Genomic DNA, 141,832 nt, shown 5'->3' with positions numbered 1-141,832 from the left:
TGCAGATGGCATGGAATAATTTAGGCTAGGGAAGACTGTGCAGGCACCCAGTGGGACTTACCCAAGGTAAGGGGCAGGTGACCCCTGCTGCTGACACACACGGTGGGGAAGGCTGCCTCGATGGCACTGCCACCTCTCTGGTTCCTCAATCCACCACAGCTGCCGGGGTGATGGTGGGGGAGGCTGGGTGTCACCACACACAGCTCGCTGGGAACATCTGCTCAGTCTGCAGCAGCTGGCTCAGGAGAGAACGAAATGGCTGGCTATATAAAGAACAGCATTAAAAAAAAAAAAAAAGGCAGAAAAAAAGAAAGCCAAGCTGAAAATACCACCTTTCTGCTGTCTAGGCAGAGCAGGTGAATTATGGACTGGAGACATTCTCTTGTTGCATGAGTAACAGATGAAGGATGTGGAGCAAAATTGAGCAGAGAAACTGATGGATGCAGAGAGGCTGGAAATAGTGACTGTCTTGTTCCCACCTGTATCAGGAGGATTGAGGTGAAGTGTTTGAAAAACAAAGACAAATCAGTTTATCCCCCTAAATGAGGCACAATCAAAGAGACATCCATGGACACTGATGTCCAGAATGGCTAATGTGGGCAAAAGGATGGATTCTTCTCAGCTGTGTAGCTACACCTGGGGGATGAGAGTGCAGGATACATTGTGCACACCAAGAGTCCAGCATGATTCAGGGTAGGGCTGTACATGCAGGTGAATCACAATCATTCCTGTTTTGTGCTGGGGTTAGGATTTTGGCAGGGCAGGTTGACTGGGCTGTAGCTCCAGAGGGCTGCCCTTGAGGCTCCCTGCAGCTCTTCCCTGAGGCATGGCAGTGGTCACAGTGCCAAGGTGATGCTGAGCTGGGAGGGAAGGTGAGGGGTCCCCCCAGCAGGGTGAAACAATCAGCCAGCATGTGGGACCTATCTGATTTCTTCACAAAAGAGGGCTGAGGTGCTGAGCACCCACAGCAGTGGGGGAAAGAGGCAGAGGAGATTGGGGTTTACATTGAAATGTCTGCCAATTCTAGCCTCTCCTTACCTATTCATTGGCACCCAGGGCTGAGGTTTGGTCTTCCACCTGCACCAGGGGTACAGAATCTCTTTGCCCCATAGCTTTCACTGCTTAGTGCCATTGTCTGCAGGATAAACACAGCGTACAAAAGTTGTGCCTTGGCACCTAATGGGGTAAAAATGCAAGTTGGAAATAGCTTGTCCCAGAGACCATATATTCATACTGCTGAAAAGGAGCTGCTTCTCACCTAGGATCTTAAAGCAGTGGGGCTGTAAACAGCATTTGGTCCCTTGCACAGGTTCTCTTCACTCCTCCAGAGCAAGGCAGGGGGAGTCATCTCTCATCATGGACACTCGTGGCACCTCTCAGTAAAATTCTTCCAGGGTGGTTAGTTAAATCACTCAAGCAAGAGAAGCCTCTGCCTCTGATACAGTTAGGAAATGTGACCTAGTTAAGCCCAGACGTTTTTGAGTGCGATGAAATGGAAGCGACTCGCACTCGCTGAAAATTGACACCAGAAATAGAGTGTTTGCTGCTCGTCCGGCCCACACTGTGTTTGGTGGGTTCTGCACGGGGCAGGACCCTGTCCCAGCAGCCCTGTCCCAACCCTGTCCTTCTCTGCACTGTCACTGTCCCACCAGGCACCAGGGATCCCCGCAGCCCCGGCCGTTCCCCCTCCGCGCCTCGCTCTCCTCCATGAAATCCAATTAAAGGGTGAAATGAATTTTGGAGTGACTGCTACAGGCTGTGCATGTCTGTGCATGGAGGAGGGGGTGGAAAAGGCCTGTCTGCTGGTGCTGGAGCAGCAGAGAACCGGCTCTGGTCTCGTTTTAAGCCCAGCCCCACTGAAAAGCTGCTGCCGCAGCTGCAAGGGAACTATAAACGTACCATGCAATAATGTTATCGCTTTGATGGATGCTGGAGAGGGTTTGAATGCCTTTTCTTTCTTTTTCTTTTACAGTGTGGCCTTGTACCTTGCAGCTTCCCTTGCTGTAATGTGCTGGTTTCTTTTGTAACTCAAATCCTGCCCCCTCCTCTCTTTTAATCAGCATAATACCTTCGTTTGCTGCCCCTTTCCTGGAGGAAAAAAGAAATGCTCTACTATTTGGGGGGAAAAAAAGCCTTTGTCCTATCCTCTTGCTGTGCCCAGAGCAAGTTTGTCTCTCCAACAGATTGGCACAGAGGTGTCCAGAAAGGAGCACCAATGAAGGCTGTCCAAGTGCCTGGAGCTCTTCTCTTGAAGAGGAACTGGCCTCGTGGGGACTGCAGTCTCCTTGGGAGGGAAAACAAACTTCTTGGTGCTGAAGTCATTGTTTTTGGCATTTTCTTTCTCAGAAACAGTTTCCCTTTTGACAGAGCTACGCTTGGGGCAGTCCACTCAAATGCACTGCTGATGTCTTGGACCCTCCAAGGGGCTGACACAAGAGCTTTAGGAGTGCACCACAATGATGTGACCTCAATTTGCCATTTTAGGAGGGTTCTGCAAATGGCTGGACAGGCTGATGCAATGGGTCCTTTCCCAGAAGGTTCCCCTCCATCCTCCCTCACTTAGCAGCTTTCCTCCATCCCTCCCTCTCTCCCTCCCCTGTGCACCCTCAGGCTGTGGAGCTCGCTCCTGCCAATTCGGACAGAGGCCAAGAGCACAGAGGGGATTGCAAAGCAATCAGGTTCAGAGGAGAAAACTCCCTGAAGGCTATGAACATTGCAGGCACAGCCTCTGGCTCGGGGAGTTGCTACTCTGTGGAGTGCCAGAGGCTGGGAGGGTCCTCTGGGGAAAGTCACACTCCACGCCTGTTGTGGCTTTTCTGCACTTTTTCCTTGGACATCTGCTCCTGGCCCCTGCTGCAGACAGTGTACCAAGCTGGATGCTCACCAGTCTGGTGAAGGGTGCTCCTTATTACACCCCGCACTTCTGTGGTTCTCTGATTTTCTTCGTCCTCCTTATTCCATCTCTCTGGCTGTTTCCCTGATGGGAAGACTTCTTCTCTTTCCCACTTGGCTCTGGCCCTGTTCTCATCTTAGACAATTTGTCTCAACGCTCAGGCCTTGCTTGGCTTCAGCTGTGGGTGACTCATTCCCTGTGCCTTGCCTCAGTCCCACCTCTTGGCTGTCTCTGGGACATCTGCTGTGCACTGCATCACTCAAACACAGCCTGCCTGCCGACACAGCTCTGTGCCCTCACACAGCCCCTTGGCAGCAGAAACTTGCCTTCCCTGGAGAGCTGAGGCCTGTCCAAGGGCACAGGGGGCTCTCCAGGGGATAGCATCAACAGCTAGGCATTAGTACAGTCCTCTCCTCAGCCTAAAGATAAAGTTATCTCCCAACCAGCCTGGAGTCACAAGTGCAGGAGAGGGATGGAGCAGCACAAGCTCCTGCTGTGCTCACCAGGCTGTCCCTGGGTACCCCCTTAAAGGATTTTTGGGCTCATTGGGTGTAAAAAGCCATGTGCAGTCAGAGAGCTGCTTGCATTGCTGCCCCATGGCTCCCTCCCTACTCCTGCACCCATGTCCAGAACATGACTCACTCAGCATGCTCTGCCTGCCTCCTTCCTCATCTCCTGCCCTGCTGCAGGAAGAAGAAGGAGGAGGAGAGCTGTTTGCACAACCTGAGGCCCTGTGGAGAAGGGCTGCCTCATCCCAGTTTTTGTGTCACAAACTGGGCTCCCCAGAGACCACAGTTCCTCAGGGGCACAGGGAGCTCATTGTAGAGGGATGCATTTGTGCCCAAAAAGATGGAGTAAGAGCATTATTCCTTTTAGTCTTGCTCCCAAGATTGCTTCCCTGTAGGGTTTCAGAGTAAGATGTTGCTGGTTATCAAGGCTATAAAATCTAACAGAAGTAGAAGGTTGAATTTCAGTCCAGTATCATTAGCCTAGACAAAATTTGATGAATGTGTTCTCTTTGTTCCCTCCTCTCCTAAAATGAATTCAGACCAGGCCAGTCCTTCCTTCTTGGTGAGGGATTTCTGAGGTTCTGACTCCGTGGAAAGTTTGACTGGCGTGGGTGTGTGGCCAGTTTTTGAAGTCAGCATTTGTTGAGGGTTACTCAGTGCTTGGAATATCAAACTGAACAAAGCATATACATTCAGTTGCTGTGCTAAGAGTAAGGCTTTATGTGTGTGCTGCTCAAACACACAGGAGGTTCTCTGCTGCTGCAAACCCAAACCAGCTGGCTGAGTCAAATACAAAGATATGCACTTAAGAAACTCCCGTGCAGGTTTGCAGTTGAATAACAACTGTGCTGAGAAGGGACAAAACCCAGGTGCATTTCCAAGTGAAAACTTCCTCAGCTACTTAATGTCAACAATACTAATTCCTGTTATAGGTGCCTTTCACCTTGAAGCCTCTACAAAGGCTTTGTGTGTCTGTGTGTGCATTTGATCGTTTGCCCAGCAATGAAGGGGAGGCTCTGGTGTGGGATGCAGCAGCCATAATCTGTTATCTACAGTGCCCTTGGGCTCCTGCTCATTTCTGGGCACACAACAGCAGTGTTAGCTCTCTAATTGTTTCCTCCAAGCTCCTTCCTCTGCATTTCTCCTCCACATCCTCCTTGCATCCCTTGCTCCCACTCTTGCCCTTCTGTGCTGCGTTTCCTGTTCCTGGGCAGCCCTCCCTCCTCTCATCTGTGAGTGCACTATCGCTCTGCCTTGGCAGCCCTCTGCAAAGCTGTCCTCCTAAAGCACTCCCCCTTCTTTCCTCTCCTCCAGACTCCTCTGAACTTGAACTCTTGAATTTTGGTTGGATTTGCATGCCATGCCTGTTCTAACTTGCATGCAGCCTGGGACAGCAAAGATGTTTTATCTATGGTGACAAATTGCTGTGTAAAGTTACAGTGTGACATGGAGAGAACAGCCACCCTGATGGGACTGCAATCTGAGAGACATAATATGCCAGGGAGAAGAGGTAAAGAAAACAAAGGTCAGTGGTGTTTTATTAAGTCTGAAAGCAAAGAAATGTACATAAAAGGTGTCCTTATCTAATGCTTTGCATCCAGATGCTTTCTGAGATCATCTGCCCAGAGTCTCCTGTTACAGGCAGAGGAAGGACAAACTTCCTTGTCCCTCAGGGGTGCTCAGAGCATAGTGATGGTAAGAACCACCTAGCAAGCTTCCCCCAGGCTGAGGCTGAGGCTCCCACCTGCCAATTCCACCCATGGTTCCATTTAAGCTGCTTTAAGTGAGGACTTCAATGTCACATGCCTAACCTCACCCAGCTGATCCTCTGCCATAGCTGCTCACTTGAATTTTTGCTTCTGGGCTGGGCTTCTTCATATTTCAGGTGACCTTACAAAAGTGAGCGCTGCAGGAAGTGCTGAGCAGTTAGCAAGCAAGCTGCCCCAAGCTGCTGCTCATCACCTACCTGACACTTGCACATCATGGCTTTCCACCCTTCTCCAAGCCCAAGCTTCACCTCTATCTCTTTAACACAGAGAAGAGTCACAAAAAGACACCAAAAAAGGAATTTATGATGTGCCCATGCAGCTCTTTGCATTGCAGTAGTGAAATCTTTGTGTGCAATGCCTCACTTCTGCATTAAAACATTTGGATAATGTGTGATCTCTCTCCACCCCAGGCAGGAGCAGAGCAGATCTCAGTGCAAAGGGCAGCTTGGAGCCTTTGGCCCATTTCTCCACAGACATGCTGGATGGTCTGACTCATGTGGCATGTGTCCATTAGAAACAGGCTTGGGATTGTCCTCACCAATTTCTTCAACAAAATGGGCCAGAAAATACCCAGAGGGACACAGAACCAGGCCTTGGCTGTGAGTTCTTCTAGTCAGCAAAATAAGAAAGACCAATTTTTTTGGTTATTCAGCTACTCAAAGGTAGCTGAATACCATCAGTGTGAAACCTGAGGTTGTTGAACAAGATCGGCACCTGAGGACAGTGGAAAAGAGGGACCAAAAGGGACCTTTTGGACCATATTGTCCAATGCCCTGCTGCTTGGTGTAGCTGTGGTAAAGAGCTGCCTCACTTCTGCATTAAAACAAGTTGGGCTTTTTTGTCCCCATAAAATCTCCTGCAAGTCAATCCCAGAGATGCACTTCTTGGACAGTCCTGTCCTTCTTCTAATTTCCAGCTGAAATGTATTCCTGGCAAATTTATAGGCACTTGTTCTTCTGCCAGCACTGCCCTTTCACTCAAATAGCTCTTCTCTCTTCCTGGTACTTCCCCCCAGGGTATTTGTAAGCAACAAATATATCTTTTTCCAGCCTGCATTTTGCTAGACTCAAGAAACCAAGCTCATTTAGTCTCTTCTTGTGGAAGAAAGCTCTCTCCTCCCAGGTCATGACAAGAGAGAAAGGCACAAAAAAAGGCAATTTGAAATTAATTCATCTTTTATATGGACATACAATATTCTGTACTTCTGTGATGGCATTAAAATCTTGCTATTTCTATTAGAAATCCCTCATCTGACATGTCTTAGGCTCACATTTGTCTTTCTCACATCTGCATGCTACTGCCAGCTTACAGACATTTGATCAGCTCGTGCGCTCAGGTCTTTCTCCTCCTCTGTCACTTCCAACTGATGAGCTCCCAGCTGGTAGCAGAAATTCTCATTATTACTCCCTCAGGGCACGACCTTGCATTTTCTACTATTAAATCTGATGCCATCTCTATTGCTTCTGTCCCTTTTTCATAGGAAAACTGCTCTGATTAGTCACCATATAATGCCTTAGAGACCTAAAGACATATTCACTATATTTTTATTTTTAGAAACTGTTTGCTGTTTCAGTATTTTCATTCAATGAATGATGCTGATGTCTCTCTGTATTACCACTTCTCTCTAACAGAAACTCCAGGCTGATCTGCAGAAGGGCAGGAAAAAATTGCCTTCCAGATGAAATATGTGGCAAGAAGAGCTATATTTCCAAACAATTTCAGGGAAATAATTTTGTAAGTTATTTGTCACTCTGCTGCACAAAATGATCAGACACACTGTCCAATCAACAGCAAACCAGAAACTAACAGGTATGAAAATGTTCTGTTTTATCTAACTATTTTTCCAGTGATCCAGATTTACTGTGAGTAAATTTACTGCATCTTGCTGCTGGGATGCAGCTCTCATCTACAGAGCTGTCACAGTGATGGCTCCCAGCACTTTGGGTTTTAACCATTAAAACTATTTTTATGATGTTCAAAATACTTCAGAAACAACTGCTGTTATTGCCTAATTTTTGTGCCTAATTACTGTGGCAGTGGGCAGCTTATGAAGATCTGTGATGGTGATGAGAATTCATTTACTCTAACCTCTCATTTTCAATTACAAATAATGCTGTGTGGAGATAATTTTGCCCAGAGAAGGTCTGGTGTAATTCAAAACGCCCCCCACATCCTTAGGATGCTGCAGCCACTCTGAAGTGTCTGACACTGCTGGTGCTTTATGGAAAAATGTATTTCAGAAAATAGCTGGGGAGAGGTGCCCACAGAGGTGCTGCAGAATTTTATTTCCCACGTCTAGGTTGTCTGGTGGATGTTTGTGAGGTGTTTCACAGGGCTGTGAGCCCTTTAATGGCTTTGGAGGTGTTTGAGCAGCACCCAAAGCCATGGGGCTTCCTGGCCTGAGAGGACCTCTGTAAAGTCCATCTCTGCAAGTGAGTATTGAGAATACTTTGATTGCTTGTAAACCAGAGTCTGGTGTGTGTAGGGAGCTGTAGTCCTGACAGGGTATCAAAATCAAAGGCATTTTCAAGTTGGTCTTGCTCACACAAATGAGGCACATGATGATTTGCCATGGAGGTCTTCAGATGGCCAAAATTAATGTTTCTTGAAAGAACCAAATTTCCTTTCCACACTGTGTTCTGCATGTGCTCTGGGGATGCCTCCTGTGTTGGGATGCTGTGGGGAAGAGGAGTCTGGGGGGGACTCTCGCTGTGTGCCCATGGTGCAGGCTTTGGTGGCATCTGCATGACCTGCTCAAAGCATCAGGACCTCTGTGCACCCTTTCAAGCTGTGCATCACGGGCTTGTGCCAGCAAAGATTGTATTTCTTGCCTCGTCCAGACGTGCTAATGAGGCACTCTGACAGGGCTTACCTTTGGAGATGAGAAAGAAAACAGCAGAGAGAGATGGAAGGCAAAGCATCATTTTGGAAGCACGAGAACTTCTGAAACATTAATCTGGTGAATAACTCCCTGCCAACAGAATTTCACTGAACCACTGATCTGAATCATGTCGCAGATGGCATCGTCTTCCAAAGTGTTAGCAAAACACAGGGCTCAACCTTCAGTGCCCCTGCATCGCTATTTCTGATCCAGCACAACAACGCGCCTGCAAAAGACAGAGCTTTTAATAACTGCAAGTCAGGAAAAAAATAACCAGCCCTGTTTGGGATCTGAATAGCTGCCTTGCAGAAGGAGAATTGCCCATTTTGCTCAGTGCAGCAGTGAAGATGGGCTCGCAGCATACAGAGTACCACATGCTCTGATAGACTGCGAGATCCGCTACGATGCGTTTTTATAAATGTAAAATCTCGACTGGCATTTCCCAGTGGAAGGTGCTAGGCTTGATAAAGTAGGACCAGCCATGGCACAAATGAAAGAGGAGGAAGGGATTGCATGTCAGCCAGCAGCCTCAATTTATGGCATTTCATGGCTGCAAGAAGAATTTAGGCTTGAAACATTGTTTTAAATACTGAAACCAGCCTGATTTGATGCCAGGATGGATAAATAGTAGTGCTCCTGGGCATGCAATCTCTGGTGTCAGAAACTACATCTGTATGATGTCAGCCCATGACCTTTTTGGCACTTGAATTTAGGTGCCCATCCTGGCTGTGTATCATCTGCTCAGTCAGAAGTAGTCAGTGGTCTCCACCTCCTTACACCTGATTTCCATGCAGGAGGACATGCCAGCTTCAGGTCAGACCCACTCATTTGGGTGGCCAGGACCCTGAGGAGAACCACAGCACACATCCAAGGCATGCAGCACCTCTCCCAGGCACCTGGGGCCTGGCAGCCTGACCTCAGCTGGAGTTTCACAGGAAGAAGAGCTGAGATTTCCTCACCCTGCTTTCCCAAGGAGGGACAGGCCTCCCAAGGGACTGGCACATGTCACTGGGGCTTTGCCCTGTCATCTCCTGAGCTACCACTGAGAAATCTTTCCAAAAGATGGTCAGCTTCTGTTAGACATCTTTCTAACCACCACCACCACCCCTCCAAGGAAAAAGATGTTAAAAGCACAATGCTAAAGATTGTGAAAGCAAGCCCTCCACAAAGCAGGAAGGTGGTGGAGGAGAGCCAGAATGCTGGTGGCCTTGTGTAAGCTGATTTTGGGCCCCATGAGTGTCCAACTTGCTCTTTAGCCCCTGCCTGTCTCAGTGCACAGACTGCAGCTGTGGAGGGACTGAACAGCAAAGCATGAGGACAGAGGAGGCTGCTGCCTGCTGACCTCTGCTCCTTTCTTTGGAGAAGAGTAACAGTTGATGTGGAGGCTGAAAGAAGGCCCTGTCTCACTGAGAAGACACCAGAGCTCTGTCCCAGAGAACTGGACTTTCTCCCTGCCTGTGGTGCCGTGTACCTGTGGGATATCATGGACATCACTTCATCAAGCATTTGTAGGTAATCACTGCCTCTGTGTGCTCTCATTGCCCAGTGCCCTTCTTGAAATCACAGGGGTGCAGTGACAGAAGTCAGTGAGAGTCCTGCTCAACCTCCATGCACTGTGCCAGCAGGCTGGTCCCTGGGCAGGCAGACCCTGGGTAGCTCAAAGGGGCTGTCAGAAATAGCTGCTGTTTCTCACCAGGGTGAGCTGAGCTGGTGATTATAAATGCAGGAGTTGCTGTAAGCACTTCAGCGTTACAGTGGTATTCTAGAAGAACCTAAGAGGAAATTAACAGGACCAGAGAAACCAGATTTGAATAGCATGTCTTACAAAAGGCTGAGGAATCCATCAGCCCTAGGCAAGACCTCTCACAGAAGATGTCAGCCCAGCCAGGGAAAGTCAGGCAGCGTTAGAAGAGACTGAAGATAATGCCAACCTGCATAACAGACACTGCTGCCACCTATCACAGTAATGAGATTTCACAAAGAAAAGCCCATCTCAGTGGCTTCCAGAAGGATTTCCTTTAGCAGACAGCTGGGCACCTGGGCTGATTAAACACAGATACAAGTTTGAACAACTGGAACAGCCTGTCATGTTTTGTTGCACCCAGGCAGTTCAAGATGCAGCAAACACATCCAGTCCATTTTTAGCTCAGCTCTGAATGTATGCACCCTGTGAGATAACTAAACATTTAGTCCCTGCAGTGGACAACTAAACATTTAGTCCCTGCAGTGGACACAGTGCAGCACACAACACATCAGAAGTCCTTCCACAGGAATGGGCGCCCTGCTCAGACCCCAGGGGTGGGAACAGTATCCTGAAGCCTCTGCCATGAGACAGCAAGAGGCAGTAGGCATAGATTGGCTGTCACCCCATCCTGCAGGCTGATGGAGGAAAGCAGGACAGTGTCACTTGCTCTTGGGTAGAAGAAAGGAGCTGCCACAGGGTTTCCTCTGTACTGAAGGAGTACCTGAAAGCAGGACTTGGCCATGAGTGTGTCTACACTTGGATCTGCATTGCAGTACAGCTGTGATGCTTCCTGGCTGCCCAGAGCCTCCGGCACAGCCCTGTCCTTCCCAGCAATACATTGGTGAGGTTCTTATACCTTTTCACTGCTTTGAAAATCAGCCACTGCCAGTCTCAGTTAAGGCACTGCCAACTGGAGTTGGGGCTGAGCTTGTGATTTGCAATTGCCTGGTGACTTGTCAAAAGCAGTAAGGGTCACCAGGAAAAGAGCTGGAGTGAAACCTTGCAGACATTGGGCTTGTAGGTAGGGAGCTCTTCAGACCTCACTTCTGCCCACAGAAAGATTTTGTTTGCCTCTCAGAGTGTTCTGGGTTCCAGTTCCCTCCCTCAGGACCCCACTGCCACCCTGACTAATCATGTCAATCTCAGCAAAACTGGCTTCTAGCACCAAGCTTTTTGCAATGCCCTACTTTACAGGGCTCAAGCAGCAGCGGGACAACCTAGAGAAAAGAAAGGGACAGGGCAATTAAGTGAAGGAATGCCAGAGGCAGGGAAGGTTTAAACTCCTCTCCTTGTGAATCTTTGTAAAGCTGGAACTGAGGCAAAGCCCTGATTCCTCAAGTCACCCAACACCTGGAAGCCACTGGCAGGCTCGCAGCACAAGCAGAATGATTTCCACTTTTACTGGTATTGTCATCACCAGTCCTACCAACCAAGCAGTGAAGGAAAGAAAAGCATCATCCAAGGAACGGTGTCCTCCATGCAGTTGTACACAATATGGCTTTAATTGCCCTCAAAGGCGGACAAAAAAAGGCCAAGTAAATTTCCTTTGAAGTCAACAAAAATTTCTGTTGACTTGAGTGGGCGTTGGCTGAGGACCACAAGCTGCAGGAGGAAGTCTGAATCACTGTGGCTGCCAAATCAGAGGTATGGATTTAGCAAAACCCCTATGCTGTGGTGTTCCCATTAATTTCTGATCTGCAGAGGACTTGCATGCTAGTCCATAACCCTCACCACTTACCCACACCATCCTGTCCCATTTGTAGGGAGTCACCCTTCTAGAACTACTATTTTCCTACTTGTAAAATGGGACCAGCTCATCAACTGGGGCACCAGCTCAGAATCTGGCCTCTTTTAGGTTTTTTCCCCTCCTTCATCTAGAAGAAATGGCAATCCACACTAATTTTTAAAACTGGAAAAACTATCAGATCAGATTCAATTAGCCTCTTTCCACCCCTTGCACATGCCTGAAATAAGGCTTCTGTTATTGGGGTTTAGCTGACGATGCTTTTGTGCAAGGAAGGAAAGGCTCTAGTTAGTTATTCTGTAACTGAAGCCATATGGAATTGAAACTTGTTGAATCAATAATGAAACATGTCTGTGTCACAGAGCAGTTTTGATTCCAAGACATACAATGGACTGTTTGCAAAGTCACATTGCTGGTTAAAACTACATTTTTTTTTTAAATGGACAAATAATATAGGGACTCAACTGCTTAGGAGGATATGATCTAGTTGCCTGCCTGAGAAAGTTAAAAAATTTCCCAACCAGTCTGAGGTTCTCTGTTGACTCATTTTCATAAGATATTTAAGTATGTGGCAAATGCTGTGGCAAATGCTTGCCAGCCATTTTGGGCAAGTAAGGTAAGACACATCAAGAAACACACAGCAAAAATTATTTCAATGTCCTAATTTCTCATCCATCCTTCCCAACATGTGCAGAGGAGCTGCACTGAGAAACAGGTGAGTTGCTAATGCAGATTAAGTTGTCCTTTGAGAAGCCACTGCAATTAATCCACCCAGTAACCCCTGAACAAAGAAATACTTCCGTGACACATCAGTGTTTCCAGATTTGGAAAGGATTTGACAAATGCCAAACCGAACTTGCACAGCAAGTGAACTGTAGTGGAGAAAAGAGTGTGCAGCCTCCAGAGGAGGGCATGGAGTACCTAAGAGGGTAAATAACCTACTTGCTCAATAGTAACATTTATTTTATTTTATTTTATTTTATTTTATTTTATTTTATTTTATTTTATTTATTTATTTTATTTTATTTTATTTTATTTTATTTTATTTTATTTTATTTTATTTTATTTTATTTTATTTTATTTTATTTTATTTTATTTTATTTAGATGCTTGGCAGTAAAGAAGGGTGTTGGAGGATGTCAGAGGTGCTTCAGAAAAGCCTGCTGGTGACTAGAAATATCTTCACTTTCTGTTAGCATGCAGGTAGCATGCCCACAGCCACCTGAATTCTGACTACGTTACAATATGAGGTATTCCCCCTCATTTTGGTTCTTGGCCTCGGTGTCACGCAGTTTTGTAATGTGAATGTAAAGTAGCATTTTGTGGAACTCAAAAAGCTTTGGTGATTCTTTTCAAAATGCTGAGCTCTTCTAAATGTCCTTTCTTGGCAGTGCTGGGCTGAGTCTGCCCTGACAACATCACATTTCCTAATCTCTCGCTTCCTACCAGTTCTGGGTATAAGGCAAACACAGGACCCCCGTGCTCTCTGAGCAGGAGGAATGTTGCATGGTGGTGACTCTGGGCTGGCAGCTCAGGTTTCCTCCTCAGGGACTGAGGGAGCAGATGCCTGGAGCTGGTTTTCTTTCTTTCCTCTCTGATTCAGTGTTGGGTAATTAAGGACTGAAAGGTTGCCTTAAGTGCAGCTTTGGGAATTGTATTTTTCTGCAGATGGTGTTCCCTCTTATCAGTTATTGCATTGCAATAGGGGCAAAAAATCTGATGAAGATATGATCCTTCTTGGAAAGGTTTAGTATTGGAACGCAATAACCATGGAGGCAGATAAGAAGATAATTGGGATTGTGGTGCACTGTGAATGGAAGAAACCTGAGCCAGAGTGCACTGGAAAGAGGCAGGCACTGGTGGCAAATCATTCAAATCCCAGCCCAGTGCCTCCAGCGCAGAATTTGAGTCCTGTAGGAAGGGAATCAAAGCACCACAGGGGACGAAATCATTACTAACCAAAACAGCTGACATCATCCGTGGCTGTATGGGAACCTGCCTGTTGGTAGGCGTATATATATATATATGTATATATAAAAATTTCCTGGTGTGGATTTTCCCTAGCAATTTATCACTTCGGCAAAAATAAAAACCTCAACAAAACCCAAACAAATGAAGTGAAAAAACAAAAGAGCGCAATGTCTCATAATAAGCTCTTTCTGTTGTGGCAGCAGCTGCAGTTTCTCCTCTCAGATTTCTTTTCTGTTATTACCCAGAAAGAATCAGCAGCTGCTTAGGAAATATTCCAGAAAGATTCATTGAGAAGTTCCTGGCTGTTTTTCACATATTAATCTGACAGAAGTAACATCTTCAAGGAAGGGACTAACTCTCCTGGTCTTTCTCTGTTCCCCATAAATTAGTGGGTTCTGATAACGTGGTTATCTAAAAGGAAATAACAGGAGGAAAAATAAAGAAATCACATGTCTTGGTGATGGGAGACAAGTATGTTTTTTATGTCACAGAGGGGGTGTGGGAATTGCTTCGATTATTTTAATGGTCATGTTTGCATCTCTTAAAAACTTTTGCACAACCAAACTGCTTCCCAAATGGGTGTATCTGGGGGCAACACCCATAAGAGGGATCATTTGGAAGAGACATTACACATGCTCCTGTGAAAGTAGGAGACCTTCAGGACATGTTAACTCTGCAGTTATTTCGGTGCTGTCATGCTCTGTGCTTTAGGACTGGACTGTGCAGCCAGCAGAGTCTGGATGGGGAAGCTGCTGGGGTGGAGCTCAGTAGCACAGTCCAGATCAGGGGCTCTGAGCAGGTACTCCCAGGGCTGAACTTCCCTTTTCTTTCTTGTGTGGCTTCTTTTAGCTGGGATGTCTCCTCAATAAGAATGTTCCTCCCTGTCATGTGGATGCCTCAGGAGAGGCAGAGCTGGTGCCTGACCCCATTCAGGGATCTGGCAACTGGTGCTTATTAAACAAGTCAAGGGGTAGAGATGGGCAATCGTGTCAAGACTCAGCATTCCCTCAAAATTTGTCTGGAAGCTGTCACCCTGAGCCTTTTCCCTGCCATTGCCCAGGACAAATGACATTCCCATTCCCTGGTCTCTGGTGCATGAGGGCACAATTCAAATGTCATATTTTGAATTATGTTTGCCCATCATTCAACATCAAGTGTCTTTGCCCTTCCCCTGTCCTTCTGTGTCACAGGCAGTTCTGCCTCTGAGCTCACTCCTGGCAAAAATCCAAACCTCCTGTCAGCATCCAGAAGTGGAGACGTGGATCTTCACAGAGCATTATGGAGCCTCCAAAGAGCATTGATCTTGCTTCATGGAAAACTCAATGAAAAAGTTGCTCCTTCTTCTTCTGCTGTCATTAGCGACTAGGGGGAAAAAAAGCCCCTACAAACCCCAAAAAGTAGCATGTGATTTTTCACACAGAAGGACTGAGTAAAAGCAGTTTGGATCTGTAATGTCCAGCACTGCAAAACACTGTCCACTGAAGTATACAAGCTCTTGGGAATGTGGGAGAGATAATTGGAGGTTAATAGAGATTTTACTGCTGGCTGCCTGGCCGATTATTTCTATGAAGAAATCCTGACATTTTTCCCTTTATTAAAGTGAGTTCATGATCATCTATATAAAAGAAAGCTGTATTCTGAGAACACATATGCATTTGCATATGGATGGTGTTCTCTTGGAAATTATTTGAATAAAAATAAAAGAAGAATGAAAACAGGAGTTTTCACTCAAGGGAAAAGTTAATGAACTCACTTCTCTTTCTTTCACTCTCTGATTAAATATTATGTTACCATTTTATCTTTGTGCATGAAGAGTAAAGCCCAATTCTGTATTTTGCCAGCTTCATTCATGAAGCTTTGTATTATTTTTACTGCAATAAAAAACTAAAAATTACTCTCTCCACATGAGAAGCAGAATGGAGAAGAGCAGTAATTCCCCACAGTATGGAGGAAGGAGAAAGACAAGACATCCTCTTTTGTTTGTTTGAATAGGCATGAGATGTGCTACAACATGTGCTGGCAGGAGCAGTCGGAGAAGACTGGCTACAGAAGCTCATCAAGAAATGCAAAAGGCATGACCTGCTATCTAAGGTATCAGTGAGAGCTTCCTTTCTGAAGAGGTTTTTTTCCTTTAATGCTCATTATTTCACAGAGCCTGTGGGCTTGGTAGCAGATAGTACCAATGTTTTAAAGTTGACTACTTGATCATTCTAATTAGGATCCTGTGGATTTTCAGTGTTGCTAGCTAAGTGAATTTCAGTGCATTTGCTGTCAGACCAGCTGAGTGCCACTGGACTTCTTGTGCAGTGGCCAGGTCGCTCAGCTGAGCCAGTGTTACTCACAGGGGGCACCACCTTCTTTTAGCTGGCAGCAGAAGCATCACAACATTCGATACACAAGCCCACATTCGTATGCCAGAGTATGATTCCAGAATTGGCTTGGCATTTTATTAGCACTTCAGAAGGCTATTGCCATGGATTTGCCAGTCTCTGGATTCATGAAATTTGCTAGGAATTCCTGTCTGAGACAGGAGAGCCCCTGAAAACTAGCGCTATGTCAAAGCAACTTCGTGGGGAGTGCCCATCACCTGCTAAACATGGCTGGTTTTCAAACGTTCTTGAGAATAAACAGTGTTGATTCTAATCTAGAAAGGGATGCTTTATGGAGGCTTAGTGCCTGAATGCCTTGCAGTCTTGTTTGATTGGTGCTGAGATGTAAGCAGAGGCAAGGTGAAATCTCAGAAGCGATATTCACATGCAAACCTTGTAATACAGAGTGTTCTCAGGGCAGGGTGGGGAAATGTAAATTCCAAGTACGTGTAAATGAAAAACAAACAAACATGAGAATGGGGAAAGGAGATTTAAAATTTAGAAGTGGACTCCTCTGTCCAAGGATTTCTCCTGTGCTGCTGCTACTGGCCCATTGCTCTAGGTAGCAGGAGCAAGGCTTCTAGCTGCCAGTCGACCATTTTCTTTTTGATAATTATTCACATTGCTGTAGAAACGGAAATTATCTCTATTTTCTCACTTCCCAATTGAAAACTGTAATTGCAGCTGCTCCCTCCTCCTTGTTTGGAAGTTTTGCATGCAGAGAGTCATCAGCCAGGCTTGCCTTAAATCAAATCTTCCCATGCAGCCTGGGTTATAATCTAGTGAGCACAGCAGCTGCCTATTCGCAGCAAGGAGAAAAGCAGCACATTTCTCCAGCCACTGGCTAGGAAATTCTTCCTAAAAGAAAAGGGCTATGCCTTGTCTGATTCCTTTATGGAAACGTAAAGGAGTCAGCTTCCTGAGGGCTTTCACAGATATTACTAATCATCTTAAATTGAAACAGGACTTCCAAAACCAGCATGTAAATCCCCGTAACACACCTTCAATTTCTGTCTCCAAGGCTACCCAGCTGTCCTGATCCTCCGTGACAAGCTCTGGAAATGCAGTGATACTTCCTTTTGCACTAGTCCTTCCCTGCTCCTCAATCCCCCCTGCTCTGAAGTCATCTTGCTTGCATGAAACACCACTCCACAGCATGGTGGTGGGTGAGGAGCTGACCTCAAAGCCCATGGGAAGTCTGAGGGGCAGGGAATGTACAGGCTCTCACCCCTTCCACCAACAGAGAAATGCTGTTTCCCTCAGGGATACAAGAAAATGGCCAGAGCCCCCGTGCAGACTTGCCCAGCTTTGCTCACTCATCTGTGCGAGGGCTGGAGTGGAAGTCTCCTTAAAACAATGCTAATAGGATTTATTCATGCTGTTTTTATCAACCCTTCTTATTCTGCTATAAGACATGCAGTTCATGAATAACAGCCACTGCTCCCCCGTCACAGAAGTGTATTTTGAGGGACACTGTATGTGTAGCCTCACTGAACATTTTCCAGTGACTTTATATGCACACACTGCGCTCTCACAGAGAGCCAAAATCTGCCCTCTTCTGAAGTCCCTTGGGTCTAAATTAGTGAGAGTTTCATATATCGTGATTTGAATCTGAATGTGTTTCCTTGCTTGCAGTCCCTGCGGTCACAGAGTAGGCAAGGGGACTTTGTGCTGTGGTTTACCTTGTGACTTCTGGGGCTTTTGGGGAGTCCTGAAGAACCACATGATCAGCAGACATATTCCCTGTTCTGCCAACACAGGAGCACCTTCTAACAGTGCCCATCTCCCAGGATGCAAGATTTGCCAAGGCACAGGTGTATGGAGTGTCCCAGCAGAGAAGAGGAGCCCTCAGCTGCCAGCTCAGCTGAAGGTCTGGGGTGAGACACAGCTTCTCTGAGTTACTTCTCTGACCATTATCCAAGACTCACAGAAGATGGGCTGGATGAGCTGATGAGCCTTTTGTACTGCAGATCTCCTCAAAACGCTGCAGGGTCAACAGGACAGTGCCAAACTAGAATCAATGAGGCCTTACGCAGACACTCAAGAATAACAAGTCAACCAGTGGATTTGCAGGCAGACTGTAACAGCTTGTTATCTGATGTCCCCTGGGCACAAACACTGAGACATCTGCAGTTTTTGACCTTTTTTTTTTGTCTCTGCTGGCTCAATAGCTAGTTAGCTGGTCATTCAATGTGAAAACAAAACAGAGGAAAGGAGAGCAAATTGCAATAGGCAGGAGATGTTGGACTATTAGGATGCCAAAAGAACTGGAAATATATAAGTACAGAGGTTGCTTTGCTCTCCTTTATTATTTGTGCATTAAGCTCTCTGAGTTGGTTTTTGGAACTCTGTTAAAAGCAGGGTTTTCAATATGCCAGTTGTCACTGAACTTTTATGTTGGTTTTATTTTGCATGTATTTTGCATCTCTATTCTCTTTGCTTGGCACTGCAAGTTAGAAATTAACCTGAAAAACACACGTTGAGACTTCACTGACTTTCCCAGACATTTTTTTGGTCTGAGAACACAAAGCTCTCTTCATAGCATCTCCTCTAGTCCCATCAAGGGGAGGGAAGATGCCCAGAAGACTGACTTCTGGATCATCCTTTGTACTGAGATCTCAGTTCCTTGGAATGCAGTGACTGCACTAGCTTATATGCACGGGGGGTGTGGAGCCTCCTTCCTGTTTCTAGGCTCTTGTTAATAAAGAGTGTGCCCACATTCTCAGACAGGGCCCTAATCACCAGTCTTAGCCTAATCTCTTAATTAATTCCTGTTAATGTAAATGGACTGGAAAAGATTCTTTTAGCCATAGTGTTCAAGAAATTAGAAGTCCTTTTTTGAAGAGACGGTGTGTTTCTTCTTTCATGGTCTGGTATAATGACAGCACTGTCATGCTGTATGAGAAGGATTTCCCACATCCTATGGTGCTCACTTCTCATCCCTGGATTATAGATGATTTTAAATCAACTCAGGATAATAGGTGACAGCTCAGTGTATATTATGTGTAGCATTTCAGTCTAGCACAGGCAGAGTCCTCCTGGCCTCTTGTTTCCACAATATCTGTGCCTCAGAATGGCCTGAAGTTAAGGTTGGGTTACACACCTTGTGTAATAGAAGGCAACAATATGTGAAGTTCAAGGACCTGCCAAAGAAATGCAGTGTTCCTGCTTCTGATTTAATCTGATTTATTCTTATCACATGGATGTCCTGCAATCAAGGTCAGAGAAGGATTTGAGCCTGTTTCTGATGTGGGAAGACAGCAGTCCCACAGGTAAAAAACACAATGAAGAGCTAAGTTCAGATTGACCTTACTGAAAAAAAAGCAAGCTCCCAAAATGGAGTGTAACTGGTCAGTTACACTCATGAGAGTGAATCTGGAGCAGGGTAAGAATTGTAGAATTGTACCTGCCCACGTTATAAACAGAGACTCCCCTCTCTCGTGACTTCAATTTTGCCTAGGAGAATTCGTATAAAAACAAATAAATGCCAAGAGAAATGTTTCTATTGTTTTCCTTCTCTGTATCTAATGAAATCTGTTCCTTTAAAACAGAGCAATATCCTCCCCTATGATTTTTTGCAGTCACATCGCAGAAAGAGAGAAAACCTGAAAGCAAAATTGACTCCTTTTGATTTTTCCTAGTTCAAGAGAGGAGACATGCCAGTGGGAAGGAGAATAAAAATCACACTGAGTAAATCGGATTTTAAACTGCCTCTAATGATCAACAGCAATTATACAAATATTTATTTCTGGTTTTACAGTTTATTTGTGTTAAGGCCGACAGCAGATTTTTAATTTGATATTCAGTCTTCCTTATTAAAAAAAATGTATCTTTTAGATTGGTTATTTAATTATTTACTTCTGTAGGAGTTCAGAATGCAAGTTGTTGAGGGGATAATTTTGTCATATACTGCTTTAGAATGTATTTTATGCTCCCTAATTCTTTGGTTGCTTAGGTACTACAGATCAAATCCTGTCTGCACTCAAGTTGACAAGAAAATGTCCAGTAGTTTGAATAGGGTGTTGATTTTATCCTTACTGTTCCTGCCCTAGTGGGAACTGCCATAACATCTAACATCAGATCTTTAACATCTCTCCAGCACTTTGAAGTGCAGCCCCTCATCTTTCATTCACCATCTCAACCAAGAAGCAACAGAGGGATTGCAGCCCTGCTGCTGGAAGTGCAAGAGGGAGGCAGGAGGCAGGAGGATGTGTCATTTATTGCTTAACAGGTTGGATAACCTTTCTGCATGTGGTTTGCTCATGTGGCGACAGCAACATGATGTGCAACCCACAGCCACAGGCAGCTTTTTGCAACCTGCCTGTTCTGCAGCTGTGATGGCTCTAACCTGTGAGACCATCAGTTATCTAGAGATATGCGGGTAAATCTGTATGCATGGAAATATCACGGCACACGGGGGTTTTCCTTGTGTGTTTTGTGCTCAAAAGTCCCAACAAATTTCAACGCATAGAGTGTTTATGAGTGCTTAAGTAGTCAGGAACCCAAGCTCAGGAAGTCATCTTTGAAAAATCTTAGAAATTTTGTCAGTCTTAGAAAGATATGCTCTGTTGAAAGGAATCTAGTCTAAAGATGTTCATGAAGCTGGAGTTTATGTTGTAAAGAAACCTGTAGCTGTGGTGTGCTTTCTATTTTCCTGGATTTCATTATGCCTTCCTGCTTCACAGAACAGCTGTAACATTAAACCCATTGAAATTTGTAAAGTGCTCAGAAATCCACTGAAAGGAGGCTGTAGAGGAGTAAAAGGTACTCAATTTTCATTGCTGTTCTCTCAAGCAAGAGAGTTTCCAGAGTGTCTTAATAATAAATAAGAATAAATAACTGCAAACTGTAGAATCTGTTCTATGCTCATTAATAGGTACCTTTGGGTCTGTGGTTGAGGAGAATCTCTTTTGAGGAGAAGGTGAGTATAGATTTGAAGATTTGTATTCAGATTTCAATATCTTCTTTACCACCATAGCTTGAAGCAGTGGAGTGTGCTTTAGTAGCGTGTGAACATTATCCAGGTCTACCGGAATTTGAATAATTGTGGCAGATTGTTTGACCATTTTCTTCTGTCAGATTTCAACTAGATTTTCAAATAAATCATTCACCAATATTTTTTCCTTATGGTTTGGTTAGCTCAAGAGCCAGCTGAACAATATTCATCAAATAAATTACTCACTTTTTCCTCATCAATCTGCAAATAATTTATTCACAAATACTTTTACATGAGGCAGCCAGCTCTAGCCAGGACAAATCAAGGTAATTTCCTACGCTTTTGATCACATGCCAGTAGGACTTTATCTTGGACAGCTCAATAGAGACAGGTTTTAATGCATAATACATAAATGGCTAAGCTGAGTTTTTCACAGTTCTTTGTGAGCTCTCTACTATTGCCCATATTTCTGTTCAACTGCTAAAGGGGAATGACAGGGGGGCATATATTTTCCATCCAGGTACGCTCAGAAACATTTCACAAAACCGAGCGTGGGGCTCACGTCAGCCACAACCGTGATGGGGCAGCCCGTTGGCTGGAACACGCGCTCTGTTCACTGGAGCAAGGCGAAATTTAACAAGAGTTGAGAAGAGGAAATGAAGACAAGTATTGTGCCTGCTTGGAGACACAAAGGGGAACCTAGGGGCGGAATGAAATCAAGCAACGTGGAATTTCGCCAGCATGCTGGGGATGAAGTCCCTAGCTCTTGAGAAAAAGGTCCTTAAATGAGATGGCACATCCCTGCACAAGATGTCTCCAGGACAACGTTTGTGCTGTGGCTGCCTTTCCCCAGGCTTCTCATGCAAACAGCTTGGAAGCCACTGAGAGCCCTCTTCCTGCCTTAGAGGCTGCTGTGCTGCTGACGGGGCAGTGGAGCATGGCCTCACCTGTCTGTCTGCCCACGCCTCTCGTTTGTTGTGGAGAGCTCCTGGCTGCCACACGCCGGGCAATGGCACCATAAGGTTTCTCCCCTGCTTAAGGTTTGCATCCTGCAGTCTGCACTGCATGAGAGGAGCACTTTTGCATCTCTGCTCCTAAGCAAGTGCTGGGTCCTCATCAGTCCAGGTCCTCCTGCTGTTGGTCATCCCTTCTAAATGTTCTTTATTCTTGCACTCCATGTTGGATGTGGGCCTCATACACAGACATTTCACCCCATCCTCTGCTGCTCAGGCAACAAGGTGGGGAGAACAAGAGTTGTTTATCCATGTTTGCCAAGAGAGAAACTGCAAAGGCTAGCAAGTGTATGTTGGGGGAGTGGTGCAAGCAGGGAGTGGTTGCGTGTGGGCTTCTTTAGGATCAGGGTGTGTTCATGTTTCATGAACATGTGCATGCATAATAGTGTGTTTAATATAACACTCCAATCTTGATCCTTCCCCGAAATTCTGCTGGCTAACCTAGTTACCCCCAAATGAGAGACACTTTCAGCCTATACATTATGCAGAAATGTAGGTATGAAGAAACGTAAGCAAGCATTTTTACAGCATCATCAATAAATAAGTACGTGCTATCTACTCAAATCAACAACATGCTAAACACTGAAAGTCAAATGGGCTGCCTTCCTGAGAAACAAACAACTGACCATGTATTTACTCTGCAGCTCATGAATAAACATTGAAAATGCACAAAAACAGAGGAAGATATTTGTTTCAACTTGGAGAAAGCTTCTGGCTCAGACTGGCTCTCATAGCTGAACGATACAAAATGGAATTGGCAAGGGGGAAAAATGACATAATCACATACATGTAACAATCCATTGAAAGTAGGACACACAAAAAGGAGAAGAAAACAGGCTTTGAAGGAGAAGGTAGACTAACACAGCGGTCAACTTCAGACCTGCTCTTTCTGGCATCTGTGCTGGCGATTTACCAGCCTTGGAGAAACGGCTCTCAAATTGAATGAGAATCTCAGACACCTGCTTAAATTGTCACAATGTTACAGAATGTATTTTAACACACCCTGCTGCAAGGCCATGTGCTGAGGAGGGAAGAGCATAGTGATGAATGGCAGGATAAAGATGCTTTCAGGAAAAACACAGATGCAGAAAGAGATTTGGGGACTCAACATGGGTAATGAACTCCACAAGCTTTTTGTACAGCACAGGAAATGGTCTACTTCCATTTTTAGTTATGAGAGAAGGAGGAAAACAATGACTGAGAAATTACTTTTACTCTGAGCACAGCATGTGTATATAGACCACAATGACATTGTACCCACGCTGGGTGCCTGCAAGTCAAAAAAACACTTAGAAACACTGGAGTCCAAAAAATCTGCAGTGACCAAAACTAAATCCTACAATGTGAGGCTTCAAAGGAAACAATCTATTCAGTTAAACAAGAAGTTATTAAAAGCACCATGTATGGTTACTTATCCATGAAAATGGGATGGGTGTGCAGTTTTGTAGGCAAAGGCATAACAAGTTCTGATGTTTCAAAGTTGAAGTTAGACAAATTCAACCTTGAAAGAAGCAATTTCCTAGCAGCAAGGATAATTAAACATTGGAATAAATTAGTAGGTGGAAGACGGCAGTTGCCACTGAAGAAGACTCCATTACTTGGAGTCTTTAAGACGTGTTGTCTTTCTAACTCACTTTGATCCAGCTGCTGAGGAAAAAATCTATGGTTTTTGTATATGGGTCAGATTAATGGGTTATAGTGTCCCTTCTGTCTGGAAGTCTGACTATATGTAGGGGAAAAATGGTTCTTACTGAGGTAAAAGAGTGAGAGGTGCTTGTTGAGAACACAACCCAGGGCTCAGGACAGCAGGGTTTCAGGACTAAAGCTTGATGAAGGATCAGGAGTTTACCCAGTGCGGTGGAAGCTGACTAGTAAGAGTGAGACATCTAACTTGCTTTCTGAATTTGATGTAAGGGACACGTCTTGGTTTATGGAAGTGACATATTCCAGTGAAGAAAAAGTGTGTTTAAATGCTGGCTAAAGGAGGAGAGCAGAATGACTGGGAACAGGCAGCAAGAACAAGCAGGGATATGAGGGCATTTTGAATATATTTGAAGACAGCCTTGTTTTTTTCATACAACTTTTCCTCAGTCATGTTTGTGGATTCAGCCTCATTTGCTGTCTGGGAGCTGTGAGAACTTCAGTTGTGCACAGGACCAAGTGTCCTCCAGACAGCTCGTGGCTGCAGCTCTGCAAAGAGGTCGACCTACTCCTTGCAGGAGCTCAGGTAACTGTGGTTGGAGGGTGAAAGTTCTTCTCATCAGTTTTAGGAGGGTCTCATTTCATTCCTATCAGGCAACACCCTCTTTCCTGTAAAGCATAACAGAATAACAAAGTCCAGCCTAAAATCCAGTCTGATAATCATGCTCAGTCAAGAACACAGCGCACACTTCCTGAACCTCGCCCAAGCCAAGTCATGCTCAAGAGCAAGGTGCACTGGAGATGCTAGAATAAAACCTAAACCAGCCATTTTGAGCAGGAGCAGCTGCCCCACGCCATGCATAGGCTCCAGAGATTCCCCACAGGAAAATGTATAACACAGATCCTTCTCCACCACGGCGCCTGGACAACAGACAGCAAGGTGTGCCCAAGGAGAGCACAGATTTCCCAGAGAATGTGGCAAGGGGACTGAAAGAGCAGACAACTGTCCGAGTTACGAGAGAGCCGCCCAGTGCCTCCGCTCTTTGTTTTTACAAACAAACAGGAAATTAAATCCCCGAGCAAACAAAAATCTCTGAGCAGGCTGGGAAGGAAGGTGGTGGAGTTGGTGGCACGAATGCCATGCTGCAGCAGCCCCTTATTGAGTAAACTGGGATCTCAGGCAGGGGAAAGAAACCGAGTCTCAAAAAAAGGGCGATGCTGCTTGTGGGGCTGCCTGGCACCAGTGGGTAATGGAGTGGTGGCCTTGTCCACGAAGTGCTTGGGGTACAGACACACTTGAGAGGGTCGGTGCTCTCCTGCTCCTAACTCGGGCCGTGAGCAGGACAGAATCGCCGGAGCACAGGCAGGCCACTGCTGCCCGTGGAAGGGTAGGGCACACGATGGGCACAGCCGGCACTGGTTTTTGAGGTCACACAGGCATGGAATGGGCCACGAGTGCCCGCCGTGCCTGGGGCAGCCCAGGATGGGCACAGGGCCAGCAGTGACTCCACACGTGTGCGGTGGCTCGGTGCGCGGGATGTGAGCACCGGGGGCACAGCCGAGCCCCGGCCGCGCACACGGGGGGACCCCACCCGTGAGGCGGGGCCGGAGGGGCTCCGCAGCCGGGGCAGGAACGAGCGGCCAAACAGCGTCCCGGCCCCACTCTGCCCAAGGGCCGCTCCCGGGGCTCCAGGGCCGCTCCCGGCCGGGCCAGCCCGCCCTCCCCGCACCAGGGGCTTCCCCAAGCCACGTGTGCGCGGCGGCGGCGGCCCCGGGAGGGAAGAAGGGAGGGAGGCGGCGAGGGTAGCGCCGTTCTCCACTGGGCCCTTCTCGGCGAGGCGCTCACTCGCGCCCCGCGGCCCCGCTCTCCGCCCTCCCTCTCCCGCCTGAGGGGAAGGGGCCGGGCCGGGCCGGACCCCGCGCCGCCCCCGCTACCTGCGGGCGAGGGCGGGCGCTGGGAAAGTTTGTCTCTGTGGTTGGCTGCGCCGCGCGGCGCGGCCGGTCGGGGCGGGCGGGCGGCTCCGTGCGCTCGCAGGGCAGCGAGCGGCCGGCCGAGGAGCGCTGCCGCCGCCGGTGCCCCCGGGCCAGCCCAGCCTGCGAGCCCGCGGTCCCGTTCGCCTAGGGAGAGGCGCCGCGCAGCCCTGCCAGCATGGGGCACCGCGGGGAGAGGGCGTCCTGCCTGCCTCTCCTCCTCCTCGTCCTGCTGCTGCTCGGTGAGCCGGGGGTGCGCGGCCGGGGGCGGCGGGGAGGGCGGCCGGGGGTGCTCAGCCACCTTGCCCGCAGGTAGCGCGGCGGGGCCGGGAGGGAGGGAGCGGCCCGCGGGGCCGTGCCCGCCCGGGGCGCGGCGGAGCCCGGCCGGGTGCTGCCCTCGGCGGGGCCGGGCTGTGCCGCCTGCCCGCCGGGCTGTGCCGGCCCCCGGAGCGGGCGGAATCGGCCGGCCCGGATACCCCGGCCCCCGCTGCTCCCTCCGGGGGATCGCTGCCGGGCATTTCCCCGAAACTTTAGGGGGCCTCCCCGGAGCGGGGGTGGGTTGCGGGGTGCTGCCCGGGGGCTCCCGCAGGCTCCGGGGTCCCGCGGCGCCCCGGCCGCGGAACGTGGCGGTGGAGCCGTAGTTGCTGGTAAAGGAGCTGGAGCGGGGGCTGCGTTGGCGGTGAGGTGAGAGCGCTCTTTCGCTCCGAGAGCTCACCTGGCGGAGGTGAAGCCGCTGGCTGAGGTGGGACCCTCCATGTGCCTGTCCCCCGGGGTTCTCGGGGGTTCTCCGGGCGCACGGGGTGCGGGGGAAGCAGCGCTTCCCGGAGCCCTCCTGCCGGGCTCCCGGGGTTTGCTGCCTCTGCCGGGAAGTTCTCCCGCTAGGAGATAGCGTGTAATTGTGGAGGTGATGGTTTACGCTGCGTTCAGGTAATTGTGTAGCTGTCGTTAGCGTGACATGTGGCATTGTTCCTTCTTGGTGTCAGTGCCAGCCAGGCAGCGTGCAGGAATAAAGACAAGCAAGCTCTACACAAAAGGGTGGGTGGTGGTTGTCGTGGGATTTTTTTTTTCTTTTATTTTTTCTTTTTTCCCTTATTTTCCCCCCAACTTTGTACTTGCAGCGTTGTTGCTAACCCTGTTACAGATGTAGCAGTGAATGTAAAAGTAGAGAACCAGAAGACCATTCGGGTTAGATAGCTCTGTCTTGTAGTATTTTAGTGGCTTTGTGTCGGCTCTGGGCAGCCAGAAGGGCATCAGGTACAGGTGAGCAAGCATGTCCCACAGGTTACTCTATGTAGTTCATGATTCAGAACACTTGATTAATTGCAGGTAGTAAGTGGGAGCCTTTTCCAGATTTCAGGTGGAAAGGAGTAACTAAACAGTGCCCCAGCCCCACAATGCCAACACTCTTCTTTAAACAAAACTCTATTCACTGACTTAGTTTGTGTTTGTACTTTTGACTTTGCTGCGACTTTTTTTTTTCCTTAAGTCTGCCAGAGCACTTTCCTCATTGTTTAGATGTTGAATCTTTCATAGCCAGGTCTGCAGAGCTGAGAGTTGCAGTTGAAAAATCAGTTTCCTAAACCTGGTCTTGTCCCGGTCTTTTTCCTGTGGCTGCTTGCAGGCTGTTGGGGCAGAGGGTGTTCTGTCTCCAAGATCCTACCAGACAAAAGTGTCCACTGTGCTTTCTCTTACTTGCAGCTGACGTTAGTCATCTCATTTATCTTTACAGTATAGGCATGCTGCCAGCTGGGGAAACAGTCATGAGCTGGAGAGCTCACCTTCAGTATTTTTGTTTAGAAACAGAAAGGGAATAAGATTTTTCAAGAGGATGGTTTAATAGGACAAGCGGAAAATCAAGACTCTCAGATGCTCAAGGTCACGCGGCAAAAAGTAAAAACTATTAAGGATGACGCACAACAGGAAAGTTGTTTCCTTCTTAAATCAAGATGAAATAATTTGAAGAACTTAAAGTGTGCATGCAGAGATATGTGGCCATTGTTCATGATCTGGTTTGTCTAGATGTTCTGAGTTGTCTCTTGGGGATTTCTTTTTGGTAATTAGAATGGTGCTTTTAAAACTGAAAGTGTTTTTGTGTGCAGAAAAATCTCTGAACTGTAGTCTTATTTGTAGTGTGCGTTGTAGAGTGCCTATCTTTTGATGCCATTACTTGGTCACTTCTATGAAATATTCCAAAGGTTAAGAGGTTTGGAAAGTAGTCATTTTCTCACTCTGGATGGGAGAAGTACACTTCTGTGAACCATTTCTAGCAGCTCTTTAATGGAGCGATGGCTTGGAGCTTTTGCTGCAAGTATTGAAGAATTCTTGTGTAAGGGAGGTGGAGGGAAGGAGCTGAAGCATACACAAGTTTATCCCTTGTGAGTACTTAGACTTGACTGTTTTCTTCAGATATTTACAAAATAATCCAGCAAAAGGATGCAAATGGCTGAAGTATTTGGCTGTGACAAACGAGAATGTTTTAATCATTCTTTCTTTTTGATCCAGTACAGTTATAATCTGTTTGGTAAGGAGATTGTGGGATCCTGATACTAAGGCTTCATCTGGTCTCTCTTTTCTTCCTTCCTCTGGTGTGGTTAGATCCTGAGAAAGGAGGGCACTATAAGAGCGTTGTGCTCTGTCTGTTTCATGTGTGATTTCACTCTGCAGCCAATCTACCTAATCAACCTGTGAAATGCTCTGGAAACTAAAACATCTCTCCTAGGACAAGACGGCCAAAAACCAAACAAGCATCTGATTGTTACCAGGGCTCAGACAGTAAAGTAAACAATAAGCATTCAAGCTCCTGGATTTTTTTCCTGGTTCTTGTTTGAGGTCCAAGGTAATAATTTCAGTGGTTCTGAAAAAAAAAAAAAAAGGTTTTTGTTTAAATGCTATGGGGCATGAGGAGGGCATGTACTCAGTAGATCCTGGGGGAAAACCACTGATAATGGGTTTTCCAGAGATGGCCTTTTTCTTACTCACCTTTTAGACCTGTGTGGCACTCGCTGTCTGCTATGATGAAAGTCAGTTCCAGCGTGCCAGAACCCCAGGAGCTGTGTGTTTAGATGGATGGAGTTGTTTCCTGCATCTCGTGTCTGAAATTATTTTTTGTTTCTTTTCCTCAGAAGCTACAACAATTAGTCATTTGAATCAAGGTTTAATTCAAGCTCTGCAATAGAAGGCTTTTGGTAATTAGTGTAAGTTATTGTGATCATGCACTTCAAGGAAAAGCGTGCTTTAATCTTTTCTTGCATTTGCAGCTGAAGTGGGAGCATTAGGGAAAGGGAGAGCCTCTAGGTTTAGGGCAGGGAGGCAATGAAAGGATGATTGCCTATGGAGTGTTCAAGGTATGTTAAAGTGGAATCTGCTCCCTCTTCCCTTTCTGGTGCCTGCTCACCTGCAGGTGAGCCTAGGGCCTGGCCCTGGAGGCTTTTGCCTGCCTGTTCTTGGAAGGAGGCAGGCTCAGATCCTTACTGCTACTCGGAGAAGGCTTACAGCTAGACCTGCCTATCTCCTGTGACTTAGGAGGTGGCTAAAAAGGCTTCCAAAAGGGAATTACAGACTGCTAATGCACTAGAAGCATGTAGTGAACTGGAACTGGGTTGGTGAGGCACTGAAGGGCAGGTGGTGTTGCTGAGGAGGAAGCTCTTTCCCTGTGGCTTTGTCATGCTGATGTATTTTCTTGCTGTGTAGGCTGCGGGAACATGTGGGAATCGAGGGGTGAGCGCTGTAGTGAGTGTTTGTTCCTTTACATCCTGTGTTCTTTAGGGGTGGCAGATGATAGCTTAGTCACCTTCTCTGGCTCTCTTGCATCTTTGTAGGTGCCTGTCTGGGGCTGCTTTTTAGGGAGTCTAGGTGCTTTTTCTGAAATTCTTTGACCTTGTTCCCCAGGTTTCTTGATGGCTACATTTCAGTGTAGCAACAGCTTGCTCTCTTTAGGTAGCCTCTGTTGTGTTTGGCTCTAATCCCCGAACTGAGGTATAAACCTGCCTGAACAAGATTTGAAGTAAGCAGTAGGGGTCATTTAAAAATGCAGCCACATGCTTGATTAGAGGGGAATGTGCTTAAGAAAGAATATATATCCATCCGTCTAGTTATATAAACAAACATTCAGGAACATTTGAGATTTCAGCTTTCACATCTAATGTATTCATGGGTTGATTTGTTTCTATGTGGTTGTTTCTTGTTGTTGTGGGTTGGGGTTTTTTTGTTCCCATCTCCATAATCCTTGTCAAACACTAACCTGCAAAACAGAAATGTATGGTTTTTTTTTAGAAGGGAAATGGCTACAAATCTGAATAAGGTATTTTTAGAAAGTGAGCATTTCAGTTGTCTGGTTTTAGATGCCTTTCAGTGATATATTTTATGGTGTGTGAAGTTCTGTGTTTTAGAAGGAAGGGAAAGGGGACACATTGTCTGACAATGTGAATTCTTTCAGATTATGTATAGAAGTCGATTGAAAGTTAAGTTGGAAAGAACTTGAGGAAGACAAGGAGCTAGGTCAAAGTAGTGGTTATGTCAGTGTCTATAAAAGTCTCTAGTACTTTCAAAAGAAAGGTATTAGATGGAGTATAGAGTCAGTCTGTATATTGGAATGCAAATAAAAATATCTGTTTAATACTTTGCTTTTGACTTTTATTGGAGATGTTACCAGGCCTCTGATATTTGTTCTGCTTTCTCAGATCTGTGATAGTAAGTGATAAAGTCTTATAGACTTTAAAGTTTTATAGAGACCTGTGAGGTGAAATTGTCTAGGCATGTTTCCATTTCTGTCCAAGAATAATAAGCAGTTTCCAGCTTGACCCCAGTTCCTAACCTGCACAAGGTACCTCAAAACTGTATTGAACAAGGCAGGGAGAGACTGTCATAAGCAGGTTTGAAGTTGTTAGAATTTCCTGTTCTAAAGACGAAATGAGCTTACAGGGAGATACCAGTTTCTCAATGGTTCTCAATTTTCCCCCTTTTTTTTGTCAGTTGATTCTATAGAAAGCTCAAATTTCAGTTGTCCTTCAAGATTCAAATATCTATTGAGAAGAGATTTTAAAAATAATGAGAAACTTTTAATACACCTTGTGTCTTGCAAGGGGCAAAGGTGTAAAATCAGTTTCAGACCAAACTGCTTTTGGATAAATTGACAGGTAGCTGCTAAGGTGCCAAAAGTCTTCAATAATGTCTTTCCAGATGATCAGCATATATAAGATAGGATAAGAAGCAAGACAGAAATTAAGGAACTTAAAGTTTCTTAGGTCTTTTGAGTTTCATATAAGAAGCTGGTTTATTCATATACATGTAAGATTTCACAATTGTAAAGCATAACTGATTTCTTCTTAATGAAGTCTGAGACAGAAAAAAAGGATGGGTCTTTTTGGTTTTGATTTTTTTCCCCATTCCTTCCAGAGTTGGTAGTGGTTTCAAAGCTGGGTTTCCAGTGGAAACTGTAATCAACTGTGGCATTCTGACCAAGTCTAAAGTGAGTTAGGTAGAAGGTAGAACTGGTGTTGCTAAATGCCTTTGTTGAGTCTTGAAAAAGTTATAAAGCGATGTGGTAATGCTTGTAGATTTGAGTCCATGTGTCTGCCACGGGGACTGCTTGAAACTGGCACTGGAGTGTTGCACTTGGTGCTCCTGTTCATTACCCTGGAGGAGGCAAGTTGTGGGGAAAGAGGGGCTGAAGAAGCAGCCTGGGGAACAGTATCTGTTGTGTGCAGCAGAGGCAAAATCCTGCTGCAGAAATATGAAGAATTGCTGAAGCAAGCTGAAGTATTTGACTAGTGATAATCTCCACGGCCAGATGGAATTTGCATGGATGCTCTAAAGGATCTGTTAGCTGAGCTATGGGAAGAAGAGGTAAGAAAGGCAGAGAATCTTGGACAGGATTTCCTTTAAAAAAGAATCTGAGGGTGGTTTTTAGAATTAATTGACTTGTGAACTTCAGGAATGAGAACTAATTAAAGACTGGAGCTCCCAGGCAATCTGTCACAGATGCCAATAAGCCGGGCTGGCAGCAATGCCTGTAGTATATCTGCTTGTTACTGTTTTTTATGAGTGCCATCTCTTAAATTGTTTATTATTCTGCAGGACTTCAGGCATTCATGCTGAAATTTCCTGGGCTGGATGTCTACCACAGGTTGACTTTCTCCCCCCCCCCAGGAAACACTGCTCCCCTCACTTTCTCATTTCTCTTAAAATGCTCCAGTATTTCCAGTAGTTACACTGGGGAAGGCAGCAGGGTGAAGTCTTTTTTTCCTTTTTGATTCTTGCAGGTTCTAGCTATTTCTTCCTTGTCACTCTTGAACCAATAATAATCTCAGCTGCCAAGTTTGGAAGTTCTAGCACAACCCTGCTGTGGTTTAGAACAAGAACTGGAAATTTGGCTGGAGTGTTGACTCTGCATCAAGAATGTGGCTTTTGCTGTTCTTAGGAAAATGTCCAAATTTGGCCACATTATAGACTTGGAAAAGCATCAGTTTGTAAAAGCTTAATAGGGAATTAGTCTCAGGTCCCTAGAGAAAGCATTCTGTCATTGCTTGTAAGGTGTCAAAGGATTACAACTGCAGTTGGGGGTGGAGAAATGGAGCCCTCCTTTTTATTCCAGTTTCAGACTTCTGTAAATGTGTGTGAAGGCCTTTCCCCCCACTCCCCTGCCCCCCACTTCTGTTCTTTTTTTCTCTGCTTTTGCCAAATTGGCCAGTGCTGGATTGATGTACTGCTCTGTGTGGATCACTGATCAGAGCTGCTGTGAGAGTCTGCTGATTGTAGCACACAAAGTATATATATCATCTTTCCTATGTGTCGCTTGGAAAAAAAAAATCAATGTAAACTTTGTGTTGCTTTTAACTTTTGTTCTCTGGCTTCAGTTTTCCTCTCAGGCTTTTTTCCCAGATATCCATCACCATTCTTTACTTCACACTGGCTGTAAAACAACTCCTGCTGCTGTAGCTGCTCTTATTCCACTCTTTCTGTTTAACAGGCTTGATTAGTCTGGACTTGCCTTTCTGCCTTTCTTAAAGACGTGGTTTAGCTGTGCTGCTCGGTGCTTGCTTTGTGACTGCAGTTTGTGTGTTCTCGTGCTCTCTGAGTCACTCTCTCCTTGCCATATCGGTAGCCTCTGAAAAGAGTTTGGCGGAACCATTGCCGGGGGTCGTGTTGGTTAGCAAGAGTCCAGTTCCGACAGAAAGCTGGCTCTGCTCAGGTTTGCCAGTGTTAACAAGAACAATTGCCAGTGTAAAGGACTTTGTTTCCGTGCATGCTGCACGGCTGGCTCCGAGAGCAGAGCTTTAGCGCGGTGTTTGAGCCGGCCTTTGATGCAGTGTGGCTGTGGGGAATCTTTGAGCGGGCTGTAACGCATTGTTCTCCTACACGCATTGGAACGATTGTTGCAAGAGAGGCATCCGCGGGGACCTCTGCCAGCTCCTTATTGATGTGTGCAGTTTCATCTATTGACACGCTACCCTTCATTATTACACACTGGATCCTGTGGCAGTGGAATTCGCTATTAAATCTGCCCCGCGAAAGGGAATTGGCAGAGGCTGCTTTAAAAGCAGTGTGACCCCTGCATTTGCAAAGAATAGCTTCTAAATATGAAACAGATGCTGAACTGATGGAGGATGCTTCCTAGGTTTTCAGGGTACCAAACATATTCATTTGGAGCAAAAATTCAGAATTTGCTTGGTTTGTGAATGGTAATGTAAGTCTCAATGCCCATTTTCCCCCTCAGAAATGCATGTCTAATCAGTACATGTATTTGTGCTTGAATGCAGCTAGTAATACTGAGGTGAAAATAGGCAATTATTTGTTAATGGAAACTGTTAGAATAAGCAGCGAGGCGTTAGTCTTTCTGTCTGCGCTCTAATCCTCTTCCTAGAGGGTAGGAGGAGTGATGTGTCTTCCTTTGCCTTTTGCCTTTGCCACAGACTATTTTGTGCTTTCACAGCACCACCCATAATACTTACCCAGATAACATCCACCTTCCCCCAAAAGACATGTTATGTTCTTTAGAAGCCCAGCAATATGCTGTGTGTTGGGGAGGTGATGTCTGATGGTGTTGTCTGTAGGCTAGGTGTGTGCAGTGTTCTTGTTCCCATCCAGTTTATACAGAGCTTTAAGTTAATGTGGAGTAAGAAATGTATCACATCAGCCTTGTTCCTGTTTGATCTAGGGGCTTGGTTCTAGACAAGGCATGCTGTACCTTTTGGCAAGCAGAGCGTAAGTGCTTGGAGGTGGCCTCATCAGTGAGAAAATAAAGAACAGCTTATTAGAGACAAAATCACTTGGTGTTTGGAAGCGGGAGGTAAAACAAGGCTGGGTCTTCCCTGTCTTATCACAAGTGGGGTTGAATGGTCACTAAAGCTATGGACTGAGCCCTGTCTGCTGGAAACTCTATTGATAGGCACCTGTCAATAGTTGCAAAGCTGCTGCCATCCCTAGGTCTGTAGGTTTATCTATTAAAACAAAAAGTTGAGAAAATAGCATGTATACCCCCGGGGTCACTGGGCACAGAAGTATGGCTGTTGCTTGAAATTAGAAGTGGGAGAAGGAAAGGAGGAGAGATAACCGGAGCAGGGCATGCTTTCCACAGAGAAAGGGAAATGAGGGAATAGCTTGTTTAAAATGGAAGAATTAGTTAAAGGTATATCTGCATGAGATGGTGGTGCTGGGGCAGTTATCACCACAAAACAGCATTGGTAAAAAACTGCTGGTTTTTCAAAGCTCTGCAGTTGAATCTTGAAATACCCCTGGTTTTCTAAGCAAAGTTTTCTGCTCATCACTGGCAGGTAAATGGAATATCTAATTGTAGACTCCTGCAGAGTTTAAAACAAGGACTGAAGTGTGATGCATGTGGCTGCAGGGTATGCTGTGGCATCTGAGTTGTTGCTGGTGTCTGCCTTTAAAGTCTGAAAGGGCGGGTTGAGGGGGAGGCTGCAGTACTGTGAATAGAGTTACTGGGTGGGGATGTCCTTCCAAAATAGCTGAAGAACAAATGAGACTTCACATGGTAGCCTTGTTCCTGCTTAGGACCAGAGGCTGCAGGGCGTGTGCCTGTTCTGGACTTTGCCTTATGAACCTCTAAGGATCAACAGAGATAGGCCAAAGCTTCTTAGAAAGTAGCTGTTAAAGGTAGTTTGAAGTATTTTTCACTGATCCCCTTCTTGATGTGAGCTGTCAGCTTTTAGTTTGTATGTATATGGAGAGATTTTTCATCCTGGCTGATGCTGTAGAGGCACTTGGACCTCTTTGTGTCTCTGGGCAAGGGTAGTAACCTACAGGTGGATGCAGGGCAGTGCATGGGGCACTTCTGTACTCAAACTTGTAAGGTGGGTCTTTTCCTTGCTTTAACAATTCCTAGCCCAGAATAAGAAATGAGTCCCCTTACCTGGACTTTGACAGAACATGCATTTGTCACCAAAGTAATGTGCTAGCTTTCCTTCTGTGTTTTCTTCTTTTGGTTGCACTTCTGGTATTGGTGCACTGGGGTGAGAGCACGCTTTGCATATGTGGGCTTGGCCCAAGTCCAGCGTGAGCTCTGCTTTCACACGAGTGGCAGTCTGGGCTCAGCACTAATCCTCCAGTGTCAGGGTTGCCTTGTTGCTGTGGGATCTTGACTGCAGTCCAAAGCAGAGCTTTGGTCAGGTGACTCTCACGAGTCCACAGATGTTTCTAGGAATTAAAACTCTGCAGCTGAGGTTGGCTCCTGAGTGAGCTCAGAACCCAGTTCCTGATACAAAACAGCCAGATGTGTGTTGGCTGTGGCTGACACATGCACAAGGAGGGACAGCCCTGTCTGCCCTGGTTTTCACTGTTTTGTTTGCATGGGTGAGTGAAGAACTTCGACCTTCGAAGTTATTTGAATGCTTCTTGGCACTAGTTAACACCACCACTTCCTTCTGCAGCTCCCCAGCATTTGCTGGTTTTGTATGCATTAGAAACTTGAAAAGCTCATGAAATGACAATTGTTTTCAATACATGAAGCCAAGAAGATTTTTAACTTGTGGTAATTAATGCCCTACCTGTAAGACTTCTATATTGTCCTGGATGTATGGCACCAGATGATGACAGGAAATGGTCTGATGATTGTTTCTGTGTCTTTGCAGGATCTCTAAGTTCCTCACAGGCAATTTAATGTACCCTTTTCTTGTAATTTGATATAAAATTTCCTCTTGATACATTTACCATGTTTCAGGCAGATCTTCAGAGGGAGGGATGCGTCTGGGTAAGTCAGGCTGGGTTTGGACACTCTTTAAAGATGTGCAGAGGGGAGCAAGCATGGCTTGCCTTTGTTCTTGTTCTGCTGTGGCATTCCTTGGATAAGCCTGGTTCATGCAGTAAGCATAGCTTGGAAGGCTGGTGGGAGCTTTAGGGCACCTGTGGGTCTGCTTCAGCAGCCTCTGCCACAGGAGCCTCAGACTGTCTCCTAACTAGCCTGCCTGTGCTGAGGAGGGTCTGCTTTTCCTTGGAAAAGATGGCATGTGTGCTTTCTGTTGAAGTAGGTGAAGAGCAGTGAGTACCTGCTGGGAAACCTGAATAGCACTTGGACAGAATTCTGCTCATCTGGTGGTATATATTGTTGGCATTCTTAGGAGAGTGGAATCTCTTTCTTGCCCTCTTTCAGAACATCTGTTTCTGTGCATGAAGTCACCTTTTGCCTTTTTTTCTTCCATTTGAATCCACTTCTACCTAAATAGTCTTCTTTGCAGCATAAGAAGTGTGAATGCCAGCAAGGATTTTGTCAGGTCATCTTGGGTGTTTTGTTCTGCAGGGAAGTCACTGTGAGTAGAAGCACTGGAGTGTGCACTTGTGATGGGCAGAACTGTGAGAGGCTGTGGGACGTGAGCTGAGCTGTGTTTGAGCTCATTGAGGCAGAATGATAGGCAAGGTATAGCAGTAGAGATATTTTTTTTCTCTAGGACCTTGGTGCTTTTGAAACTTCAGGGAAGTTTCTTATTATATCTGTTTCAGAAAAAGGACATGTATGCCATCTTTTCTTACTGTGAGCTGGTCTAATGAAAGATCTCTAAAGAATATTGCCTTATATTACTGTGGTTACATAAATACTGCTGCTCTTCCATACAGTTATTCTGTGACTTGTAATTTTGATGATTTTTGCCATATGAATGCTGAGTTATGCATTGCATGGAAGCTCCTGTCACAAGTCCCAAGTAATAACAAAGCTGGAGTTTAAAACCAAATGAGCTCTAAAAATGGATTAGTTGGCAGAACATTATTTGAGTTTATGGTGGGGGTCATACAGAAATTCCACTGTCCATTTCTGTATACCCCCTCCTTAGCACCATCTACCTCTGATTGTTACAGAAATGTTTTATGTTGAGATGGAAACTAATTGGAATTAGGGCTATGAAGATGATGAAGGGACTGATGGGGAAGCTGTACAAGGGCAGCTGAAGTCACTTGTTTTGTTCAGTCTGGAGAAGAGGAGACTGAGGGGAGACCTCGTTGTGGTCTTCAACATCCTGATGAGGGGAAGAGGAGAGGCAGGCACCTGCTCTGTGGTGACAGTGACAGGACCCGTGGGAATGCAGGAAGATGAGTCAGGGGAGGTTTAGGTGGGATATCAGGAAAATGTTTTTCACCCAGAGGGTGGTTGGGCACTGGAACAGCTCCCCAGGGCTGTGGTCACAGCACCAAGACTCACAGAGCTCAAGAAGTGTTTGGACACTGCTCTCAGGCACATGGTGTGACCCTTGGGGTGTCCTGCCTAGGGCCAGGAGTTGCACTTGGTGATCCTGATGGGTCCCTTCCAACCTGGGATACTCTGTGATTCTCTGAATGTTTTCTTTCCTTTTCCTTTAACATTTCTGGCATTTAAGGATGAAATAGGGACAAACATTTAACTGACTGACATCCAGGCTTAGCAGGAGCTTGTGAAGTTAGGTTGTTAAAGTCTGTTCTCTTTTACTGACAGAAACTAGGGAGCCTCATTTTAAGCTTTTTCTGCAGGATGTTTCTTGTAACCCCAGTACTGCCTCATGGACTTAACCTGACTGTGATAATGGCAATTGAACATTCAACTCTTGTGCATTTCCATAAAAATACATAAATCCTGAAACAATCCACAGTAGTGATGTTAAATTTGTTATTGGCTTCTAGTGTTGACATTCAAGGATGCAGCTTTTGCCTCTGCTGTTGTTTCAGGCTCTCTGCAGATAACTTAACAGCCTTGGCTTACAATACTCTGGGTAGGCTTCACTCAAAGTTTGAGCTGCCCTGTATAAATGTGTGTCCTTCCTGCAGAAAATATTCTGATTATTGAGTAGTGCTGCTTAACAGATGCTTGTTTCAGGGATAGCCAGTTGACTGACCATGCCTGTGGTCAGGTCAGTCAACTGGCTATCCCTGAAAGTCAGCTTTCTAGCAGTCAGCTGTGTACATACCTTTTCTTAAAGTGGGTATCAGCTAGGAGTAAGAAGTGGTTTTGATGATTTACAGCACCATGCCCACGAGCTTTCTTTTCCCAGAGAATTTGTAATCTGAATAATGTGATGTGAGTACAGCTTTGTTAGATTTGTAAACTCACATAATGATTAGAAGGGAAGAATGCATCTGCCAGGTGGATTAATGAAGATGGTTCTTTTCATCAGTAGAGAGATTTTTTCAATAGGATCTCAGAGAATTCTGGGAAAACTCACTGATTGTACTGAGCAATTGTAGGTGATGGACAGGTAGTGAATTTCTTGCACTGAATTGTTAAGAGATGAAAGTGAAGTTTGAGCAGGGTAGGCAGAAATATGAATACCTTAAAACTGCCCAGGGAAGATAATTACACAAATATTAAACAGATTTTTTTTAAACACAATTCTCTTTGCTAAAGAGGATATCCTTTTACAATAAAGGCAAAGATTGCTACTTTTCCATCTAGGGACACACTGGACTTCTGTACTTTAAGACTTGCTGGCAATCCCTTGTCCAAGGCTTGCTTATTCTTTGTGAAAGGAATAAAGATCTTGAAATAATCTGTGTTTTGTCTGGGGAAAGGCAAAACATGATGTAGCTGTGTGCTTTGTGCCCTGCATTTTGACTGCAGGTAGGCTTAGGCTATAAAACTACAAACAGTGGAGGCATTTGTAGGCTGCTCTTACATTCCATTAAGGCAGGTGCTCTTCTGCTTGAATACTTTGAAATGTCATAATTTGGTGTTGTGGATTTGAACAGGTTTAAGCTCCTGGGAAATTCTCTTCAGATTATTAATATCTAAAAACCTGTTATTTTTTTCTGAAAAATTAAGTGGGGAGGCAGGAGGTGAGAGCAGAATTGTATAGTTAACTAGAGCCCTGTAAATTCTGTGTGTACCTTCATTTAGATCTTCACTAGCAACAGGAGTGCCTTTTAGCCACTTTATTATTTTCTTGTAACAGTAGTAATACTGATTGCTCTCTAATAATAAACAAGTTTTCTATAGGATAGTGGTGCTGTTAGCATGACTTATGACTGTCATTCCAGCAAGACAGCAACCCAGTTGGTTATGTGGTGTAGTAAAATAAAAATTGAGCACGGTGTGTAAGTAGTACTTAGAAGGTTTAAAGTGTGAATTTATAAAGAGCGAAGAAATTAAAAGGGAAATAAACAGTTTTGTTGTATTTATTTATGAAAAGCTTGTCAGGCTTATTGGTATGTATTGCTGACATTGGACATGGCTAGGTGCAGACCTGGGAGGAGGATACTTTATTTTTAAACCATCCATTGAGAAATCTGAGTACATGTATACCATGATTCTTTCTGAGCATTACTGAAGGCATAACTCTTTTTCTTTTGCCCAAGGGGGCTTAGATATAGCACTGACTTTTTAAACAACGCTATCTTTTCAGATGTTATCATGAGGCATGTGAGCAAGGAGAACTTTTCAGTGCTGCACAGAATTCAGTCTCTTACTTTATCTTTTTATTTGGGTTTTTTTGTTTGCTTGTTTGTCATTTTGGGTTTTTTTTAGTTGGGTTTTTTGTTTGTTTGTTTGGGGGTTTTTTGTTGTTGTTAATGCTTATGGGATCAAGCTTTCAGTTAAATTTTTTTTTACAGTCTGAGTTAAGGGCTTAGGTGCCAAATGAACACCTCTCCAGTTTAGGTTGATGTGGTAGAAATACATGTCACATTTCTGTTTTCTTACATATGGGTCTGTGTTTTGTGCTTGCACTGGGAGGGATGTGTCAGTTCCTGGGGTCTCTAGTGCTAAGGCTGGTGAGCAGGTCTCTGGCTTGGCATGGCTTCCAGGATGTGCTCAGGGGTCAGGGGCTTGCTCTGCTCGTTGGACAGGAGTGTTTGATGCTTTGGTTTTCTGGGCCCAGTCAGAAGTACCTGTGGGCAATATGGGCTCTCTGTGCAGTGAGTGCATCCTTTGTTACCCAAGGGCTCTTTGCCCTCAAGTGAAGGGGACAATTCAGAGACACACCTGTTCTCTAGAAATCCCAAAGGTACTTAAAAGCTGCTACCAAGGCTCTTCCCTCATGCTTTAGAAGCATGGACTGCTAATGCCAGTGTTGGTGGACAAATCCATCTACAGCTCTCCAGGTGAATTTTAGCACCCTTGACTTTTCTAAATCGGTGGTGTACTTTCCCCTTCTGTTCTTATGGTGTTAGACAGCTACTGTGTTTGCACTAGACATAATTTCAAGTTACATTAAAATTTTGTTTGCATGAACACAGGGGTTGGTGGAGACTTCTGTGGCTTGGTCAGCACTGCACTTTGCTTTTGCAATGTGTACTGGAGGTGTTGTCTGTTGTTGATGTGCTGCACGTGTGCGCCAGTGCAGGACCCACAAAATGGCTGGTGTGCTGTCCATTGGGATGCAGAGTCTTTTGTTCTGCTGAACAATGTACTGTGGGACATAACTCTTCTTTCCAGCGCAGCAAATGTGAGGATGCCTGGGGTGCATGCAATCTGCTGTCTGTTTCAATGTGAGCTGATTATAAGTGTTAGTTACAGAATAATTTCAGCATATCCCAAGCTTCACCCAAATATTAACAGCTACTTATTTTGTGCATAGGTTGTCTTGTTAAATAGTGTAACCTAGAATAGTTCTGCATGGAGACTGGAGCAGAAAAGAAACAATTAAGCGTTTTCCCTCTGGGTGTCTTTCAAAAAATGTATTCTCCTCCTCCTGCTATTTTAATGTCATGTTGGTTCTCTACACGCCTCTCACTCTTGTTTCATGCTCAAAAGGATTCCCTCACTTCTGATTTTGGAGTTACTTGAAAATTCTGTGTTCTTTCACTCCTTTTTTTGTCTCTGTTCTCACTGCTGGGCCCGGCCTAGTCACCAGCCTGGGTTCCACTGAGGAGCAGCAGTGATAAAAGGGCAGTGCCTCCAAGCTCCTGCTTCCTGAGGCTGTGGAAGAGAGGGGAAGGCTGACACCAAACACCTATTTAGCCTCAGGTCTTGCCTCTGACAGTGGCCATGAGTGGAAGCCTAGGGTAGAGTGAAGATATTACTATCCTAGTGTACTATTTAATGATCATATGTAGCTTGGAAGCTTCCTAAATTAGAGGTGGTATCCTCATAGAATCATAGGATGGTTTAGGTTGGAAGGGACCTTACAGATTATCTAGTTCCAACCCCCCTGCTGTCGTGGTTTTGGTCCCATGCAAAATCGAGACACCTGCCATGGAGAGGAACACTTGCCACTGAACCAGGTTGCTCAGAGCTCCGTCCAACCTCACCTTAATGTGCTTAACCTTGGCTAATTCCCCCAAGTATTTGCTGGCTCATGGGTGTTGCATTTGGCTACCTCTGAAGCTGGTTTCTGAAATGTTCTGGGTGTTGGCACCTATTAGATAATCTTATTGTGTTACCTTTCTCTTTCATCACCTCTGGTGTTGACTTGACTGTCCAATGCATAGCATGCCAATGACAGCAGCAAAGTATCTACTTAGGAGAGAAATAGCAGGAAGCATTTTGAGATGTATATTTGGGCATGCTTAAGTGAAAGTGGTAGCTAAAGGCTGAATCCCAGACTTTGCTAAGGCTCCAAATGATGCTATGCTGTGATAGTCTTTTATTACATGTGGGTTTTCGCATGTCTAATGGCATCAAATTCTCCCCAGAAGCTTAAATGTGTGTGACATTCTGCAGTGCTACCTGTCCCTGTGTGTACCAGGGAGGCTGTTCAGGATTGATTGTTGAGGCAAAAGTAGATACTGCAGCAAATGCTGCAAGTTAATCAAAGCAGATAACAGAGATAACTTACTGGCGTATAATCTAAAGGGAGAAAAGACTTTAAATTTGTGATGGGGAACATGAAATGACTGCTGGTCTTCTTTGGCCAGGTGCTGAATTGATGAACCTTGCTGTTCTGCTACTGGAGGTAACAAAGTGCCTGCATTCAATTCAGGGCAGGGTTTTCACAGGTGATAGAAGGCTTGGGACTGTGAGCCTGGAACTTTAGAAAGGAGGCTTGGTTCCCCAGGAGATTAATGCTCAGGCATTTTTGATAATTGAACCTTTTCATTTCAAGAACTACCTAGCTTTGGTCGCACAAGAGCAGAGTGCTTCTTTTTTCTTTTTTTTTTTTTTTTTTGGCTTACTCTATAAGTCACAAGTAGAAATGTTTGTTTTTCTCCAGGATTGGGTAATTTGGAGTGGAATTTCACCAGGTGCTTGCTCAATGCTTTGCTGGTTTCTGGATCTCTTTTGAGTTGCCCACATGCACATACCTGCCCACCTGTTCCAGAAAGCCTCTTCTTCTGTCCAGTAAAATTAATCTTCCAGGAAATTAAACAGCAGCCACATGCAATACTGTTTCCTTTCACGTGTGAGAACAGCTTTCTAGAGGTAGGATTCAGGGCCACAGACAGCTAATTACACAGCTAATTTGCCTTCAAGCCCTTGGAGGCACTGAATGCCAGGAAATTTTTGAGTCTTGCATGCTTTTTTGGAAGTTTTGGCTGTTAAATTTGTTGAGCAGGCATAAGTGATGCTGCGAAGTGTGGGTGGATTTCAAATCCTGGCCACACATGTGTTTATGGCTTTAGCTCACACTTGTGATTTAGGGAAGACTGAAGTTCAAATGTGAGCAGTCCTTTAAGCATCTTTTATGAGCACACAGATTGCACCTTCATTATCATTTTGGTTGTCGAGGACTGAATTTCTGAGGTGAGCTCCCGTTTCTGCACTTTGCTTTTTCCTGGGAAGCAATCTGAGTATTCCTTGGGATGTAACTGACCCAGAAGTGTCACTCCAGGAGCATATCTGCTGTGCTTCAGGTGTCTTGGATTTTTGGTACACTGCCACCTCCCAAAGACGCAGTATGATTTTTGGGGGCTTAGCATCAGCTCCCCTCTGCAGCCTTTTCTGTTTTTTAAGACTGTGCTAGTGCCAAAGTAGATAGTTGTGGTAGTCTTATTTTTCTTTGCAATGCAGATTTTTTTTTTTCTGTTTAAATATTAGTGAAGTAAATAAGGAGGCCATCTTGAGTTCCATCTACTAACCTAAAACTTTATTCTGAATTTTCAGGAGTCTTAATGAAACAAGCAATATTGATTTGAATGCTTTTTTCCTGTGTTTCCAGAACTGTCTTGTGTTGGTATTTGTCCCTTTCAAATAATGAAGAGTGCTGTGGCATGCCTGTTTTCAAAGCCAGCTGTTTTGCAGACCCATCTGGGGGTAATTTTATTTAACAGTCTGCGTGGGGGTTGCACAGAGACCTTGACTGGAATCCCTGTGTGCCTTCTAGATGTTGTTTTATGTCCCTGACCTCTCATCTTTTTTCTTATCCAGACCTCTTTTCTTCCCTTGTTCCCACTGAACCACTGACCCTCTGCTTTGGAAGAGAGAAATGATTCTGTAATGGAAAATATCTCTTCCTGAAATGGGTAATTTCATGGGTCTCCTTTTTTTTTTTTTTAATGCTACAGATGAGACTACCTATCTTTTCTGGGGCAAGAGAGTCTCTTACTGTCTCTCCCATAGCAAATAAGAAAAGCTCAGCAGCATCAAGCAGTGTAAATACCTTCCAGTCCTGTTCTCAATTACAGAATTAGTTATGTAAATCTTGTCTTAAAGGAGGAAGAGCCCTGATGTCTCTCAAATCATACTCTGTGTGCACGCATGCGTGCAATTCCTTGTTGTCCAGGAGAAAAACACCATGCAGGCTCCACAGAGATTAACATACTAAACACTGTTGCTCTGCATGACCTGAAATTGGCTTTTGGGTGCTAATTGGATCTGTAGGCTTTGAGAGAAGGGCTTGGAAAACACTGGCCTCCGGTTTTCCAGGTTTCAGGCAGCAGTATGGATGTGGTGGCTGTGTAGGGGCCCAGGTGAAGTCCTCTGGGGGCACCAGTTGCTGGAGCACAAGTTAGGTAACTGTTCTCTCTTGGCTTATGTCATCTTTGCCTGGCTCTTTGCATTCATCTTTATGTAAAGAAACTGTGATGCAGTGAGCACTAAGCTTGAAACCAGGAATGCCTGTAATCTGTTCCTAGCTTTTTAATTTGGTCTAGTTGGTTAATCTGTCCAAGAAGATCTGCTGCAAAAGGACCTGGCAAAAGCTGTGCTACTGCACTTACCTCCACAGTCCTACAAGGCACAGGAACTGATTTCCATGCCATAACACTCATTCTGTGTGCATCTGCTGTTGGCATTTTTAATGTGGCTGCTTGCTTGGAGATTATTTACGGTGAAGATGAGACCGTTAGAAAATTAAATTACAGGCAAAAAGGATTGCTCTAAAACACTGAGCTCCATCCCCCCACTGGCTCCTGTGGCTGCAAATCAGTTGTCAAGCGTGGAGCCAAGGTGGGCCAGTGCCATATGCTGCCTTGTTCAGCCGTTCCAGCAGCCTGGCTGCCCAGCCACCTCGTGCCATAATCTCTCACAGCAGCAGATGCAGGCAGAGTGAAGCTGCCCTTCAGGATCCCAGGTGGAGAGTCTGGGAGCCCAAGTGTGTGTGTGTGTTGTGTCATTTGGTGGTGTGGCTGCTCACTTCTGTGATGGGCCTCTGTTGCTGCTTTTGCTGAAGCCTCCAGGATGCCTTTGCTCATCCAGTGAAACACTTGTTAGGAAACGAGTGCCTGGTGTGGAGATTTGAAGTGAACCCCAACATAATTCTTGGGGAGGTGAAGATAAGTAATATCTGGATTATGAAAGTATTTGACTTTTTAAATTTCATTTCCACACCCCCTTTGGATTTAACTTGGCTTTAGAGAGGACCTTGTCTGGTGTGAGTGGGGTGTTGGGTTAAATTGCAGTGGACAAATGCCATGAAATTTAACCAGGTAAAGAACATAAAAAACCAACAACAAAAACCTCCTGCAGCCTGTCCCCCCTTCATCCCAAACACAAAATAAAAAGCTCACATCTAAAAACAAGGCAAAACAATCACTCAAGAACGCCTCCCCCCCCCAAAAAAAAAAAAAACAAACCCAGAAAACCTCCAAACATCTGTTTGTGCTTTTTCTTGCTTTGCTTTTTTGGTTTTAGTGTAATTGTTAATGAAAAGTAAGAGACTTTCCATTGGTTTCAGCGTTTCTTGTATTTGTTAGCATTTTTAAAGGTTTTTTTTTTTTTTGTATATTACCTAGCATTAAAGATGACTTGGAAAACAAATGATTACTTCATGCTAATAAAAATCAATGCTTTCTGCTTTAGGAGAAAAAGAGAGTGATGATAATGGAAATTATTTTAAGGAGAGAAGGGAGTGTTTCAGGATTTCCTTTGTAATTCATATACTATATATATTTTAGAGACTTGTGAAACACATGGATATTGCTATTCATGCAGCTTTTTAAAAAGTCTTTTGACAAATGCTTTTTCTTAGCTTTCCAGCTTTATCAGCTCTGTTATGAGCTATGTCCTGTTGTAAGATATGTTGGTAAAAAACATAGTAGCTTATAGAGTTTTAATGTGATCTTTCTAGGATTTAGATTTTTTTTGTCTTCATTGGATTTTCACTCAATGTATGATTTTTAGTTAATGTAGATGCAGATTTAGAAATTATCTATTTCGATTGTTTACTCCAGTTAAATCTCCCAAAAGTTCTGTTTAATCCTAGTGGTGTGCTGCATTCCACACAGAGCAAAGAAAATAGTTTGTCTCTGCCCAAAGGAAATTGCAGTATAGAACAAATGGATTTGGACTGCTCTGCTCAGTTCCAACTGCTTTGGGAAAGATTTAAGATAAGAGATAAGTGCAAGTTAATGATGTTGCGGAGCAGCACTGATTTTAATTCTGTATATTCCAGTTTGGGGACTTTTAAAAAATACTTCTCTTGCTCAAGTTGCCATTAGTAGTAGGTATTTGTTAACCTGTGTCTTTCCTCCCCACTGAAGGAAATGTGAAGATACTGTAGATACAGCATTTCTGGAAATATTTGCAGCCTGGTTTCTAACTATGCTCTTAAGCCTTGACTTGTGGGCTTTACTGCTTTGTCAACTGTTTTCTTTAGAATGCAACATATTGAACTTCTCCTCTGCAACACAAATTGCTTCTGAGGAAGAACAACAGAAAATCACCTGTCTTGTGTGGCAGTCTAAATACCACTTCCAGAATCCCTGGACTTTTTGGGTCAGATGTCACCAGGTAACCTAAATGGGCTGCTCCGTCAGAGCAGGATAGAAATGGAGACAATTTGGAGGACAGTAAGTGAAGGCCATTAGCAGGGACAGGTTTGTCAGGTGAGATCCAGGAATAAGTGGCATGTTAATTCTGGCATTTCATGGGGTTTTTTTCCTATCCCCTTTCTTTTTCACTCCCAGATGCATTTTAGAGAGTTGTCAGAAGTAGTTCTTAGATACAGCTTTTTATCTTTAACTGTCAGTCAGTGATAGGGAAAGGGAATAGAGATTGTATGTGATGGAGTTGTTCGACATCCAGGGAAGCTAAAACATGATCTTTAGTGTTATCTTTGCCTGCTAGATGGTTTGGTGCTGCGTTTTTTTGGGCTTTTTTGGTTTTTTGGGGTTTTTCTTGGGCTTTTTGGTTTTTTTTTTTTTTTTTTTTTTTGGACCAGTGGTACCACAGTTCTCTGCCTGCCAAGAGCTGCTCTGTTTTACAAGGTAGCCTCCTGTTTTGCACACTTGGGAAAGGTTTGTATGGCTTCTGCTTTCTCTTCTGCCTGCCATATGCCTTGGTCTACCTTCCCGTAGCAAACCTCTCCCCATGGCCAGGAATTAGTGGCGTACAAAGGGATCTGTGCTGTCTGCAGCCAGTGATAGTGTTTTAAACTCTACCTGCACATGCACCTGGTTTCTGCCTTACAGTTTCCACTGCAGTTTACTGGTCTCTTCTCCTTGTACTGTAGCATGGGTAATCCACAGAAACACTTGCAGCAAATTCCTGTAGCTTGTTTTGGCCCAGGATTGAGATGGGTGATGTGCTGGAGTGAAAGATGCCAGTCTGCTTGTCTTCAGAGGAGAGGAACTGGTACAGGTGACCAGTGCTTCATTGCCAAAAGTCTGAGATGGCAGGAGAGACAATGCTACCTGTTGCAGCTGCCTTGGGAGAGAGACAGAAGGTGACTTTGATTTTTGTGAGACAGAAGGTGGCTTTCATTTTTGTGAGATGGTTCAGTGATGTTTTTCCAAAGTGAATCTTTTTGGGCAGTGAGCAGATGAACTGCTGACTATGTGCAATGATACAGTGTGTTTCATATGGTGAAGTGTTGTTCTCTTACCGTCCCTGTTTTTTTGGACAGTAAGATCTTCTGACTACTGTCAGGGCTGAACTTCTTTCCTATGGAGAAAGGCCGATGTTAAGTCTGGAGAAGAGAAGACTCCAGGGAGATCATACTATGGCCTTTCAGTACTTCAAGGGGCTTGTAAAAAGGATGGAGAGAGACATTTGACCAAGGCATGTAGTGACAAGACAAGGGATAATGGCTTTAAACTGAAAGAGGGCAGATTTTGACTGGATATTAAGAAGAAATTCTTTATGATGAGGGTGGAAAGACACTGGAGCAGGTTGCCCAGAAAAGCTGTGGATGCCCCATTATTTGAAATGTTCAAGGTCAGGTTGGCTGAAACTTCCAGCACCTTGGTCTAGTGTAACACGTCCCTGCCCATGACAGGGTGTTGGAACTAGATGATCTTTAAAAGTCCATTCCAACGCAAGCCATTCTGTGTTTCTGTCATAACTGAGAACTGTGCCCTAGTGAAAGCCTCATGGTTTGTTCAGGTGCTTTCGTAATCCCATGGCTTGGAGTGGCAGTGGGTGAGGGGATGGATGAGTGGTGAAGAAAGCAGGTTGTTCCTGTGCTGCAAAATTAACACTTGTGCTTTCATGTTAGTCCACGTGGTGTACATGGAGTTCAGCTGGGAAGGTACTTGCTTTTTCACCCTGTGCTGGAGATGTGGTTTTTCTGAGATCTCAGATGGTATGGAGATAACAGCAATCCAGCAGCCTTGCAGTTTGATAGCATTTCTGAGGCTCCACTTAAGATGCAGTATGCGTTTCTTCATCCTGATAGAGATAATGGGTTTTAAGCAATTACACCCAGGCTAATTCCTTTTGATAAGAGCTCTACATTATCTAAAAAAAGAATCCTAGCCGCCTGGGAAAGAACAATGTAAATGTCTCTCTCACGGACTCTTTCATTTGCTCTTCTCTGATATCTTCAGATGATAGGCTGCAGATCTTTCAAGCCATAAAAATCTATCAGACTTTTTTTAGGTAAGGCAGTTCTACAGTCAGAGAGGTGTAACACGACTGTTTTCTTACAAGGTTTGGAGGGAGCTCTGTGTGCCTCCAATGATCCCAGGCTACTGTGGTGATTACAGCTTTGACATAAAGAACCAAATTTGGTTTTTTTTTTAAAGGAGCCCCTTGTTTCTTCCCTGTGAAGGCTGGCCAGTTGTAAAGTCTGGGTTGCTTCTGCTGGTTAAGGCAATCTGAATTTGGTTATTTGGAAAGAATAGGAATAGCCTACCACATAATTTAGCATACTTCCCAATCCCTGCTGTGTGTGTGTCTGCACTGGAAAGAAGGGTATGATAATGTCATGTGTTAAGCAGGAATGGTAAGGGATCTCACTTAGTTTTGGTTTTTTCCTTCTCTTTTTGAAACTAATATGGAAATTTTGATAGTTAGCTGCCTTTCTGGTTCTTCAAGAACTTTTCTTTTCTGCTTAATCTCTGATTTTTCCTCTCAGACTACACAGTGTAGCGTAGAAAATTTAATTGACTGCATTTAAAAAGTGGAGGAAATACCAAAGTAAAATGTTTGTTTAAATGTGCCTCTTCTAGGAAAATCATGTTAATTATATATTTTAAAAAAAATTGCTGTAACAATTATTGAAAGTTTTGAAAGATTTTCAGGCATTGTAGGCGTGTTTGGTATAACTTGTTCTTTCTCTCCCGGGTAGTCACTGATGACATTCTTGATGTGTAGCTGCCTGATTGTAATTGAAGCTGGGAGGATAGGCAAGGGGAAGAGGGGCAGATTGGAGATAAGGATTATCATCTCCTGTGTTGATATGCTTTGGCTCTCCTTCCCAAGAGGAGAGGCTGTGAATGTGTGGCATGCTGCCTGTCCCTTCACCTGCCTGCTCGCTAGGGAAAGTTGCTGAATGCTTTCCATCAGGAGCCTGATAATTTCTTTTTTGAAAATGGAGGAAGAGTATTTGAGTGGACGTGACTCTGGTGGGCTAAAAAAAAAAAATTAGCAAAAATAACTTTTTTTCTTCAGTTTGGAAAATGGCTTTACACATCCCGAATGCTGTAGTTAAGCAGTTCAGTACAGAAGTGAGAGGTTTGGGATTTTGCTAGAAATAGCTTTAATGGTAGGAGCTCCATTGCTCACACTCCAGTGTGGCACAAGAGGGGCTGCCCCCACTCAGTTCACTCACTCCCCCAGTGCTGCAGCGAGTGTTGCTTCGACTGGAAATAGATGGAGGAGTTCAGGGAGGGAGGATCGTTACCACCATTTGCAAAGTTGGCTGCAGTATTTTTTTCCCTGTCATAAACTGTTGTGAATTTGAAAGGGCTGCTGGGTATTTCCTTCCCAGACATGGTAATGTTCAGTTGGCAAATGAAACAACCTTTTGTTCGGAAAGCTCTTTTGAGATGAAAGGCGTCAGCAAAGTTGTCGCTGTGTCTCCTGTGACTGCCTTGGTTGAGGAGCTGGACTGTGTGTTCCAAGTCTTTCTGATGCAGAGGCTCGAGTGCTTAGTCTGAGCCAATTTACTCATTCGTTAGCTCTTACTTTTTTGACTTTAATTGGCTTCCTACTGCATGTCAGATTGTATTTTCCTTCAGCTGGCGGATGTGGAGGCGACCTCCTTCTCCAGGCTGCTACGAGAACATGTTTTCTTATTAGAGAGAGCTGTCTAGTGCAGGCTGGAGGAAGCACCTTGTGAAAGAGAGTGCTGAAGCACAAGTGTGCTCTTTGCAACAATAATACGTTCTTGTGGACGGCTCCACAGATTACTTTTCATCTTGTCCTTTCGTAAGTGATACGTAGATGCAAAACGTATATGAAAATGAAGCTCCTAGAAGACTTTCCAAATGTCCCCAATGCAAGGGGAAATCCTTAACCAGCCCTTTCCTGGAGTTTTGTAGCTTGTTGAGAGTTTAAACATCTACCTGTTCTGTAGGTCCTGCACAATTTTGCTGCCTTGTTTTCTTGGTTATCCTAAAAATGACAGGTTACTATTTATACTCAGATTAACTTCACAACCCATCTATTCAATCATCTGCTTTCCTTGTTCTCCTTTTGGAAGGATTTCATTTAATGCCAGCAGGGTGATGGTGCATCTGGGTGGTGGGTCAAATTTATAAACCATTGCTAGGGAAAAAATACTATCTCAAAGCTGCCTTGGCTATGTCTGAACTGTCATGCCCCTGTCTTACTAATATGGTAGACCCCTCTGTATTGTTATTCTACCTTGAGCCACACTTAGTCCATGTTTCTGGTGAAGTATTTCATGCATTCCCATGGGAGAATCCTCTAATCAAGTGCTTGACAAATACCCACGAGGGCTCTGTGGTTGTCTTACATTTGTTTCTGGCCCAACCCTGCAAAAGGACTAGTGTTGCCTGGTAGTGCTGTCGCCTGTTTCACAAACCCAAGGAGTATGTCCCCATGCCTTGTGTTTGTGTGCTGTCCTCCTTGCAGGGACTCCATTACCTTTTGTTTTGGAAAACAGTTCTTTGCAATTTTGTCTGGTGGACTGGTAACACAATAAAAATAAAGTTTTGTATTTAACAGTTAACCTTGGACTTTTGAAAATTTAATGTCCAACACCAACTCAGATCCAATTACTGAGTTCTCACTAAATTCACATCTTTGGTGGGATCAGTGATACTGAGAAATACAGATTTGTCAAAGTTCTCTTGTTTTCTGTCACTAGTGTATACATTGTTTTGTCTTCCTCCATCTGTTTCTATAGTTAAATGGGATTCAGATGAATTCATCAAGAACCTGTCACTTTATATTAACAGTGAAATATATTTGGTGTCATGAAAAATAAATGTTTCCAACAAATTTTCATAGTTTTGAGCTCTTGTATCATGATTGCTCTGGGAAGATGAGGGGGTGTATGTAATTAACACAAGACTCTGTAAGAATAAAATATTTGCAAAAGCTCCTCACTTATCTGCCAGAGTAATATGGAGCTCACCTTTTGCCAAGATCAGTGTTTGTAGCTACTTCTGCCACAGTTACATGAAATGTTAATCCCTAATGCACGGCAAAGGACAGCTTGTTTAGTCTCTAGGCATAGCCTTGCTGCAGGACCAAAGGCAGAACCTTGAATTCCCAGCCTGCTGGGTCACTTAGAAATGCAGCTTACCCTTGGAGTGCCTGTCCTGTGCACACTCCTCCTCACTGTGGGAAGGGCAGAGCAGCTGCTCTGCAGGAAGTTCTCAATCTTGGTGATGTTGCCTCTGCTCCTGCCTTACCAGAATCCTGATTTATCTTGGCAATAATAAATACTATTGTTTGGAAAGTATAAAATTCTGTTACACCTCATTCCTCTTCTCTCCTGCAGTCTGTTCCACTGCCTTCCTTCCAGCCCTGGGTTAAGCAGGAATTGCTTGTGAGACTGTGCTGTGGGGAGGGGGATAGTCATGGCTTTACGGATCTGGTGAGGACTCCCTGTGCTCCTGTCTTTCACTTTGGTTTGCCTTTTCATAGGAAGGTGCTAATCACCCCCTACCTTCATTTAGTGTCAAAGGGTCTTTAGTGACCTTGGAAGAAGAGAAACTGAGCTGTCGGTGCTAATCTCAAACACAAATGTCCAGCCCTTGCCACATTAGTCATGCCTTTGTCACCTCTAGATTGGATTAGTGCAGTGCAGGGTATGTGGGTCTGCAGCTGAAGACACATGCAGAACAGTGTTGTCTGCTTGTTTTAGTGTCACCAGAGAGTATTTTCTAGAGAGATGTCAGTGCTTGAAGAGTGCCCTCAGTCGGGATCCTGAGCTGACTTCTCACAGTGGTTTGCTGGAAGCTGGTTTGGCTGTCAGGCTTTAAAGCTTACCTGCTGCTGTTACTGCTTTCTGTAAGAGGATAAGTTGAAGGATTGAATGCAACTTAAGACTTTGTGAGGAAGTATATCAGAGCCCTGTAGCTTGCTTTATTTTTTGTTGATTGTTTTTCTCTGTGGATGATTTTAGGATTTTAGCATGGTGCTTGGGTTAGGAGATGTGTCCTTGAAGACATCTGTCTGTGGAACAGTACATTGTCAGTGGAGGTTTTCCTCTCCAATGCACATGTGAATGGTGCAGCAAAGTCCAGCTTCCTTATTAGGACTAGTCAATCACTTGATCAGGTATATAAAAACAGTCTTCTGGGAGGGATAGAAGGGGTAGGAGATTAACCCCAGTCTGCATTACAAATAAGTTTAATGAAGTACTAATGTTGAATACAGAAGGTCATGGCAGTGAGGAAATTGGACAATTATGACTGAGCCGGTACACGTGAACAGCCTGCAAAGCAAAGAGCATGGTTAGAGTTCTGAACGGGGCAGTTTTAGTCTTTGGTTCAACTGTTTGCTGAACTATAACTGCAGATAAAATCACACTTTTTCTCTTGCAGTCATGCTAAGTGTGTACAGCTGCTTGTGTAGTTTTTAAATGCCCACAGAAATGTTATTCTTTAACACATCCTTCTCCACACTGCTCTGGAGTGGGCAAGCTGTGCTTTATAGCAGGTTCCCCAGTGGGGGTTTCTGTTCACAAGACTCTTTTGCCCACACTTGGACACCCATTGGCATGATGAGCCTAAGCCAGCAAGTGGAGTCCTAATCTACAGCAAGAAGATGTGCAGAGTGATAGGAGGGAAAGGCTCAGCAATTATATTGGTGTTTGTGTCACTAGCTGGTGGCTTTCCCCATGGACTTGGTGAATTGTAGCAGATGTGGAATACTGTACTCTGTGTGTTGGGGGGTTGTTTGTTTAAATTTGTCTTTTCCTCTGCAGTATCTCAGACCAATTTTTTGGTCCAATTGCTTTTGTTGTTGTTAGATGTCTTCTTGGTTGTATCAAGAACTGTCTTTCAGTGTTCTGGCTTCTGTTCTACCTGGCTGTTAAAATATTTTGCTATGGATATGGATGTGGTGGGATGCAGTAAGCTGTTTGTGTTTGGAGGCTGAATTTAGTAGTACTCATCTTTTAAGAGATTTCTCTGGTTGGAACTATGAATCAAAGCAGTTTGCTCTTTGGAGAAGTAAGGACCTGCCAAAATCCATGTGCAGCTGCTGGGGTTATTCTCTGGACTACAGAGCCAAATCAACCAGAAGAGTCTCTTGCTGTGTCTCTGCCAGGTCCTCTGGCTTGTTTAAGTGGTTCACACTTCTGCCTGGAGCATAACATTCTGCTTTGCCAGCTTCTGCAGAAAACTGCTGTTGTCCTTTCCTTCTGGTGAGGCGGTCCCAGAAAACACAGTCTGGGCACTGTGTGTTCCTCTGCTTTGGAGGCAGCCTGCTCTGCTCATGCTCCCAGCTTCTGGGCCTTCACCAGAGAGCAAACTTGTGGTTGCAGAAATCCACTCAAGCAAACTGTGTCCGTTATAATCAGTTCTTCCTTTTGAATCAATTTGAAGGGCAAGGAATCTCACCTGTGTTTGAGAAGCCATGACCCTTTAGGGCAGCTGTGACTATACTCATTTTGGGAGAACGTCACCTTAAAATTCTCATAGCCCTCAATCTAGGGGAGAATTAATTTACTACTTCAGACTCTCTTGTGGTATCAGCAGAAGTCTTATAAAAATTCCTGATTAGATTATGCCCTCATTGTAGTAATGAAAACCACTTATTAGTGTTGTATAGACATCTTACGTACCACTTGCCTTGTAGAGAAACTGTTATCCATTGGATCTATGGCTAATTCTCTTCTTTTTTTTTTTTCTCTTTACAGTTTTCTCTCAGTTAGTATTTTGTTGCCTCATGTGGTATTAAATAAGCAGCAAAAAAAAAATTGCCCACACTAAAAATGGTGTGTTTAGAGGCTCCTTCTTCAGTGAGTTGAAATGTTAATGGGAATATTGCTCTTACTAGCTCTTGCTTTCTGCAGAGTGGGAGGCCCAACTTGGCATGTTTAATTTTTGGTGTTTTCCTGGTTGAAGCCTATCCTTAACTGTGCCCTATTCTCCATTCTCCTGCCCAGCTTTCTGCAGAGGGCGCATTGTGAGAGTGCCCAAAGGTCCCCTCATTCGAGTGGTGGGCACGGAGGTGGCGATCCCGTGCAGCGTTAGCGACTATGACGGCCCCAGCGAGCAGAACTTTGACTGGGAGTTCTCCCGGGACACTGACTTCGTGCGGATAGTGAGTACCTGGGATTCTACCTTCACCTCTGAGGAGTACCAAAAACGCGTGGGCCGCGGGGATATCAAACTGAGACGGAGCAGCAACGATGCTGTGGAACTTGTGATTAGGAACATCCAGCCAGCTGACCAAGGGAGATACAAATGTTCCACGCCCAGCACTGATGCCACCGTTCAGGGAAATTATGATGCAGAGGTCCAAGTGAAAGGTATTTCTGAAGAGTGAGGTGTGCTTTAAATTTGTTTTTGATATTGATTATAGATGTACCCTTAAGAATGTTGATTTTCTGTTGTTTATGATCATTGTGATTTTTTGTTTCTTTTCTTCTTCTTATTGCTCTGTAATTCTCCTAAAGCCAGAATTTAAAATTGGGAAATATGATAGCAAAGGCAAGTGAGGTGAAGAAGTGAAGAGAGGCTGTTTACTATAAACACCACTTTTTTTTCTGTCTAGTAAATATGTAAATAAAACACTAAGTGGTGGGTTTTCTGAAGATGTCTGCAAATATTTCATGTCCCTAATCCTCTTGGTAGAGAAGCTACATTCAGGTAAAAACCACAGGCTGCCTTCTCTCTCAGTTTTAGTGTCATTTAGGGATCTCTCTGTATGAAGGAGGTAATCTTCCTTTTCTCTTTTATAGCATGTTGATACTACAGTCTTGTCCTAGCTTTGCTCTATCACTTAGCATTTTTCAGTATTAAATTTGGACACTATTTCTTTTCCCATATCTTATTTTTTATTCACATGAATATCAAGATTAGTTTTGTATGGGAATAGTCAAAAAGATGATGTTTGGATGAGAAACTAAAGTGAGTGGAAGGATAAATGAATTCTTGTCTTGTCTTGTTTAAAGCAGAGCACTTCCTTTAGTGCTTTTTCAGCTGAATTTCCTTCTTCCTGGAATATATGTATGTGTGGGAGAAGGAATGATTGGCAAGGTGTTGCTCTGTGGTGGTTTTATTGCCTCACATCTGAACAGCTCGCCGTGGGTGTTCTCTACTTGATTGTTTTGTGATGCTTGTATCGTTTGGGGTTTTTTTTTCCCCCTAATAGTGATTTCCGACGGCTTGTCCGTGAGCGGTTCCAAAGCTCGTTCCTCGACATCTCTCCGGCTGTCTGAGGGTGACTCCTTCAAGCTGCGCTGCTCAGCCACCACCACCTCCCCAGAGCACACTCACCTGCACGTCACCTGGCAGGTCAGGAGCGGCTCCTCTTGGCGGGACGTCCTGTCTTTGACTCACGAGGGCAAGTTCCAGCCGGGCCCCGGCTACGAGGAGCGCTACCGCAGCGGGGACATCCGCCTGGACACGGGAGCCAACGACACGTACCGGCTCTCCGTGTCCCAGGCCTCCTCCGCGGACAGCGGGGCCTACCGCTGCCTCGTGAGCGAGTGGGTGAGAGGGGCGGACGGCTCGTGGCAGAAGATCCAGGAGAAGAGCGTGGAGATCGCCACTGTGTCCATCCAGAGGACCGGTGAGTGCTCCTGGTGGGCTGCGGTCACGGTGCTGTGTCCAGGCTGTTGGGAAGGATGAAAGTTTGACAAGAAAGTCTCACAGATTTGTATGCTTGGCAGAAAGATTTTTAAATGTAGAGTCTGATGAAGGAATAGAGATGGAAGCAAGTTTTCATATAGAAGAAAAGAATTGCTGAGCCAGTCTGACTGGCTAACCAAGAAGGCAAAGGGTGTGTTAGTTAGAAGGGGTTTTTATGGCTTAGAGCAAAGGATAAACCCACCTCAAACAAGATGATGTTTTTACCAAGCAAGAAGATAGCACAGGCAAACAAGTCAGCAAAGTTGCAAGTAGAAAAAAAGTCTCAGAATTTTCCACTGCAAGAAAACTGAAAAACAGCTTCTAGCTTAAACTGTAATGCACTGACCTTTAGTGATTGGAGAACAGTAACATGAATATGGTAATTATAGTAGTTATGATAGGCTATAGATAATAGTTAAGGTATAGATTGGTTCTACTGTATTAAGATGCTCAGCAAAGAAAAGTATATAATCCATTGTAACCTAAACCAAAGGGTCTCCAGGCCTGCCTGCAGCTGGAGCTGACAGCTGTAGGCACAGGCTCTGTCGCCCACCACCCTGGACTGCTGTAACCTCTTGGATGGTATAAACTGCATTTTGGAGAGCTGCCTGGAGCCCACATCTCTCATTTAGGCTCTTACACCAGGCTCTGGTGCTTTGGGGTCACTGAACAAAGTGAGGGTGCATTCCAGCAGAACCTGGAGTGCTGTTTGGATAGCTGGCCTGTTGTGAAAAAATTTTAAAAGTTTAATAGTAATAAAATGGTTATTAAAAATAGTAATACAATTAGAGTAATAACAATTTGGACAAATTGAATTAGGACAATATGAGACAATAAATACAAAGAGTTACGGACGTCCGGGTACCTTTTTCTGGGCAGCACGAGCCATGAAAGGGACACACATAAACAAAGAATTAACCCTTAAAAACAATAGCCTGTTGCATATTCATACACCTCATACATGATGCATGAATTCCATTCAAACACAGGATTCTGTCTGGTCAGGGTCAGCTTCTTCCTCCGAATCCTAACAGCGCCTTCGAGGTGGAAGAAGTTCGTTTCTCCTGATAAGAGGGAAATAAATTCTCTTCCTCTGAAAGATTGAGGTGTCCTGTGGCTGCTATCTCACTGCGAGTCCTTTCTTTAAAAAAAGTCTCCTACATAGCATAGTTTCTATTTTAACATTTTTTATAACCTAAAACTATATTTAACACAATACTTAAGAGAATTAATACAGTGTTACTTTCTAGCACAACACATATAATATTCATTTTAATATTTGCGAAAAGCCAATCATAAAATACATACATTTTTCACGCCTGTTAAATCTGTGACATAATTTTTCTAGCTTTATTTTGGAGAAAAGGGCATGGAATGATATCCTGGAACCTCTTAGAAGCCTAGATGCAGATTTTATCTCATCCTTCATTCACTTCAGAGGGCTCATGGTTTTTTATATTTTTTTTAATATTTCTTAAATAAACATTATATTTAACACCTGGTCCCCCAAAGCCTTCCCTCTGCTCTGTTATTAACACAGGGTTCCATAGCACTAAACAGCTGCACTTCCCCTGTGAAAATGGCTTGTGATTTAGTGATAGATGTGGAGCTCTTCTGTATGCTGTTTATTAAAATAGTGTGGAAAGATCAAGAGAAAGGAGGAAGGCAGTGATAATTTAACAGGGCAAATTACCCAATGATTTTTTATCACTGGTCTGATTGCTCTGTTGGCAGGGGTCTAGGACAGTAATGGTTCTGTTAAACATATCATTGCATGCTTGGCTAAGGAGACAGAAATACATGCAGAGCTGTGCTGAGCATATCCAGATATCCCTGCCCATAGAGATTTCAGGACTAGATGCACTAAGCACTTGACTGCATCAGCATTCTGACTGCTAGTTGGAGGAGGGAGAGCAGGGGTGATACACCTTATCACTGAATAGGTGGAAAAACAGGCAGTGATGGTCCTTCAGAAATATGAGATTATCACAGTATTTTAGAACTGTTCAGACAGGAAGGGTACCTTTTTATTTTTGTAATCCTTTAATCACTATAGGGAGAACTCAAAAGCCTGTGTTTTTTTGATTGGCTCATTTGGATGTAGTTTTAGTGTCTTGGTGGTACTTAGCCTGTGAAATTTTACTGGATCAACCTGCACCCTCTTTTTGAGGGTGTCTCTTGCACAGCTGAGCTTGCAGGTGCTCTCTGCTGACACAGGACTTGCCTAATTAAGAGCTGTAATTGTCGATTTTGTCAACACTTTTGCAGTGTTTGGTTTAAGTAGGTGGGGTTTAATCAGTGGCTGAAAACAGCATGTGGCTGGCCAAGACCAGCAGTGGTACAGTTTTTTGATGTGGTTTGGGTGTGTGGTTTGTTTCTTGTGGGGGATTTTGTTTGTTTTTCTTTGGGTTTTTTTGCCTTTATTTTAAACTCAGTCATTAGCAGCACTGGCGCTTTGTCAGGGGCATGAAGGTTTTTTAAAGTTATGCTAAAGGGGATAGGTTATTCTCCAGCAAAATGCAGAATACACATCCTGTAGAAGGACTTGAAGAGCATCTTGTGCTGACATCTGAAATCTCTGCACTTGCATGCTAAAAGAACTTGAGATGTAAATGGTTATATGCCTATGGGTAAACTTTCTCCAAGTCCCTCTAGGTGCATATATTGCCAGATTGTGAATGCCCATCACTTTCATGAAGACAGAAATGTTGCTTGGAGAATTGCTGCTCTTAACCTTGCAGATGAGTCTTAGTTTGTATTCTGATATTAGCCTGTTAAATTAGCTAGGTTTTCCTACTGATTTTAATCCCATAATAAGACAGTGAGGCAAGTCCCAGTGAGAGATTCATCTGGACTTGATTTCAGCACTCAGGTGGGGCTTGCTACCCTCTGCCCAGTTTGACTGCTCTGTGTTATCACGTGGTGAGGGGTGAGAATGAGCCTTGCTTGGTTTCATTGGCAATAGTTCTGACTACTCAGTTTGGCTCTAGCCTTCATGTGTTGTCTCATTCCAGATGATAGTCCAAGGAAGTTTATGCAGATGGGGAACTATTATGTAGTAGAACATGGTTTTACACAGAAGTCGCTAATCTCAGCAGAGACACAGCTGCTGGTTTAAAGCAGGTATTTCTATTCTTGCTTGTGCTGAGAAGAGCCACTGCTGTAGCAGCCCTGTCCACTGGCCTCAGTGGAGACTTTGGGAGCAGCTGCATTACACACTGTGGGAATGGTGCTGCATTGAGACCCAGATCTAATCTTCAGGAAGTGTAGAATGAGTGAATGAGCAAGTGAAGACACGTGGTAGCCTGGTCTTGACACTGTGCTTCCATGGTTTTCTTTTTAATATTCTGTATCTAGTCCTATTTGAATGCTGGCTGTGACCATATGTGATATGTATATTAGAAGTACTTACAGGCCAGTGGTTGCTGAGTGTGTTTGGAGTGGCTGTTGGTATTGCTTTGAAGTCCCCAATGTGTGTTGTTCTGAGCAGTAAGTGCAGATATCAGTAGCATAGGGAGTTACTGCTGCCTTCTGTTTGCCTCCATTTCATGTTTTTGCAGCACACCTGAGGTCAGTCAGGACTCCAGTGTGTGGCCATGGCTGCTTCTCATCTAAATCTGCCCCGTTTGAGGAGCTCAAAAATGTCAGCAGAAGCCATGTTGAGTTCCAATGTAGTTCCTAGTGATTTCTGTAAATGCTTGGTCTTCTGAGGCATAGTCCCAAAACATTTTGACCCTCCTGTGAGAATGAAAAATTCTGTACACATTTTCCTGCTGTGCAAAGGTGATGTGCAGTCTGTGGATGAGACAAAGCCTTCATGGACCAGTTGCTGTTGGGTTATAAAAATGCTGTTCTCCCTCCCTTTCTCCCCTCTGCCCTCATCTCACATCCCTTGCTTGACTGATAATGTGTATTGCCCTTGTAATAGATCACTCGGCTCAATATCCAATAGGCATTTGAAGGTTGGGCTACTGAGCCTCTTCAGAAGCTCCTGTTATAGAATGTGAGAGTGAACTATGTTTATTAAAAGTAACAAATAAAAAAATACTTTTTGTTTGAATTTTTGTGTCTCTCTTTCCAAGCTCTAGATGTGGTCATCTCAACCAGCAATGTGTCTGTGACCGAAAGAGACTCTCTGGATCTTACATGCAACATCACAACAGATAGAAGTGGTATTTTCCAAGCAGAGGTGATGTGGTATTTTTCTGCATCACCTGATGACACCTTGTCAGATGCTCAGCTGTTGCTGAGCATGGACCACGATTCTGTTGTCAGTGATTCAACTCTCATCAGCCTCAGCCATGTGGACAGGAACTCCTATCGCCTCTTGGTGCGTGACGTGGACGTGGAGGACTCTGGCTACTACTTCTGTGAAGCTGCTATCTGGGTGCCACTGCACAATGGGAGCTGGCATAAGGTGGTGGAGAGGACCTCTGCACCAGTCAGTGTGGTGGTGACAGCACTGGGTGAGTGATTGTGCTGTCAGACTTCATGGGTAACGTATCCCTCAATCTTTGGCCCCGTCAGAAAAGGGAGAGGACCTTGCAGAATCTCTTCTGCACAAATGTTTCTCTTGTTTGCATCTATTATCTATATGTAGGCATCTCTCTCAAATATATTTCTCTTTATGCAAATATCCTTAGAAGCAAAGTTACCTGGGAGAATTACTAAAAATGAAACTCCAGTAAAACTTCTTAAAAAGCCTGTTGTTTTACAGATAGGTCTAGATATGTCAGCCTACCCAATCTGTTCTCTAGTTTATTCTTGAGGAGATAATAGCTTCAATTTAGAGCCAGTGAAACTCAGGATGTTGTTGCAGAATGGTGTAGGTAAGGTATGTGCACCTGCTAAATTGTATAAGGTATTGGTGATATTGGAAGCATGAATGAAGCTGGATGTGAACTGGCAGAGCTGTAGTGCTTGGTGCTTGTTCCCAGCTCTGACTGGAAGCAAGCATCCAGGCCCAAACCCTTTCAATGTACCCTTTCAGATCCTCTTGTCATGAGAAACTGGTGGTACTATCCAGTTACAAAGGCAGAACTCCTCCAACATGAAAGTGCTGAATGAGGCTAGCATATAGAGAGCCTGTTTTTCAGCAATAAATAGCTGTGCCATAAGGTTAAATCCCATCAACAATGACTTTAAATGTTGCATTTTAGCATTGTGCAGAGCAGCTGAGCCGTGGCAGTCCCCAAGTACACTTGTAATGTGTACTAAAGTGCACAAGTGATTAATGTCTTCATTTCCTGTCCTCATTCAGCCATTCACATTGCACATTTAACTTGTCAGTGTTCCCTCCTTTCCCCACTTGTGTGCATGTGCAGTCATGTACATTTGTCCATGTGTGTACAGATGCACTTGCACACGTGTGTGCTTTCTTTTCATGCCTCTACCTCTAGGACTTCTCTTTACTCTTTCCATTCTAATTTAGCATTATTTGGGAACTGGAGAAAATAAAATCTGCTTTTCAGCAGGTGCAGATGCTTGGTTGCTAGGGAGAGGGAAAGCAGAATAAATTTTCAGTGTTTGAGGTTTTCAACTGCATCCAGAATTTACCAACTCTTCCTCCTTAATGGAAGTTAAGAGCTCCTGGAGTATTAAGTCGTTGAATTGTCAGTGAGGCTGTTCTTTGACAGCTGACAGAGTGGAGGAATGAGGTTTATCCAGCCAGCCTTTTATTCTTTCTAAATCCTCTGTTAGAGTGTCTGTCAGGGTGAAGCGCCTATCTGGAGTGGTGCTATCAAAGAGAAACTCTCCTCTTAGGGTCTTTCCCCTGCCCACAAATAAACCAAACCTCAAGCGATTTTCTGAGAACTTGGGATTCTTGTGGCTTTCTCCTTCTTGTGCCCCTGTCTAGAGAAGTGCATCTGCTTTCTCTTTGTTGCTATGAAGATATTAGTTGGTCTTGAATGCCTTCTTTTTAAGGAGAAGGCGTGGCAAAGGGGGAATGGTAAGAGAGTTGTAGAGTGTGAGCAATACATCATGAGGCCCTGGAGTAAACTACTCTTTTGTGAATGAGAAAAGAAGAGCAGTATAGCTATAGGGTCTAAGAGGCCTTACACCAAAACTGGGGTTTGGCCATCTTTAATAATCTGTGCTTTGGTTGTAGCAAAATTCTGTGCATTTTCTTTTTATTTTGTCTTGCCCTGAAAAAGTGCAGAAATCTCCACATGCTCACTGGTAGTAGGTACCACAGTCTTTGTAAGCAGTGCTTTTATGATTTTATGTTGCCTAGTGTCACAGAAACTCCCCACCAGTATTACCAGATTCTCTGGGGTCTGGTGTGTATTGCTGCCCTTGTTCTTGCTGGATGCAAGGACACTGGTGAGAGATCTTTTCTGCAGGCTGACATAGAAGCAGCAGAATTGTAGCTACAATTGTTTTTATCCTTTGCATCTCAAGTCCAAAAGTGCACATGCACACAGAGTTTCCACAGCAGTTCTATTAAGATGCTTTATTATCATGGCTTGTTGGTGAGCTAAGCCTAAGTTTTAGCCTTGGATTGCCTTCTTTGTCCCAATTATAGCTTCAGTTAATTGTTTCTAGGAGGGCAAAATGCCAAGTAAAACATAAAGCAGGAAATAAATACGGAGTGCTGAATACAGTTAGGCTGTAAAAGCCGTGTGATGAGTATTGGCCGAACAGTTGGGAAGCTGGTCATTTTTCTGAATTATAGTAGACAGCAAGACAAAAAAATTCTAATACTAGTAAATAAATATGTATTTCCTTTGTGGTGTGAGGTTCTTGCTATAATCTTTTTCCTTTACTATCTCTGTAGTCTGAGAGAAAATAGTCATGCGGCTCCCTTATCGCTTTTAGGCTTTGGGCAGCCAGCTATTTCAGATTTAAATACAACAGCCCCATTCTTAACCCGTGAAACTCAGGCACTGATTTTCCAGCCTGAGGTATTCCAGCCTCACAGCTGCACAGCACATACTTCTCTATTCAGACTGTGAAGCTTTTTTCTGATCTATACATCTTCAACTCTTATCCTACCTAGTATTTATTGACCTAGGTAGTATTTAAACTGCTGAGCTCTGAAATTTAATGTGCTCAGCTCTTGGTGCTGCCTCTGGCCAGTGCCAGTGGTGTTCTGTGTCCCCTGGTTTGGGTGAACTGTTTGGCTGTTTCTTACCATTCTTAAACTGTTGTAGAGACACAATAGGATGGTTAAGTGTGGAAAATAAGGCATTTCAAGATGGGAGATGGCCTCTTATTCTGGAGAGATATTGGGAAAATGGGACAGCTCTGGTGAGTCCAAAGCTAGAGGATAACCAGTGTCCTGCTGCAGGCTGCCCCAAGCATTTGACAGATGCAAAAGTGTCTGGCTGTGTTGAAATTGAACCCACAGGTGGGTTCTTGGGGGCAGGCCTAAAGGAGGGAATTATTTTGCTCAACAAGATCTTTTAGTCCTGATTTTTCTGAAATGGTCCGACTAGACCTATGAAATGGAGTGTCTTGTTTGGAAATGCAGGCTTAGGGGTACCTGTGTCAGAGAGGTGCAAGTCTGATAACCAAAGTTCCAAGGTCTTGTAAGAAAAATGCATATCGTGGTACTCAGCTTGGATGCTAAAACTGGATGTTAGAAGTTAGTATATCTTTTGATTAAGTCTGACGTTTTCTCCCTTCTTGTAGCTCCTAACCTGTTTCTTCTGCGTTTCCTCTCCTGCAGAGCCAGACTATGACGTGTTCCTGAATGCCTCTAAAACACCCAAGTTTTCGGATGACCCCACAGAGCTCAACTGCAGGATCACAAATGTCCAGGACACCGAGGCAAACATCCGCTTCACCGTGTCCTGGTACTACAGGCAGCGCCTGCCCGGTGACGACGTGGTGCCAGAGGAGCTCCTGGCTTCCATGGATGCAGACTGGGCTCTGCTGCCTGGGGACAGGGGCAGAGAGCGGATTCAGAACGGGGAAATCATCTTGTCTAAAAAGTCTGCTGACACCTTCAGTTTGAGAATCCAGTGGACTTCAGAGAGTGACAGAGGGGATTATTTCTGTGTCATCTCGGCGTGGAGTAGGCAACGTAACAACAGCTGGGTGAAGAGCAAAGATGTGGCTTCTGCATCTGTCAACATTTTCTGGGCTACACAAGGTAGGAACTTTACACCTGGATGGCTGAGAGTAGGCTTGTCAGCCAGAAGGCCTGCTAATGGGCTTTGGAAATGGGGTTCTGTGTTGATGAAGGTTTAAAAGCACTGTCAACTTGTGCAAAGGCCTCTTATCTGTGGAGGGGAACTGCTTTACATTACTCCTTTATTTTGCATCACTACTTTACCACTGTTATGCAACAGTTTGGAGTGGAAGTGCAAAGGAAGAGACACCATCAAAGGAGAGTTTCCATCAAGTTGCTGAGACTTCCAGGAGCTGGGCTGGAAGTGGCAGGGGTGGCATCCAGCAGTGTTGCTGCTATGGTCATTGCCCACTTTTGTGGCTTGGAGTATTTTGGTCTCTTTAGGGTGCATCTTGCTGCTAACAATAGGGTAGTACTGAGGTGAAAAGAGGAATGTCACTTTGTCTTCCCTGTCTGACAGTTTGGGAGCTGTGGTTTTATTTTTCTCTTGTACAAGCCCATGTTTAAAAGGCATATCTGAGGAAGTTCATGGGCATAGTACTACCAGAGTATCAAAAAATAAATGGGTAGCTGAACAAAGTAATTCCGTGGTTTGCTTGGATCTTGACCTTTTTTTTAGGGAAAAGTAAACTAGCTCTGGTCAGTATTTAACTTCTTCTGGGCGCATTTTTAGAAGCTTAATAGTTACCTGAAGTTGCTTAACTCTGGTTTAAAATGGGATCTGTGTTTCCTGGATGTGCTGTAGAGTGGTACTGTTTTTGGCTCAGAGTGAAGTCATGCAAGAGGGGTCTGTTGGAGAGCATCAGAAAGAGATGCAATGTCTTTGTCAAAAATCTGTGCTTAGCTAAGCTGCATTTATCTTGATAGACTACTTTAACAGTATAGCTTAGGCATCCACAGGCAGAGAACTACATTTCAGAGACAAGCAATTTGAAATAATTTTGAAGTTGTTTAGGGATAATCCCTGAACAGCAAATTGGAAATCTTCTGCTGTGATTCTGCTTCAGTGGAGACAGAAGTGGTGCTCAATGCTACACATGTGTGGTCCAGGGAAAGGTTTGCGGGGTTTTTTTGTGTTTTTTCATTTGTATTTTTTTTACCCCTGAAGCTGACTTCTCCAGCAGGACTGAGAAGTCTCATTAATGCTGGATGTTGGTCACAATTAGTTCAGTGTTATGCCACAACACGGAGTGTGTGCATGTGCATGCCGGTGTAATGGATCGTCGCCTTCAGAGCAGCTACAGAGACCAGCTGGAGTTGAAAAGTCTCAGCCTGTGTTGACATTTCTGAGGGAAAACAAACCGTGACAGGTGTGAACATTCCCTTGGTTCTGGTTTTGTTCCAGAAACTCTGCTAATTTTGCAGCACAAATGTAAATGTTGTAGTCCCTGTGCTGAAAAGTACGTTCTGTTGGCAAAGCTTGGGGTTGGGGGATTTATTATGTGAAAGTGAGCTCTCCTACAAAACCTTCCCCTCCTGAAAAAGAATGTTGTATGTATATGAGGTGGGGAGGGCGAAATACAGGTTTGATTTCCCCTTCTCTACCCCCCCTCAACTCCCCCTTCAGCAGTGCAGCCCCAGATGCCTCTCCCTGTGTGCCCTGTCCCCTGCCACATCCTATTCCTGTGAGCTGCACACTCGGCTGCTGGGAGCCCAGTGCTGTAGCCAGCAGCTATGAAGGAGTTAATCTGCTGCTGCCTGTGCTCTCTGACTGTTGTTTTGACAAGTATCTCTGGTGATTTGAGTCCCTAACTGCTCCCAGTGCTTATAAAAGCCAGCAGCCAGGCTCCCACGTGTTTGCCTAAGGAGAGAACAGAAATTTGCCTCTTCCTTGCATAGCTTATGCCTATACAGAGACTTTTCTTCCATCAATTTCATTGCTTGCATCTTCTTTGTTGATTTTAGAGCACTGCTTTGGGGGAGGATGTTGGAGAAATCTCACTTTGAAAACAATTGTTCTGAGTTCTTGAGAAAGGAGAAATGGGTTTATATTGTGTCTGTGGGTCTCTCAGCAAAGATGGGTGTTCAGAGCCTTTATTCAAAATGTAAACATCATGTAAACATGTAAAAAACCCTTTTTTGTGCAGTGTATAATAAGTTGTGTGTTTGCCCATTTGAACTTGGGGTTTTATTGTCTCTGTTTTCTGTTTTATTCTATGGGGGCCAATAATGCTCACACATCTTTCTGCTTACTCAGCTTTGCAAGTGCAGCCAATTGCTATCATAGATCACCATTGTTTTTGACATAGTCTGCCTGATATGTTTCTTCCCCCCTTCTACTTCCCCCCCTGCCAAGGTGACAAAGAAGGCATCTCTGTCTCATCTCAGAAATTAAAAATACCACTTGTATTATGTTTTGCTTATTTAGAGTACAAATTCCAGTCAGTGAAAAGGGGTGAAACCTTTTTTAGCTCTATAAATGATTTTTAACCCAGAAAAAAGTTTGATATTCTAAAAGATAATTTTATTTATTTATTTGAATATGAGTTACATTTAGAACACAGATACTGCTTGCATTGAAAAAAAGAAAATCAATGCTTTTTTCCTAAACCAGTGTTGTCAACTTTGGATCTGCATGGAGTACTTAGCAGAAGAAAACATTATCTTTTAATTGAAATTCCAAATCCCAAAGGTACTATTATTTGGGGTTTTGTTAATACTTCTGTCTTTAATTTACAAAATAATTATATTTAACATAATGTTACTTGTCCTAAATGTTTGCCTAGGCCCTCCCATCACACTTAATTGGGAGCAAGGGTGCCTTAATCTTTCAGACAGTCCTGCAAATAGAGAACAAATAATATTTCTGCCAGCTACTTTTATATATCATTGCTGATGTATACAGACACACAGTTCCCCCAAAGCACAGAGATCCCCATGGCACTAAGCTGGAGAGTGTGTGTGCCAGTTTGGCTGTAGGGACAGGGGTTCCTGCAGCCAGGTGTGTTCAGGTGCAGGCTGCAGTGCAGGCTTTGGTGTGCCTGCTGTGCTTCCAGAGCTGCTGGGGCTGCAGTTGTACCTTGGGGTGTTGTACAGCCACCTCCTGCCATGGCAGAGCTGTCACTGCCTTAATGTCTGCTGCATTCCCTGCACTTGCAGCCTCATCGGTGCTCTGGGGGATGGAGGGGCCTCTATGACCACCGAAATTCTTGTCAGCAGCCTCAAGCAGCGCTGTGAGGCTCCAGCATTGCTGTCAGCCCTGGCCAACGTGCTGCTTTTCCAGCTGGAGTCAAAGCAGTGCAGGGAAGGTGTTTGCTGTTTATTCTAAAGTCTTCCTCCTCCCCTTTTAGCTGTTGGGCTTCTCTAGAAATTTGCCTGGTGCAGATTAGGTGAAAACTGATTTTGGTCACTACGCAGGAAGTGCTATTAAAGCTGAGCACACACTTTGTGGTGGAGGAGCAACAGGAGAATTACAGTGTGGCTTAACCACTTGGACTGGCCAGTGATGGAAGGCAGAAGCTTGCACTGCCAGGCTCCAAAGTACAGTTTACTTGAATTTTATTTGAGTCATTTGGCTAGGTTTTCTTCTGTTGCTAGCCCTCTGTCTTGGAGTAGTGCCCAAGCTTTGGGTATGGTTTACTTAGGAACTCTTCCCCTACTGCTTTCCAGAATAAACTGCAGATTGCAGCCTCCTGTATATGACCAAGCAGGGTGTGTTTTATTGTGCTTTTCATTCATGGAGCTTTACAAGAAGGAGATGAGACTCCACATGGGACTGCAGACATGTATGCAGACAGGCAAGTGTGTGGAGTAGTGCTCAAGACAGACATTGCTTCCTTGGCAATTCCCAAAAGATTAGAAATGAGACCATAGGCTGCAGTTCTTGGAAGAAAACATTCATTTAACCTCTCTGGCTCATCTTATGCTGCAAGATCTGATGAGTAATTTCTGCTGACATAGGAAACATGAAGAGACTTTCCTTTCCCTCTTATTTTTCTGTGCAGATTACTGTTATTTCTAAGATAAGTGCCAGATCTTTGGGCTGCCCTCTATTTCATAATGTGGACTCACACACACAGACAGCTACACGCTTTTCTAGGAGGGGGTGAAGGAGTGCTAATTACATTTCATCTGCTGCTGCTGAAGGAGAACAATTTTGGCACAGAACCAGCATATTAAGAATGGTGATCCAGGTTTTTCTAGTTGATAGGCTATGGAGCCTTTTTGTTGTTGTTGTTTTACCTTGCTACATATGCAGGTCTCTAATATTATGGCACATACAGAAACATCCCTTTGATCTTTTTTTGACTCTGTTGCAAAAAGAAATATTCAGCACCTGTATGTGATGGGTTGTGTGTCCCCTTCTCTATTCTGTTCTAAATTTCTTATGGTCTAACACAAGAGGGGGTGCCTCTGCCTTGTGTGTTCATCCAAACTAATGACCTCGGGGGTTTTTAAAGGTAGAAAAATGTTTTGAGAGAACTTTCACAAGAATGTATCTCCTTGTTCTCTGTTCAGGATCCTAATTTCTAACCCTTCTGAACTCTATCACTGTTCTCCAGCTGCATCTCTGGGCCTCAGTTGTTCTCTTCCACAAACTCTACCAGTGGAATTTCTGCTGTTGTCCCATGCTGCCACCACTCCTTTCTCCTTTTCCTGTAGCAGAAATACTTAGGGAAAGGCATTTGCTAATGCCCTCAAATGGAAAACCAATAAAGGATGTTGAGGGACAAAATTTGCTGTCCTTATTGGGGACAACACATGGCCCTTTCTGCTGCTGTCTGACCTGTGGCTCAGGGAGTAGTGGAAGTTAAGGTGTTTGAAACTCAGGTAATAGGGAGAGTTATCTCAGCTGTAGCTGAACTGCTCTGGGCATGTGAGGGTGTTTAATCTTAAGCACATATACCAGAGACCAAATGTAAGATTTCATTTCTGGTGTCTAGGACCCAGTGTTCTTATGTGAAGATCAACAACATAAAGAACATTTAAGTAAGGAGCGATTTTTGCCCAGAGCCTCCTCATATGGCCTAGAAAGCAACAATATGTGCCAGAAAAGTATAACTAGCTGTTTGTGCTTCTGCTTTTGGGACAAAATATAATTGCCTACTATGTTCCTAAAAGTATGTGAAAAGCTGATCTGTGCTGGGCTCCTAAATACTGCAGGCATATGAAGAAGGAAATATCCGAGTCTCACAGACACAGAATGAGGACAAAAAAATGGATTTGAAGTCTGGAATCTGGCATCTAATGAGTCTTTTCACAAGGGAGAGTAGAATGACTCTGATGCTATACAACTTCATTTGTGATTGTACCCTGAGTGCCTAAATGTGCAACTCTTGTATTGTCACTTGCTTAGTGGGTGGAAGTGTGAGGGGGGTTTGGTGTGGAGTATCAAATAATTCTGTGCTCAGCTAGACCACTAGAAGCATCTCAGCCTTCACTGCTCCTGCTGTTTCTTTATATAGCTTTGTACTGTGATCTGCTTTATACAGTACTGATTTAAAGTTGTCATACCGGGCTTCTCATCTTGTGGGCTGTGTTTACTCATTGTGAAAACTGCTGCTTGAAGGCAAAACACTGCAAAATGTAATCTTGACAAGTATCTTGTTGCTCTTGTGGGGAGGACATAAATATTACTGCATTTAAGTTCAGTTTTGGGAAATATGTTTCAATCTCACCATTGCTTATTTCCCTGTTCTGAGAAGTTTTGTCTTGCATAAAACGGTTCTGTGGAGTTCTTTAACAGGTCTACACTTGTTTTTTTTTTTTTTTTTAATAAAGGAGGGAAGGGAGAATATGGTGCAGCAAAGTAAGTCCAGAGAGTTGGATTGGCTGTATTTTTGCAAGATTGTTACTTCTATGTATTCTGCCCCAGCACCCCCCCCCCCCTTCCTTAAGAAGAACCACGACATACAGGGTGTCTTTTCATCACAATGCCAGGAAACTAGCAACTCCCTTTCCTTTTATCTGATTCTGATTTCAGTCACTCCTCATTTTCTCAGTTTCTCACTGTGAGCTTGTATTTTGTGTGTCTTGGAGCTGTGCTCTGACATGTATAATTTTCCCAAACCCTGTAATTAAGGGATTCTTGGGATTGAGGAGACAGTAGAGAATGGAAGGAAACTAAGCAGTAAGTGTTGCTGGAATTCTTGATGTCGAATAGGAAATGTCAAGACTTCTGGTAGGCTTGTATGCAAGTAAATGTATGAGAAGCAAGGGGAGGAAAGACTGACACGGAGGCAGAGGTGTGTGTAAATCTGTATGGGGGTGCCTGGGGTGGAGACGTCTGTTACACCAACTTTTGTCACGTGTTTTCAGCTGAATGTGTCTGGATTGCCGTTAGGAATGCCATTAGGGTGGATTTTCAAGGGAAATAAAAGATGCTACGCTAAGTGCTGCCAATTTAGCAAGTGGCAGCTTTTGTCATTAGTCATGAGTATTTCAGCAGTGCCCTTATTACCCCGTCACTGAGGGTGCTCTTCCAGCACCAGTATGAAACTGGGACTGAATCTGTCACAGATGTTTTTTATGAAAAATCCTTTCCTTAGGATTTTTCCTCCTGAGAAGCTGAGAGGCCTCAGGAACAAAATGTAAACATTGATTATCTGCTGCTTTGGAATGCAACAGCTGGATCTTTGATTGGCCCATGTTGGTTGTTTCCAATTAATGGCCAGTCACAGCCCAGCTGGCTCGGACAGAGAGTCTGAGCCACAAGCCTTTGTTATCATTCTTTCTTATTCTATTCTTAGCTAGCCTTCTGATGAAATCCTTTCTTCTATTCTTTTAGTATAGTTTTAATGTAATATATATCATAAAATAATAAATCAAGCCTTCTGAAACATGGAGTCAGATCCTCATCTCTTCTCTCATCCTAAGACCCCTTTGAACACAGACACATGAATCTTGTCTAATATCTTTATTCTTGAATAAAGCAATCCTGGAGATCCTGTCTTGTGGCAAGCTGTGTATTCTATTTGTTCAGTATTTGGTGTTTGTTTGAATTTGTGCATCTTGACCCAAACTGTTGTGTACTTGTGTGTGTGTGTGTGCACTGTTGAGTAGCATTCTGGGCTGTCCACGTGTTTAGATAAATGTGCTGGAATTTGTTCCTCCAAAAAAGAAACTTTGCCTGTCTGTGACCTTGTAGGTTGAAGTGCTGCAGAAATACCCGAGCCTGTTTGTTAACCCTCTCTTGCCACTTTATTTCCTTCCCTCTTCAGATTACACGCTCACAGTGGAGGCGGTGAAATTGAAGCCATTCTTTGTAGCAGGCCACACCTTTGAGATGACGTGCAAAGTGTCCTCCAAGAACATCAAGACTCCGCGCTACTCCGTCCTCATCACGGCCGAGAAGCCCCTGACGGACCAGTCGAGTCCCAACGGGACCACTCGCATCATCTCCTTGAACCAGGACTCGGTGGTGCGGCTGGAGGACTGGACGGACCAGACCCGCGTGGACGGGGTGGTCCTGGAGAAGGTGCAGGAGAACGAGTTCCGCTACAGGATGTACCAGACCCAGATCTCGGATGCCGGGCTGTACCGCTGCGTGGTGACTGCCTGGTCTCCGGGTGGCGGGGGCATGTGGCGTGAAGCCGTCAATGGCTTGTCCAACCCTATCCAGATAGACTTCCAGACATCAGGTTGGTACAGAACCTGGCAGCCGTGTGTCTAAGCCAGAGAGAGAGGGAATTCTGTGACGCCTTCCCACTGATTTCCCTGTGTCTCAGAAATATCTACTCTTTGGAACAAATGGTATGATAGCTGAGAGCTGTGCTTGTCTTCTTTGGTGGTACTTGTGTCCTTTGTGCTATTGATTGTTTACAGAAAGATGTTTAATGAATTGGCTGTAATCATAACCCCTGGGTTTTTCTCTACTAATGCAGCTTTTATGGTCCTGCAGGCTCAGAGCTCGTTCTCAGTATGGAGCAACTGCTGCTGCATTTGCCAGCTGTATCACTAGATTGTTAGTAGCGGCTGCTCTGGAAGAGCATTAATATAAACTGGATTTCTGTTCCAAAACAGACTCTATTAGCATAGCATTAAATTTCCTGAGCACACCTCACTGTTGATGTAATTGCAGAAAATGGCCAGGTCAGGGTAATATTTCAGCCATCTCAGTAAGTGTATCCTGCCACTGCAAAACCTTAGAGGTCCCTCGCGGCTGAGCTACAGAGCTCCACAAATTAGGAGGGATTTCAGTACCCAGAAGGACATCCTGTTCCTCAATTGCTTGCTGAAACCCTTACCTTCAGCTGTAACTAAGCCTGCCTGTTGAGACTTTTCTATAGGAACGTGCCTGTCCTGATAATATGTTGGAGGGAGGGAGAGATGGATGGCATTGATTTGGATCATCAGAGATGCATATTAACTCTGACTTCTGTCATGTTATATTGTTGGGAAGTGCAGTGGGAGCTGTTTTTATAACACTGGTGCACATATGAGTGAAGGGCTCCTCTCATGATTTGATAAACCAAGCTGGTGGGGTTTTGAGCTGATGGGGCTTTCATGCTCATATTCTGCTGGTAGTAACAGGCTGTAGCCTATTTAGGAGATGTGTATGTGTCTAGGCAAGAGCAGCCTGACTTCTCAGCTGCATCCACAGCTAAGGTAATTATTCTAGATGATGTGGTTCCTGAGATCTGAACTAGCTTATATGGCACACTGGGAAAAGGACAAGGACTGATCGTAGGAGGACAGCCTGGCAGTGAAGACATCACTTCGTAGGAAGCTTTGAGATGTAGATTTGATCTAAGCTGGCCAGAGAGGACATTGACTCAGCTTCTTTCAGTCTGAGGTAATTTCTCAAGATGGTTTAGTGGGCTGCAGTTTTAGCCTTATTACTCTTCATATCTGGGTCACACACAGTGGGAGAGTAGTATTTGCAAAGGGAGTGATAAAAGAAACCAGCAAGAATGAAATCTGCACAAAACCCCACCCTGCCCCTCCAAGCTCCTATGCGGAGGCTTTCCTGCACAAAAGTGGTGGTTTGTGCCTCTCCCAATATTGCTGGTCTTGTGTCACTTTGAACTCCCATCCAGAGAGTTTGTTGGGATGCTTTGACACCCAGGGTTCAGAGGGAAACCTGCGAGCAATGCGAGGGAGGGAAGCGTGCGTGTTGTAGTCTTGACTTCTCTTTGCTGCCAGCCTCTCCTCCCAGCCCCTCCACCCAGATAGGATTTCTGGAGCATGGAGTGAAGAAAGGGAGGCAGCGTGTAGAAGTGCCCTGGGAATGTGTGAATTCCAGTAGCAGGGCTGGAGCAGGGGGAGGGATGGTCCTGAAGCCCTGTCAGCCTTTCATTCTTTACAAAAGAATGAAGAAAGAAATGAGATCCCAGGCACAATTTGCTGCAGTGCTATTTCCCAAAATAATCTTGGCATGTAGCAAAATCTGTTTTGAAATACCTGCAGTTTTCTTTAATTGGTGGATGAACTTTGTGTCCTTCAGTTGTTACTCAGATATCCCCGCTGGATATTCACCTCTGGGCACAAGGAGAACATGTGATGAGTACAGTTAGAATGGACTAACTGTGGAATTATTATTTGGGAAATCATCTGGAATTAAGTATACAAGACAGAAGATGTTTTGTGGGTGTGTTACTTTGGTTTTGTGTGCTGAAACCTCCTGTCTTTGATGCAGACTGAGTCAGGGAGCCAGGGGTAAATGGCAAAGCTGTGGAGCAGCTATGAAAGCACAGCTCAGATATCACACCCTTCTCTTGCATCCTGTGGCACAAGCAGCTGTCAAACTTGTTCTTCAGAAAAAATAAGTTGTGCCAGAATTTCCCTAATGGGCATGGTGAAAGGCAGAACTGCTGAGGGAGCTAGTTATTTGTTGGGGAAATTTACTCAAAATTGGAGGGAAGATACTAACAGGAAAAGTGCAGGGAAAAAGAGGGGCATGCAGCTTTCCAGGCAACTGGGAAAGCAAAACAAAACAAAACCTGGGGAGCACCAGTGTGCTAAATCCTGAGTTGTAGGGAGGGTGGGGTGTGGTATCTTATGAGTGTTTGTCCCTGATAGGAAAACTGTTAAGGAGTCAATTGCACTGGTTTCTCAAAGTGTAACAGAAAAACAACTTATCTATAACAGCTGGAGGGAATATATACATCAATGTAATTTTGAAAAATAGGATGTATTGCAGTCTCCTCCAAACTTTGAAATCTTGGGCTTGGGCAGCATTTTCAGCTTCCATCATGGCTGTTGGAGTGGGGAGGGGATCAATAAGGAAGCAGCATTTTCAGCAAAAGGAAGCCCTTAAAGGGTTTTACGTGAAGCTTTTAGTCCTAGGGGGAATTTCTTTCTCAGTTGTTTTTATTGATTCCCCTTTGATGGGGGATGGTGAGGCTTGCTGGGACTGGAAATCCTTCTCTCTCATTTGACTCACTCCCAGATCTCTCCGAGCTGAGTGATGTTTCAAAGAGGAGTTTTTAAGCGTGCATACACATTGTGCCATGTGATCTCTCTGAGGGGCAGAGGCCTGTGAGCTTTTCATATGTGAGCTGGGGACTGCACATGTGAAACTTCAGTGTTTCCTGACACAATAGGCTTGAAATGTGGCAGTGCTCTGAAATGTTGTTCCATGAACATCTGTGGAAAATGTCTTGCTCAGATTCTTTCCATTCAGGGCAGAACTTGCTGGCTGCAGACATAGATCTCCTCTCTCCTTTCTCCACTTGCTGTTGCAGAGGGGCATATTTATTCAATTTGGTAATGATCTGAAATGTTAATGTAAAGGCATTTGTTTGAAACACCCTGAACTAAAAAAAAAGGAAATGTGGATTTTGTCCACTGGGCCATATGAACTAGAGGTAAGGGGGGGGAGTGTGGTGGTGAGGAGGAGTCTACTAGGCCATTAGTTTTCAAATATTCAATCAATGGCAGATTGTTCTCTGCTGGATATATTTTAAGACCAGAGAGGATCTTGTGAATCTTCTGGTATGACCTCATGGATAACATGGATCACTAGACCAGTTTCATAAAACGAATGCCTTCTGTATGTCCAGCTGCTGTAAACAAAATAAGCTTATCTGGTGGGCAGGGAAAGCTGTCCCATGTGAAGAATTTAATATTCCTCAGTGCTTTTTGTTTGTCTTCCCAGTGTAGGACAGAGAGGTTCTGCCATGTCTTTTTTAAAAGGTTGCCCAGTGATGTGAGGAACAAGAGCAGCTGCCAGTGCCTGTCTTGAAATGTTCTCTTAATTTCATTGCACATTTTCTACTCCAGTGCGTCCTCTCTCCTCCTGAGCTATTTGTTGATGCACGTGTACAGATCGTTCCTTTCAGCCTGGAACACACCAGTCTTCTGTCCCTTGTGTTCTTCTCAAGCCAGTGTATGAAGACAGCTTCATAAACTCTGTTTTGGCATCTGTCCTTTAATCTTCAAACCCTTTCACCATGAAACCCAGGTTGGTGTTTAGAATGTGTTTGCCCACTACACACTCTCAGGGATTTCCACACAAGTGACTTATTTTCCTTTCCCTTGAAGGAAGCAGGGAGAAGGAAGCTTTTAATCTCATGTTGAGAAGTGTGTTATGTGAGAGATCCATTTGGAGCTTGGCTGTGCTCTGAGCTGTCTCTGCTCTGTGCCATTCAGCAGAGGGTAGAAAGTTCTGGAGAGGCAAAAATAAAAGAGAACTTGTAAGGGAAATATCTCAATGAAATCTTCAACTCTGGATTACATCTGCATGTGAGCTCATTGCACAGCAATGTATTATCGTTCACTTTGGAAGAAGCTGAGATAACCAAGAGCTGCTGAAATATGAGCTGAGTATTGATGTTGAGCTTGCAATTAAAATGAAATGATGCCCTGCAATGACCCCGAGAGATACTCAATTTCAAGAAGGGCGAATAGAAAGATTCTTAGAGGAAAGAAAGCTTAATCACGGAAATGAATGAAAAGCAGCGCAGCAGAAACTCTTTGGCAAGAAAGGCTGGTATTTTCCAGCCACTCTTAATGGGCAGGAACGTGCTTTGTCATTGTGTGCCTTTGTGCCTGTGTGCATTAATTTGTAGCTGGAAGTAGAAACCACAGACTTAACTACTGAGGGCTTCTTCCAGTAACAGCCATTATGAGGCTTGGGGCAAAGCTTGTTAGGGAACGGCTTCACGAAGAAACTGGGAAAGGGCAGGGGTCTGGAAAAGTGAAGGTGAAGAAACTTATTATCTGGAGAAAAGCAGGTCATGGAATTCTCAGTTGAAGAGTGAAGGATTTGGTGCCAGGGCAGAGATGAGTAATATTTTGGACGACGCAGAGCTCGTGGGTTGCATCAGTTGTTTTTCCCGTTGTGGTCTGTGGTGCTGTCTGATTAGAAGCAGGGTAACTGTGTGCTGGAATTCCAGTCCCTGGTCAGTAATGGCCTGGGCATGGGCTTCTTGAGGGGAACAGCCTGCCCCAGGTCTCTGTTGTCATCAGATTACTTGACCTTTCTCTTCTCTACTTGGCTGGGAAATGAAGGTAGCTCGTGTCTGGGGGGAGACTGTACCTTGTTTCTTCAGAGAAGTACAGGGTAAAATGATAATCAAAGAAGACAAAACATCACCTAGGACCCTAGATAATTAGGGCCTCTTCTGTTGCAGACTGGATTTTAACTGGCTCTTGGCTATTCTCTTTCATTTTCCCATTTTTCTTGTAGATTTAAAGTGTTCGGATTACTGAGCAGGGAAGGAAAGCAGGGAGAAGTGGGTGACATCAGGTAAAGAGGGCTCAGAATTTGTCTCAGTCCTTAAGTTGAGTAAATTACCTTGATCAACTTGAACTCCTCGTTTCCACCCTGCAGCCCCTTCAGTGTGAATCTGATTGAGCACAAAATATTAAACAAGTCTTGGTTCAGCTTACAAACACTTTTTCCTTTCATTTTTATGTGTAGAAGAATTAGCATAGCACTTTTTAGCTGAAAACTGTATCAATATAGTGTCTGGCTCCTGGATTTACCTTCCTGGTGACATGAAATCAACAGTTTGAGCATTGAGATCTATTATAAAAGGGAGCATTCAGAGAAAAGTACACTGAAGAAATCCTGATTCTGGAACCTGGTTTCTAAAGCACTTCTGGGTTTTTACTAGTAAACTTCTGACCTCAATTTCTTCACTTTCTGTTTAAAGTCTGTCAATTTCTAAACTTTCTGTTTAAAGTTGTGTAGTGTTTTTCAAGTGTTCAGGAGTCAAGAAATGCTCTGAAAACTCTTACCATCCTGACTGCAGATGCTTTTTAATATAAAATTGTTATTACTTTATAAAGAAGAAAACTTCTTTTAGGTGTTTTATCTAAGCTTACATAAGGCCTTATTTATAGTGAGGAGCAGATATTTTGGCTTATTTTAAATCAAAGTTCTCAGCAGAACATGGCAATTTATGATGCTTACCTCTTAGAATTGGGAATGCTGGTTTGTTTTGTAAATCTGTGCTCTTTAGCTTCCAAATTATCTGAAGGAATGACACTTATCTTCAAATCTGAAGTTATTAAAATCCAGTTATTTCTCAGCTTTCAAGCTCACGAACAGCTTGTCAGCATTTAACTTTGCTTTGTTCTTGATGAGTTTTACAGGTCATGCTTGATCTGTCAGCCCTGCAATTGAAACTAAACTCTGGTTTGTTTATTCTCCCAAGTGACCAGTAGGTGCCAATTACAGTATTTCAAACTGTTAAATGCAGGTGGCAAAGATGGCCAAAGCCACATCATCTGTTATCTGCAGAGTTCTGTTTTTCTCGGCGTTAATGTAGCATGAACTCATATCTCACTGAAGGAGAGAGTTGCTGTCACCTCCCCAACCCTCCCAGTGACACTGCAAGTGCTTGAGCGTGACGGAGCTGAGACCCTGAGCCAGTGTCATCAGTGTCTGCTGGGAGCTGCCTGTTTTACCAATGCCTGTATCTGTAACCTTGGCACTGAGATGTTTGGCCTCTTTTTCGGGTGGTTTTTTGGGTTTTCTTTTTTTTTGTGTGTGTGTTTTGGGGTTTTTTTTTTGGTTTTTTGTTTGTTTATCTTTGAGGGCAAAAACTTGAGAAAAGTGTACTTGAGTTTTGTGTTCTGAGCCTTGCTTGGCATGGTCCAGACCCAGGGCTTCTTGAACACTAGGTTGGGGGAATGGGGCACTCAGTGCCCCATTTTTTTAAGGGAGGCAATAAATCTCTGAAGGTGATTTATTCTGTCCTTTCATGCCTGAGGGCAGCCTGGAGCCCAGGGCATGGGTTATGTGGGCAGAAGACCTGAGATACAACTAAAGAATATATAACCCTAGGAAGTTGCAGCCACACAGTTTTCAAGACTGAACCGAGGAACTTTCACTGCAATTAATCTTGCTTAGGTTTTAATAAATAATTAAATGTTGTTTTCCCTGTTCAGCTGAAGAGGGAAGAACACAACCCCCAACACACCTCTTGACTATTGATATCCAGTTCTAGCACAGGACAGTGATTTCTCCCTGGAGGTAGAAAAGGTAATTTGCAAGAGATGTTACCTGCTAGGGAAATACCTGAAGGGAAAGAACTGTTTGTGCCTTACCAAGGGAAAGCACAATCCTGAAATGCCAATGCCTTGGAGCCTTCATGCCTAGGAAGCTTTGGCTCTCCCAGCGGAGAAGTGCTTGGTGACCCAAACTGAGGAGTGTTTTGGGAGTGCTGCATTTCCATGATCCACAGCCTTTCCTGGCTGAGTGACCAGCCAAGCTCAGCTTTTACCCTTGTGGCATCCAGTGGCCAGGAATGCTCTGACTCTGCTCCACATCAGTGGTTTGTTGGTTTGCCAGGGTTTGAAGGCAGTGTTCAATGCAGGAGCTACCTGGACTTTCAGCCTAGAAATAAGGCCTGAAAAGTCCCATGTGCCCTCTTGTTTAACCTGCTGGGGCAGGGGTAAGGTGGCCCATCCTTAGCCTGACAGAGTTGGAACCATGCAGTTCATCTCTCTTGCTCAGCTCCTCCCAGCATCCAGCCTGTCTGCTGGAGCAGGGCATGTGCTGCATTCCTGATGTAATGTCACCTCACCTGCTGCAGGATAGACTGAGGATAGACTCTGAGCTATGGACAGTACCAGGATTATTATGGTGCTGTTCTGCCTTTGATCAGTGCAGCAGAGGGACTGTGCTGGGAATGCAGGGACATTCCTAGCAGATTTTGACAGTCTCTTTATTTCTTTTCTCTGACAGTTCACACACAGCTTGAGATTTTTCTGCTTTTAGTTGGCTGGAGTGACGTGATCCATGCTGCCTTTAATCCCCTAGGACCTGGAACTTCTGTCTGCCCAACTCTGAACAAGAGGATGGAAATGTCTTGATTTATCAAATAATCAAATAGGCTGCAAGGGGAATATAGTTTGGTGTGCGTGTGTGAATGTCAGGAAACAAATTGAATTCACACAAAACCAGTTGAGACAGATGCTGAGGAAGCATTCAGAGTAATCTCTGTTCATCTCCTAGGAAAAGGATCCCATCATGCTGAGCTTAAGTTGGGGCTGCAGCCTGCTTGTGCAGTCACTACCTGAGCAGCTGACCTCAGTATTCTGGGTCTCTTGTTTCCTTAAATGTGTTCTAGCATAAACATGTAGGAGTCTTGGTTGGTAATCCATGTATAACCTCTATTGCATCTGTACCACCCTTTTATCCTTGTTTGGGGGGGTAATTTGCAGTGTTAATTTTAAGAAAGATCTTCTACTGTCAAAACGGGTGTCAAACTCTCAGATTGTATGTCTGCATACTACCCTTGTGTACAAAAGTGCAGCTGCTTCTGGGGCAGAGGAGAGGGCTGGTGGAAACTGGGGGAGAGGGGATTTTGAAAGCTGGAGAAGTAATTATTGCACTGTAGTTGGAATTAATTTCTTAGCGTGCTGTGTGTTTTCTGTTGACCAAAACAAGCCAGGCCCTTGTAGTCTAGAAAAGTTGCACCAAAAATTATAGCTCTAGCTTCATGATACATCCAAGTTTCTTTCCAGAACCTCAGTTTGGGAATCATGTTGTCTGTGCCATGTGGTGAGCTATCAGTGTAGAAACATGTTGAGAGGGCAAGGCACAAGTGGTTGTTTTGGATGATTTCCTGAAGTGTTCTTCATTAAAAGCATTGTTTGCCACTGATCTTCAGTGGATTTGAAATTTAGGGTTCTTGTACTAAAAGAGTAGCAGCTAAGAGTGGAGGAGAGGAAATAAACAGCTTTTTCTTTCCTCCCAAGCCACCCTCTCTGCTTGTTGTTGCTGCTGCTGTGCCAGAAGTAGGTGAGCCAGGTAATCATGGCAGTCTAGGGAGTGTCAAAAGGGTTACTTCTTAAACTGAGTCCCAAGTTTCTTCTTTGCTTCCCTGGCTCTGTCCCCCAAAGTCATCCTGGGGGTCACTGTTGGGATCAGCTTTCCTTCTGTTCACTCCTTGGTTAGTAAGAGAAGTCACAGAGGTATTTTGTTACATTCTTCAGTTTCTGCCCTGTGAAATAGAGAGCATTAACAGTGCTGGCATATCTGAGGAGTTGTGATTTTGTTACTTTTGCACTAGAAGATGCAGCTGTTGTCAAAATTTGGAGAAGTTTTGGGGATTTTAACCTATGTATGTCAGAAGTCTTTTAAAACATCACAGTGTTGCAATGGTATCTGAGTATTTCAAAACAGCCTAATGGTTTTCATTGATATCGTCACCACTTTGCAGCTGAAGGAGTTACTGTACCCTTGGGCTTTGAGACATCTTCAGAAGAAGCTATCTGTGGCAGAGCCTGAAGGAAAACCCACAGAAAAGTATTATCAGATGCACTTCTTGTATTGTCTGTTCCAGTGTAGAACCATTGGTATTGTTAAGATACTGTTTTGCTTTAACTTGAATTCTTATTGACAGCCTCAACAAAAAGATCCATTCTGGATTAGCCTGAAGATCTGAACTCCCATGCTCTTAAAGGAGTCACTAGTGGAAGACCAGCTGCTTTTGTGCTGGAGAGCAGAAGGCAGATTTGGGCAGCAGCCTCTGTGTTGGGTGAAAGGTCTGATGGTTTAGGTGTTTTGTCTTAGTACAGAATTAAATGGCTAAAAATGAAAAAGTATTTTACAACAAACTTTAATGGCTGCTTGTCCCTACTTCAGAGCTCTGTCTCCACAAACTAGGGGAGGATACTTCAAAAATGTGCAAGAAAAGTGTTGGACAGTGAAGTAAAGCTTGTCATGAATAATTGCATGAATAATTGTGGTTACTCTTTTCTAGGTCCTGTGTTCAATGTCTCGGTGCACTCTGACAGCCCAACGATTTACCAGGGTGAGGTGGCAGATTTGCTGTGCATCGTCACAATGGAAGGAATGCCACTCGAGCCAGGTATTTCAGCAAAATTATTTCACCCGTAACTCATTTGCCTTCAGAAGTGACAGCCCTGTGTCCTTGGAGTGAGGCTGGAGAGCTGAGACCCAACAGTTCTGTAGAACTAGATAAAAGCAGGACAGTATGCTTGCTTTTACACAGCTCAATTTAAAGCAAGTGTTTTTTTCCCCTCCTGAGGGGAGAGGGAAGAAATGTTCTTACCCATCAAATCCCCCTTTGCTGTCCCCACCAACTGACCCCATTGCAGGTAATCTCAACCTACAACCATCAGATGGGCCATGAAAACTATTCCTATTCCCTTTAAATGGAAAGGAGTTCCATTGGCTAAACCATTTAGAAGAAAATGGTCATCTGTAAAGAAATCTTAGACTCCTGGCCAGTCAGCTTCTCACTTCAGAGTGAATTTAAGGCTTAAGGTAATTCTAAAAATCATAATAATTGACTGCTGCAGCCTAAATGCCAAAATGAATGTTCATTGCCTTCAGAGTTGAGCATCCTTTTTTTATGTGGAAGAAAGAAATACAGTACCTAGTTCCTGTGGGAAGAGTAGCAGACACAAAAGCAAATTTTTATGGAGAGCTGAAAAGTTCAGAGAATTGCTCAAAACCTAGCTGCTTGCCAAGCATTGTCTGAGCTGCTTTTCATCAAAATGCTGTGAGAGTAGCTCTCTTTCTTATACCCAAAATTTGGGTTTGGAGTCAGTTGAGTCATTATGTATATGGATATAAGCATCTCTTTAAAATAAATCTACTAATATATATGTAAATATAAATATATGTGAATATATCTAAATATAAAGTTGTCATGATTTATGCCAAACTTAAAAGCCTACACATAAACCACTACAAAAGAGGTGCTGTGCAGAAAATATTACTTATGATGTAGTGGCTGATGAGATGAGGTACCAGGCTTAGTAAAGGCCCATCACTTTGAAATTACAAGATGTCTGTTCTACATTAAATCTGAGCGTGGCAGGGAAGCAATTTGCCAGATTACAGTCGTGTGCTGCCTGTGAAAAAATGATAGAGGTCTGTAGATTGTATTATTGAAATGCTTGGTAGGGAAGAAAAGCTGAGTAAACTTTATTGCTGTCAAAAGACTCACAGCCTGGGATATTGGGCACAGCAAGCAGCACGTGTGCCTGTGCATCTACCTCAGCCTGTCCTGTGGCTTCTGCTCAGCAGGAAGCCTCTTGCACGTTGAGGTGTGCTCAAGCTCTTAGAGGCATTGTTGTGAGGCAGTACTCAGAGCAGCTGCCTTCCTTTCCAAAGCAATAATTGCTGACAGGGAGCAGCTGCTGCTTCTGCTGGTGCTCGACAGCCTAAATGAGCTCAGCGTAGCCTTGTGAAAGAGGCCTCAGCATCCCTGACTCACTTAAAACTTGAAAACTGGAACACAACAAGTTCCACCTGAATATGAGGAGGAGCTTCTTTACTGTGAGGGTGACCACACACTGGAACAGGGTGCCCAGAGATGTTGTGGAGGCTCCTTCTCTGGAGAGATTCAAAAGCCCTCAGGACAGAATCCCGTGTCATGTGCTCGAGGATAACTCCTGAGCAGGGAGGTTGGACCAGATGACCTCCAGTGGTCCCTTCCAGCCTCAGCCATGCTGTGAAAAGAGGCCACTTAGTAGCAGTGGGGCTCTCCTGTCAGAGCTTCACAGTTGGGTTTGGGATGGTTTTATGTGTTTTTGGTACCTTGAGATTGGGAGGAACACGGACAGTATAAGGATAATCAAAAAGGTTGAAGGAAAAAGGTGTTGCCTTTTAGGGAGCTGCTCGTAGCAGCACAGTTAAGTTTTAACTTGGCAACTTCACAAGGGTTTGTGGGTGTCTGTTGAATTGATAGATGATCCCTGGAGCTGGAGATGATGCTGTTTCCAGCAGTCATGGGCAACCAGAGCAGAGTCTTAAATGTCAGCACTGTAATCTGTTCCATAGCTGGGTAATGTCATCTTGGACATGGCAGACCTCTGTGGTGGTTTTTTATCTTGTTTCTTTCATGTCAGTGGTTTGTTTGGTTTCTTTCTTTTTCAATCTGTAATGGGGCAGATGAGGCCCAGACGAGTAAACCTAGAGTGGAGTAAAATGTGGCATTGTGGCAGGCTTTGAGGGGACTTTTCAGTCCATGCTCTGAGCCTCCAGTTGCAGGATGAGCAGGATTTGGGGCCTAACCAGTCATGCTGTGTGATGAAACACAGTCCTTGCTGGTCCTCTGGATGAGGCTGGCAGAAGAACTGTAGGGAACAGCTGGAATTAATGCAGGGTGTGCAGACTTTCCTCATCCATCTCCCTTCCTGGCCTTGGGAGCTGGAGGGGGCTAATGGAGCAGGTTAGAGAAAGGGATTGAGGGCTTGTATGGTAGCAAACATGTAGTTCTTTACTGGTAGCCTTATTCCTCTGTGTCCCATTTCTGATCTGTCTTTATGCTGTGTCAGTATCACAATTTAATTCACAATTGGAATGGAGGACTTGCTTTTTAAATTAGTGCCAAATGTTAGACAGACTGTGAAAATACAGGGCTGTCTCATCCCACTGGGGACATGAGGCACGCTGTTAGGGAAAGCCCACACCTGGCATTTAGAGAAACAAGGCAAGAGTTATCAGCATCTTCTGGAAGAAAACAGATGACTGCAGTACAGACATGGTCATTCCATTTGGGAATGTGATGAGAAAGGAGAAAAGAGCAAATGCATTTGACTCCCTTCTGAGGGGTGTGGCGGCTTTCAAGGCCATCTCTGCTTCTTGTGTCAGACCTGCTGCAGGGCTGTGGTGTGGGATCCCCTGTGAGCAGAGGAGGAGCAGGATGTTTCCTAAGATATCCTGTTAGATGCACATCCTTTGGATGTATTTGGTATGCCAGCCAGCTCTGCTCTTGTGCACATAGACACTCAACTTTGCAGGCATGCATGTGCATTAGTATGTATGCCTCCTGTGGTACACTGGTGTCAGGGGCCACCTCTTCTCCCTCTCTGTATGCACAGTTAGAAAAATAAAGTACTTCCAAGGAGCTGAAGAAAAGCTAAATGACCGGTTATGTTTGTCAGTGCCATTTGTTAGTTAGATTGATCCTTTTTTTTTATTTTTTATTCTAGAGGCATCACTTATGGTTTGAACCTTTTTCTGGTGGAGGCAGCTCACAATGCTTTCAGTGTGTGTTTGTGTGTATCCACCCTGTGGGAAATTTTCAAAGGGTAGAAAAGGTTTTGGCGTGACTGCTACATGCTTTAATTTCCTCTGCTTCTTTGAGACCCTGCTGAAATCGAGTGTGTGTTACTAAGCCCAGTACATGGCAGCAACTGCTCCTCTAAAGAAGTGCTCCTTTGCTTTGGCAGCTGTGGTTGGTGTTTTGAATTGGTACGAGGGGAATATGTGTGTGTGTCAGTGGGGAATAGTAGTTCTTCTGTGCCCTGAAGATATAAAAGCTGCTTCTGATACTTCTGTTGAATACACATTTTCACAAATGATCTCTCTAGACTTCCCAGATCACCCATTCTTGGGCTGTGTGCTTAGGGATTTAAAAGTATTACTTACTGTGTCTGAAAGGAGATGAGGGTTTTTTTTATCTGCTCCAGCCAGACCCAATGGGCACTCTGGAGAATTTAACAAAACCAGCTTGTTTACCCCTTATATGGCTTGAAGTGGTTTGCTCAGCTCTCTAGGAAGCCCTATTCAACCTCATTTAAATGTAGTAAACAAAAAGGGTCTCAAAATTGTGATTCAACACTGTAACAGGATGCTGAGAGAGCTCCATTCTAAGCAGTGGAAGTGTATGGTTCCTAAGAAGCTGGTCTAGAAATAGGATTCCCTCTTTTGAGGGGTGATTGGTCAGGGAAGTAGCTAAGACCCAGACAGCTTAGCCCTGTGTGTCAAATCGAAATGTGCCTAAAGATGTGCTTTACATGTTGATGATCCTCACTGGCTGAGGAGGGGAGGAAGCACAGCAGCCCTGCTAACTCTGCTCCCAGAGCTCTCAAGGGGCAGCTCCCAGCGCTCTCTGTTCCTTTAGAGGGTGCATGTCCTGGTGGCACTGAGGTCCTTGATGGCCTTGTGGGCACTGGGATGTGACGCTTCACTGTGGGGCACCTTGGCCAGGTGTTCCACACTACTAACTGTGGCACAGACAGAGCCAGGAAAAGAAACCTTTGTTGAGTGGGAGCGTGGTTCTTGAAGTGGAGTTTTTGTACATTTGGGTCAAAAATTGAGAGTGGCTCGTCAACATCGATGCAAGGTGTGTGGAATGAGGCAGATGCCTAGTGTGTGACCTGTTTTATGTCAGTGAATCTACATATTTATTAGCACTTGGGAGCTGCTAGGTATGTTCATCTCTGATATTTAGAGAGCACCTGATTTATGTCCTGGCTTTGCTATATTTGTCTGTGTTTTTATTGCATGAAAGCCAGAGATAGAGAGAAATGAATCAGATGACTTTGCTGTATTAAGCTATTTCAAGGAGGATAGTGACAGAGTGCTCAGAGCCAAAGCCTCCCTCTGACTGTCTGTAGTGAGTCACTAATTGCAAACTGTATACTGGCTAATAAAATATGTTGGCATAATAATGTTGTCCCACGTTGTAATTACAGAAGATAGATTCAAATATTTCAAAATGACAGCAAGTGCCTGTACTCATGTGAAGGGACAGGAACCTCAAATTATCTGAGATGCAAAAGAAGGAATTCTTCAAAGCTGCCTGAGGATCTGAAGATTAGATCATTATTATTATTATCTTTTAATATCTAAATTTATTGCTTGAGGAAGGTCAGTGGTGTGCTAAGTATAATTTCACTTAGCCTAAAAGGTGTCCATATGCTCCTACAGCACCTGGAAACACAAAAGCAAGTGTCAGTCTTGGATCTTTGGAAGGAATTGGTCATTCCCAACCGTGCTGCCTGTGGACCAGTGCTATTACTATATTTGGCATAAACAGCAGGGATGAAGAGTGGTTTCTATAAACAGAGCTCTCTCCAGCAGAGGCCCTGTGTCCCATAGACATTTGGATGAGTGCACAAAGCAGAGGTCAAAGTTTGGTCTCTTTGACTGAACATGTGTTTATGGTAATTTTTATTAACTTTGGTTTCAAGGGAAGTGGTCCAAGTGCTTTGCCAACTAACTCCCAGCAGCATTTGCAGGATGAGAGGCAAGAGGGATTGCCCTGAGGGCTGCTGGTCCGTGTGACCTATGCTGTACCCCATGTAGGGCTGGGACACTTGCTGCAGGGCTGCAGAGCAGGCCAGGTGCTCTCCCGAGGTTCTGTGCATTCAGAGCACCAGGCAGGGGCAGGCAGGGCAGGAAACTGGCTGGTGTCCCAAAACAGTTTGGTCAGACACTGTCTCTCCTAGGAACATGTGCTTTCTCATATTTTTGTTTTGTTTCTGTAGGTATGTGTAAAACCAGTGCACCTTAGGAAGGAATTAATTATACCTCAAACACTGGTTTGTTTGGCTTTTTTTCTGCAGTAAGGAGGAATGTCCCACATGACCAGCTGATAATATACTTTAGGTAAAAGAGCTGAGACTGTCCCTTTGCTTCCTTTTACTTTAAAATATGGAAGTTCCCTTCTTTTTCAAAGTGCTAGCTTGCCTGATAGACTTAAAAATCATCTTCACTTAGATCTGTAAACAATTTCAGTACAACAGCAGGCTTAGGGCTTCCATTAGCCGGAAGGTCAAATGTAAAAGTTTAAGAGAAAAAAAACTCATTTAGCCAAAAGATCAGTTTCAAATTTCAGATTGCTGGTGCTGTATTTTTCAGAGCTCTCAATACTAGAAAATGGAGGTTTGATACATTGCCAAGAATCACTGGGACTGCCTTAGGTGTGCACACACTGTATCAGTACTCCAAACTCAGGACAGAAATAGTAACTTCTGTTTCCACTTTGTGTCCATGGGTTTGCTGATGTGCCAGGGAGGAGGACCTGTGAGGAAACAAGTGAGCAGGCTTTCCTGCCCGTGCTGTGGGTCATGCCAGGTTTCAGACTCTGACAGGTGCTGCTGGGCTCATGATAGCAAAGAATAGTGGTGATTTTGAAAGTAGATACTCAGCTACATCTGCCTAATAGGCTTAGGACTGAGATTTGCTAATGAGATCAATAGGACCTTGCATGAACACACAGCGAGCTGGGTGTGCTGATGGACTCTGACTGCGGGTCAGCTGTGTCAAAAGTGTAAGTTCCTGCAAATCCATATATAGACTGTGTCTTTGGGTGGTGAAACTTGCACAAGGCATCATGTCTGATGTGTCTCAGTAACCCACAACTCTGGGAAAAGTGTATAAAAGCAGCACGGTCAGGCTTTGCTCCTGAATGTTTTGTACTGTTGCAGATAATTTTTTGTGCACTGTGCAGAATATGTATTCATTTAGGCAAAATCTAAATGTAAGGAAGGGGCCTTCAGGATAGAGCCTTCTGATCTTGAGTGCTTGTGTAAGGCCCTCATGAAGACAGTGACTGCAAATCACTCTCTGCTAGCAAATATCTAGCACTCCCATTCCCTTTCACTATAGATGCAGTATAACTGTAGAACTTCTTATGATACTAAGCCTGCTTGGTAAAAACTTAGATCAGAGTTTAATACAAATATCAGAATAGCAGGCAGAAAGGCAAGAAATCACTTTAGTGTCATCCCTGTGGTAAGTCACCCTTTCTGTACAACTCCATTCTTCCTGTCAATGCATTTCATTGCAGTTCACTGCTTGAATCTTCCTAGAAAGGACATGTTCAGGGGACTGTCTCTTTTTCTTTCTGTTTTCTTTTTTTTTTTTTTTTCCCCCTCTGCTGTCAGACCAGTGCTGGCCGTGCTGCTTACAAATTAACCTTTCTGCTGAGAAATGGCACTGTGGATGCTTTTCAGGGCTCACCAGCACATCTGAACTCTTCTTTGTCCCCACACACAGACGACATGTCCTTTGATGTCTCCTGGTTTGCCGTGCGCTCCTTTGCCCTGGACAGAGAGCCCATCTTGCTGGCCTCTCTGGACAGGAGGGGGATTGTGACCCAGGGCAGGAGGAACGGGAGCAGCGAGCTGAGCCTGGAGAGGATCAGCCCTCTGGAATTCCGGCTGCGCGTGCACGGCTGCGAGGACCACGACTTCGGGAACCACTACTGCCTGGTGACCCCCTGGGTGCGGTCTGCCACGGGCGTGTGGCAGCGGGAGCCCGACATCAGAGCCAAACCCATCTTCCTCTCTGTGAAAATGGATGGTGAGACACTGAAACATTTAGGTTTTAACACCTTATTGTGTCCTTTTGTGGCAAACATTCCCCATAACTGCTTTTAAAGGTGCCTCATTAGATTTTGTCTTTTGGTTTTTTTTTTTTTTATGGTTAGCAATTTCTGATTCAAGATTCTTCAGAGGAGAAGAATCTGTTCTGCCTAAACAGTTGATAGATACAAGACTGGAGCATTTTCTTTCCTGATCACCTCTTGGTGATGTTTTCCATAGCTGAGGCATCTTCTACTCAAGGGCACATCATTCTCTGCAAGTGTTAACCCTTCTGCTGCCTGCTGGAGGAAGCCTTGGTTTGCAGATGGGCTGTGTGAATTAGTCACATTGTGGTTAGTGTCAAAGCTGAGAAGAGAAAAATCAGAGCTCTGCCTCTTTCCTCCCTCTCTGATGACAAGACATGTTGCTCCCTGCACTTTATGCCTTGTCTGCTTTCCACCCAGAGTTGCAAGTGTTGCTAGACTTTATGAGCAGGAAGTTGCACACTAGATACTGCATTCAGAATTCAGCTAAGGAGTAAAATGAATACAGGAGGGGTTTTGAACTAGTTGCTTTCTTGATATTTCTAGGAGAGGTCATTTTTGGAAGTTCCATGAACTTGAAATGAACAAGAAGCTTTTGTTCTCCCCACTGTGCTGATAACTATTATAACTGTACTTTCCAAACCCCTTTCAGTTCTTACTGCCTTTTAACTGAGCAGTAGGTACTTCAAAATCTTTTTTTGTTTTTTTTTTTTGTTTAGGCACCAGCTTTGAAGGTTGATTAGATAGGGTAAATATATAGTAATTCTAATAATTCAAAGCACAAAGGAGTCCACTCCTTCCTTTTGGAAATTACAAAGAATGCAGCCACACTCTTCCTCTGATGGGGAAACAATCCAATATTTTGTTTGGAGAAATGCGTGAGAGGATAATTTTTGAAATAAACTCTACTTTGCTATCTCACTCCAGGGCTCTTCTGGTGCTTCCAGCCTCTTCAAGGCTTTGAAATTATAGAGGAAGAATTAGGGTGAAGAGCACAGGGAGAGACTAAAAGACCAATTTTTCAAACCTGGGAAGATGAAAATCAAGAAGGAAAATTAGCATAATTTCTTTCTGAAATAATTAATCTGTCCCTGACTGAATAATGTGGAATTCTCTCCTTTTTCAGTCAAGCAGAAATAAAAGGGATGTCTGAGTTTCTCAGCGATATCTAATGGCTCTGCCTTCCTTTTTCAGTTCTGAATGCTTTCAAGTACCCCCTGTTGATCGGCGTCGGCCTGGCCACGGCCATTGGACTCCTATCCTGCCTTATTGGCTACTGCAGCTCCCGCTGGTGCTGCAAGAAGGAGGTGCAGGAAACGCGGCGCGAGCGGCGCCGGCTCATGTCGATGGAGATGGACTGAGCACCAAGCTGGGCACACTGCATTTCAGGAGAGACTCACAGGGCTCCTGGACTGTGCTGAGACACTTGCTCACAGGCCCAGACAAGACAGTGCGTTTGCTCTCTGGTTTCAGCCTGGACCTCTGCTTCTCCTTGTTACACATCGTGTCCTGAGAACAATCAGGCCATATTTAGCAACTTGGGAGTTCTCCTTTTCCAGCAGCACTTTCTGCATAGGGATCATGTCCTTCTAATGTGCAAACTGTTGAGCCTTCTTTCAGCAGGGCCCTGTGACAAAATTCATTAATGTTTTGTTTGTTGGTTCATTGGTTTTTTCCCCCCCCTTGTGGTTTTGGAAAGATGTCCCTGTATGAAGGCAAGGTGGGCAGGATGATGAATGGGAAAGAGGCTGGTAAGTGTTAGACTTTCACTGTATTAACCAATCTACCTTTCCCCTCTGTCCCCATCACACCATCCTGTTCCCTTTCTCTTTCCACCTTGGTATCTCAGAGACTTCTCTGTGTTGGGTTGAAGGCTGGGGAAGGTTCCTGTACTGGAGCCATCACGAGGCTGTTCCAGCAAAGAATTGTTTTATGGTTGTCAGCATGCCTTCTCTTCCCTGGCTTTCCAAGAGATTGCAGTTAATCCTGACACGTACCTTGCCTGGTGGAGGTCTTTGAAGCACTTTTTTTAAACCTTTTATTTTCAGTGCTCAAATCTCTTAGCTATGGTGAGTAGGAACTAACTTGAAGAGTCGATTCTCAGACAAGCATTTGATGGATGTCTGCCTATGGCCACCTTCTCCCACACCCTTCCACCTTCTCTTCTCCCCACTACAGCTGCTCACATCGTGCCTGAGACCCTGTTCTGCTTGTGGCAGGGGGGCACGTGGTATCTAGGGACAAGGCTCAGCCTTCTGCTGGCCTCAGCAGGGAGGTTGGAGACCTTGCTCCCCAGGTGATGGTGTGACCTATGAAAATAGGGGGTCTTCATATGCAGTTGGCCAACTGATCATGTTTAGAGACTAAACTATGTATTACCAAATGCACAGACCAGACTTCAGTGCTGCTTCTGCCAGTCACTCACTGGTAACCCTCAAACCTGTGAGCAGAATCTGAGATCTGCAGTAGCTGCAGTGCAGCTCAGGATAGGAATAAGAGCAAGCCCAAGAGGGCAGCAAGAATCCTTCAGGCTCCAAGGGCCCTGGTCTTGAGCATGAGCCTTTCAGCAGGGCTTTCCCCCTGGGCTTGAGACCTATGCCTCGGTGCTATAGTATGGAACTCCTGCTTTGGTCTTCCAAATACACTGACCTGGCTCCTGAGAGGGAGCAGCATCTTTGCCAGGCAGTTCTGTCTTCCCAGCACGGCTGGTGTTCTAAGCAATAAGGGTCAGAATAAAGATACTGTGTACAAACCAACGAGGAAGTAGGACTTCACCACAGTCTGATGTCACAGCCGTGGTTTGGCTTGCATCAAGAAGGGTGAGAAATGCAGAGGTGAGGCCAGGGCTCAATCCTTACCATGGCTTTTAAAAGATGGTAAAGAAGAGCATCCACGGAAGGTAGTGGCTGTGGTGTGCTGTTGCCTGATTAGACATTAGTTATGTCCTAGACAATCTGCTTCTCTAATAGCTCATCCCACTGCATATTCCAGGGGAGCTGCAGGTCTGGTATCTGGCCTATGAAGGCTTTTTGTGCTAAGTTTTCTTAGTGTGGATTGTTTTTTTCTGTCTTGCTTTGTGACCTTTGTTCTGAGGCTGATGTGAAGGGATTTTCCAGAAGGCTGCTCTGTGTCCTGTGTGTGAACATACATCTGTATGCTTAGAGGTGTCCAGGGATTTTTGATAGATGAGTATGAAACATCTTCAAAATGGCCTTAATTTGCAGAGTTGGGGCTTGCAAGTTGTTATTTAAGACATTTCATGTAGTATTCCAAAACTGGGACCCCCAGACCTATGGACGTCTGAAAGACTTTGTCCTGAAGGTACATAGCAAGTTTTCTTTCTGGCCTGATGTTTTTCTTTCTGGAAGAGCTCTGAAAAGACCTCTGTTGCAGGCAGACTTAGCTGCCTTTCCTAAAGAACAGGGCAGAAGCAGTCTCCAGCTTCCACTGTGAAAGCCCAGAAATCTGTAGCAATGCTTTCCAAAGGAAGGGAGTTGAGGAAAGGATTCACTCAGATACTACTTTGACAGCAAGAATTTTTCTTCCTCTCCTGTCTCTACTGTCGTGAAATCTTGCTTTTTCCTGGGATGTTATGAAACACTATTCTGATGTTTGGGATGCTGGCTGATCTAGCAGATTCTTTCCTGCATTAACATCTGCTTTCTTCTCAGAAGGTTGTGGCATTGGGGCATCTTGGGAGGGGTGGAAGTGGTGGTGAAGTTCTAAGCACAGCATCAGTCACTTTTTGTCCTGGCAGACTGACTCCTTGTCTATCTATGCCCTTGGTTAAGTTTTAAGGGGAGAGGATCGTGACCATAATGCAATAATTAGGGAATGGATGAGCAGGGCAATAATTAGGGAATGGATGAGCCAGCTCTTCCCAAACACACAATATAGCACACTTCCTCCCTGCTGGAAAAAAACTCAGGGTTATTTTGGTCAGGGCTCCCTTCTTCTCTAGTGAAAGGTCCCCGTGTCCTTAGCTAATGCTGACCTTCCTCCACAGCCCATAAAAACCAACTTTGTCACTCCAAGTGAAGGAAGCTTTGCCACTAGCTTGTACTGCTGACAGCCCCTTGGAAGGCAACGCTGCATCCCATCCCACCCTGTATTTGCTGTAGTTGGAAGGCTAGAAGCTGATGGGCTAGACCTAGCCCCCAGGTTTCCTTCTACTTGTGCCAATTTTGTATTATCCCCCTTTTTTAAAAACAGAGTGTGAATCTTCTCTCTAAGGGAAAAAAAAATCTAGGTCACTTTTCATGTTTTTTATTGTTATTATTATTATTATTTTGTGTGTGACCAGGGTTTGTGTGAGTGGAGGTGTGTGTGCATCTGGTTGTGTATTAAACCTGCAGAGTATCAGAAGAGTAAGCTGCCTGTGGTGCAGTACAAGCATCCATATCCTCCCTGCTGCAACCTGTGGTATTGTCAAAGTATCCTAAGGGCTCACATTGATCTTCCTCTGTTTGCATTGCCATGTCTCCTGGTTAAGCTGGTAAATTCCTCCAGGCACTTGGAATTTCGATCCAGGGCAACCTTGAACATCATACAGCAGAAGGGCAAGATATTTTCTTTCTTTTGTTTTAATTTCAAAATTATAAAATAAAGTTTTGGGCACAATTCTGGAATGCAGGTACCGAATAGTTCTACAATGCCGTGTAAAATGTTTCTTTTTATGTTTAAAATAAAGATTATGTCCTTTTTGATTATGTCTGTGCTATGGGTCTGGATGTTTGAGCTAAGGGGCAGTTCTTTCCTTGTTCCCTGCATGTATGCAGACACTATTGTTGAAGGTATAAAATGTAAACCTCACAGTCCTGTTTCCAGCACTGTTTACCCTGTAAAATAAGCAGGAACCCTATTTTTACAGTAAGTTTTAAATATTTGCCTACATTTCTGGGATGAATTGGGAAGCATAATTATTTTCTGAGTCTATTGTGTTTCTACCTCACTGTAAGTCACCCTTTTTGTTGGAAGAGTTTTATTTTGATTAGCTAAGGACAAGAGTCACAGTTGGGAGTGTATATTTAATATCTGCTGTAAAACCTGGTGTTAGATGTTGAGTCTTCCTTGACCCCTTCACGAGGCTTCTCATTTCCAGAATACCAGGAGGAAAATCAATAGTGTTGGAAGAAAACTTCATGCTTTCTTTGCCAATGGCTGAGTTTGGGATGTTTTTTTACCCCCAGCAACCATGCAAAGACACTGAAATCATACAGCAAGGAGGTGACTTGCTGTCATGGTTTGATCCCAGCTGGCAGCCACGCCCCACACAGCCCCCCACTTGCTCACTCCCCCACTAGTGGGATGGAGGAGAGAATTGGAAGGGTGAAAGTGAGAAAAATACATGTGTTGAGATATAGACAGTTTAATAGGGAAAGAAAAAGCCATAGATAGAAACAAAGGAATTCATTCCCTGATTCCCCTGGGCAGGCAGGTGCTCAGCCATCCCCAGGAGAGCAGGGCTCTGTCACACGTAGCAGTGACTTGGGAAGGCAAACACCTTCGTTCTGCATGTCCCCCCTTCCTCCTCCTCCCACCACTTTTATATGCCCAGCATGGCACTGTCTGCTCTGGGATAACCCTGGGGTAACTTGGGGTCACCTGTCCTGGCTGTGTCCCCTCCCACCTTCTTGTGCTCCCACTCGCTGCTGGGATGGGGAGAGAGGCAGAAAAGGCCTTGGCTCTGTGCAGGCTCTGCCCAGCAGTAAGGAAAATATCCCTGCATTATCAGCACTGCTTCCAGCACAAATCCAAAACACTGCCCCATGCTGGATACTGTGAAGAAAATGAACTTTATTCCAGCCAAAAGCAGCACATGTCCTTTCCAGCAGGAAGTTGTTTGAGGCAGCAGTGGTTTTGGGAGGCCAAGACAGGCTTTGGCAAGGTGAGTTTGTGTTCAGAGTGGTGTGTGCTGTGTCTGACAGGCTGCAGTGCCGGCCAGGTGACAGCAAAGTGTGTACCTTTGTACCTTTGGCTTCTTTCTAGATGGAAAGGTGTGCTCTGCAGAGTCTGCTTGCAGGAAGCTGGGAGGTGGCACCAAGCTCTAAATCCTTAAGGAGCCTCAGGAGCCATCAGCCGAGATGTAGGAATGTCACAAATGGTCCCTCAGCAGAGCCTCTGACACAGGGACAGCAGGAAGGAGTGGTGTGCTCGTGGGACAGCAGTCCTTGGCCTCGAGCTGTGCAGGTTACAGCTCACAGGTAAGTTTGGATGAGCTTTTATGGAATTCACTTGCCTCCCCCGCCCCCTGGGATGACCTGGGTCTTAATACCATTGTTGTAAACGTGCTTGGATTTTGCTATAAGAAGGAAAGCTGAAAAATAGAAGTCTGGAAATGCAAGGGGGTACTGGTAAGTAAGTGCCTGGGTGTTGCAGTGAGTGATGGGAGGTGTCAGGTCTCTAACACTGCCTTGTACCTGCCATGGACTCAGCTCTCCCAGCTGCTGATGGGGGTATGGCCTGCTGCCATGGGGGCAGTCTGAAAAGCACTTTTGTGCCAGAGCCTGAGAGTTTAGTTGCTTTCATAACAGCAGGCTCAGGCAACATGCTTGGCTGTCCTTTTTCTCTGACAGACCCTATTGGTGCTGCTGTGGCTCTGGCTGACTGCCCTGCTCAGGTCAGGGCCAGTCCAAAACCCCTCTCTGGGCTGGAACTGACTGGTGTCAAGCAGGATGCATGAGGAGACCTGCCTCCTCTTTGTCATGTGAAGCTGAAGCCCTGCCATGCAAATCTTCCAAGGAAATGTGTGGCTTTAGCCTTTCCTGTGGGACTTCCCACACTTCTGTGGCTGCAGGGGGCTGAGGTCTGCACAGCAGGTATCAGGACAAATGGTGTTTCAAGAGAGAGTCTTTAGTGACTGATTGAAGCTGTGGGATGTGCTAACTGAAGGAAAAGCCACTTCTCATCCTTGTGCCAAATACACCTCAAATGCCACGTGTAGCTTTCAGTCAGACAGCCTTTTGCCAGGGGTCTCCTTCTGCTACTGAGGAAAATGGCATTGTGCTGTAGCCAGCAGATGACTGATCCTGGGTTATGGAGGAAAGCAGGCCCTGTGGATTTCCAGGTCCCTCAGGAGAGCTGCCATAGACACAAGCTGTTCTCCTCTCCCTGGCAGCAGAGTTGCATTCCATCAAGTGCCAGAAGCGTAAGAGCTTCCACCTCTGCCAAGGGGGTAGAGAGGCAGGACTTTGCAATACAGGCTTTGGGAAAGCAAGTTAGCATTATATTATATTTTGTTCCTTAGACTAGACCACAGACTCAGTCTGTTGTCGTCAGAGGTGAGTGATGAAGCTGGCAGGACAAATGGGCATGAAGTTCTGTTTCTTCTTAGCAACTTAACCTGGCTTATGCCCTCCAGTTCCTTGCTTCTATGATCCTGGCAATAGTTTGACATACTTAATGGATGATAAGGAGTGCCAAAGACACTAAAAGTTTCCTGAAGGGTGGAGCTAGGAGAGAAGGGAGGATGTGCTTCCAGAGCTCCTGCAGCAGAGCTGGCAATATGAACATACCTGGGCGCCTGAGAACCCAGAGATGTCTGAGAGGACAGGACTGGTGTTGCCTCTGTAGCTCTTGTTGCCTCTGTACTGACTTAGCTCTACAAAGGCCCTGGCATAATGTGCAGTTGCTGGGATGCTAGGACTGTGGTAAAAAGAGAAAATATCCATGCTGCTTAGCATCTGCCTGGATGTGTGAAAGCTGTGTGTGGTTACAGCCAAATGCATGTTCTGAATGCAAGTACAGTAGTTGTAACCTCCCCTTTGGTGTTCAGGTACATCCTTTTAGTGTGCTGAAACTTGTTTGCTGATATAATCTGTGTTTTCTTCCTTCTGCCTTATCTCTTCTGTTTTTCATGCTTCATTTCAGGGGCCTTTTCTTGCCTTTGTCTCTGCATCTCAAGGACGATGGCCTTTTGTGCTTCTCTCTCTGGAGGAGAGCAGGGGTACGTTGTCACAGTGTTCTTGAATCCATTGTTATAGTGTGATCTTGATTCATCTGCTGAGAGCTCAGGCTGCAGAACTGCAGCCCAGTGCCCACTGCAGAATCACCTGCAAGGCTGGCACCCTGTGCACATACACACAAATGTTTTGTAGCCACTTCCCTCATGAGGACTCCAGGCAATATGCAAGGAAAGTAAGGATTTCTGATGTGACTCCAAAGAGACATTTATATTCCCTTTGCCAAAGCAGAAGGGACAGTTTTTCTTTCTAAGAAAGATGGTTTAGCCTTTTTTCTCCATCTGCTTGCTATCATAACACAAATTCTGTTCAGTGTCTAGGAGCTCCATACAAGTGACCACTGTGCTGAACATTTTCATTTTTCAGAATAACAACAACATGATTCATTGTTAACACCCAGGATAGCTACCCTGGACTTGAGAAACAGGTAATTAAAGAATGTAATTTATCTGAGCTACTCAAGATACACATCTCAGAATAAGAACTGTAGACACTTGTTTCTCACTATTGCTGTAGAGGAAATCACAGCTCTCCCAAGACATGGGAATTAGGCAAGATACCTGTATAAAAGTATTGGGCAGACAGGTAGGGGCTGAGAGAAATGAGGTAATGGCAGCTCCATCAAGTGATGGGCTGGGAAGGAGGGAAGAAGTCCCAGCAGGGAGCAGTGGTCATTGTTCAACCCACAGACAGGTGATGGGTCCTCAAGTTCTCTCCAAACATAGCTTATATATCCATGAAAACACTTCCAGGGTGGATTCTGATCTCTATTTTGTTACTTGTATAACACCTCTTTCTTTGTGCAACAGCCCTTGGATGATGGTTATCAGGATGAATGCAGTCTACTCTGTGTTTTTTATCCTTTTGCAGGTTCCTGGGCTTCAGCCAGGCAGCTTTTCTGCTCTGTGGCTACTGGAGCCAACCCTGCCTCATACTGAAGTCCCTGGTGTGTTATCCACAGTGTCCAGTCCCTCTGAAGGTGTCTTTCCTAGTGGCTGTGCCAACAGTGAGTAACCAAGCTTCTTGGAGCATTTAGAGGAAAATCATTGCCTTAAGGTGAGTCTTCCAGTAAAAAAAAAAAAAAAAAAAAAAAAAAATTTTCTACTTTATTGTGGTTTTGGCTTTCTTCTGCAGGGACAGACCTTACTAGCTGGTTTTTGTCACTGCCCACTCTCTCCCCTGCCCCCATCACTGTAGGCTGACAAAAGCATGGCCCCTTCCTGTAGCTCAGAAATGTCCATCTCAGGTTTTTCAGGGAGAGCCCCTTCAGCTCAGAGAGCTCGGACTGGTAGAATAATCCATTTCATTAGAAATAAGATGTTAAGGTCCTTTTGAAGTTGATGGCTTTTCCTGTGGCCTTTCAGGTCCGTGCTGAGATGTCTTTGCCTTGTGCCATTATCTTTTTTTCGCCCCTCTCTTCTTTCTGTCTCCTACAGTTCCCTGCATGGATGAATGCAGAAAAGGTCTTTTCAGAAAAGGTCTATAAAGGTCTTTTGTGAGTTGCTATTCATTAAATCCCTTTCCTCGACCCGACTGTGTACAGTGTTAACAAGACAGCTCTCAGGACCCTTGGGCATGGCGCTGCTGTCTTTAAACCCTTCTTTACCTCGTGTCACTGGTGGCAGCAGCGTGTTGCCAGAGTGTCGCCTCTTCCCAGCTTGGCTGAGACACACATTTTGGTGGTGAGAGGTGTTCTCCAAGTCCCTGTGAGGAGCAGGGGAGTTCTGCAGGCTGTCTTGTGTGGAAGGTGTGAGGCAAAAGGAAGATAGCTGCTGCTGCTGCTGTGTTGCAGTCCTGAGCACATCCTTTATCAAGCCCTTCAGTGGCAACGTTGAAGGGGGAGTTGCTTTCACACTGAGACTGACAACCTGAGCACAAACAAGTGAGATGTACTGTGTACATTTGCAACTCTTCCTGCCATCTCTGTTTAATCAAAGCAGTGTACCCTGCAGGCTTTCCCTGGAGTTCACTGCAGCTCCTGCCTTTTGTTTGAAGGGAATTTGTTTGGCTCAGAGTAAACACAACTTAGCCTTTCTGTGACGATAGCCAAGACGCCGTTCTGTAGTGCAAATGGAGGAGAGCAGCAGCAGCAGCCTCAGTATTGCCTACAATGTGCTCTGCCTTGTGGTGCTGGTGTGACAATGTGGGATGATGCTGTCCAGAGTGCTCTACCCAAACCTAAGGAGGGTGAAAAGGTGACATATAGGAAACAGAGCATCTACTGCATGGCCAGGTAGCTAAACACACTCAGCCCATCCTACACTGGGAGGCAAAGTTCCCCTGGCAACCCCTCAGGTCCCAAGCTGACTTTCTTTGGACACCTGCATGTGGATGCTTGAAGAGAAGAGAGAAAATATGCTTTTGGAGCTTCAAGAGGAACTCAAGCTGGCAGTTCTGGGATTTTAAAAAAGGCCACTCTGGCTCTGCTGTTGGGCCTTAAAAGCCACTGCTATTCCTGTGATCTCAGAGGAGTGGGAAAGAGGGAGTTCTTTCAGGCAGATGAGCAAAGCCTTTGATGGTAGGTGAGGTGTAAGTGTAGCTCTGCCATTGCTCCCTTGCTTTGTCATTTCAGGAGCACAGCTGTGAGATGGTCCCACGTTGTTGGCAGTGCTGGGCCAGCCCCACGCCTCTGGTGCAGAAAACACTTTGGTGTCCTGGCTGGTAAGAATGGGACTTTCTGTCTATGTAGGTGGTCGGGTTTTATGTGGTGAGGTTTCCCCTGCAAGCCCTAGTGCTGCTCCGTGGGACCTCCAGCTCCTCCCTCTTCAGCCCCAGCCTTGCAGTTCCCCGCCTACAGCTCCTGGATGCTCTGCTCGCTGCAGTAGCCTGAGGGCAGGGAAAAATTCACACACTGCCACTGGAGAGGCATGTGCTTCCTGAAGTGCCTTGGGACCCTCTGCCTACCTCTAGGACTGGGAAACATGGTTTTGTCCATATTCCACTTGGGTTTGTTAGGAGAGCACCTCCCTGCTGCAGCCACTGGTGCAGTGGGTTTTGGGAATAGGAGTTGTCATTTTCCCAGCCTAGATGCATTTAACAATTGGTTGCAGCAATGGGTGTTTAATTCTCTTGCTAGCATTTCCAGGCTAGCTATTTAATTTGATTTTTTTCAAACCCTCTTGCTTCTGGAAATCCTGTAATCGAATCCAAGCTCTGTCAATCTAATTAGTTTTGAAGTGCAGAATCTCCATAACTTAGAGATCTAAATAAGCAGCTTAATATGAAAACCTAGTTTCTCTCCCAACACGTAACACCACCTTCCTGTGCTCCCCCCCAGAAACTCCAGTGCAACTGCTTTCCCATCCCTCTGTTAACCTCCCTCCTCTCTTCCCCGGCCTCTGCCCGGGCTGTGTCCATGGGGAACTGAAACAACCAGGCTCATCCCTCTGCTGCTGTGCTTCAAAGAGCCTTTCATGATGCTGCTTGTGTAAAAGATGCTGATGCTGCTTCAGATGCCAGCGCAGAGCGGGCCGGGGGCGGCTCCTGGTGCTGCGCAGAAGCCGGGCTGGGCAGGGGGGCTGCACTTGGAGACTTGACTGTGACGTGATCAGGCCCTGTGTGTGCTGCAGAGGGGATCACCAGGATTCATGGAGGGCAGGCTGCTCTCTTCTTCTCTGATTTGTTGGGTTGGTTTTTTTGGGGGGGTTTTTTGGTTTTTTTTGGTTTTTTTTTGTTTTTTTGTTTGTTTGTTTCCCAGTAGAAATGATGGTGCAAATAAGAGCAAACACTGGTTCATTGAAGAGTTGTGTGTGTTCTTGGCTGTTTGCTACTCAGCGTGGCCAGACTCCTTAGAAGCTGCAGCTGGTACAAGACAGGTTTTTCTCTGCTTCTCAGCCACTTCTGCTCTTAGATTTCAATTTCTCTTGTTTTGTTTGTGGTTTTAATTATTTGCTTTCACTTGCTGTACTGTGTTGTGTTTTTTCAGTGCAAACCGACCCCAACAGCCTCTCTTTGCTGCTGGAGGGTTTTGCTCATGAAGACCCTGACCTTGCCCTGCATTGGAGCCATGTCCCACGAGGCCACGCAAGATTTGACTGAAGGCAGCAACTTTCCCACCACAATGAGAAAAGGTTGTTATTTTCTTCTCTTTTGTTAGTCTTCGCCTTTTTTTGTGGCTGTCTGGTTTTCCTGGGAGTGACAGGCCCCACAGCACATCAGTGGGCAGATCTGTATCCACCGAGATCTCACTTGGCTCCCACAGCCCAAGGTGAAAGCCACGTGGCAGCCAGGCGAGCTCCCAGCGAAGTGAGCCTGGCTCCAGCAGGAGCTGCAGGGAATTTGGGCATTTCTGCTTTGTCAGGAGGTTTCTGGCCGTGAGCGCGTGCCCGGGGGAGCGCGGCTGAGCCGCCGGCCTTGGGGAAGGCAGGCAGCAGGCCGGCTCGCTCTGTAATTGGGGGCAGCAACCAGCTGCCTTTGATGTCTGAGCCGGGCTGAGAAAACCTGATGGCAGACTTCAAAGTCTGTTGCACCAGCTCCCCTGATTATCTGTAGGCTTCTGGCGCGTCCCCCAAGACTGCCAGATTATCCCGGCTAATGCTGTGCTCTTCCCTCTGTCTCTCCAACCCTGCCTGGCGCCAGCCTCCTGCTTTCAAAGCTGCAGCTTCCATCCCTCCCTGTCCTCCTGCCTCTCCACATCACTGTGGGCAGACAGCAGTGGCATTTCTGGGTGGGAGACAGAGCTCCAGAGACCTGTCAATCTAATTAGTTTTGAGGCAGAGGCAGCATTTTTGGAGAGCTTGCCTACAGCCTGTACCTCTGAGCTGTGTTCCCCCTCCCCATTTGGTCACAAGAGCAGCCTGAAATGTGGGGAGCTCTCTGCAGCTGCTCTTTGCAAGGCACAGAGGTGTTTACAACCACACAGGCTGAAAACCCCTCCTGTGCAAAGCTGGACTTGCCTGTAACATGGTTTGAGGTCTGATTTCCTTTGGATGGTGGCGTTTGTTGTGACTTTTCAGTGGATGGCTGCAGGCGCAGGAAACCACAGCTTCCCTAACCCCAGGCACCCAAATGGGGTGAGGGAACTCGTGGGACCCATGTAGCCAGACTGGGATCTGGGTTACAGCCTTTCCCCTGTGCTTGCCTAACCACTTCTGGGTCTCAACAGACTCCTCCCCCTAAAAATAAACACTGAGTCACCTCCTTCACCCTCAACAGCTTCCTCCACAGCCTTTCTGCCCTGATGTGGGGCTGAGCCTGCCTTATTTCCATCTCTCCCCAGGCTCACTGCAGTGTGTAAGGTGAATGTCAGCACTTGTCTAGCCAAGAGGTTTCCGAGTCACTGTGGATGTTGCTGATGGCTGCTCTGCTCTTTTAGCAGAGCCTCCACCTTGCTTGGTAACTTTCCATGGTAGCTTGGTAACCTTCCATGCTGTGCTTTTGCTGGCGTTTTTCTGCAAAGCTTCGACCCAAAATGGCTGAGCAACATCCAGTGAGGGCACTTTCGAAGGGATCCAGGGAGAGGCAGGAGAATGAAGGCATGCAATTGAAGATGGTCATCACCAGTGTGAAAGACAAAGCCAGTGGTCTGGGCAACCCAATCTCCAACTTTATGCTCTGGAGGGGGAGATAGCTGTACCCTGCTGAAGTGCACTGAGAGGTGGCCCTGCTGTGATGCTGGCAGTAGCCAGGCTGTCCCAGGAGCCAGAGGCCAAGAGTGTTTAATCCCTATGGAACTGTGCAGCACTTCAGTTCACCAGGTGGGGCCCTGGGCACATGCAGCACCTGGCTCAGAGGAGGAAAGTCCTCTGCTCTGTGTAGGCACAGGCAGGCACCCTCTGCTATCCAAGAAGCATATTTCCTGTCTGGTGTCATGCCTGGGAAAATAGGGCAAGGGAATCTTTCTCCCCATGGATTTGGACTCCCTGATGTGGCTTCTAATGGCAGTGCTGTCTTTGTAAAGAATTCTCTGATCCCCTCCTTTCACCCTGCCCTGCTGTATGTCTGGTTGCTCTGATTTCCCAGAGAGGAAGAGAGTGAGTTTTAGACTGTGCAGCCCCAGGAAGAAGGAACTGTTGGTTTTGTCCACAGAGCATCATTATTGCCAGGGATACAGTTTGGCCAGGCAGTCCTATTCTCCCCAGTTTCTCTACTGCAAATGTGAACTGTGACTCATGCATCATTAGAGCTGCAAGCTTGGAGTTAAACTGTCCCCAGAGCGTGTGTTTCTCTGCACACTGGCTGTCGGAAGCTCACTGAGGTTGAACTCCAAGTTTCCTTTCCATTTACTCTGTCACTGTAGCAGAGATGCTTTTGATGCTTTTCCCTCCTCCAAAGTGGTAAGTGGGTTGGCTTACTGTCAACAGGATGATCCCCCAGGGCAGTGCTGGCAGTGGGTTGCTCTTGGAAAGCAAACCTCTCCATCCCTTTCCTTCTGAAATGGGGAGGTTTAATCCTGCAGCACGGAATGTAAGCCTACCACAGAGTTATGGCTCTGTCCTGCTGCCACAGGGCACAGACCCTCCTCAGGGTACAGGGTGGGATCCTGCAGGGACCTCTGCCTGCTGACACAGCCTGTCCCCTGCTCTGGATATGGTTTTCTGAGGAGCTGATGAGGAGCTGGCTGATGGAGGGTTGAGCCTTGCAGCAAGAGGCCTCTGCCTCCACCTCCCAGCCTGTCATATGAGTTGGTTTTATAAATGGGGAAAGGAGGGACCTGGTGTTTGTTTTGGGTCGTTACATGAATCTCATTCCCTCTGGAAGCCCCCTGGGATCTAGCAAGAGGAGCTGTTTTATGGTTGGATTTTGCTTGTGAATCCCTGAGCTAATTAAGTCATTCAGTCAATCCCTCTGGCAGCAGCAGGAGCAGCATGGCTCAGGGATAAATGCTTTGTGCCACCTGGGGAAAAAAAGCCCAACAATCCCAAAACAAAGAAAACAACCCCACCCCCAAAAATCCCCAAAACCAAAAAAAAACCTCACCAAACAAAAAACACCTAACAAATAATTTCAGCAGTGCCTCTGAGCCCATCTCTAGTGTTTTGGCTACACATGCCTCAGAGACTGGGTTTTCCCTGCCCAGGATGTGGCCCTGGATGACCCACCATGTCCCAGGACACCCCTGGCATCTGCCAGCAGGAGCCAGCAGCATGTCCCAGGCAATGCAGCCACAGCACTTGTCTCTGGATATGTGCCAGAGCCCCTGGGACTGCACTGGAGCCTCCTGACCTCAGCCCTCCAGTGCAGCTCCCCATGGTCCCATTGCTGCTGCCAGAAGTGTTGGGCCAGGATCTCCCACATCCATGGGATCTGCATACAGGATAGAGTTCCTGGCCGATTCCTGGCTCTGTGGTGGTCCTTCAAGAACCAACGAGCTGGCTGGACTGGCTGCTATGATCCTCCTGACCATGTGGTGGATGGACTGGTGGGGGTGCTGTGGGAAGGATGCCCCACTGGGGATACTGGAGTGGGGAGAGCTTGATCAGCCATCTTCGGGGAACACTGTGCCACTCTAGCCCCTACCTAAGGCATCATGCTGCTGGCTGCAGCCATGGGAAATAAATAGCTGGAGGAACCTTCATCCATCCCTAGAAATCTGCTTCCATCCCTCCCTGGAATCCAGCCCCTTGTCGTCCCCTCACTGTCAGCAGGGACCAAGCTACACCATGCAATAAAGGGGAAGGAGTGAGACAGAGGTTTAGCCCATGAGCTGCTGTTGGACAGCAAAGCCACAGCCAGTGGTGCCCACAGGTGGGCATCTGGCATGGATGCAGTGGCAGAAGGGGCTTTGGGCATCGTCACACTTGCCTAGGTGGCCTGGGGACAGGGTGCAGGCTGTCACCTCCCAGAGGGTGTTGCTTTGCTGATGCACCCCGCTCCGTGACTTCTCCCTGCCTTTCTGAGCAGAGGAAACCACCACCTGAGAGACAGTTTCCTCCCAGCCTCTCTCTAAATAGCGGCGTGGCTGCCGCCATCGCCCATGAGAACCCACCAGCGCCCCTCTGGGAGAGGATCCAAGCAGAGAGGATTCCCATGGGGCTGGCACAGTGCCTGGCAGCTGCCTTCCTCTTCCTCCTCCTCCTCCTCCTGGGTGAGTGCCCTGCCCAGTGGCTGGAGCTTTCTTGGAAGTGTTGTGGGGAAAGCAGGGCATGGGGGGCTCAGCCAGCGCTGCTCTGGCTCAGTTGCCATGGGCAGAGGTGCATCAGCATGTGCTCCTTTTGCTTTGTGTTTTCACTCCAAAATGAGAGCCCAAACCCTAAGAGGGTTTCAGTGAGGGGACATGCACGTCCCTGTTGAGTGGCTGATTGCAGTGTGTGGAGGGTGTTACCTCACTCCCTCTTCCATTGGGAGGGAATTTATGAAGGTTTCCTAGGCAGCCCTCTCACCAGCTCTCTTCCCTGGCCCACCACAGTTGTTTTTTTGACTCAGGACCCATGTCCTGTGGGCATTCTGCTTGGTGTGCATGCTGAGCTCCAGAGTGAACGTCACTGCTGGGTGCTATATGGAAGGGGAGGGTCTGTGGGTGGCAATCCCCAGACCCTCTGCAAGCAGAAATGGAGGGAGCTCTTGATGCTTCCTTGTACCCCCTGCCTTCAGAGGAAAGTTCTTTCTGACCCCCTCTCCTGTGCTCTCCTCCATTTCTGCCTATGGAGCATCTCTGCAGCATCCAGCCTGCTGCTGACCTCCACTGTCCCGTGTGCCTCAGCTTCTGTGTTGCATCTCCTCCTGTGGCAGTGACCAGCTCTGCACCCCTGCTCCCTGTCCCCCATGCTCCCTGTCCCCCACACTTTGTGCAGGACCCGAGAGCTTGGCCCTCTTCATTTTAACACACCACAAGCTTCCTCCAGTGCTCTCAGCTTGATTGCTGCTTCCCCTGCAGTGCTCCTGAGACAGGCTCTTCAGGCAAGAACGGGCTTGGCAGCCCTCTGGCCATGATGCTCTGGCCTCTGTTGTGTGTGACCCCCCAGTGTAAGAGAGAGAAGAGACAGGAAACAAGTGTGACAGGAGACAAGAAATTTCAGGGCTCTATTGTCACAGGGCTTGTTCCTGTAACTGCCCCCCTGCAAACACCGTGTGTGCTGACAGGTCTGACCAGTGCCCAGCGGCAAGTGACAGTGCAGGAGGGCCCCCTGTACCGCACGGAGGGCTCCCACGTCACCCTGTGGTGCAAGGTGAGCGGCTACCAGGGCCCGGCGGAGCAGAACTTCCAGTGGTCCATCTACCTGCCCTCGGCCCCCGAGCGGGAGGTGCAGATCGTCAGCACCGTGGACCCCTCGTTCCCCTACGCCATCTACACGCAGCGCGTGCGCGGCCGCGGCATCTTCGTGGAGCGGCTGCAGGGGGACGCCGTGCTGCTGCACATCACCGAGCTGCAGGAGCGCGACGCCGGCCAGTACGAGTGCCACACGCCCAACACCGACGAGAGGTACTTGGGCAGCTACAGCGCCAAGACCAACCTCACAGGTGGGCCCTGAGTGAGAGCCCTGCTCCCGCTGGGACAGGTCACTGCTGTCCCCACAGGGACATCTCATCTGTCAGAGGGACACTGGGGAAAGGGGTGATGAGTGGGGCTGAGGTCGGTATGTCAAGATATCCATCACCTTGCGTGTTCTCTGGTCTGAGGAATATTTGAAGGAGCTGGGGCTGTTTAGCCTGGAGAAGAGGAGGCTTAGAGGTGACCTTATTGCTCTCTACAGCTTCCTGAAGGGAGGTTGTAGACAGGTGAGGGTCGGTTCTCGGGGCTTTAGCTGGTCAGAGTGACCCTGAGATGCATTAGGAAGTTTCTTTTCCAGCCCAGCGGTTGAAGAAGGAGTCAGAACTCTTCAGTTCTCGGTCTCAAGGTTGTTTTTTGTTTCTTATCTATAAAATTCTTTCTCCTGGCCTGCCAAGATCCGCTCAGAGACAGACAGAGGCACTCCACCCCCGGGGCGGTGTTATCTATTTATACTAAAAACTACGTGTACAATATTTACAATTACTTTCTAATACCTATCCCCTATGTCAGACAGTGAGCTTCTACTCTAAACCAATCTAAAAGTGCCAACATCACAGCAGAACATGGAGGCCAAGAAGAAGGAGAAGGGCTGGACACGCCCAGATCCCTCCATCTTGCCCCCTGAACCCCCATTCTAAAAACCCCCAAAAAATCCATTTTTCCACCCTGTGACAAACTAATTATTATTCTGCTTATACTTTTGTGGCTTGTAGATCTTCATATAAGGTTGGTAACTTTTTCCATGGGTCATAATCGAAGACACAGGCGTCTTGGGCTCTGTACCAGGGTGTCTGAGCCCCCTGGCAGGGGTCCTGGCAATCCAGGACAGCCAGAGGGATGTCCTGAGTTCCGACAGTCGGTCTCTCCCACGGGGCAGCAACTGACAGAACCAGAGGACACAGTCTCAAGCTGCGTCAGGGAAGGTATAGGTTGGGTATTAGGAAAAAAAATTTCACTGAAAGAACAATAAGGTACTGGAATGCTCTTCCCAGGTAGGTGGTAGAATCACCATCTCTGGATGTGTTTAAAAAAAGACTGGATATGGCTCTTGGTGCTATAGTCTAGTTGAGGTGTTAGGGCATAGGTTGGATTCAATGATCTTAGAGGTCTCTTCCAACCTCATTATTCTGTGATTCTGTGGTTATTGCCTCCCAGCCAGAGCAAGGGGAGGAAAAGGAAGCCTCTGCTCTCCCATGGCCTGACTTCAGCTCCTGACACAGACACAACGCGTTGCAGCTGAGTGCTTGGGAAGGCAGGAGTTTCCAGGCTCTGCGAGTATAGGAATTGACCCAAGTAGGATACTCACAGGTGGAGGGAGGTAGCAGCTCCTGCAGACCACAGGTGGAGGAGGGAAGGCAATGGGGTGGAGATACAGAGGGAAAGGCCCAGCTGTGAGCCCACTGAGTCTACACGGTGGTATGGTGCTTCCACTTGGTGTTCAGCCCTGTTTTCTCCTTTATCTTGGTGTTGCACCAGTCTACATTTGGGACAATTAGGGGATGGGTTCTAATCTCCTTGGGGTTGCCTAATTAAGAGGGCACTGTAAAGAGTGAAGAGGGCACTGTAAAGAGATTGACTCTTTCTTGTTTGCTGAGGTTTTAGTCCCTTCACACCTCAACACAAGGTGATGGAAACCTTGTCAGTCAGCTACAGATTCTTCTCCTGTGCTGTCAGATCCCCTAGGCCCTGGTTGCAGATTCTTGGGAGTTGTCCTACTCAGGGACGGGAGCTGGACTCAGTGATTCTCATGGGTCCCTTTCAACTCAGGATAATCTGTGATTCTGTGTTTCTCCCCATGCTCAGTGATTCCAGACACACTCTCGGCTTCCATGGCACCCCAGGCCCTCAGTCACATGGAAGGGGATGTGGTGGAGCTGACCTGTGAGGTGTCCAAGGCCACTGCCCAGCACACCCATCTCTCAGTTGGCTGGTACCTTCTTCAGGGAGCAGGAGAGCAGCCTGCCAAGGAGATCCTCACCCTCTCCAAGGACTTCATCCTGAAGCCGGGGCCCTCTTATGAGCAGAGGTTTCTGGAGGGGGATGTGCAGCTGAACAAGGTTGGGAACACCACGTACAAGCTCATCATCAGGGGAGTGAAGCCATCTGACCAGGGGCAGCTGTACTGTGAGGCAGCCGAGTGGATTGAGGATCCTGACAAGACATGGAAGGACATCTCCCGCAACCAAACTCAGAGGACTTGGCTGGCAGTTTTGAGCCGGGGTAAGACCTTTTGCAAACTAACTCACCTGTTGGCTCCAGCTCCCCTGTGCATTCCAGGCTCTACAGCAGCAGATTTCAGTGCCCCTTCACCTGCCCGTGCCGCAGCCCAGGGACACGCTGGTGGGTCTGGCTGGGCACTGAGGGGGTGGGCTGGGCTGAGCTCAGGGCCACGGCAGCCCTTGCTCAGGAGCTGCTGGTGCTTTGGCTGCTCATGCAGCTGAATCCCCGACTCCAGCAGCAAGGCCACAGCCTCACAGACCCGTGTGAGGTGTTAGCAGAGGGCACAGCGTGTGCCCACAGCAGCCTGGATGGATCCTTGGCAGTCCTAACTCCAGAGTGTGGAAAACAGGGTTGTTACACAGCCTCGAGGCTCTTGTGGCCTTAAAAAAGTCAGCTGCTTGTCACTGTGCCTCAGCAGAGGCATGGAGGGACCCAGGGATGGGCTGTGTGTGCTGCACAGCTCTTGTTGGGGGTGGCTTGTCTGTCCCTGCTGCCACAGCCTCTGCTGGCTGTGCTCCCTCACCCTGCTCTTCCCCCAGATGTGTGTGAGTAGCCGTGCCCAGGGGAAGGCAGAATCTCTCTCTCTCGCTCACCAGTAAGCTTTAGTTCAAAGCTGCCAAGACAAGGCTGTGGCTAGTTGGTGTCCTTTAACACAGGGTGCAGTAAAATGGGAGCAAGTCTCCCACTGAAGCCCTGCCTGTGGAGGTGGTGTACCCTGTCCCCACTGCTCAGGGTGGGTGGAGGAGGCCTCAGAGCAGAGCTGGGGCAGTGAGGGGAAGTGATGTCCTGTGGGAGGGCAGTGAGTCAGAGCAGGAAACCAAAGAACAGACGGGTGAGAACTCAGCACTCCGAATGTGCCTCAGGGGAGCAAGGTATCAGGAGGAGGGGGAAGGAAGTGTGCTCTCTTGTCACTTTGTCTCCTGAAACCTGAGTGGGTAAGCTTTATTCCCCTCATTGTGCACTGTTTGCAGCAAAGGTTTCCAAGCCTGCTGCTGCCTGGGGAGCAATGGCAGTCAGTGCACTTCTGTGCATCCTCTTGTTGAGGAGGGCTTGTCATGACTGGTAGTGCGTGGATTCAGGCATAAGTGCCATGGGATTGTTTAGAAACCCTGTCAGAGTTTGATATTTGTCCTGTGGTAAGTGTTAAAGGGTGGTGAGAGGACCTTATGGTGGCAGAGTTGGTGCTCCTGGTATTGCCATGGTGGGACAGCAGTGGGTGTGCAAGCCCTCCATCAAATTTGCAGGGCTGCTTTCCTCCTCCAGCACCCAGTGGGGGAACCCAGGGCTGAGCACCCCGTCACTCTGAGAGCCATCAGCCACTCTGACCATGGCTAGCTGCTCCAGGGGCTTCTATAAACTCTGCAGCAAATATTTAGGAATGCCAAACATATCTGCAGCAGCTGGGATTCCTGTTCCCAAACTGTTTATGAACCAGTGTTTAAATCCACAGGGTGCTGTGCTTTAGGTAAATTATTTGAGCCCTTCCAGTTGTGGTTTGGGAGCTGCTCTGTTTTCCTTCCAAACTACAGCACGTAACCTTTCTCGTGTTTTGATACTCATGGGGCACCACAGTGACCCAGGGACACAGTGGTGTGACCCAGGGACACAGTGGTGTGAGCCAGGGAACGGGGGCTCAGTCCTTCCTCCAGGTTTTTGGCCAAGCCAGTGCTTAGTGGGGTCATGGCTCAGGGTTTTGGGGTACCCAGTGGGTCTCCTGCTTGCAGCCACTGTCCAGCCAGGTTGGTGCCAGGAGTGCCTGGGGAGGAAGGTGAATGCCCAGTGAGGAAGGTGAATGCTACCATAGGACCCAGAGATGGGGTCCCTACCTCAGACACAGCTGACTGACTGCCCAAGAGGGTCTGCCAAGGGGAAGATGACTTCAGGTTCCCCCTGTCACTGCCTTCTTTGCTCAGCACCTACTGCTAATTGGTATAGGGAGCAGGATCCACCTTCTCTTTTTTCCTTCCTGCCTCCCCATGATGTGACAAGTCTTGAAATTTCTGCTTTCTGTAGGAACTTAACCCAAGTCCTCTCCAGCTTGGAGAGCATCTCTTGCCCACAATCCACAGTAGCCACTGGGGGTTTCAGCATGCAGGAAGAGCCACAGTAGATTCAGACAAGCCACTTGAAAGCCAGCCCTTCATACACCTTTTTCTATCACAAGCAGCATAGTTAAAACCACCACTGTGATAAAAGCCCTTTGTGCCCCTTTCTGGCTTACAGGATAGGTGTTCCATGAGGTAAAACAGCTCCAGGAGGTGAGGCAGAGCAGCACCTGCAAAAGCTGATGCCTCTGAGTTAGGGCAGCCCTCAGTTTGGATGTCTGAGCTGAGCAGGGGGAGGCTGTGGCCAAAGGCTGTCCCAGTGAGTGCTCTGTTGGGTTTATCTGCTCTTAAGGGGGGAGCTCAGCTCCCCAGGGCTCTGGCTCTTCCTCCACCTGCAACTGCTGCTTAGTGCCCAGAGCTGGCAACCCTCTCCCCAGGGTCCAAGTTTTCCATCCTGATTACTTTTCTTATGGAAAAAAAACCAAAACAAAACAACATTTTAACAGAGAATTCCCTCCTGCTGCCCTCTGCAAGGCCACTGGTGCTGCCAGGCAGGAGGGAAGCATGGGCAGGGCCACCCACCACCCTCCTTGTTTTTGGTTGCCCACAGGCACAGACCTCTCCGTGGACCTCACTGCCGCTGAACCCTCCCTTTCTGAAGGGGACACCTTGCAGCTCAGTTGTGTGGTGGAAGCCCCAAAGAGCAGCAACTTCAAAGTGGTCTGGCTCCTCAATGACATGGAAGTGGCCAGGGTTGACCCCCACGGGGTGTTGACCTGGGAGGAAGAATACCAGGAGAGAGCCAGGCTGGGGCAGCTCCGAGCATTCAAGCCAAGCAACACAGTTTACGTCCTCACCATCTCTGAGGTGGGGCTGGAGGACAAGGGTACCTACCAGTGCTCTGTGTCAGAAATGAAGACTCCTGGGGACTTGCAGAGCATCCAGACTGTTGTGTCATCAGGCATCCAAGTCGACGTGAAGCCAGTAGGTTAGTAAAGCCTAACAGCTGCCCTGCTGGGTGAAGTCTGCAGGATCCTTGACTGGGAAATGCTTTAGGTCTGGCCTCATCTTGACAAGGGCAGCAAGAGTGTAAATATGCCATAGTTTTTGATAGATAATGGGAAAAGCATTTGCTTTAGCACATATTAGCATGACAGACACATTAGCTGTCAACAAAGTGTAAAGCTTTAGTCCAATCTCTTCACAGTAAGTTTTGGGGCAAATGGGTAGAATTCTGAGGAGTCTAGGTCCTCTTGTATCTTTGGTACTGAAAACTGTGAGCAACATCTGCTGCTACTCCTGAAAATCACAGGAAAACCCAGCAGAACAGGCATGTCTGGGGGGGGGGGATCATTGCCATTTCCATCAGGGTACTCTCACTGTTTTGGATGGATGATTTGTGAGAAACCACTCTAAGAAAAGTGTGTAGGAGGCTCTTGGTTTCCTTGTCATAGCTAGATAATGGTTATTCTGATATAGCAGGAGCTGCCTGCTGGGACTCTGTTTCTTAACTCATTCTTTAGGTATCTGTGTCCCAAGAAAGACAGTCAAAAACAGAAAGAAAAAAAAAACAAACAAAACAAAAACAAAACCAAAAAACTGCAACCACAAAGCTTTCTCCAAATTTATATGAAAAGGCTGGTTGAAAATTTCAGGCAATTCCCCAATATCAGTGAAGGGGTATCGGGGACAGCTAAAGGTGATACAGAGACTCTATCATCAGAAGGCATGCAAAAACACTTTTTTATTAGAAATCTACAGTTTTATAGAAACAATGGTGGACTTAAGACCTGATTGGCCTTTAGGAATCTTCTCTCACCCTATTGGTGAACTATGGAGAACCATTCTGGAGAACCATATCTATTAACAATGGTTACAGAAAGAGAGATAATAATTGTTTGAATTATTTCGTCTAAGTTTCTCACAGCTTCTACACAGCCTCCCAGGATTTTCCTGGGAGAAGCAAGTCTCTCTCTGTTCAGAGGATATGTAATTACTACACCCCAACTCCTTTTCCAAAATCAAGATTTGTCTGGTCTTCCATTTAACGCTAGAGTGTCTCTGGCTTTTCCTAAGGAGCACAGCATCCCAACGTGGTCACTGTCGTTTGCAGAGATCCACCTGCGCCTGTCTGTGTCCACCAGCACCCCACGGGTGACAGCAGGAGACGCCCTGGTCCTGCACTGTGAGGTGCAGGGAGCCACCGGCCCCGTGTCCCTGCGCTGGTGGCACCTGCCACCGCAGCAGCCGGGGCACAGGGAGCTGGTGGCCGCCATGGAGCAGGATGGTGCCCTGAACCTGGGCAGCGCCTACCGGGATGGAGGGGCTCGGGGGAGCCTCAGGCTGCAGAAAGAGAGCTCTGGCACCTTCACCCTGGTGATCCCCAGCACGCTGGATGAGGATGATGGTGGGCAGTACCGGTGTGAAGCCACGCAGTGGTCCCGAGGCCGGAACTGGACAGGCAAGGGGGAGGTAGCGGTGATGGTCGGCTCCATAGGTGAGTTCAGCCATCCCTGTTTCTGGGTGGGAGAAGTGGGTGGATCTCAGGTTCTCTGCTGGTCACAGTGACTCTGAGTCAACTGAGGAGTCAGGATTCTTCTATTCTCATTCTCAAGGCTGTTTATTATTTCTTATCTCTAACATTCTTTCTCCGACCCACCAAGGTTTGTCTGGCAGGTTGGGTTGAGGCACACTGGCTGCCCTCAGAGGTGGTGTTATCTTTTTATACTAAAAACTACAGTGTACATTATTTACAATAACTTCCCAATACCTTTCACCTATGTTAGACAGTGAGTTTCTACCTTAAACCAATCCAAAAGTGCCACCATCACCCAGAACATGGAGGCTAAGAAGAAGAAGAAAGGAGGACAGGGTACGTCCAAATTCCTCCATCTTGAGACCTCGAGCCCCCATTCTAAAACCCAAAAAAATCTATTTTTCACCCTGTGACAAACTATTATTCTACTTAAACTCTCTTTGGTAATTGTTTTTCTATGGGTCAAAATCAAAGGCACAGGGGTCTTGGGCTCTGTGCCAAGGTCTCTGAGCCCCCGGGCAGGGGATTGAGTTCTCCAGGACAGTCAGAGGAATTTCCCGGGTTCCAACAGGTGGACACATCAGTGGGACATGGGCCTGCTGTGCTCTGAGCTCAGCTGCTGCAGGGTGACCTAGGGCTGACCACTTGGCCCTGCAGTGCTTCAATTTCCCCATTTCTACCAAGATGCCAGAGTCCTCCATGGTGTGTTTTGGGAGAGACCAGTGGGAGACAACAGCTAAAATGCTCGGGGAACTGAGGGGCAGTATCTTGCCCAGCAGGCCTGTCTCCTTAAGCTGGAATACAAAATATCTGTTCTAGCAGCATAATTACTTGCAATAATTAAGTTCCACAAAGCTACTTGCGGAGTTGTCTGGTGGAATTTATCAGAGATACCCCCCTGGTGCTGGCCTCTGATTGCTTCTCCTGCCCTCTGAGTGCAGAGCTGCTCATCTCCATGGTGTGCAGTGACCATGGCCTTCCTTCTTGGGAAGGGAAGGGTGGCGGTGGGGTGGCACAGGGCAGGACTCGTGTCCCCATGCCAAGGGCAGGATTTGTGTCCCCAAGCCAAGGGCTCTCTCCTCCCGAGCAGGTCTGGGTCTGCAGGCCACACTGAGAAGCCGAATTGCTACGGTCAGTTACGGGCAGAGTTTTGAGCTCTTCTGCCAGGTGGGTGCCAGCTACGCCCTGGAGGAGGTGCCGGTGTCTGTGCGGTGGCGTTTCCAGCCCAACCCGCCCACGAGTCCCTTAGAGGAGCTGGTCCAGGTCCTTCCCAATGGCACCGTGCTCTGGGGGGCTGCACAGCCGCGCTTCCAGGGGAAAGCCCAGCTGGCGAAGACTGACACCTCCTTCAGGCTGCACATCCACAGCGCCTTGCCTGCCAACGAGGGGACGTACCAGTGCGAGGTGGAGGTCTGGAGGAGGAACGTCCTGCCCCTGGGGCGGCCGGCAGCCAGCACCAGCTCCAATGCCGTGGGAATAAAAGTGGTGCTGCCAGGTAAGCAGACCCTTCAGCAGAGGTCTCTCCTGCAACTTTAAATCCAATAAATGTCACCAGGGGCAGCCAGGGCCCCTGATGTCTGGGGCGTCCCCAGGGCTGCAGGAGATGGTTGCTGCCTGTTCTGGTGCTTCCTCGGCACCTGACAAAACCTTGGAGGCAAATTTGGTGCTGGCAAGTGGCAGTATCTCTTTATTTGCAGATTACACCAAGCATATAGGGATCAGCCTTGCCACTCGGATTTTAAGCCTGGTTTCTGGGAAGAAGCAGAGCCCCCCAAGAAGCCCAGCTGAATGTTTGGGGCACAAGGTACACCCCATAGTGTGGGTTTCTGGGAGGCAGTGGAGAGAGACCAGCCCCTGAAGCTGATGCTGGGGTATGCCTGTGTTCCCTGACCAGAATATTGAAGGCATGCTGAGAAAGCACCAGGCCTCTCTGCCGGGCTGGGAGCCAGCACTGAGCCTGAGGGTGCCGGGACTCCGTGGGGAGGCATCTCCTGCCAGGCACAGCTGGGCTGCACAGCCAGGGCCCTGCCCAGGCTTCCCTTTTATGGCCACCCCTGCAGGCCGGGGCTGCGCTGCCATCCCTCCTGCCAGCATCCCGCTGGGAGCCTCATCCTCTTATGGAAGAGAGATGTTGCAAGCAGACAGACCCCAGCCCCCAAGGCAGCACCACGGAGCCAGCGTGCCCTGCTCACAGCTGGGGCTGCTGCAGGAACTGCAGGGTTTGAACTGGCCAAAGCCTCCGAGTGAGCCTCTGCAGGCAGGTGTGAGAACATGGGCTGGTTTGGTTTTTTGCCCTCATGTCTGTTCTGCCAGCAAAGGAGAGCTCTTGCTCTTTTTTTCTTTTTTTTCCTTGCAATAAGTGCTCCTTCCTCTAAAATCCTTGGATTTTTGGAATCACAGCCCAGTGAACTGAAATTATGCATTTTTCATGTATTTTAACTGATGGGTTTGCTGTGGCATAGGCTAATACATTCCCTACCCTGTCTGGGCTCTTTTCTCTGGTGCTCTCTCCTGTTCCACTGTTACTGATTCCTCACCCCTGTGGAGCTGACTGCTGGGATGCTCTGGAGCTACAACCAGCTGGGGCAGGGTGGCACTGAGGCAAAGGGGTGACAATAATCAGCGTCTTTGGGCACACATCTCTAGTGTAAATGGCATTAAGATGAGCAGGTGTAATTGCAGAGCATCTACACAGAGGAGATGGCAGCAGCATGAGACTACAACATTTGGCTCCAAATGTGTTGCAGCTGCTGCTGGAGACTGTGACTCCATAAAGAATGGTGGGAACTGGGAGAGGGTGATGCACAGTGGGAGGTTCCTGCTGCCTCTAGTGCCACCTCTCTTGGAAAGGCAGCACGAGCCAGTGGAGGATATTTGGGAAAGTTGGGAAGTCTGGGGAGGAAGCTGGCTCAGGCAGCAATAGGGTTGAGGGGAAGCGGCAGAAAATGAAGCTGCAAATCATGAAAATCACCAGCCTGCTTCTCCTCATATAAAACCTTATAGTTGGAGCCTGCAGAGATACTGGAGTGCTTGACTTTTTGCTTCAGCACTTTGTTTACTACTTGATGTCAGTTGGTGCTGTAGGAGTTTACATGTTGCTGTGGTCCAGAGACCATCTTCAGCTAGGAAGGACATCCATGAAAGATTATAGCAGACAGGGAAGGAGGACAGATCTTTTCAATTTTCAATATCTAAGGTGGGATCTCATAATCAGTGCTCCATGATCCTCTCAGTGCAGCTGAGTGGGCTTTTTCGTTTTTCTCCAGTGGAGCTGGAGTGGGCATTTTCACCTTGTGTCCCCCAGGCCAGCAGCCCACGTGGGCTGTGTCCCTCTGCCTGCTCCACTGCTCCTGGGCCAGGAGCAAGCCAAGAGTCAGCAGGCAAGGTTCACAGGAGATGGGTGCTGAGGTGCTCAGCTTGGTTAGTTAAATTGAAAATGAAAGGGAGAACAGCATCATGGCTTTTATGTGAGAAAGGAAGAGGCAGGCAGCTCCTCTGCCCTCTTGGTAAATGATCTTTAGCAGCAGAGAGAGAGGAGACCTGGAGTTAAAACAAAGGGGCTTTGCAGCAAATGCTCTGCTTCCTCTTGAGGTGATCTCTGAGCGTGTAACAGCAATTTTCCTCATCAAAATCAAGCACTCAAGGCTTGGTTCCTGTGCCTCCTCTCTGAGATCTCGTAGCTTTTCCTTCTCTGGAGCATTCCCTGCCCATGAGTGGGTGCCAGGCTGGGCCATACTCAAGCAAGACCCTGCCTGCCCCTTTGTTCCCTGGCACTTCACTGTCTGGCTGAGGGGTATCCTAGGTGCTGAGCAGATGAAGTTCAGAATTAAGTGTCTTATTTTTTCCAGTGCGGTCAGTTCACCTGTCACAGAAACACAGGATGGTGGAGATTGGCAGGGACTTTTGGAGGTGACCTGGTCCAACTCCCTGTGCAAGCAGGGCCACCTAGAGCAGGCTGCCCAGAACCCTCTCTAGATGGCTTTTGGGTATCTTCAGCATCCCCCTCTGAACATTTGTGCTTCCAGAGAGCCAGCTCTGGGATGAGTGTGCTTTTAAATACTCAAGTGTAAGACATCAACTTGCATCTAGTTCCCACGTGTGCTCAAGTCAGTGTGGTTTTCATGATGGATCTGATAAATTTGCAGTGTCCTAATTAGGGTGACTGCTGTCCCCTCTCTTCTGCTTTTTGCCCCTGTTTCTTCAGAGCAGCAAATGCACACTGTGAAATGCAGGACAGCACTGTGATCCCTTGGGAACATCCACCTCCACTCATCCCAGTGAGTGTTGCTGTGGAAATCCTCATCACTGAATCGAGACAATAAGCAGATACTGGGACTTGTGCAAGTGCCTCTCTGGAGGAGACTGCCAACCTTGTGGCGAAAATGTGTTTGTCTGCAGAGAGAAGGAAGAGTAATGGGGTGCAAAGAGAAAAGAATAAGCAGGGAGGTTTTGTTGGCAGATTTCACAGAAGCAGAGGCTCTACAGGGATGTAAAGAGATATCAATTGGGATATTTTGCTTTGACCAGTCTCAAGAGAGGTAGTGAAGGGCTCTGAAGTGGATTGCTTGAGTTTTGAGAAGAAATGCTTGAAGGAAGGGGAAATGTGAAAGCTTTTTCCTGCAGTGTCCTCCTTCCCCCTCAGCCCCTGTGGGAGAAGCCACAGCTCCCTCCTGTCCCAAAGCCCTCTCCACAAGCTGCTGCCATCACATCCCTTGGGATTGGGAGGGAGAGTGCCCTGCTGAACCTGTGGACAAGGGCAGGGGTCTGAGACATTCTGAGGGACCATCTCAGTGTGAACTCTGCTGCCTGTCCCCAGACCAGCGCCCAGGGGCTGAGCCTTAAGGTTGCTCAGTTGTCCCCAGCCTCTGTGGCAGAGGGTGTCCTGCTGCTCAGCTCATAGGCAAGGAAAGTGCTAAGAATGGAAACTCTGCCTACAGTCCCTTAAAACCCTGATGGTGTCTCCTGGTGAGTAATTTCTCCCTACCCAAGGGTGGATACCTGTGTGTATTCCTTCCCCTGACTGCTGAGCATGGAGGGGAAATGCAGGTGGCTGGAGGACCTTTAAAGATATGGATTTGCAGCCTTTTCATTGCTGGAGGAGAGGTTCCAGCAACAGGTGATGTGCTGTGGGAAGAGGTTCCCTCAGAGCAGGAGCAGCACAGACACATCAGGATCAGGATTTCCCTCTGCCCAAGGCAGCACCATCCCTCTGCTCTCCTCAAGTGCACAGCACTGAACAATCACTGGGTGTGATCACAGGGGTGTGCAGGACTCTGTTGTGTGGTTTTGGGTTAATAACCACAGCAAACACCTGAGATGGCAACTGTTAGTGAAACCCACAGAGGCTCTGTAGTCACTCTGTGATAAAAGACACTTGTTCACAGTCTCCAAAGCTGTGGGCTGCTTTTGTCACATATGTGTGAGCCTGCTTATGGGAGCAGTGGTAGACAGACACATGTGCTTCAGACAGAGGCTTTGCCTCCCAGCTCCAACACAATGGCTGCCTCCATCCCCCATTCCTGCTCCGTGGTCTCCAAGGCACCTCCTCTGCTGCTCTCCTGCCCACTGACACCCAGCTGTGATTCCCTGCTATTGTGTGTACACACAAGGGTGTGTGGATTTGCTCTTTCCCTCCTCCCTCCACCCTCTGCTCCAGCATCCCCTAATGAGCCTTTGTCCTCTGTGTGCCCTCTTCCTTACTCCTCTTCCAGCGTGTTTCTCTCAGCCTTATTCCCCTCCTTGTCAGTATCCTGTACTGGCAGCTGCATCTGGCATGACTGTTTTGTTTCTCCATTTTAGGGAGCAAGCTTCAGGTTGATACGAAAGACAGCTCTGTGGAGATTGCCAGCGGTAACGCAGCCATTCAGTGCAGGATTGTGTTTGCCCAGGAAAATTCACAGTTTGCTGTTACCTGGTACCTCCTGCCTCCTCTGGCAGACACAAAACCCTTGCAAATCCTCAGGGCCAACTACACCAGTGTACTGGAGTACGGGTCTGAATTCAGCTCTCCTGCGCTAAAGTCACGATTCCTGAGCCAGAGGGTGTCCAGCAGCCTATTCCAGCTGCAGATTCTCTCTGCAAACCTGGGGGACGAGGGCAGCTACTACTGTGTGGTGGAGGAATGGCTCTGGCTGGTGGATGGCTGGTACAAGCTCGGAGAGAGAACATCGGGAAGGACCACGCTGAAGTTCAAACTCTCAGGTGAGCAGGTGTTATCCCTTGTGTAGGTGCTGCTGGAGAAGGTTGGGTCAACTTATGACAGGCCCCTGCCAGGCCTCTCCTAAGCTGGCAGGGCTTAGGAAAAGCAGCAGCTCCTGTGTTGGATCAGAGGCTTAGGGATGCAGGAGTTGTCAGTGCCTCTCAAAGGGAAATAGGGAATTAGGAAGATTTACCACATCCTCCCAAGCCAACCGAGCTGCTATTTTTATTACTGGCAGATGTAGTGGAATGCTTCATAACAAAGTGAATTTTGGCCTTTTTCTTTTCCCTCCAACACCTGGTGCACTTGGGTGGTTGTGCAATGCTGTGAATAGAGAAGTTGCCCTTACCTGGTGCTGCTGAGCATCCTGAAGGAAAACACCAGGTTTTCCTTACCCTGCAGCACATTGCTGCTAAGGAACAAGACTGGAGGTTCAGCTGCTCTCACCTTAATCACTGCACCTCCGGGGTGCATGGTGGGTCTCCCTGGCTCAGTTCTTCCCTCAATCAGCCTCTCTCCAGCCCTAAATAAAGTGGATCAGAGAATAACAGCTTCCTAAATAGCTTTAGGTCCAAAAGATGCCTTTATCACTTATTTGGAGGGGGTAGGAAGTACTACTGCACAGGGGGCAGAGATGATGGGCAAGGTGGGGGACACGACACCCCAGGGAGAATGAGTCACAGCAGCAAGGGGCCTGTGGGAGGCCATTCCAATCCCTCACACTTTGCTCCAGAAGGTTCCTGTCAGCCTGTGGGTGCAGGCAGAAGTGTTTTTACAGCTGTACAACACCGCAACATCTCTTTCTGCTCTCCCTCTTCTCCCACAGAGCTCAAGCTGCAGATGGAGAAAACCAACGACAGCATCTCCGCGCGGGAGGGCGAGGAGGCCACGCTGCCCTGCCGGCTGCAGAGCGCCCTCCCGCCCCGCTCACAGCTCACAGCCACCTGGTTCCAGGTGAAGGGCAGCGGCCGTGACAGTGCCCTGCTGTCCCTGCAGCGCGATGGCACCGTGCAGTACCCCGAGGGGCGCCTGGCAGCGAGGCTGTTCCTGCGCCGCGCCTCCGCCCGCGACTTCAGCCTGACGCTGAGCGGCGTGAAGAGGGGTGATGCTGGGGCATATTACTGCCAGCTGCAGGAATGGCAGCAGCAGGGCGAGGGGAAGGACTGGGCTCTGCAGGCCTTGGCACGCTCAGGGCACACCCAGCTCATCACCATCCCGCCAGGTAACGCTGCTGGGTGCCAGGGGCTGATCACCTCCTCTCCCCAGAGCCGTGCTGGGACCAGGACCTAAATGTTTTGGGGGGAAAATTCTCTGGGAAGTCTGTCTAGACTGAGGTCTCTCTAAACTTCACTTTGGGGTGAGTGGGGGCACCTGCTGGGTGCAAAGGTAGGGTCACAGACATGTTTTATGAAAAATCCTTTCCTTAGGATTTTTTTCTCCCGAGAAGCTGAGAGGCCTCGGGACCAAAATGCAAACATTGATTATCTGCTGCTGTGGAATGCAACAGGTGGATCTGTGATTCATGTGGTTGTTTCTAATTAATGGCCAATCACAGTCCAGCTGTCTCGGTCAGTCACAAGCCTTTGTTATCATTCCTTTTCTGTTCTTAGCCAGCCTTCTGATGAAATCCTTTCTTCTATTCTTTTAGTATAGTTTCAATAGAAGATATATATCACGAGGTGGGACTGGATTCTGCACGCAGAAGTTTAAGTAAATAAAAGCACAGGTTTCAGTCAGGTGCACGCAGGGTTTTTGGGAAGGTAATAGGCAGGAGTTGTTGCTGCTTTGGGAAAATAGGAGGCTCAGATGACCCACGTGGAGGAAAAAATATAAACTGTGAAATCAATCATGAGGCACCCAGCTGAGAGGATCTTGATCTTGTGCTTGCCTTCAGCTCTGGAGCTGCCATGCCTGAAGCCAGCCTGGGTGCCTCCACGAGTTCTGGCTTCTGCAGCAATTCCCAGAACTGAGCAGCATGGAGAGAGTGACCCTGCAGAGCCCTTCCCTCTGCCTGCTTCTCCCACAGCCAGAAACAGGCCTGCTCTCATGACTTTGCACCTACAGCAGAGCTAATCTGGATTTAATTGCACAGAGAGGGACTGACAGCACTTCATCCCCCCTGCTGTCGTGTTGCTGCTGGTATCCATCACAGCTCTCTAGCACGCAAGATTTCTCCTTCATCAGCTCCCTCTATCTCTTCTTACCCATTACTGGTGGAAAAAGCATTGCTAAAATTGCTCAGTAACTGGTAGTAAATTCTCCTCCAATTTTTGAATAAGTGTTTTTGCCAAGTGGTTTTCATGGTTTTCACAAAAGGCAAAATCTTAGCTGGGTGTTTTTTCTTTCTCTCTCTCTTTTTAATTTTTTTTTTTTTTGGGTGGCCATGTGTGTGCATGTGTGTTCCTCCAGTGATGCAGGTATCTTTGAAGTACCCAGGAGCCTCCACCTCTGCTGGGGAGCTGTTCTGCAGGAGCTGCCAGGGATGAGGATGGTGCTCACAGCTGCCTGCAGCTCACTGGGGATGAAATATGATAGCAGATCAGCAGTAACAAGGAGGGGCAGATGTCTGGGGGGGACAGGCACCTCCTGATTTGGTGTTCTTGCTTTCCTCTTATCCCATCTTGCTCAGTAGTGCAGCCTCTGACAGACTTCTACCTCATCCCACTGTCACTGATGTCAGGCAGGGTGTGTTGCTTTTCCTCACTGAGCCCAGTCTGGAATGAGTTAGCAGAAGAACTGGGCTGTTTCTGTTGGGATGTTTCAGATGAACAAGCCAGGGCCTTATCTGACCTCCCCAGACAAGAAATTGAGGCAAATTACCTGGTTTCTCTCTCCCTTCTCCTCAGGTAGCCTGTAAGAATTCTTAAAAATTTGTAGCTGTTGAAGATTGAGGGAAAAGTGTTAAGAAAATAGCACTTAGGAGTGAGAAACTCAAACTAGCTTGGGGCCTCATTTTTTCTTTCTTTTTTCCTTCAGAGTCAACTGTCTTGTCTAGGATCTGCTCATCCCCACCACTGCTGAACTTCATCTTATACTTACCACTGGTTCTGATCCTTCTGCTGGCCCTTGCTGTCTTCTGCTGGTACTGCAAATTCAGGAAAAGCAAGAAGACCAACATCACTGGATGGATGATGGAACTGGAAGGGAATGAAGAGGCCAAGAAAACTTAGCTGGTCTGTGGAGGCAGGTGTAACTTGGAGGAGCAGAGCTGGACAGCTGGGGAGGACTGAGTACTTGCAGAGGGGCTTTTTATTGTTTTGTTGTAGCTCTTGCAATAAATCCTTGAAAGTGTGTGTTTGCTTTTGGTGGAATGAGGCAGCTTTGGAATTATTAAGCAAATAGGGTTTCCATAACAAGTGTTTCTGTCTTTGAGGTTAGGTACTCACCCATTTCCTGCTCTGTTTGTTGTGGTACATTTGGAGGCCCTTGCAGCATGCATCTCCCACAGTGGATGGAAGTGGTGTTATTCCTCTGCAGGAATAAGAGGAAAAACAGCTCTTTCTCTGCTGTGACACAAAAGTACCACATTTCTACTAATTTTAGGTCTCTTGACAAAATCTATGTGGTATCCAGGCTAAAAACCAGTGGTAGAACAGGAAGTGGAATATTGGTGTCCCATTTCAGTCATCACCCATGCCTTTGTCCACTCTTTGCTGGGGAAGCTCTTTGACACTGCTCTTTTCACATCCTGAGAGTGCCTGCGTCCAAAGAGCATCACCTCTCCAAAATTAAATGGGTCTTCATCCCAAAACCTGTCACAGGAACATGAGGACTGAGCAAGGCTGGCTGGGCATGAAGAAAGTCCAGAGCAGAGGAATCACAGCCATCCACAAAAAACCAAATCCTGTTGACCTAGTAAAGGACTGGCATGGAGTCTTGGATCCCAGAAGGAAGATGTAGACATCAAACCATCTCAGACATGAGCCTACAAAGTTCCAGCTCCTTCCTTTGCTTCTGCTGTAGGAGAAGACAGCATCCAGCCCCTGGCACCTGGGCTATCTGTGAGTCAGGAAGTTGCACAGCTGGGGTCTGGTATTAGACACATCCACGTTGTCCCATATAATAAAAAAAGTCATGTCTGTGCTTGTGGGGCCGCTCCTCTATACCCTGTTATCCAGCTCGGGCTCACCTTTTCAAGGCTGAGGAGCTCTGCTACCTGAAAAATATCTGGTATTGTGCAAAATGGGATGTGGTCCCAGGGAGCTGTAAGGTCAGGTATCAGGGCAACACTCTGAGCACTGTCCTCAGACCAAAGTAGCTTTATAGAAACCACAGCAGACACAGACCTGCTTCCTGCGACCACAGAGGGATTTGGAGACACCACAGCCCCTCTAGATGACCTGTTCTTTCACTTTCTTTGCAATTAGGAAGGCTGCCTGACTTTATCCTGAAGAACTGGCAGGTGCTTCAGTCCTTTGAAGATGCAGTTTTTGCACACATCTGCTCCTGTTTCCCTGTTCAGCCACCTCTGTCAGTGCTGGCTGCTTCCAGCTCGCTCAGTCTTTCCCTGCAGGATGTTTTCTGGACCCCGTGCAGCTTTTCCCTTTGCTGCCCTGACCCCAGCTGCCTCTCCCACAGCGTGAGTGCTCAGAGCTGCATGTGGGGCTCTCTGCAGAGGTTTCCCCCCTGCCTTGTGGGTTATGTCCTGTTTACACATCCCAGTAGGATGTTTGATTTCCTCTTTGCGTGTGACGGCGCGGCGCTGTTTGCGCTTGGCTCGTGACCATCAGGCTCCTGTCCTGCAGATTTGCTGTCTAGCAGGTTGTGTCTCCACTGTGTGCTCAGGCTGTTGGCTTTTCCTGTCTAACTGCAGCCCCATTTTCATGGGGGTGTTGAACAGCTTTTGGCACCAGTTTGTGGAAGATTCTGCTGTCTGTCTTAGCCCAGTCTTGGTAAAGCTTTAACTCATAGGCCGGTTTCCGTCTGTTTGACAGAGAAGCAGATGCTCCTGGGATATTAAACTCCTACAGGTTTCATGGGAAGTGGTAGGTGGATGAAGGAGAGGAGGCAGGCCACCAAGGGAAGGCTGCAGTGTGAGCTGGCCACCTGGTGCCTGGTTTGTGTTTAGGGGATATGGAAAGGAGATGTAGATGTGTAAGGGCATGGGGAAGGAAAGAAAGAACTGCTTTTCTCTATCAACTGTTAACAATAAATCTATGCACGTAGCTTATCTGCTAATTTTGTGCTGTTTATCCAGGTTTTCATTTGGATTGTTTCCTTAGTTTGCCCAAGAATACCTTGGGAACCTACAAAGCTTGGTGAAGTCAAGAATATATGATGCCTGCTGCTTATCCCTTCCCACAAGGTTTTCAGTCTTATTGCAAGGGAGATAGGTAGGTCTGCTTTGGTTTTGTTCAAAACAAACAAAAAAGTAGTGGGTTGGTTTTTTTCTTGCATTCTTTTTAGTACTTTTAAGTACTTTGTCCCTGTGTCTCCCTGGGGATTATAGTTAAAAAGATGGTGCTCAGTTTCCACTTCTTTTTAAATATAATTTTGCCCTATTTGCCTCACTTGGTATGTCACACCTCCTTAGATATTACCACAGCAAACTACTAATAGATGGCTTGACAGCCCATTCTTTATGTGGCCTAGGATGAACCTCATCAAGACCATCTTTCTAGTCAAAAATCTGAATTATTTAGGTTGCTACTCATTACCAGAGTGCTGGGGACAGCCCCTACCCTACTGTGGCAGTCAAATGTGTGGGTCAGTCTCCAAAAGAGCTCTGTGTGAGCTGAGTGACCTGAGTTTGGTGCACCCCCCGGAATTGTGCTGTCCCCCTCACTCAGCCACCTCAGGAGCCCATGGTGGGTCTGTGGAGGGATCTTTTCTGGCATCTGATTTGCACACAAAACGCTGCAGACTGCTGCAACACAAGATTGTTGTGTCTGGTGGACTGGGAGAAAAAGGTGGGCAGAGAGAGGGAGGTTTCTCCATCAAGAGGGCGCTTTCTTCTTCTGTGCCGTTTTTGCTCAGTTAAACAGAGCTCCACAAGTAGCAGCTTCCCATTCATCCAGGTGTTAATTTAAGTTTGTAAGTGTGCCTAGGGCCTCGATGAAAGGGTCTGCAAGGAGAATGTGTGTTTTTGCAGCAGTGGGCTTTTCCCCCTATTTTTTCTTCTGGCTTTGCTGGGTCACTGCCAAACCTTTCAGTTAAATGTTTAAGATGTCTTTTTTTTTCCATGAGGGAACTTAGAATTGTAACTTATCACAGTAAAACTCCAAAAATGTCCTGTTTTTAAAGACAACAATTCTTTCAGCTGTGGTAAATGCATGAGAAGGGAGAGAGATGTGTGTGCTTTATGGGACAGGGGGAGGATGTTGATTTTGCTGCTGAGGCTCTTGACAACCTTCACCCACCCCCATCAACACCTTTTGTTCAAATTCAGCTTGTGATATAAATTAGAACAGCTGATAAAATATATATTTAGCTGTTACATTCCCCACCTGAAGGGGAGAAAATGGTGCAGCAGCACAGCAGTGCCTGTGCTGTACCCTGTCCCCCACGTGTGCCCTTGCCCAGGGAATGAATGTTCTGTGTGAGGGCAGCATGTGGCAGGGAGATACAGGGTCCTTTCACAGTTTTTTAAAGCAGTTTAAAAGGGTTACAGGGCAATGGAGGGCTCGGTCCATGAGGAATTAATCCACTGGGAAGTGGTTGCATGGAGCTACAAAAACAGAAGTGTTGTGCTGTGTGTGGAAGGTTTTCATAGGAAGGTATGGAAAATGTAAGGCAAGGGGAGAGCAGCACACTGCTGCAGCTTGGATGGATGATGTAAGGGCAGGATGGATGGGAATATAACCCCTGCATTGTGTGTCCTTCCTGGAATGCTCTTATGGCACCTTGCATTTGGGCAGGGAAAAAGCCCGTGCTCAGTGCTTTATCCAATGTACAATGGGCCAAAGGATCATACCAGTGACTCACCTGCACTGAGGACCTTTTTTGGCAAGAGGGAGGGTGGGTGATGAGCTGGTTGCCGTGCAGGAGTGGAGGGAAGTGGTTTGCAAGCAAGGAGGTAGTTTGTGGCTGATGGCTCAGGGTTTCCTGGCCTGCCCTGCTGCTCTGGAGCAGAGGGCACAAGAGCGGCGTGCTGTCCTGGACTGCCAGGGCAAGGCTGCTGAGCAAGGTTGCCAAACTTTTGATAAATTATTCCAAACAAATGACCTGGAGTTGTCCTGGGATGCCCCCTCTCAAGCAGCATCTCTTAATTACTTTGTATTAACTCTGAGTTGGTTTGGAAATCTGACATTTGGTTTTCTTCCTGTGATAAAATATTTAAAAACTGGAAGTAAAAGAAGCAGTTTTCTTTATGTGCTTTGGTCTCACTTGATGCCATTTTGCATTCCAGCTGGTTCCTGCAGCTCCTGCCTGTTTTGTGTATCCTTTGGCCTTGGTCTTTGGCAACTTAGACAAAGCAGAAGCACTCAGAACTCTGAACCTTCCTTAGCCATTAAGAAACTGCTGCATTGGATCTTCCTGCTGCTGGATTTTTTTGGTCCTTCTCAAATCACCTGCTCCTCCCTCTTTTCTTCCAGAGGATAATATGGCATTATGTAATTATTGTTATAGTTGCAGTTGCACGGGGCAGGAAAGGAGTAATTCCTTGCAGGGCAGAAGCAGCACGGCTGTGAGGCAGGAGGTGGGAAGGATGGATGAGAGGTGGTAGGGTGGAATGTGTCTCAGTTTGCTGCCACAGCAGGCAAGAGGAACCAGCTCAGTGTCCTCTTAGCCAGCTGCACTCCCCAGAAAAGATTCTGCTTGTGGTGGTGTGGGACTGACAAGATTAATGTGTGTACCTGTGCTGTACCTACTCCTTGTAGGGGTGAGAGGAACTTTCATTTCTAGGGCTGTCGACTAAGTGTGAAAATTGACCTGCTGGAGGGAGAACACGGGTTTTATCATTATTTTAGGCATGAGGGAATTAATGGGTGAATGCTGGAAGCAGTATGGCATACCAGGAGGGGCTGTGACTCCTCCCAGCCCCCTCGTGGGATGCTAATAGAGAGGAGAGGTCCACTGTCCCGTTTGAAAGAGAAGGGCCATGACCAATCGATGTTAAATGCGGCGGCAATGCCTCACGCGGTGGCCGCGGGATAAAAAGGCAGAGAGGCAGCCTGAACTGTAAAGACATTTCATTTCCCTGGTAATGAGGGAGACACACTGTGGCAATGAAACCAGGGAGAGAGAGGCTGCGAGATGCTAATTTCTGCTCCTGCTGCCGCTGCTGCTTTGATCTGAAGCAAATGCCCGTTTGAAATTGCAAACGGATGCGAGTCAGATACCATCCAGCCAGTGGCTTACAGGCTTAATGGAGTGGGACGTGCGCTGCTGCCTGGTAATGTTAGGAGAGGCAGGCAATTCAGAGAGGAATTACTGAAGGGCTAAAGAGACAGGGAGCAAGGGTAGCGGGGCGGTCACAGGCTAACTCTGTGTGGCACGATGTCCCCTGCTTTCTGTCCTTGGGAGGCTGTCCTGGTGTCACATGGCCACGTTTGGAGGCACACATCCTGCATGGTCATCCTGCTCTTTGGTCTCAGAACATGAACGTCAATTTGGGGCATTCTCCAGGTGAGGCAAAGTTATGGGAGGTTAGATTTTGTGCTATCATTTGGGTGTTTAATTGAACTTGAGCAAGACAACTGACAGATATTCTGGGACAGACCCAGAGGCTGCTTGCGATGGAGTCCCTAATCCAGAGGCAGTGACCTGGGAGCCTGGTAGCTGATACTGGACAATGGCATCTTCTTGAGATTCTTTTGGGGAAAGACCTGAATTATCTTGACGAAAGGATGTCTGAATATTTATTATATTTATATTTATTATAGTCTTCACTAACACAAGGCTTTTGGGTCTAGGATGAGGCTGGAGCTTGTTGTATGCCTCCTGTGGGTATTCAGAGGTTTGGATGTCTCTACAAGATGCTGCACTTGACCAGGCAGACATGAGAAATCTGAGGGACCTGCAGGCACCTGCAGGGAGGATTGACCTCTGCACTAAGCAAAGAAATGGTCTGGCTATTGAAAAAGGCTCACAAATCTGTTAGGTTCTTTGAAGGAGTCAGCATGCGAATGGGGAAAATCTCGTGGCTGTAGTCTGTGCAGAGCCAAAAGAGGCTCCACAATGTCCATGGCTATTACAGAAACTAAGTAATGGTAGGACTAAACTGGCAGCTCCTCGCAGGGCTAAGCTATTTGTTAAAAATACCAGGCAGAAAAGAAGGTAAGTGGTTCTGACAGAAAAGGGAGGTCACCAGCGATGAGACCCGTGCTGCTCAACGAACGCAGAAATGGGCTGGAAAAGAGGATGATTGCTAAACAAAGAAAGATAATATTAAGTTAATCAAGGCATTAGCAGCAAGGGCTGACTCTGATGAAATTCACAGGGTGCTATGAGGCTGAATGGCTGGGTAACAAAACAGGAGATGACTTTTGTGTAGGAGACTGTAAAGTGAGACACGGTGGCAAAAATTAATCAGTCTTAGCTTCACGTATGAAACTATGGGGTCTGAGCTGACTGCTGTCATCCAGAAGCAAAACCTTCATGTGAGAATAGCCAGGTGCATGTAACAGCTGCACAATGATCAGAGCAGCCAAGACAGCAAAAAGAGGAGTGAGTTATCAGGAAATAAAGACAAAAACATAATTTTGCTGCTGTGTACACCTGGGGAGCATTCACACCTTCCATGGAGGGGCTGTTCCTCCTCCTCCACAAAGGGCAGCACACCTAGCCAGGGCAAAGGGCGGGCTGGCAAACAGTTTTGGGTTTTTTCCTAAATATGCTTTTAAAAGCATTAGAATTCCCTTTCAGTACAGTAAATCATGTTAATCTGTAGGCCACTAGGCAAGATAAAGCTTTTAGATTATCCATTATCCTTCCTTTTTCTACAGCATTCAAAGACTTCACACTATCACAATAAGATAGTTGAGAATTTTTTCTGCTTAACAAATGAGGGAACTTAGAGATAGAGGTTTGCTGTGAAACAGGCAAAGAAATAGGAAATCTGTTTTTTTAGAATATCTCTAGAGAAAGAGACAAGAGAAAAGACTGACTCTAATAGTGAGAATCAAAGGGAAAAATCTCTCTGCTGGATCCAAAATAAGTTTCCATAGAAACAGATTTTTCAGAGAATGAATTACTGCAGTATGAAATTAAGATTGTGGATCTAATTCTGCAAAATATTTAAGCATGTTCTTTGCTTATCCCTATTCAGTTCAAGATGCAAGTGTGTGATTTCCATGGAGGCTTATGTACTTTATTTGATGGAGGTAGAAATAAGGATAAGCTGCACTGAAGTGGGATCCAGGTTTTCTTGTGCTTCCCTGTCACTGACAAACTTGCAACTTATTTTTTATGGCAGCATGTGTTGCTTTGCTGCCAGAAGTGTAGGCCCCAGTGCCTCAATCTGAGAGTTCAGCACAAAGTTCCATCAGACTCTTGCCACTGCTGGGGAGTGGAGTCAGCAGAGCTTTTGCATTGCTGGGTACTTTATTGTTTTGTTAATTAACTTTTTTTCCTATTTACGTGCAGGTTTAATTTTAAATGGGATACTTATTCTGTAAATGAATGCCATGGTGATTATCAGATAATTAATTTGAGAAGTGATGCTATAAGAGGTTGAGATTTGCTCATAATCTGTCTTTTGTGCACCTCTATTTGTGGCCCATAGATATTTTAAAGACGGGATAGGTTCTTAATATTTTGCATGCTAATTGCTTTTATTGTAAGTGTGTACTGCTAAATGATTTGGTTTAGTTTAAGCTATTTAAATCTGTTTTGTATATCTTTTTCTCCCCTCTGTGTTGTGACTTTATTCTCAGCTGAATTAGCAGGACAAATAAGGTTTGACTCAGAGTTTTATTTCCATTTACTGTACTTGGAATAGATGAAGCTCTTGTGTAGCCAAGCTGCAGCTACTCTTCTTCATGCAAACTTTCCATGTTCTTATTCCCTCTTTATTTCACATATTCCTCTTTATTTCATGTCTTCAGCTTTTTATTTGGGGAGGTGTATATTTGTAGACACCCTCCAAACCATTTCCCAGCAGCACTACAGAGCCCAAAAAATGAACATAAGCCTAGTGCTAATAGTGCTTTGAGACTCTGTTGAGATGATGCAGAACAAATAACCCTCATGGAAACTGTATTCTATTTTTTATTTTGTTCCCTTCTCTGAGCCCTTGTGCTTGTCCCAGCCAAAATAAACTCTCAAGGCATTTAAACAATCCATCTTCACATAATATTCATGTCAATGTTCCATCTTAACATTGGAAGCTCTTGCCTTGCTTGGGTCCAGATGAACTATTTCCCCCTGCTTGTCGCCCACCAGGCCAGCTGTGGCTGCAGGGGGTTCTTGCCTGCCCTGGGGTGGTGATGGTCACAGATGGTGAACCTGGTGCTGGAGCCCAAATCCTTAGCAGGGGAACAGCAGCAGCAGCAGCTGAAACTGTCCTCCCTAGCACCCCTGAGCTTCGGTGTTCCCTTACAGCTGGAAAGCATTCTTTCTCAAAATTTCCCTTGACAGGGAGATGGAAGACACACTTCATCTCCTGGAGACTTGGTTGTTCCTTGTGCTTGCTTTCCTGGCATCCTCCCCTCCTCCTCCTCCTCCTCCTCCCTGCTTTGGGACGGATTTTTTGTTTAGTCAGTGCCTGCCACGCTGGTGCAATCAAAAGGGCACGTCAGTGGTGGCAGAAGTTATGCCTCTCCTTTGGTGGTGGTTTTCAGCTCCAAGCTTTGCAAGGTGTGAGGGAAGGATGCTGTCAGAGGATATTACATTCCTGCAGCAGAACCACTGAGGGGAGCCTAATGGGCAGCTTTTCTTCTCTGATGATTTCAAATCCCCGAGGAGGCCATGACCTGTGTCAGAGACCAAAATGTTGAACAGATTTGCATGGGAAAAGCAACTTTTGCTCCCCTTTTGCTGCCTTCTCAGACCTCTGGCCCCACATGCCCAGCAGAGATGGGCACCCAGTGCAGAAGCCAGCCCTGCCCAGTGCAGAAGCCAGCCCTGCCCACTCCCCAGCCAGGCTTGCCCAGGTGTCCCCTGCCAGCCATGCCAGGCCCACAACACAAACTGTGGAGTGCACACACCTTCCTCTGTGCTTCAGACCCGAGCCAGGTGAGTACATCCCCACACAGAGCAGCTTTGCTGGCCCCCAAGCCAGACACATTTCCCCTTTGAACTTGCAAAACCTGCAGTTTGCACGCTCAGCTGAAGCAGTGAGAATGGATAAAACCAATCTATTTTTAATCCAGTGCAAGATCTCTTACTCTTGGCTATTTTTTTTCATAATTGGTTCTGTTTTCTGCTAATGATCTGAAATTTAACATCTATTTCTGCCTCAGATATTCTGATAACTGGTGCTGAGGAAGGAGATTAAGACTGTTTTTAGCACTAGAGGCTGCAGGACATATGGATGCTGCAGACCTGTTAGTGACAGACAGAAAGTTGTTTGGAGGCAACAGGACAGATTGTCTGGGATTCCTGGCTTAGTCCCAAAGAAAGGCTGATGAGGTAAGTAGTGCTGGGAAAATCCTGTTAGGGAGGGAAAAGAGCAGACTGGAGCTGAGAGATCACTGGATGCACTGCACTGAATATGCAGTTTCTCTCCAAAACTGAATTCACTTTTGGCACAGAAACGGGATTCATATTTCTCTCCTTGGTGCACTTGCTTCATTAGCAGGCTGGTAAGGCACTCTGGACTGTCCAGCTTTTTGTAATGGGTTAAGACCAAAACCTTCTTCTGAACCATTGAGGCAGTTGGTTCAGGTTGGGATCAGACATTTCTGTCTCCATCCCATTTGCAGATGCCACAGTGTGGGATGAAGCATCTGGAACAACATCCCCACATCTGGTGCCTGTTGATATGACAGAGGTCAGAAGCTCCAGTGTAGAAATGTTCCTTGCTGAGCTGGAGGGGGGCTGCTTCCAAATTCAGGCAGGGCATTTTGGGCAGTGGGAATGTGTACACACACATTTGGTAACCACCACCACCATCCCTCCAATCCTGGGAGCTGCCCTGTGGCTGCTGTCTTGCAAATCTGCTGCCTGTGCTGCAGGCCCTCTATCCACACATCTTCCAGGCAAGGCTCTGTCCCGCTGGCATGGGCATTTGGAAAGCATTTTCCTGATGCTTGTAAAATGCCATTTTTCTTTTCAAAATCCCCCATCTTCCATGTCTCTGAGTGGCACAGCTGATCCCTGGCATCCTAAACCTCCATATGGAGCCATCACTTTCCTGCCTGCCTGGCTTTTTCTTAGGTTTCCATGCATCATGGGAGTGAGCAGAACAAGAGCCTTCCTGTTTCCCTTGCTGCCACTCAGCACCCTGCCAGCAACAGCAAACCTGCAAAAGGCTTGTCAACTTTTTTGCTACAAATCCATGTGAAACTCTGGCACCTGCATGAGCTGCAGACTCAGCAAGGTAAGCAACATCTGGCAGTAGATAAATTTGGCTGCAAAGGCAACACGGAAAGTGAGAAGTGCTGTTGGAAATGTAGGCACATCCCACAACATCCAGTAGGCTGTGGTTGAATTGAGAACTGTCCTGCTCCTCTTCTGCAGACAGAGGGGAAGCAGAGTCCATTGGACACCTATCACCTGATGGAAGCAATGCTTGGACTCTGCAGTGAGATTTTGGGGAATGCAACTTCCCCCTACCAAGAGGTAGGATGGGGGGCAGGGAGGAGTGCCACACTTCCACCTGAAGTCCAAGAGCTGTTAACAGCTCAGTTGGCTCTTTAATCCCACCTTTTCCTTTGACATGAAAGAGGGTGAGCCTCTGTTTTTGAATCTTGTTCAGGAGGAAGGGAAGAAGGGTGGTTTGGAGACCTGTGGCAGTGGCCCCAGAGCCGTGAACCACAGAGCAGTGAGGAGAGATCCAAGGAAATGAGGGCCTTTTTGTGGTGTCTGGTTAAGAAATGGAGAGGAAGGCTGCAGGGAGATTTACAAGAAACTCAAATTAAAACCATGGTTTGTTGCTTCAAGATGCTGAGAATCACCAAACCATGACAGAACTAGGAGAAATCACCATCTGAAAGAATCAATGAGCTTTTGGTCTGGTGGTCAAAAGCAACATTATCATCAGTAGGAACCTGACAGGCTGAAGGGCTTCATGTCTGAAAATCAGTATTGCCTCCAGCCTCATGAGCGACCACAAGAATGAAGTGTTTTGTTGGCCTTGGGCAGGGCCCTGTCTAGGCCTGGAAGAGCATCTGCTCACCCCAGAGCTCAGAGAAAGCTCCTCTAGGTCAGGGGGGCACAGCGTGAGGCACGCTCTCCATCCTGCAGCACAGCCCCTGGCTCTCACTGTGGCTGGGCTCACAACACACATGGTTATTGCCCTGCCAGGCAGAAATCCTGTGTCCCCTGGGCTGGTGTCCAGCACCTCTTACCCCTGCACATGTCTGGGCACCACAGTGCTGCTTGGGGGCTCGTCACCCTGGCCACTGGGCTGGCCAGCCTTGGCAGCTGCCTGTGCCAGGAGCTGGAGAGCAGCTTAGACTGGCACCCAGTGCCACTGACTGCCACCACCAGCAGCTGTCACTTGTGTGGGACTTGCAGCTGCCACCTGACAGGCAGCTCAGCATTGTGGTTGTTTGCCCAGCCTTTTACCAGGCCACATGTCACATCTCTCTGGGTTTGAAAGCTTGTGCTGAGAGCTCATAGCTTTTGGGTCTTGGTTAGCCTTGCAAAGCTGCCAAAATGTTCTGGCTTTTCACTTGGATACCTTGTGTTGGGCTCAATAATGTTGCAGTGATGGAGAAGGTAAGATGGAGAGTCTCCAGCCCTCCTCTTGAAGTGAACTGCAGTGCATAATTACCTTCCCCAGCTACGAGCACATGGCTTTTCTGACTCTAACTTTCAGTCACTGAATCTTCTTTTACTTTTCTCCACCAGATCCTTAGACTGTTCTGAAAGCACTTGCTCAAAGTATCTCACAACTGGTTTTGGACAACTCAGACTAAGCTTTTCATGCTCTTCACTGGACAACATTTTTTCCCAGTCTTAGAAGATCAAAATGAGTTTTAGCATGCAGAAACTTAGAGGTGTAAAAACACTGATTTCCCAAGTAACCTATATATTGGGAAGGCTGCTTAAATATTTGAGGAGTGAGTCACCTGTACTTAAAATAGAGCAATTAAGGAAACTAAATATGTTCTTGAAGGGCTGAATAATTCCTTCACATCAGTATCCACTATGAAGATGGCTCTGGAGGTGCTTACTCAGATCTTGCCCTTTTCTGCACCAGGAGCAAAGAGCACCAGAGACTGAGAGAGGAGGAGCTGGAGCAACCAGTAAGTATCCTTAAGCTTCCAGGTAATGATGGTGTACAGCCAAGAGGTCTTGGGGAGCATGAGGATGAAAGGGCCATATCTCAGAAAGAAATATTTCTCTCATTGAAGAAAAAAGAGCCTCACACACACTTATATATAAAAAAAAAAAAGACAATGTTTTACTCACATTTTTATCAGCTCTTGGGCTGATTTGGAGAATTACAGGTCTCTTTGACATGCATGCAAATGAATGCAATGCCTAGCGAATTAGGAGAATTGGCCATGAAGCTTACATGGGTAAGACTGCTCAGAGGTGCAACCCGCAGAGATTCTGCAAAAGGAAACCACATTTCTGGCTTTCATGCAAGTCTTTGAACAAACCAGTGAACCAGCTGAAAAGAAGAACTGCCTGACATAACTAAGTTACCTTTTTTGGCAGGCTTTTTGCAAGTACACATTCGAGATGTGGCTGCAGATACCTCACCAACATCAGAGAAGCAGTTATCACTGTGGCTCTGACACTGGCCAGGACATGGGAGAGCAGGTGATCAGTGCTGGTGTGGGATGAGGTGTCAGTGACATGCCTTGATCAGCCATGGCAACCTCTGGGGACAGGGAGAAACACACCAAAGCTGCAGCAAAGCTCAAGAAGGTCACTCAAGAAAGAGGAGAGGTAGGTGGAAAACCTGAAGGAGGAAGCAATGGATTCAAAGGGGTACCTATGCCCAGGATGGTGCTATAAAGAGGTGCTGAGGGGTGAAAGTTGTTGTCTCCTCAGCATTGTGTGTTTATGTTCCTGCTGCTGAAGATCTGAGTGTGTGGGACACCAGCAGGCTGGATGCAGGGACAAGACTGCTTTGCCAGGCAATTTCAGGGGTCTGTGCTAGACCAGTCCCAGGGGAAATGCTGAAAAAAACCCAGAAGAGGAGACAACCCAAAAAAGCAGTATGCAGGGGAAGAGAGTACCCCCTTCCTGGTAACATCTGAGTCAATAACCTCCAAGCATAGAGGACCAGGCTCTTGCTGAGCCACTGAAGCACAGCTGATCAATAACTCAAAGTCCCGACTTGCACATTAGCAGAGTCAATTATCAGCTCTGCCCTCTGCTTCCTTGATTATTATTTCAGCATGTAGCAGCTGCTTCACAAGCGTTATGGCCCATCACACTCTGAAGGGACTGAGTTAAATGCAGATTATTGACCGATGAGGCCATAAGAATGTACTGTAAAATATACAGTCATGTTCACCCATAAATCCCCAGCGAGAGTGCTTTCCAAAGCAATTCCTCTTGTGGTGGGACTCTGGGTCACTGTCAAGGCCATGAAAAATGGTTTTTCCACCTTATTCCTGCCATCTCTGCTGTGGTGGTGTTGTCACTCTTGGCTTTACACCAGCATGTGGATGTGGGGTTCTCCCCACCCTGAGCTGCTCATCGGGACCCCTGGGATTCTGCACTTGGGGTGACTTTACCCATGGGCAAGGTGAACTGTGTGTAATGTTTCTGTTCTGGGCCCAGGTTTTCTGCTGCTCCCGAGTTTCCCAAGTTCCTTCAAATCCCTCAGTTTTGGCTGAGGTTGTGGGTTTATGATTTGCAGCAGCCTGAGTTCAGGCGAGCACAAGCAAGTTAAATCATGAGCTGTTTGAGTACCAGGTAAGGACAGCTTTCACTTCTCTGCCACTCTGCCACACTGCTGGCCATCAGCCACATGCTTCACCAAGGCCAGGGGTGTCCTGCTTGTTTTGGTTTCCTCAGCTTCAGCATGCAAATCTATTTCAAGGAAAGGCATGTGAACTGGGTTGTGAACTGGGAAAACTGTGTGTCTGTACAGAAAACCTCTCTGCATTGGAGACACTGATAGCTGGGCCAGCAGTGATGAGGTGCTCAGCAGCTCAGTGGTGCCCTTCATGTGGGACCTGAGAGGAGCCTGGGCTCATCCTGAGCAGGTTGATGGTCATGGCAAGCATAGCACACACTGACAGCTCACATCACTCATTTTGACCACTGCTCCCAGGCTGAGACCCTGCTGGTTTACCCCAGGGAGTAAAGTTTCATGACCTTCCTGTCACACAGATAACAGCACTGCAAGAAGCAAGGGAATGTAGGGTGTTCCCTGTTATGGCTGGTTTGTCCCAGGGTGGCCACAGGTGGTGGAGTGGCTGCTGTAGGATCACACCATGTCTTTGAGTGCTGCCAACTCCCTGGTGTTTATATTCTTTAGCTCACTTTTCATCTCATTTTGTGCTTCTCTTTGTTAACACACAAGCTTGCCTTCAGCTGTGTCATGCACATTTACTTTTTGCTGCCAGGGTAGATCTCTCTTTCCAGCCCTGCACAAACACCTCTCCTTGACCCCTCTGCTTCTCTTCCACACCCTGCAGACACATGAAACACCTTTGTTTAAATATCAGCCTGGAAAAAAGAGGTTTCCTGGTGATAGAGTTGTCTCCTTATGAAGGATATCACCGCAGCAGGGCTGAACCCATCAAGGAAGGACAAAAACTCTTGAAGATTGTCCAGGAAAGAACCACTGTGAAGTGACCTCTGTCCCATCAAAGGCCTGAGGTGCAGGGAAAAGCCAACAAGCTACTGAATTTTTTTCTTGCTTGTCATTGTCATAGAAGTCTAGCCAGCTCAGAGTTTCTTAATTGCCTCATGTAACCCATCTGGAGATCCCAGACAATATCTCCAGCATGTTCTGCATACACTAATGCTCACTGCTGCCTCTGCCTGCTCTAGAAATGTCAGGCCACAGGTGATGAGAGAGCCCTGTGGTGTGATAGGAAACCTCAATACAAAATGCAAGCAACTGAAACTGTGCTGCACCAGCACAAGCTGTTAGTGCCACGCTTCCAGTCTTGCAGCAGTGCTCAGAATGGCTTTATCTCACTTCTTTTAAAACCTTCTATGTCCTCACAGTCAAAGACTCGTGCTAGACCTGGAGCTGATGGGGACATGCCAGACCTACACCAGTTCCTACAGTGATTTTCAGGCTGAGTCCTCTCACATCTCCACAGATGTGTCTCATTGGTCACCTTGGATATGTTCTTTGCCTTCAACCTGGGGCCACTACCTGAATACCAAGGCAAGGGCAGGGAATTAGATATGGTTATATTGGCACTTTCAGGGATGCAGTTTAGGCTCATGTGACCCTAACTGTGTCCTTTGAAAGCTGAGGGATGTGAAAATACTTCAGTTTTTGAAGAGGAGGAGGCTGTAAAAGAATACCAACGAGGTCTGCTAAGCCCACAGGCAGCAAACAGGGAGCTGCTCACCCAACCCTGCAGCACAGCCACTGTGAGACACTCACTGAAGCTCCCACAATTCTTTGGAAGAAGCTACAAGAGGAAGCACATCTTCATGCAGAAGGTCATGAACACCTGGCCCTCTGCCCTTGGAGGCAGGGAGCCCCAGCAGGTTTGGGCAGGGTGAGAGGCATTTGAGGACAACAGGCTCAGGACTGGGGTACTCCAAGGGATGGAAAGTGTCCTCTCACACCCATGGCTTTGAGAGGATGGGAGCTGTGGGAGGATGGTGGGGACAGAACCCAGGAGTGGTTGACCCTGTGTGCTCTTTCCCATGGCTACAGTGGGAGACCAGACTAGACAGCCTATCAGTGTGACCTGGACAGGCATTTCCCAGCAACCTAATCCCAAGATTTAAAGCCTTGAGAGAAATCTCCCTCTCTCTGAGAAGAACTGAGGATTTGGAAGCTGAGAGGTAATACAGACAGAGGGAATTATCAGGAGGTTAAATATGTGAAATCACACTGGTGTCCTCAATTTTTCTGCTCCCGATTCCTCTGCTGTGGCAGCGTTCAAGCTCGAGTGTTTTCCTGCTGGGTGATGTCTCACCTTTTCTCTCTGCAACACAGAGGTCATGGTTTGTGGTTGAGGGCCCCACTGGTGGCAGTGACCCAGAGAGAAATGAACAAGCTGAAGCCTCTGATTAAAAATGCCCCTGTGGGGAGGGAGGACATGCTTAACTGTGCCCTGGAGAGCCATAGCTGCCTGGTGGCAGCTGAGCAAAGGCCAGTGTGATGGTGGGGGTCTCAATCCTCTATCTGCTTACTCACATTTGTAGAAATACAGGATGTAAGTCAGGGGGGACCTTAATATTGCTGAGACTGCAACCCTTTCTATCAAATTTCATTGCAACTTGAAGAAAGGGCAGGGAGAACACATCCATGGCGAGGGGCAAAACGCTCTCTCAGGCCTCCTTACTGATGAACCAGCCTGGAAATAAAGCTTGTCTGGAGCAAGGCTTCACCCGGGGCTGCTTTTGAGGCTGGCAGCTGCAGGGTGGCTGCAAAACACCTTACAGCACTGCTGGGCAGGCACTGCCTGCCTGCACTGACACACGAACATGCACAGGCTGCAGCTGCCAGGCCTTGATCAGATGTGCCAGCCAGGAGCGGCTGGAGGGGAGGGAGAAACCCCAGCTGTGGGGCAGAGACCCTGGCAGCCACAGGCACCACTGGCCCAGCCTGATGAAGAGACAGGGATGTTTATAAAGCAAGGCTGAAGCACCTGCATTCCCCCAAAAAGCAGGAAAGCATTAGGGATGCTCGTGCCTGTGGAATGCAGGGCAGGAGAGAGGTAAGGGAGCTGCATCCTGAGGTGAAGGCTGGAGGGGCTGGGGACACAGAGCTGATATGTCTGCTGGAGGAAAAGGCTGGGATGTGCTGCTTGGGAGAGCGTACAGAGAGAAGAGAGCCTCCTGTGTGTGAGGGATCTGGGCTGTTGTGCTCCTTGGCCATTCCAGCAGCAGCAGCTTGGTTTGGGAAAGCTCCTCAGCATGCAATGGCTCCAGCTGGTTTGGGACAAGCCCTCAGAGCAGGGTTTGGTGACACATTCCCTGCATGAGGACCTGGAGTGGAGGGGAAGGTAAAGCAAGGAAGCTGGGCAGACAGCTCTCTGCCTGACATCTCCCACATTCAGGCTCCAGCACTGAGTCTCCTCCTGGAGCACTGACTCTTGGTCCCAACCCTGCTTTCCAAGGGGGCTCTACTCACTCAGCTCTCCCAGGCTCCAGGGGCGTGCCTGGAACATGGTGTCATGGTTTTAATGACACATTGGGAGTAGGTGAGGAATGGGTGGGCTCTCTGCTCTGTAATTTGAAAGCTGACTTTTGTTTAGCTGTGACTGCATCACCACCAGCTGGGAGCACCGAAGCCTACGTGGGTGCTTGAGGTCAGCATTTTCCATCCCTGGTGTGCAGCTCCCTGGGGACACACGTCCTGATTTTTGGGGTCTGAGGCCCATGAGTTTCTGTTTGCTTGCAGTCCTGCCAGACCAGTGCTGGCTCTTGAGATACCCCCTCTGAAACACCCTAAAGCACCCCTGGGTGACTTCCCAGGCTGGTCCTTGGGATGGCACAGCTGCCTGCGTTTTCACCAGCTTCTGGCACAGCTCTGCTCACAGAGGTTTGGGAAAGCATCACTGCTGTGAGAGTCTGAGGTACCTCTAAAAAGTCCTGTGGTCAGCAGGAAGGGCCTATTGTCCCCATGCCTGAGCACAGGGAAAGTCTCTGAACTGCCTTAGCAATGGAACTCTCCCTCCTCTACTGGCATTTGACGTGGAAATGATCCTGATTTATTCTGGAATAATAGGATGAAGTGGTGCAAAGGAAAATTTTACACTGAGGATCGAGATAAATTGCCCAAAGCAAAGCAAAGTCAGCCAAGAGAAGGGAGGGGGGAATTGCATTGCTCTGGTCATTCCGAGGAGCAAACATCGCGGTGGAAAATAAAAACGTTGGAAACAACGAGATGCTGGCCAGGGAGTGCTGGCTGAAGTGAGGGAGGTGGATGCCGATGTTTTCACATGCTCCAAGGAATTACTCCAGCTCGGTGCGGGGCTTCCAAAACCTCGCACCCCGCCCGGCGGGCAGGGGCGGCGGCGGCAGCTCCCGGCAGAGCCGGGCGGGCTCCCGGAGGGTTTCTGACAGTCTGGCACCATCTGCTGGGGCTTCCCGGGACACGGAGCGGGGCTGAGCCCGGCTGCCTCTGCCGGGGAGCCGGAGAGCTCAAAATCACCGAGTCCTTCAGGCTGGAAAGGACCGATAAAGTCACCGTGCCCAGCCGCCATCCAGCGCTAAACCGAGCGCCACATCCAGGGATGGTGGTTCCGCGATTCAGCCCGTTCCAGCGTTGTCCTGGTTTAGGGCAAATCTGGGAGAAAACCTCCAAAAGGGGGCCCCTCCAGAAAGCAAGCCCACACAGCCCCTCTCCCCAACCGGTTCGGGAAGGATTCCTTGGAGAGAAGTGGAAAGAACCTGTTTATTTAACAGGCACAGCACCCCCAGCACACAAAATAGACAATACTGAGTGACACCACTCTTTCACTGCTCTGAAAAAGATGACAAATTCAGAAAGTCTCTCTTGGGGGTGGTCGCTCTGTTATCAGTCCCTCTGGCACTGGGGATGCTGCTGCCCAGAGTAGGCCCCGGCAGGCCACAAGGTGCAAACTCTCGGTGTTTGCCAGGCCCCAGCCCAGAGCAGGTTTGAGTGGTTCAAAAAAGGGAAAGGAGAAACAGTCCAGGGAAAAATTCGCACTGCTTAGCTAAACTAACTAAAGAGCAGAAGCAAAAGCAAGAGCAAAGCGAAAAGCAAAAGCAGCACGATGTACTGCCCCATCTGTGTGTCCCTCCAGCTGTGGGGGAGCAGGCTGATAACAAAACCAAACAAACAAAGCTTCACTCCTCAGAGTCAGTCTTGAAGGCACAGAGCATAATATCCAGCATAAACAGAACAGACCACTGGGGATACCAGCATCATGACACCACCCTAGGACAAATGTCTAACCACCCTTCCAAGGAAGAGGGTTCTCCTGGTGCCCAGGCCGGGCACAGCCACAGCCCTGACTGCTGAGCACCGCTGGGGCACCAGGGGCCAACCGAGCCATGGTGACACAGGCATGTCATGGGATGGGACAGGACACATGGGATCACCATGTGATTGGCATGGGATAAACGCCTGGTGGGGGCAGTGTGATCACGGCACGATGGACAGGTGATAGTTGTGTGATGATCAGGCAATTAACGTGATCGATGTGATGATGGTTGCTGCATGATCGTTACATGATTTTCACCTGGTCTTCTTGTGATCCTCACATGAATGGCTCATGGTTGACACATGATGGGTGAATGATCTCACCTGATCAGCGTGTATTGGCACCTGCCCTGCACATGACTGGCTTTTGATCATCCCGTGATCGACTCACGATCATCAGATGATTGGGCCTTGATAAGGTTCTGATTAGTGCATGATCGCCATATGATCACCACATGATGGTTGTGAGATTAGCCTGGCACTCGCCATGTTTTGTGCCTGGATTTGTCCATAGCATGAATTCACCCCCCTTAACCAGGGCTTTCCTCGCCACCCAGGTAAGTCTTTTCAGTCTTCCTGACTCTTTCACTAAAGCTGCCCTCCACACAACTTGAGACCATTTCCTTTTGTCCTATCGCTTGTTACTTCACCCTCTCCTCCTCCTCCTCCTGGTCACTGCCTTGTAGTCAGTGTGTCCTCAGTAGCACAGTGGCAAAGGTGAATGATGGCCCATTTTTATGGACCTGGAGTCAGCTTCCAGCTAGGGTCAGCCTGGTGACCCCTCAATGGTTCACTGGGTTTAGCCGAGGGGCTGGGGCCATTCACATTTGGAAAAGGTGCCTGCCTTTTCTTGGCCTGGCAAGGTCAACTTTCCTGCCGCTGGGTTTCCTTCATACCCTTTCCCTTTTTCTCATCTCTCCTTGCCCAAAGGTGGTGGCCACTCCTGTCCCAGTCCCTGGTTTGCTGCCCAAGCACTTTTGATCTATGCTCCGAAGCTGCGTTAACAATGGGAAGGCATCCCAGGGACACTGGGATAGGGAAAGTCCTGGGAATGATGGGGTGAACTGAAGCAAGTTCTTCCTCTGCCAGATGGGCCCCTGCTGGGGGATGTCCTGGGGTTGGCATTGCTCCCT

The 141,832-nt window shown here is 46.5% G+C and overlaps 2 protein-coding genes across 3 annotated transcripts; both read left to right on the top strand.

The window, feature by feature from the left end:
• The first annotated feature begins 25,590 nt into the window (after positions 1–25,590).
• Positions 25,591–92,912, top strand: PTGFRN (prostaglandin F2 receptor inhibitor). Of its 2 annotated transcripts, XM_036394151.2 has the most exons (9): positions 25,591–25,682; positions 53,982–54,347; positions 55,193–55,612; positions 59,754–60,137; positions 63,344–63,769; positions 70,909–71,328; positions 80,851–80,958; positions 87,852–88,157; positions 89,398–92,912. In XM_036394151.2, the coding sequence occupies exons 1-9, from the start codon at positions 25,619–25,621 to the stop codon at positions 89,562–89,564; spliced, it is 2,661 nt and encodes an 886-aa protein (XP_036250044.1). In that variant the 5' UTR covers positions 25,591–25,618; the 3' UTR covers positions 89,565–92,912. The 2 variants fall into 2 exon arrangements, with proteins under 2 accessions (XP_036250044.1, XP_054370092.1); XM_054514117.1 differs by lacking the exon at positions 25,591–25,682 and having other exon boundaries at positions 54,060–54,139.
• An 11,220-nt stretch (positions 92,913–104,132) lies between these two features.
• CD101 (CD101 molecule) lies at positions 104,133–121,885 on the top strand. The gene is made up of 9 exons (XM_036404415.2): positions 104,133–104,190; positions 105,186–105,563; positions 107,398–107,814; positions 110,470–110,847; positions 111,973–112,356; positions 113,486–113,890; positions 118,195–118,596; positions 119,421–119,816; positions 121,571–121,885. Exons 1-9 carry the CDS (start codon positions 104,133–104,135, stop codon positions 121,762–121,764), a joined length of 3,012 nt encoding a protein of 1,003 aa, XP_036260308.1. The 3' UTR covers positions 121,765–121,885.
• The last annotated feature ends 19,947 nt before the right edge of the window (positions 121,886–141,832 follow it).

The sequence above is a fragment of the Molothrus ater genome, chromosome 2 (assembly GCF_012460135.2).
Source record: "Molothrus ater isolate BHLD 08-10-18 breed brown headed cowbird chromosome 2, BPBGC_Mater_1.1, whole genome shotgun sequence".
NCBI classification, from domain to species: Eukaryota; Metazoa; Chordata; class Aves; order Passeriformes; family Icteridae; genus Molothrus; species Molothrus ater.
The sequence above is the reverse complement of the archived record's forward strand: the minus strand, read 5'-3'. Positions and strand labels throughout refer to the sequence as shown.

Coding starts and splice junctions, on each gene's coding strand:
- PTGFRN (XM_036394151.2), top strand. CDS start 25,619: ATGGGGCACCGCGGGGAGAGGGCGTCCTGCCTGCCTCTCCTCCTCCTC. Junction 55,613..59,753: donor TGTGTCCATCCAGAGGACCG/GTGAGTGCTCCT, acceptor TCTCTTTCCAAG/CTCTAGATGTGGTCATCTCA. Junction 71,329..80,850: donor GATAGACTTCCAGACATCAG/GTTGGTACAGAA, acceptor ACTCTTTTCTAG/GTCCTGTGTTCAATGTCTCG.
- CD101 (XM_036404415.2), top strand. CDS start 104,133: ATGGGGCTGGCACAGTGCCTGGCAGCTGCCTTCCTCTTCCTCCTCCTC. Junction 118,597..119,420: donor GCTGAAGTTCAAACTCTCAG/GTGAGCAGGTGT, acceptor CTTCTCCCACAG/AGCTCAAGCTGCAGATGGAG. Junction 119,817..121,570: donor GCTCATCACCATCCCGCCAG/GTAACGCTGCTG, acceptor TTTTTCCTTCAG/AGTCAACTGTCTTGTCTAGG.